Source organism: Micropterus salmoides, unplaced genomic scaffold (genome assembly GCF_014851395.1).
Source record: "Micropterus salmoides isolate LMB-PRFRI ecotype aquatic unplaced genomic scaffold, ASM1485139v1 Ms_hic_scaffold_1, whole genome shotgun sequence".
In the NCBI taxonomy this organism is placed as follows: Eukaryota; Metazoa; Chordata; class Actinopteri; order Centrarchiformes; family Centrarchidae; genus Micropterus; species Micropterus salmoides.
In genome coordinates this window covers 15498955-15618582 of record NW_024040040.1, presented here as the reverse complement: position 1 = coordinate 15618582, position 119628 = coordinate 15498955, and the positions used below count along the sequence as shown (strand labels likewise).

Here is a 119628-nt window from a genome sequence, read left to right as displayed (position 1 = left end):
ATATTGTGTACTGTCCAAATATTTTGATGCTTTGGAAACATTCTTGAAACTTGTATGCCAATAAAGCACGCTGAATTGAATGAACCAGTTTTTTTGTTTGTTTAATTTAGGAGGGACTGGGGACTGCTCCCATAACGTGGAATACATTTACAATATGCATGCATTTGTATTTTTTTTTTGTGCTTCTATGGTCACAATTACTCACATCTTAATGTTATGTAAAAACACATTCACATAAACACAAACAACTTCTGAATATGAATAAATGCCAGAAGCTGCTCAACTTGAGCCAAGAAAGAAGTGTGGTCAATAGTGCAAAATATACAAAGCAACCAATTGCATTCTACAAAACATTTTATTGTTTATTATATCCAGGGAGAGGGTCGGTAAGCTTTCCTTGAATGGGCAGTCTTCAAGGAAACTCATTCTACCTACTTCAGGGAGAGAAAAATGAAAGCAGAAAGCAGGCCGGGGAAAGGCATACAAGTGTTCAAAATAGCCACAGTAGGAAAAAGAGGGAATCTGGACACCTGGTTGTGAGCGCTCAGTAAACTTCACTGGATGATCACTGCAAATAACAAAAATTGTGTCATTGTCAAAATACATATTGACCTACCTGTACAAATCTCAAACGAACCTCACACCAACACGTTAGCCCAACACCTAAACCCCCCCTTCCTCCAATTACAAGAGTATGAAGATTGTAGACATGGTGTTCCTCACCATCAGGAATCAGGGGATTAATCCTTCACAATGTTTCAGCAGTTCTCTCTACGCGTGACCACAACTAGGCTACGCCATGCGGATGGGTCTAGTGACAAGCCGTCTCCCTAATAACAAAAATAACAACACAGTAACAACTGGTTATGCATTTTGTGGGTCCATCACTGTTGAGATTTGCTGTGATTTAGACGGCAGGTTAGCCTAGTGGTTTGAGTAAGAGGAGCTACAGGGCTCAGTGGCCACTTTATTATATACGCATGTATAGTCTAATGTAATCCAATACACCAGCTCAGCGATAAATTCTGTTTTATGTTGCCTCTAATGGTCAGGATTTTTTACACAGTCATAAAGGTGTTAAATCTATGTTTTAGCATTGAGGTCATAGTTGTTTGGTGGTGGTGTACTGAGCTGCATTACATTCAGAGATCTTTCTAATATTCTGCCCCCTCCTGGATGTAAATAGGGTAGGGTTGGATATCGTTTTAATTTTATCGATTCTGATTCTACTCATCGAATCCAGATGTTAACAAATCTCGGTTCTGATCCCAACCCCTTCCCCACAAATCTTGTCACAGCTTCGTAACCTTCATCCACTTTCTCCTTGGTCTTCTTCCCCTTCATGGCTAAAGGGAAAGGAGTGTCTGTACTCGTGCGGAGTTGTTGGCTGTTTTCAGTAACAAGTCTTCTCCGCCTAGACCTGGTCCCACCACAAGGCCATGCAGCCTTGGGAGCAATTTGTCACTCTCTTCCACTGCATTAGGACATAAGGACACGGACACACACACACACACACACACATAGAAGACCAGTAGTAAAGCAAGGATGTGTAAATGCCTCTGCAGCTCAAATTAACTGTATGTCTCCTGTACACTATTGACATATTTGCCTAAATGTGGAGGAGAGCTTCTCTGAGTTACTGAGTTGTGGGACATGGTATTTGCACTCCACAACTTTTAAAATATAAATATTTAAATCTGGCATGTTTCCATGAGCTAAAACGAATGCAGTCCTTCAATAAGTCCTACCTTCACGAAGATCAAAGTGTTCAGTCTTTGTTATTTAGACAGAGTTGTTTGAAAGATTTTTTTGAAGAATACAGAGAGTTGTTTCTGACAATTACATACCGTGTTGCTTTGTGGATCCTTTGGCTTCAACTGACATCTTGTAATGGTAGTTAGTGAAGTGTTGCTCCTGTAAGCTAGCTGCAATTAGAATCGAAATAGCTATTATCTTACGATAAACATGAACGAAAGCTGGCTATATAAAATACCACTACTGAAAAAATGCAGTAATTTCCATCTACCAGCGAGCGTACTGCGTTCAGTGCTTCAACTACCGGTTTCCCCATGGGTGAGAACCCTGGTTGGTGGACCCACGACAGACGTCACTTCCGCATTCTCCGATTAGCCTATGAGAGACTCTTATTTATCGGCGCTGGTTTTTACCAGTCCATGCTTTTTACCAGAGCCCTTTAAACGGCTCTGCTTTTTTACTAGTTTATTACCAAGGTTACAAGGTTGTTTTTGGTCATTATACAACACAAGGTTGTATAACGAAACGAAAGTTTGTAGTCCCTTCATGCTACACACACATAACTTAACAGATAACTAAAAGTGTATTAAATATTAAATATGGTAAAATATAAAATTAAAATAAATAAAACAGTAGGTTCTATGAGCTATATCCATACACATATACACAAAGAATACCGGCTGAACAAATCAAACCATTAGAATAATTTAACTTGGGCTTCTCGACACAATAAAGGAGTTTACACTATTTCCTGACATTTTAGAGAGCAAATCATTTTTCATTTGAGGAGGAAGGAGGTCACCTGATAGCTGCTGCTTTGGACTTTGACTTTCCAGCATGCACGCTGGATATTGGGTCTTGTAATTAGATTTTCCACTCAGTGAGAAGTCAGCTGAGACTTCATGCCTCTTGCATGTTCTGACCTGTTGTCTTCCTTTCAATGGTTCCATACTTGCCCTCATTGCTGTCATGTGCTGGGCAGATAATCCACTCCTTCTTCTTCTCAGCTGGCTTACTAAATAAAATTCAGGAATTCAACTACAAGCAGCACTATTGATTATTTACGCATGGACTTTGAGTATTCATTTTACTGAAGTAAGAATTTTACTAAAACTCTAAATAAAAGAAACACTTTCTGTCAGTCTGATAATCTTTTACATCATCAGTAAGATAATATTAAATTCTGCCATCCTGTCAGGGATTAAGAAGAGATAACACACTTTAAATGTCTTCACAGGCGATATTGAGTGGCGAACTGATTTTGTCCAGATGGCCTGTTATTGATGTGAAAAAATCCTGAAATAGCACCAAAAGTACCGCCAATCCTGACCTATTTTTTTAACCCTTGGACAGTGCAGTGATTTGATGCAACAAACAACACAGCCACAGATTCTTGTATTTTTCAGAAATATATTTTATAGATGTCAGAGATGAAATGTCCAAAGCGTAGATCCCAAAGAAAGATAACATTTTTCATCAATAGAGACAAACAACAAACAAAAAATAACTTTTTTTTTATCCATTTACATGTAAACCGAGAATTGCTCTTGAGCCACAGTGGTTATATATATAGAACTGGCCGAGGTGGGTGTGACAATCAAAATGACGATGCCCTTTTTCCAAACCTTTTCTCAACCGATGTTGGATAGTGAGACCGATTCAGTGCCCGTTCAAAAATCTTTGAGAGAGGAACATTCTTTGGGATATATAGTATCACATCTCCACTTTCTTTTTAAGGGGGTGAATGTAGCAGAGGTTTGGCAGAGCGTGTTTCTCTTTAGCACAGTCCGTACATGTCGTTAAGTGCTGAATCGTGTTAAAATCACTTCTTGGAAACGATATTCAATAAGAACAATATCAAATGTTTCTCAGTGGAGTCATTTGGACAAAGTCTTTTGAATTGTTTGTACACCAGAGAGGAAGAAAACCGTCCTGCCTGGTGCTCTTGGGAGATGCTGTGGGAGGTTGTATATTTTTTAAGTCCTCCAGTGTTCTTCTTTTATTGTGCAAATACATTTTTTTGTTACATAGACAAGCAGGCATGCTGACTCACAAACCATGCAAAGAGTTAAAGTTGGCGCGAGCAGACGGCGAAAAAGAAAGAGTAATATTAAAGTTTCTACATAAAAAAACAACTCAAATTCAGGACAACAAAAAAAAAGCCAAATTAAACAAGTAACAAGTGGAATGTTTTGTTAGACATGAAAAAAAAAAACAATCTCAAATTTTACAAGTTTAGAAAATGATATCAACTCAAAATGAACATGATAGTCATCTTTAATCAGGTGTTTAACAAAGCAGCTGACAGATGGGGGTTCATTTGTATGTAAATTGATCTCCTACTGGTGTCGGGTCAGTTGAATTCAAGCAGGAAAAGGGAAGAAGGAGACACTGATGTTACAGACAGTCAAACATGATAGTGCAACACATGCTCAGGAAGAGATTTAAAAATGATCGGCTGATCTTTTCCATCCAAAAACTCGTTAAAATTCCACTTTCTTTGACATAAGTGTCCCCTCCTTATCTTTTCCCGCCCAGTTAAACTCAGCCAGCTACATAAAACGGCCTCTAAACCTCTTTTTGGATGTGTTGTCACAGTTGAAAGGTAAGTGTACATCACCCATGCACAAGAGGAAAATGTATTATTTAGGCAACAAAGTGATCAAATGTTTTACTCTGAAGGTGTTCAAAAGTCAATTGCAGTGCCGCGTGATGACCGCATTTCACTTGAGGGCGACTTGAAAACAGTGCAGTCGATGACGAGTTAAATGTGCTGCTTTTTAAAAAGTTCATGGAATAGTGTCATACACCAAACTGTTTCCGCTCACAATATCATAGCTGTCATTAGTTAGAGTACATTTATAAATTTTCCATATACAAATCTCCTATAAACAGTGCATGTTATAAATACACAATTGATGAAAATGCAGAAAGGCTGAGAGCCGTAGAAGAAAGAAAGAAAGAAAGTGTTGCTCCTTATTTTTGATAAATACAAGAAAGAAAGAAAGAAAGAAAGAAAGAAAGTTTTGAACAGGAAGTGACAATAGTACTAAGTATGTGAATGGCAGCCCTATAACTATCCAGAAAACGGATAAAAAAACACAGAACAAAATCTATGGATGAAAAAAGTTAGAAAAATAATCTTATACAATAAAAAACCAAAAAGTGGACACGCTTACACAGTTTTGATATTGAAAAATCGACAACTTGATGCAGAAATCATACATGTAGATACAAACAGGCAATACTCGATTACTGCCCCTCAAAATATATTCAATTCAATATACATGACTAATGTTTAGCTCACACTAGCAACTAAGGTAGCTGCCCACCGGCGGAGCATGGGAGGCCGATCGGCACGCGTACGGAAATGCTCGCTTGATCTGTGAAGGATTAAATTAGTAAACATTGAACTGGGTATTGGGAGCCTTATCTGAAAGGGCCAATACGAGAAATGTTTATCGACTTGCCAGCTAAGTGGAGTGAAAGTACTACCGTATATGCAAACTCATGCTTTGGCTTTTCTTGCTTGATTTTCTCTTTTGGATAACATTCAATAATTTGCAAAAAACGTCTGGTCTCTCTGCTCAAATGCATGCTTTATGTGTTTCCAAAGCAATGACTTCAGTTAAAGGGAAGCTACATCAAAGGCTAAACCTTTTTAAGAGTTTTTCAATCTAATTTTGCTTGTTTGAAGGTCTTCATGTTTGCACCGTTTTTTCTACTGAAGCTGGCAACTACCTTTACAAAGCACTTTCTTTTTCTTTCTTTTTTATTTTTACAGAAAAATAGATCCATCCAAAAGTAAAGTAACTCTTCAAGAGAGGCTGTGAGAGACACAAATGTTTGTCTCTGTCACGTTCCAAGTAAACATGCTGAAAGATTTGTTTGCTTTATTTTTGTCATTCTCGTCCCCCGAGAGGGCGGGAAACTCTCCCGTCTTCCTCGTGCCGACTCCTCAGTGATAAAAAAAAATCTTTTGACTTAAGGCAATCTTTTCCTGAACACTCCTGAAAATCCAGCGGACCCTCACCAAGGCACTCCTCTGACTCGTCAACCTTCAACGACAGGCTGGTCCGGCGAGGCGACAGTCTCGTCATCAAATCTTTGCAAAAAGCCTACTCACACTTCGGCCGACCAAAGTCCACAGTGAACGCATCTTGTAAAATATTGTCTCAGTTGCCGCGATGCCCTTGTTTTAACAGGAGGGTGGGGGAAATAGTTAAGAAAAAGAGAAAAAAAACTCCCGAGCTGTGTTTGACAGCTGGGAAAGTCTGCTGTCCCTGGTGTCCATACTGTATGTGGTCAGAAGGCAGCTGTGTAAAGCACCGTTATATTTCTGCAGTGTTATCACACCTTTCTATGACGAGACCTGCGCTCGCCTCAACTCGCCCGCTGCCTTGGTCACGTAGTTAGCTGCTGTAGGGCTAACGTGGTGGTGCGAAGACTGACAGAAAAAAATGAGTGTCTCTGAGCGAGCGCCGCCAAGCAACGCTGTTATGTTTAATTCCCCCCCCCCCCCCCCCCCCAAATTCAGTCCTCTGTCTCCTGATTGGCTCCCTACTCTTGAGGCTGAGCCCACCCCCTCTCCCTCGTTTTTGCCGAGGGGCCGCCAATCAAGGTGACTGACGTGGTGAGTGGGGTTAGGGGGACTAAATGAAGGGATCAGTCCAGACTCTTCGCAGCTCAAAGAGGCGTTCTCCGGAGAGGTCAATGGTAACAGTGCGACACCCTCATGTTTCCCTCCATTACAGTGGTTCCTCCTCTTCCATGGGCTCCTCCTCTGGCCTGCTGCACAAAAAGACACATAAACAGATATTAAGTCTCAGGCTGCCCATCATACTTCCTGCAAACATCCTGCACAGTAGCTTTACATGTGGATAACCTCCTGATGTTCATGGACTTGGGACTCACCCCGACACTGTTTGTCCTGACCTTTCATTCATTTTTGGGGACCACATTAAAGTGGGATTTTGAGAGGAACCACTCTAAATACAGATGTAGGTACAAAGTTACAAATAACATAATGAAATTTTTGTAAAATTATTTATTTTATTCAGACTAAACTCACAGGCCAATATCCAATATTAATTCTTTGTCAATCCCCATTCATTGTCCTGTATGATGTTTTTTTTAACATCAATCTTCTCTTCTCTTTTTATTATTGCTCTGCATGCATAACTTTTGTAATTTTAATATCTTTTTTTTATACTCTTTTTTAGGATGATTTATCTGTCCAGGGACCTCTTGGCCATCTCTGTCATGTTAAATAAACCAATACAATTAATAAAATAATATATCATGTTTACATTTTTAAATGTTTGACTGCAGATTTTTCAACAATATGAACATTTTGCTTTCACCAACTAATAAAAATTTGTAGCAGTGTGACTTCTGTTATCTCGCTTCCTCAATATATAGAGTATACATGACAACGAAAACCAGACCTGACTGTATCACACCTACAGTATAAGGAAAGTAGTAATGGTAGAAGTAGAATTTGAATGTTAAAAGCCTATAAATACATACATGCTAACTCTAGATGGTAACATCTGGCTTTAGCAGTGATTCTGGATCCTTTACCTTTGATCCATGGCGTTAGTGTTGGCCACAGAGAGAGAGGCCATGGCGCTCACGGCCTCAGCCTCCTCCGAGTCGCCTCGCTTGGCCTCCAGCAGGGAAAGTCCCAGCCGCGGTGAGTAGCGGTGCACCGAGCGCCAGTATTTACCTGAGAGGAGCAGAGAAACATTTGTATGTTAAGTCCTCAGATAAAAGGAGGTTTGATTAATTAGACAAATATCACCAAGCTTCCAGTAAGTCAGTTTAACAATGACACAGTGAAATATAGGTGTTTTTTACGGTTAAAAGCACAAAGGAAAACCCGTCCGTGTGTGTGTGTGTTAGTTTGTGTTACTGAGGGTGAACTTACTGTGAGTCTCTAAAACCTTTTCCAGAGAACGAACAGCGTTGGGGTTGGGCCTCTGCTCAAGTACGGCCTTCGGCAGTGGGTCCAGCTGCACAGGACAAAAAACCCCCCAGCAAATTGTAAACATGTAACTGCATGTTGGCTACATTTCCAACGCTGTCCACAAAGGGCTGGCCTGGAGATATTGCACCATGTAACATCAGTTCCTTAAGCTCCCAGTCCATGTTCCAGTTTCCTGGACCTCAGATGAGTGACGTAAAACCCTATTAATGCCAAATGAATCCACCTCTGCCTTGTGTTTAATGAAACATATCACCACAACACTGAAACTGATAAAAAGAGGGTGTCCCAGGAACTAACAGTCAAGATTTAACAGTCCTCAAGCTTATTCAACTACACCTTTCATCGTTTAGTCACACATCAAGTACAAGATGAAATTACAGCTCAGGTATTGATACATTTGCATGGGATTAGTGCAGCTTTGTCCTCAGAATAATATATTGTTTTGTTTTTCCTGTTTGTTTGTTTGTTTTTCCATTACATTGCCAGCAGATTAAGATGGATACAATCTCTAGTTATAAAAATAACTCCACATCACACAGTAAGTCTAAAGTAGTGGAACAGCAGAAGAAAAAATAGAGGGTTTCTGAACCTCATTCATTCAACACCAACTCGTTGATTTAACACAAGGGCCATTAATTAGGATTCAGAATGTGTGTTGTCGGAGTGACCTCCTCACCTCCTGGCCTAGCAGGGCAGCCACGCAGGCCTCAGAGGCATCGCAGATTGCGGTGAGGTCGTGACCTCCCTCTAGAGCTAGGACCACCCGGCCTCCAGCGAGCGTCATCAGCTGCCTGGTCAGGTAGCCAAAACCTGACGAGAGGTTAAAGACAATGGGGGTGAATGAATGAATGTGACTGAATCTGCAATATGCTACAGCAGCTGAATTTTATTTAAATTTCAGCCGTTTGTTGTCCCCATAAACACAATTTTCTACTTTACTATTGTGCACATGTCTGTGTGAGATAATAGACACACATCAGATAATCTTGCACTCACATTTGGACGTCAAAGTGTAGCCGCCCAGTGGTGGAGGGTGTCCCTCCACAGCGTCGAAGCCAGAGGAGACCAGCACGATGTCTGGAGCGAACTCATTGGCTATGGGCATCACCACTGACCTGAGAGTGGGAGGGTGGAGCGTTGAGATTATACAGAGTAACAGCCAATATTTCAATGTGAATGTGGAAGATACTCTAACGGCGCCAACCATTAAATTATTCATTTTATCACCCTGCAAACATTTCCTCCTTAATCTACCTCAAACAATTCATTAATCAGCAGCTGTTTTGTTCTGTTAATCTTTTATCTCGTATTTTCAAGCATGAATACCAAACATTACCTAACATTTGCTGACTTTGTCTGTGTTATGAGCTAATACATTAAATATCTTTGGGTTTGGAAAGGTTGGTCAGACAAAATAAGACATCTGATCACATGGCATCACCACGAGCGTTAGGAAATTGTAATGGGCACTTTTCATTATTTTCTGACATTTTATAGATAAACAATAGATATTTTTCATATAAACTGAAATTTAAGTACTAAATTAAAATAAAGACTGGATTATCTGATTATGCCTTGCAGCAGGCTCTGCTGCTAAACATTTCCTATAAAATTTTCTTGCCTTTCTGTTCAATTTAAAAAACCTTTTAAAACACACAATGTTGTCAATTAAAAAGTGGCTTAATTCTCAGGCTCTACTTCTGCCACCTACACTGAAGAGAGTTTATCTTTGTGTGATTTGGTGATGTTGTGTCTGGTACCTGAAGGCAGCCAGGTACTCCACATCTCCCATGGGTGGATCAAGGCCTCCCGTGAAGGCAACGTTGACGTTGAAGCCGACGCCGGGCCCACTGCCCACCTGCAGAGAGAAGCACATGTGACTCACATTCATATGTACTGGACAAACAAGAACAAAAAGTCTACTGTGTATTAGCTGTGTACCTTTGTTTTTCAGTACCACTCCATATTGACTGCATTTAGGAAGACTGCATTTGTGATTTTGGCCGTGTCTGGATTAATGTGCACAATTCCCAAAGGTCCAATACATTTCAATCTGCCAGCAATTATACAGGAGTAATACAGTAACACATGTGACGTTTATAAGTTTATCAATAAATGCATTTCAATATTTCCTGACATTTCGCAGAAGAATTAATCAATTTATATATAAAAAAAACAATAGGTTAATCTAATGAAAAGGATCATTAGTTGCAGTGATTTAAAAATAAATAATAGTTGTTTAAAAATAAACAGTTATTTTAAAATAAATGTTTCATTGTTATTTATTTTTAAATCCAAATTCAATCATCTATGAAACTGGATCCCATGCAACATGTCTCCCACAAAGCATTGGGAATGTTTTGTTCAGGTCCGGTGAAAGTTAATTACGGTTACAGTCACACGCTCACCTCATCGGGTGCGCCGCTTCCAGGGAAGAAGTTGCCGTCGTCGTACCGATGAATAGACAGGTAAAGGACGTTGGGGTCATCGTAGAATGCCTGCTGCGTGCCGTTGCCATGGTGAACGTCCTGAGGTTAGAGAGGACACGCAGGATATCATCACAAACTTTGCAGTGCGATTTTTAAAAACAAAAGGAAACAAATACTAATATGTCCAGTTTGATGCAGACAGAACGTGGATATTATGTTCCCACTACGTCACATGATAAAGGTGTGGTTACTCAAGAGACTGACCCAGTCCACGATGAGGATCTTGTTAACGTTGAGTCTCTGCTGCAGCAGTTTGGCTGCGATGGCCACAGAGTTGAAGTAGCAGAAACCCCTGAGACAGCAGCAAAGAGAGGGAAGACTGAGTTGTCCTGTTTGTTATGAAATTCAGCCGTGCCAAAGCACTCTCTTGCTACGTTTTCATGTTTTTATACTGCATTTTAAACACGTTGTGAGGAGGATATCAAAAAAAATAAATAAAGCAGTCTTCAAACAGCTGGCAGAATAAAGGCACTCAGTACTTTATGTGCAAATAAACTCAATGGTTTATGCAATTTCTTTTTTCAGACGACCTGTTCCAACGCTGGTATTTGTGTATGCACAGATGAAGTGTCTTAAGAGTGTGGTGACAGCTGTGGCCTTACATGGGAGTGCTTTCCTCTGCGTGGTGTCCAGGAGGGCGGACCACAGCGAAACCATTCTGGAGAGACAGACAGGAGCGACAGGAGTCTGTTAGCCACAAATTGGCCAAAACACACTCTAAACACAAAGAGGGGTGGCTGTAATGTTTAGAAATGCAGCTTCTGAATGGAGATCCAATCCAAGATAAAGCACTGTTAGCACCAACAGCACAAGTTAACAGCTACAGCACCACTGTAGCATTAAATGTCAGAAAACAAAAAGGGATATGTAGCGTGTGGTTATCCCGACCAGCAGGACACTCTTAACAAAACACTTTAGTCACTAGAGAACAAAAAAAAATTAACCACTAAAAATGTTAATATTGATTGTTTAAGTCACTTTTCAACAAAAATGCCTTGTGATGGTAATTTGAAACTTAAAATTTTTTCTAGACCAAATAAATAATCAATAAATTCAAATAAACTAATACAGGGTTAAAAAGAACCCTAACTTAACTAAACTAAAAAGTACTTTACCTACTTTAAGGACATCTATTTCTCTGTGTTTCTTTTTCAAAAACCTTCAGGGAATTTTCCACCCAGCAATTAACTTTCAAGCTTTTATTTTAAAAACCCGTGGGAACCCCACAATGTCTTTAAGATGACAAAGAAGCATCTCCTTGATGTGCGAAATAAAGAAAAGAGATTGAGAGAGTAAGCAGGCGAGCGCGATCATGATTACCTTCAGCTCTCCAGTAGCCACTTTGAAAACAAGCTCCACCACAGAGCCGACAGCGAGACGAGCCGCACTGGAGGAGTGGACCTCATTCCAAATTGTATCGCTGTCCACCTAGAGACACAAAACACAGGTCTCAGAGTTAAAGCCACAATATGGAAAGAAAGTGAAGGAATTAAAAAGAGTCACAGATTAGCTTACATTATTAGCATTTCCTACATTAAATTCAGTACAACTTATCACTGCGCTGTCACAATATTTAAATTTTTTAAATGTTTTGTGTAATACATGTATTTGCCTTATGTAAAGTGCTTTGAAGTGTCTCTGTGTTTAAAAAGCACAATACAAAGAAACTTGCCTTTCCATGCAATGACTATGAGTCATAAATAAATCAGAGACTACTTCTTTTAAGTTTGATAATTTATTATTATTAGAGTATTATTAGATAGATTACATCATCAGACACAACATTGAATCCTGTTGTTTATATTCACTCTGTAAATGTGAGTGTTACTTACCCCCACCCCTCCACAAGGTAGTCGCACGAACATGGGGGTGATTGAACCTGGTGATCAGGAAGTAAACATTCAATTAAGGACAGTTAGTGACTGGATATTACCAATTTAGTAATTCTAATGCTGTGTGTGTGTGTGTGTGTGTGTGTGTGTGTATATGTGAGAGGGAGAGCTTACAATCAAGTTTCTGTCGGAGTGGGTTGGTTCCGTACAGCAGGACGTGGGCTTCAGAGTGAACTGTCTGCAGCTCTTCCAGAGTGGCCTTCCTCCCACGGATACACTATACACAAACACACACACACACACGCAAACAGAGGGTTACAACTCTCATATGCAGTTTACACCTTTGTGTGGTGAGTCTTTTCCACTTCCAACACACCTCACACTGCGCTCTGAGTCCGGTCTCCTGCAGCCGAGACCAAATGCTCTGAATCCGGCCTGCATGCTCCGGGTGGCTGTTGGTGTTTCCACACATACACTGGTGTTTCTGCATTAGGGAGTCGTACACCAGTCCTGAGGAAACACATAGAATCATACACTCATTAACAATTCACTGATTCATTTAACTATTTTTACAATTGATTGTCATTTTCTCTAGCAAAAATGCCAAAATTTGAAATTGCTCGGACAAAACGCAATTAGAAGATGACGTGTTGTTTGAGGAAATTATGAAGGATTTTAAAAAAATCCTTCATAATTTTACTCATTCAATAGACCAAACGTTTAATCAGTTTATGGAGAAAAAAGCGACAAATGAATTAAAATGAAAATAATTGTCACACAGTTAATTACCTGCATTATTTTAATGATTATACTGGCAATTGTTTTTAAGTTTCTCTTGTGAGATTATGGGATATATTAGTAGCATTAAAAAGTCCATGTTTATGTAATTATTGCTGCCTAAGTATTGATATTTCCAGCAAAGATGTGGGTGTCAATATGTGAAAATACAGCTTTATTTAAACATCTCAAGCATGAAGCAGAACATTCTTCCTGTTTCATCTTAGCTCTGAAATTGTTTCTGAATACACATGATGAATTTAAACAGTGACTGAAACTTCTTTCAGAATAAAATCCTTTCGTTCTTTTTCCTAAATGTGTATGCAGTTTGGAACTGAGTGGGAGTAAAGCAGGCCAAACCCTTTGTCATATTCATCTTTGTTTAAAGAAGAAAAAGTGGGAGAGAAAACATTTTGGCAAGATTAGCTCCTCTAGCTCGATTGTTACTGCTACCAGATGGAGGCCGGAAACATTACACCACTCTCTGGCCAATTCACCTGCTTTTTGGATGGAAGTTTCTCTTTTTACTCCCCAGTGCATTAGGAAGGAAGTGAAATTCAAAGCCAAAAACCTCTCAAATGAATGCTTACGGAAGAGCAGAGAGGAAATAAATACTACTGGCAGCTTGACAGCGGTTTAACATTTTGAAAGTTAAACATGAATCGGTGTAACACAGCCACAGAAACAGAAAACTCCAAAACTGAGCTTCAGTGAAATATCAATGGAACAGGATGGTGACGCTGACCTGTGGTGAAGCGAGTTTTGACGGGAGGATCGGGGGCTGGGACGCTGATTGGGAAGGAGGACGCCGAAGCTGGAGAAGACTGTGCCCTGGACAGCGGGCGGTGTCCTGGGAAGGAGATTGACAGGCCAGCAGCCTCCATGGAGGCCTGATAGTTTCTCAGCTGATGAATCCGCTGCTGCTCCAACAACAGGGCCTGCTACTCACACACACGCAAACACAATCAGGCGTCATGGTGAGTTGATTAGAGATGTAAATGCATTAGGGGACTAAAGGGATGAAAACTAGCTTTAACATTTTTATATTGCAAGTACAATGTATGGCCAAAAGATGGCAGCCAAAACAAATGATGCAGCTTTGATTTTCCCTCTGCTTTTCCAGAGATGCCACAGGACAAAGAGCAACACTTTCACAGCCCAAAATACAATTCTGTGTCTGTGTTTTGGAGTTTTCTCCTCTCCAGGACTTCCCCAGGAACACCTACAACACATCAGTGCCAAGTAGAGTCGGAATCAATTCTCCGAAACTTCATATTGATTCTCTTAGCCTACGTTGTTTTGCAGCTGCATACCCCATCCTCTACCTGTCTGAAGAGCAGCTCCTGCTCCACCTGCCGCTCCCGCTCCCTCTCCCGGTGCTGCTGCAGTGCCTCCTCCTGCAGCTCCTGCGGGTCGGGGGGCTCCTGCTTGATGGTGACCCCCGGCGGCAGAGCGCCTCCATCCTGGTGCTCCCTCAGCTCCTCCTCCGTCTCTTCTGGGTGGCTCTGGTGCTGACGGCCCACGGGGGACTCGCTGGGCTTGGCCATCATCTGCGGGAAAACACGGAAAGGGAAGGGGGGGGGAGGGGCAATGTGAAATGTATTTCACAATCAAACAGCAGGATGTGACAAATCCCCTCCAACGTGTGAGTCTGCATTCAGACAAACGGCCACGCTCTCCTCTGAATCAAATTCCTGGCAAATGGCTCCTTTCACTGGAACACTCTTCTTTTAACAAGCTTAATTTGGATTACTCAGTCAGATTGGTGTCTTGCTCATTTCAGATCTATCCATTGTAATTGAATGTGAGTGGCCGCTCTGCCGACTGTACTCCGGGGCAAAATGTGTCTCGCCGAACAGAGACATTCCACACACCCCGTTGTGCTGCTTTTCACCGGCTCATTCTGGGGCCTGCTATTAACCGAGTAGCGATTCAGTTGTCTATTCATTCCCCTTCGCTGACACGGACCATTCAGCCTGCCATTCAAGGCTGCAGGCACTCGTCTCAATAGCGTGTGAGTGTTTATGATGTAAAGACTAAGAGAACAGCAAGAAAGAGAAGTGCTAAGTCTCAAGAGAAGGTTACAGCTACAGGTGTGTGTGTGTGTGTGCGTGTGTGTGTGTGTATTTAACAGAGCTGTAAGCTTCTGGGTCCCATGGCACAGAGCTGACACAGCATTGACGTCAGAGCATTCACCAGCTCTCATCCCCCCCGCTTGCTCTACTGTTCATGTCTTCTTTGTGTCCAAAAAACACCCTGATCACCTCGACCCGATCACAAAAGAAGCATCTGAAGTATCTGTCAGTACGTCATGAAGCTTAATTCAGAGATATGGATCAAACACTATAACAGTTTTCATGTTTCTGTCAGTGACACCTTTTTGGCTTTGTTGAAAAATTTGTTAATATGCAGATTATTTTCTTGATTCATTGATTAATTGTTTGGTTTAAAAAATTTCAGAAAATAGTAAAAAATGTCCATTATCATTTTCAAGGACTGCATAACATTGCCTATCATATCTGACAAGCTGGAACCAAGTGTTATTGATTCTTTTTCGGACTAGTCAGTTCATCTCTTTTGTCTATAAAGTGCATGCAATGAAATATGCAACACAGTTCTGACCAACAGTCCAAAATCTTAAGATCTGGACTGTTGGACGTGATTTACTGATCTGGCCCTGTGGATTGGGTACTGGCCAGATGTCACAGATCCCAATTAAATAATTTTCTGGTTTTCTGTTCTGCTCTGGTCATGTGCTCCCACTGCACAAACCACACGTGTCACATGTACTAGACAAGTTGAACGTGTTCTGCCCTCATATCTGGATACCGTCAAATTTCATTGAGGTTGACGCATTATAACAATACGATCTCAAAAACTGCCTTAAAAATATAATTAAAATTTGCACACATCTGTCTGCACTCAAACAGTTAAACAGTTGCATGTCAATAACAATGAGTTCCATCCAATTAGGCAGAATTATGTGTATTTTAAAAGGAAGAGTTCTTCAAAGTGGGCGGCACGGTGGTGCGGTGGTTAGCACCAACCCCGGTTGCCCTGTAGATGTCAGCTGGGATTGGCTCCAGCCCCCAAGCGACCCTGTACGCAGGATAAGCAGTTGACGATGGGTGGATGGATGGAGTTCTTCAAAGTTCTCTATATCACTGCGCCCACCCAAGAAATAATCTGGCCTATAAAACCACAACTTCTCCTTTTATTTCCACTTCAGTTTTTGAGCAGGTTAATCAAGTATGATATACCGTGTTAATTTGTGAGCTTTAGAGGTGTTGGTAGGCAGATTTTGGTACGTTCTGACAGAGCCAAGCCAGCTGTCTTCATGCTAAGCCAATATGTACAAACAGTAAACATGGTGTCAATCTTATAATCTAACGCTCGGCAAGGAAGCAAATACAAATATTCCCTGAAAAATGTTGAACTAGTCCTTTAAATTTGAGACAACTTCAGCTCTGGCATGGATTAGTACTTAATAGCAGCAGATAACCATATCAGAATGTTATCAGAATCTGTATCAAAGGAGGAAAAAGTCAGATCGGTGCATTCTTGTTTGACAGTCTGAAACCTAAAGATCTTTCTTGCTTGGACTCAAACAATGTGTGATTATCAGAATTGCTATTTTCTCTCAATCAAGTAAACAATTCATTGACATAATTGACACCACTATTCACATTATATGATTCAGAATAAAAAATGTAATTGAACAAAAACATCTCTTCGCCCCCTTGTATGCTGATTAATTTAACAGAATAATAGAGATGTTTGTGTGAAAAGCTGCCACTGGAGAGCTCTGAAACATATGGAAGGAGTGAGAGTGAGAGCAGAGCAGGGGAGGCGGAGGAGGCAGAGAGGAAATCCCTTGTTTCATCCACCCGCCTCTCCTCCAGCGAGTACTCTGCTCGAATAGGTAAAGCCATCCAGAGTCCATCCCTGACCATATAAGGCAGGGGCTTCCGCTCTGTTGCCATGGCAGCGCACAGTTACCTCGCAGTCCGTGGCAACTGTCTCGGCCACAGTCACAGAGCCGTGGATGCAAACATTCACACACACACACACACACACACACACACACACACACACACACACACACACACACACATGCACTGGTATACATGTTAACCCATACCTGCCTCCGCCTACTCACAAACAAAAATACTACAGAGACAAAGAAAACAGCCAAATAAAATCAAGGACTTCACACACATCCACAGCTAACACGTTGTTGGCTGTGTTACTGGCTGCCGCCTACACAAACAACTACACTACAGCTTCTGTGCTGGCCCACGCTGGCTTATAGCCCTAATTAATTATCAGTTTATTTGAATGTGATGTCAGAACTATGGCCCCGTCCATCACCTGCCTTCATCAGTACAGTGAGCAAACTGCTTATAACGTGTTATATAACACTAATAATGATAATGTACAAAAAAAGCAAATGCATTCAAAATCAAGTGTCTCCACCCCTCACCTTGTTGAGGTGGAGCTGCTGCTGCTGGAACTGCTGCTTGTGCTTCTCCAGGAACTGCTGGTGCTGCTGCTGGACCACCAGCTGCTGCAGGGCCAAGGCCTGGGCATGAGCCTGCGCTGCGCTCCCTTGGGGCAGAGGGGCCGACTGGGTGCGACCCAGGGGCCGGTGCTGCCTCTGCAGCTTAGCCATGGACGCTGCTGACGACATAGACAGGCCGCTTACACCTTGGGACACAAACAAGAAGGCTTTAGTTACAAGAAGAGGTGAAACCCAAGAGCACAGAGTGTAAACTCACATCCATTAGGAGAGCTTTCTTCACTCATTGGCTGGGAGGGAGCTCACTTCCCAACAAAAACAAGAACAGAGAGTGCATTGTTCCCATCTTACACAAGCTTGAAGTTGTATGTTCGATTAAGACGCATTAGCTTTCATTTTCTGCACTATATATTACTATATTTGTCCTATACAGTGACAGCACTGCTTAAACACGATGCATCCCATGTCATATCAGGAACGTCACTGACAGTTCAGCTCCTTTTCAACTACAAGATGTCACCTGGCTTTTACACCATAACAGACAAACCTGGCAGAATATCAAGGTGGTGTCGTGCAGATGTTTAGGAAAGCCGCAGCACTCAATGGTGAGTGTTTTGATGATGACTTGACTTGCTGCCACTCCAAAAACCCGAACCTTATTACGTATTTAGACTAGATGTCAGAATGATGCATGGGTCTGTGTCTGCAAGGCCTATTTTGGTGGCTACCAGAACAGGCGCCATTTTGTTCCAGATTGAAACGGGAAGCAAAGACAAATGATCGTTTAGTGAATTGTGTGGTCGCCCACTCAGGGAAACATTTATATTGTTCATGTCTGAATGAAGTGGAAAAACTGTGAAAGCAGCTGATGTACAACCTGCTTACAATGACATTTGTCCAGCTACGTGAGACCACAAAGATGAAGAAGACCCACCTTTTATTGTAAGCTGCCCTGATGTGACTTCAAGCTAAATTCCTAAAATGTAAGCTAAATATATGACGTGTTCACATCGACAAATGGACTCCTAATTTCACTCTTACTGGTGTTGGACCTAAGATCAGTCAGCAGATGTATTTGTGAACCAAATAAAAACTACCATCTGTGCTGCCATACTGCGAGTCGTCTATTGTGATGATAAGAGCCGGGGAAAGTGAACAGCTTAGTCCATTTACAGTGTATCATCCGTGTGAGGAAAGTAAGAAAAACAGACTCAATCAAGCCTGGGAAATGAGCAGAGAAGCTTGATTACTGTGAAAATATCAGAGAAAACGACTTGACAAGAGCACAATGTTTTTAAATAGGTTCTGCAAAAGCTTGTTGATGCATAGCTACCACATAAAATAGTGGAGCTAGGGTTAGGAGGAAGTAGGAGCTGATATGGCACGGTAGTTAGATATGAAGAGGCCTTTTTATGGCTAAAAACATGACCTTCGAAGAGCTGAGAAGTAAATCGCTGCATCTGGGCTGTAAACATTCACTCTCTGCCCCTGGCCTGCGTGTGGGCGATGTGCACACGTCCTTGTCTGTACGTTTTTTGTTTTGTGCGTGGATGCGCATGGACATGCGTCTGTATGTGCGTCATTGCCCATTCACTGTTCATTCCTGCTCAAAATAGCAGCAAAACGGCAGTGAGTGAATGAGCTGATGGGAAAGGGCGCACAATACAACCATGTCACACTCTCATAGCATACGCTGACATATGAAAGGACCTCATTAGTTTGAGCAAATGAATGGACGTCTGTCAGTGTGCAGGGTCCCAGTGTACCACGGACACGTATCTGTGAGTGTGCTGATGTTTTTTTCTTTTTTTTGTGTGTCACCAGAGAGCAGATCTGTATAATACTCTAACTTTTTGTTAAACTTTAAGTTGTGTTTGGTGATTTGCTGTTTTTCCATCTCATTACCATGAACTTTACCAAAACTACTACTGCTGATACAGCTACCATCGCTACTTTTATCACTATTAGTAATCACCACTAGCTTCAGTAAAACTTCCATTACTATTCCTACCTGTCACCAGGGGGCTCTGTGCTGGGCTCTGCTCCATGAGCACCATATGCTGAAGTAGTGGACTGTGCGCGCTGTGCCCGCCAGTTCCCGCTCCTGCATCAGCCAGGTAGGGGGTCAAGTGGCCACCGGAGAGGAAGGGAGGGCTGAGGGAGAGGGCCGGCTGCAGACCTCCATCCTGCTGGGCCGACGTCACCTGGAAAAGCAGGAGAGCGGGAAGGGTGAGGGCTGATTTTGACTAAATGGTCACAGACGGTACCCAGATAAACATATTCACAGATAAACAGATGCGAAGTCAGTCTGCTAGCCAGTTTCCTCCTTACATTGGAAGCAGCAGTAGCCGTGGCAGTGGCAGGCAGCCCCAGGGTGATATTGGGTAAGGATGGCGAAGTGTAGAGGGACAGCTGGTTAACGGAGCCCCGATCAGCACCGCTGCACAACCTCTGGGCGAGACACGCCTGGGAAGCACATTTTAACAATTTATCTGTGTTTGCATCATGAAGAAAGTACAGCAGGGCAAACACGGCAGCAGTAGATGTCCACACATGGGGAAAGAGCTATGTTCGCGCCCTGGTGATATAAAATCGTCACAGTCACAAGCCTCCTCCACACTATGAGTGCCCTTAATGGCTGCCACAAATAGCATCTTGCCAGCTCCTCAGCTGCCTTCTTCCTCTGCAGACCCATCATCTGAACATCCCTCACTCAGAGCCTTTGTACATGCTTTAGGCTGCTAAGTTTAAAAGGCTCACAACTAGCACCCACACAAAAAGGCAAAGCTATTCTGGCAGCAAAAGGCTGCATCATTTGTTTATAATTTAGGTTTAAGAACATTGTGAAATAAGTTTTGTTATTCTTCAGTTAATAATTTTGTGAGTGTTAGAGCTAATCTCATACAAAACGTTTAAATTGAGGTTGTCCATAACTCCTGTTCTGTGCCATGATGCAAAACCATAAATGAAGTCAACATTTGATTCTAAAATTGTAAGTATTTAATTTCTGCAAAGGAGAAATAAACCAGCATCTTGGCCATCTCTTAGCACTAAAACTTTTCTCACCAGTAAAAGACAAAAAATGTAAAATCTTTATAAGTAACAACTCCCGGGTTTAAATATGTAAGGAATTTAACTGAAAGTGTAAGTAAATACAAATAACATTTGAGCACAGGGCTCACATAATGTTTTTATGTCCGTGAGGTAATAACAGCTCAATATATCAGTCTAAACCTCAGGTGCACTGAAGTGTATGTATGTGTGTGTGTGTGTGTGTGTGTGTGTTACCTCTGTGTTGTTGGAGACTGACACAGTGATGCCGTTCTCATTGGGGATGTTGTTGGAGCTGTTATTTGGGGAGCTTGGGCCTGAGCCGGGGGCGCTGCTACATGCAGAGTCTGAAAACACACACAGAGACAAATCAAATACATACAGGAAAAAATTAAACATTTTGAAGGCAGCTGCATGTTTGTGTGCCTGCGTGTCCCTCACCTGCCATGTCGAGCGAGCGTTTTTTGGCGGAGGTGATGGGGCTGTCTCGACGACGCAGCAGCGGACTGCTCCTCCGCTCGCTTACCTTCTGCTTCAGCCTGGAGCGCAGCTTCAGGTTGGGCTCCGAGGCTGGAAGAAAGGTGGAGGGAGACGAACATAAACATTGTAATTCATTCATTCATTGTCTGAATCCTGAAACTGCAACAGTATATGGTGGAGCTAAGAGGCTGAAGCAAAGGTAGGAACAGTACAGTATGTCTACACTGCTAGAAATTAACAAGCTCATCCCTTTTTATTGATGCATCAACTTTACCACTCCAACAGAGCTAAATGTAGTCTCACCTAATGATTTTTAACGAGGAGCCACACATGTCTGATTATCTCTATGAGATGTGTCACTGGTTCTTGTTGCTGCCTGAGAAAGCTCAAAAGCTGCTGTGTTATTTATGTGAATAATAAAGTGACCATGTAGAAATTAAATTCAAACATCTCACACAACATTTTTCAACAACACATGACTGAATTCAAAACTGCAGTGTACCATTTCATCTATTAATCCACAATATTGCCGTCTCTTTCTGATAGCTTGGTGATTTTTGTGTCTTTCCAACTGCAGCTCAGACGCTGACACCTGTTGAGCCCCCTTGATGTTAAACAGATAACTGGCGGCTGTGCTAGCTTTGGACAAATCAATCAAAAGGGTGGGAGAGTTACCTGAGCTACAGTCTCACAGGCTTTCAGATTAAACTGTGAGCTCTACACATTGATCTGTCGTGGAGCGCCTTCAGAGCTGCTCTATCAAACCCGTTTGGTAGACAAACTGTTACATGCTGCTTTTCACTTCTGATCCCCCCTCCCCTATTTAAATGCTTTCTGAACATGCCAAATTCCGATCCATTTTCCCAACGACATTGTGGTTAAAAAGCAATTAGCTCCAATTTGGGAGCCATGTCTGATTACATAAAGACCTTTTGGGCTTTTGTGTTCACCGTCACAGACTTGTGAATGGAGACAGGGAGAAGGGAACGGCATGTCACCTTGGCTCTAGCTATGAAGGCTAATGCTCTGTTTACTCTGCCCTGCCAATCAGTGGCCTTGGATAATTTCACTACTCATTATCTAATTTTTAATCATCAAAGAAGAGCTAAATCCAAATGTGGTACACCCCTAACCCAGATTATGACATAACCAGATTAATCTGCTACAGTGTTTCTTACTTTAAACGGAGGGTACAGCTACTTTCCCTGGAGCAAACGTCCCTGAAAAATCATTTTAGGAGACATTCATCAAACTGAACTTGTTCCCATTCACAGTGTCAAGTAAAAATAAGCATGTGGACGAGAGTAAAGTGTGAACTGGTGTGAAAAGTGGGAGGGAAAGCTCAGTCCAGATGGAGTCAAACCAATAACTGTTGGTGGGAATTTGTGGAGCCAATTTACTACAAATCAGGATTTCTGGGGGTCCCTGTTCATGAATTAGATTTTAAGATCTTTGGAAACAATGAAGATGAAAGAAAATTACAAGGACCCTCAAAAATCTAGGTCATCAGTGTATAATGCATAGTTCTTCCCAGCCAAAACGCAGTAATTCATTATCTTGTCAAAATTAAATTAAGAATCTGACATTTTGATATGTTTTACCATATGAAAATATAAAGCCATAAAAATTTGCAATTTACAATTAAAACAAACCGCAGCAACTGCTTAAGCTACTTTACCAACTTTTCCTGTGAAAATTATTTTAACTTAGATGCCGTTTAGATTATCAAGACATAAAGTACAGTAACTACTGTTATCTGACAATTTGATGCCTTTCCACTTTCTACAGATTAAAAAAAGTTGAAGCGATGTCCATAAACACGAGCCAAATGTCTACTTGATTTGAAAATGACAAGACATCCTAGAAATTATTCGTCTGCCAGATGAATGAAATCTGACTTTCTAAAGTAAGTTTGTCTAAATATTTTAAAGGAGAAAAGTCTATATCTCTGGTCATGATCAAAGCTGAATATCACAATCTCACAACCTTGCTACTGCCACACAAAAGCTATAAGACATTTCTTATAGTACAGTAGGACTCTGGATTTAAACTCACAGTATCTGTTAGTGAGGAGAACTAAGCAAAGGGGGCTGTGCTAGAAAGAAGAACAGTAATTAGCCTGTTGAAGTAGAGTAATTACGATTGTGGCTCCCACTTCAGCAGAGTGAAAACAAATTTCATACCCCAAATGATCCAGTATGACAGCACCCCAAATAATCACAACAAAGGTATAGTTAAAGTCAAGTGGAATCATTGCATAGAATTATTTCCATGTTGGTAGATTAATTTACTAGTTTCAAGAAAAGCAAGGCTTGTGTAAATATTATTGCAGTTTGTAATTGGAATTTATACATAGTGCTACACAGCCTTTAACGTCACTGCTTCATAGAAATGAAAGGCTTTGTTATAGGCTTTGGGGAAGTATGAGCATCATACAATGGCATATGATATCAATGCACAGATGGTGCATTGTTGCTGTGTTAAAATGGGCCTCACAACAGAGGTTAAAGGTTGTGTGACATCCTGTAATCATCGGGGAGCTGTTCAGTCTGATTTTCAACCGACGGCATGTACCTATGTGCTATTGAATGCATGTAAAGAACGCAGTGTCCCAGTTAGGCTAAAAAAAACAGATCAGCTCATCAGTGAAAAGATGGGAACAGTATGTCTTGCCCTGCTCCATCAAAAAGCACAGTTAGTCAGAAGCATGAAACTTTCCCACCCCACCTACATCTTACTGAGGCATTCATGTGTATGTGAAAACATGCTCTAGTCTAGACAAGGTGTAGTGTATATTCATGGGGGGCTCACTATACCCTAAATGTATCCTATACAAGAAGAGCTAATGATTTTAAAGGCTTCAGCTTGGCTGATGATCAGGATTTCACAAAGCAATCCTTGTCACGCAACTCTTTTTCCACCACACATTTAGATAATTACTGGTATTCTATTAAGAGTATCATAAAGGCATTAAAGTTAAAATTCCTATTATTTACATGTAATCAAACCCCATTTTTGATACAATTTATGTTGCATTATTTCAGTGTATTTATATTCTGTAATTACCAGTAGTTCCCACTCTTAGAGGCGGAGTCCGCCAGACCTGCGCTAGATTTATATTGCCTATCTAAACACAAGGGATTTAAAGGAAACTATGCAGCACATTATTCAGCGTTACTGTTTAATCTCACTTATATCAGCCTACTGCCTTTAGTTCATTTAAAAAATATTCAACAAGCAAAATACAGGGTGGCTTTTAATGGAAAGCTCTCATAGAAAACATAATGTATTCGTCGTAGAGCTTAGCGCTGGCTGCTGTTCTTCAAAAATGTGTGTACAAATTGCATTTTCTTGACAGTTTAAAATACTGCAAAGTCAGGAGCAGCCACAGGTGAAGAGTTTCAGGCAACATGCCAACAACTTTCACCTGCTGTTGTGTGGAGAACTACTCTCACCATACACAGCATGAATTCAGATCACAGCTGAAATTGACTGACTTCTTTGATAAAACAATGAGTTTGTGTGGCTGCACTGTAAACCAATGTGTACCTTAATCTGTACAGCTCTCATTGTGCTGTGGATAAGACTATCAGCTGCACTAAATGCCTAAAATGTAAAAGGGGAGATGTACAAAAGAGCGCTGTTGCTTCCTTTGACCGTTGCTCGGAGCCCTGGGTGCCAGTCCTCTACTTTATGGCCAGGCGGTGATATAAAAGAGCCTCTAACCTCTCCCAAGCTGGCATTAACATAAGTAAACCCCGCAAAGCACGTCATCGCTGTGCGCAAATATCAGGGTGGCACAGGTTTTCTCCTCTCTCTGCAGCCGAGCACAATCCTCAGCCTTATAGAAATCATGGGATGAACTGACACTCCAGGGACAATCTTTTCCCTCCTGCCTTTTTTTCTTTCTCTACATGAAGCAAGTTTTCGGGATTGAGGCATCATTGTGCCACTTGCTGGATTTAGTTTAAATCCTGCTTGCCAGCTCACGTGTTCTGTCCTCTCATCTTCTATTGCTCTGCTTTTAAAAAGAAACCCATGCTCCCAACAACCTCTACCTCAAATGTTTTTCTTGTTAAAAAAAAATGTCTTGAGGTCTTTTACATGGTCAATGAAGCCACCAAAACCTTCTCCACTCTCATCTTCCTCTCTCCATCTTCCTGGTTATTACTGTTCCTTTCTCTGCTCATCATCTCTCCTTCACCCCCTTTCCACTCATCTTTATACATCATCTCCTTTCTTCTTCTCTTCTTCTTTTTCATCTTCTTCTCTCCCAGGGTGGAATGTGGCTGTGTGGGCCAGTGTCAACTGTGGTCTATCTGCCGTCGTAGCCAGCAGCCCAAAGGCTCAGAGTCAACAGGGCTGGAACGCTGGCTGGAGCCGCCGCGCTAAGTGAATAATTGCACTGTAAGACGACCGCTGCTTCACAGCTACACCACTCACACTTTACACACACATAGACACAAAGCTGTCCACACACACACCTGACAAAAACACACTGCAAGCGGCTGGTTTTGCTATGTAAAGGCTTCTGTACTTTGAGCACTGTAGCCTTTAGTTTGTAGGCCACAAGAAAATGTTTTCCTGTAGTGCATTCTGCAGCATTTTAGCAGCTCTAATGACTTTTGACAAGATTTGTCACCCATTTTAAAAAAGAACATGCTGCTCTATGCAGATACAATTACTACTACTCAAGAAAAGTGTCCATGGCTCAAAGTGCTCTCTGCTAATGACCTTTATTTATACATTGAGGCATGTTCCAAAAACCGCGAGTGCAAAGTACCTAACAGATAAAGGATAATAAGATAACAGTAAAAGTGAAAGCAAAACTAATTGAAAGCCAATTTGAAATAAATTTTTAAGGCCACAGGTTGCTGCGTTTTCTGCAAGCTGATGGTGGTCAATTAATTTCTTGAAGTACATCAAATACGTATAAGAAATATTCTAAAACTCAAAAAACACCAAGCAGATGCATGACCTTACTTTTATTTATGTAGTTAAATAACAGTTTGTGAGTCATGAAAATCCACCAAAACATTTCCTTTTTGCAGTAAAAACCCAATGGAAGCAGAGCAATACTTATATATATATATATGTTTTAGGCCCAATGACTTAGACTTCATTGCTGGTCTACCCCCGCCTCTTTCGGTGAATTTGTTGTTTTAAAGGGTTTAAAACACAAAAACACAAACTAACAGTGGGGAAACACTATTGTCCTTGCAGTTCTCTCTTCTCTCATGCTGATGCATTGCATTGCCATTATCCTTCCACCCAGCAGATGCCCTCAGACTTTTCATCTTTCATTCCAGTTCCAGCCACTCCCATCTCTTGTTGGATTTCCTATCCACCCCTGTGGATTTGTTTGCGTGTTGGACTGCCTTCCTGGATTTGATCCTTGCCTGCCTCATTACTATGTAAGCATGTGTACCCCTATTTTACCATTAAATTGCTTAAGTGTTCCTCTGCATTTGGGTCCTATTACTTGCTGGCCTATTTGCACTGGCCGTGACAGACCCAGAGGAATCACACTGATTGAAAATAATAAAGGGCCTAGAAGAGGGGCCTGGGGAACCCCAGCAGCAATGCTAGAGGAGATGTTCTCAACTGATATAACCCTCAAATTGGATCTGTCAGTGCCTCTTAGTTTTAAACAAATTAAAAGCAGCAGAAATGTCCAGCAACACAATGTAGCACAACAGCAAGCACCAACCTCAAATCTGAAAGGAGTTCAATACATGCTGCTCTCTCTAAACTCTTGGCTAGAATAGCTGTTTTGATATAGATATGTGATTATTAAGACAGTCAGTGTCAGGATCCAGTTTTTTAAGATGCTGCTAAACAACAGCTGATTTCAAATAACCTTTGAGGATAAGGAACTATTAAAAGCAAATAAAACGTCAGGTACTAAAATGGTAAAAAATCTCTCATTCTATTGAACTCTTGAACCACCTACACTTACACTCTCTCTAAAACACTCATGTTGGGGATGCTGGGAGACCTTGACAGCCTAATGTGGATGTGATTAATGGTGCAGAGCTCTGATGCCATCTAAATTATGCTAGCTGTGTGTCTGTATAGCAGCTACTGGAGGTGTGTAATCCTCTCTGAACATGGTATAAAAGCAAATAGACAGCGTGTGTGTTTGTGTGTGTGAGATGTACCAGTCTTTCGCAGTGGGAAGTCATCCCGGGGGTTGTAGACACCCAGCACAGGGTGGTTGTAGGTGGACACACCAGTCTGTGGAGGCGAGCTCTGGTCCAGAGAGCTGTGCTGGGTTTTGCTGAGGAACAAAAACACAAACGCACACAGTGTTCAAGGTGCTGCCATGATCACAAATATCATGTGAAACAAGGCCAAACACTCATAACTCAGGGAACATGTGACTGAATTAATATTCTGAGCAAAGTCACTTCATGGCTGTCAAAGATTTGTATGATTAACGCATCATGCAAATCCCTTGGCATGGCCTGCGGACATGTGCTGCCATCTGTTCACTGCCTACAGAATAAGGTGGAGTTTGTAGGCAAAGTTAAGCCGAGTTGGGTTTGGACCAAATGCATGTTCCTGACAAGCTGATGCACACACTCATCTCTTCCAAAAACGGATGGGGGCTGATGAGTCCAGCGAGTGGAGACAATTTTAGACAAAAAATAAGGGAGAGAACGGCAGAGAAAAGTAGAGACAGGCATATATGGAAAGTTTGTATTGCTTTGAGCTGTTGAAAGTCAACGCTTGTGGGTGTTTCACTGGGTCACACATCAAGATTATGTAACATTATATTTATGTGGTTACATATTTGCATTTTATGATTTCAGTTTTTTTATTGTGCCAAAATTAAATATATAATCACAGAGAACATGACTTGAAAGGTAATGTTACAAACCAGCAGTAGTGGAAAGTAACTCAAGTACATTTATCCAAGTACTGTACTTTGTGCTGTACTGCACAGTTTTGAGGTACTTGCACTTTCCTTGACTATTTAAATTTTATGCTGCTTTATACCTGTACTCGACTATTATTTTAGAGAGGAATATTGTATTTTTACTCCAATGGCAGCTATCGTTACTAGTTTCTCTTTTGTCTTTTTGCACATTATTTTTCATGCATCAGCTTCTAAAACATGATGCATCAGTCAGTGAAAATAACTCCCTCTGTTTAAGTCATTTAAGTCTAGAACAACATCCTCATAGCTTTATTTTCTCATAAAAAGTTAATAAAATCTGACAGTGTTGCAGGATTATTTCAACCTTTTTTCAAATGTCAAATGAACTCAAAAATAACAAGTTCATAATTCTAGTGACGCAACTTGGGTTATTCTTATTTCTTTCAAGATATGGACTCATTTGTAGGACTTATTTTTAACAAGATGATTTAAATGAACACTGCAATGCAAAGTGAGGTTTTAAGACTCACATGCATAGAAAAAAGGCTTTATAAAACACTAAGACACTTTCTAAAGTTGTGAAAATCACATCCACCACGACCACCTACAACAAAACATGCTGCTCACATATTAGTGCATCAGTGATCATAATCCTGTGATATACATTCAGTATAGAGAGTATATCTACTCTTGTTACTTACTGTACATTTAGCTGATTTTGTATTGTTATATTACTATTAAAATAAAGATCTGAATCTCTCGCAGTAGATAAGCTGTATAAATACTGCAAGAGATGGGCTATTTAATTATATAGGAGAGTCTGACAAAGATTTTTTTATATACATGTGACTACTGTGTCTATTTGTATATTCAATTCTTCGGTTTGCATAAATGCATTTCCAGTCATGCTAAGTGTAAAGCACAGAGAGCAAAGTGGAAACAGCAAGCGTACACACCTGCAAAGAGCTCCAGAGATGCTACAATAAACATTCAAGGCCAAGCCTCGAGAGCCCCTATCATCAGGTTCCAATATCCTGCGCTCACGTGTATGTGTGAGAGTGTGCATGTGTATTTCCGTCCTCGTTTTATAACCCTGCTCAATCCATCTCTCAGTCAGGCTCACACAGTGTGGCAGGTGAGGTAAGAGGGGAAGCCCGGTGACAGATTAAGACACAATCCAATACATTATTCATCTGCTGTCAAAGAGAGAATTGCCATTCAGACTTTTAAGGATCTGCAGTTATTTTCAACTGTGTTATACTGCTTACAATCTTTGCAAAGAATTGGAATATGAATATATTCAAATAGTTTTCCAGCTCGCAAGCAGACAGTAGTGATTTATCAGTGTGACAGAGATAATGATGTCAAAACATGCCATGAAGTCTTTCCTTTACCGTATAATGCCAACCACTAGCTCAGTTAGCCATGTTAAATCAAAATGGCCTTTTCTTTTCAATCTCTATTTATTCAAGCGGTAACTGTTCCTCACCGGTACCAGTACGGAGCATCATTGGGGAGACCTCCTTGGTTAAGGCTCCGCTGGGCCAGGGCCTTCTTCTTGTTCAGGACAAACTCCTGGAGCCGCATCTTCACCTCAGTACTGGCCACGGCACCTAAGGAGTGAAGACATGAAAGTAATTGAGATAAACTGAGATAAAATTTTATTAGAATTTTACCAAATCAGAACATGTTAACAGATGATATTCTCTAAACTAAAACTGGCACCAACGATGGACCAAACAAGTAAAATGTTTAGCTCAACGTCCTGTATTCCAACATAATTTCGCCTCAGCTAGTTCATAGTTTGAAACCAAATCTTCTTCCACTCTGTCTGACAGTATATCACATACCATATATTCGCTATTTAGAATATACAGTTTGACCAAATACAGTATACTAGTTTGACCAAATCTCGCAGTCTGAGATGACTAATAATGGAAAGTCTTCTTCAAAGCTTAATAAGTACAGTCCAATATCGGTGATGCCCCTATCTAGAGCTTAAACAACTAGTTTATTATTTGCTTACTGACAGAAAATGAATTTACAATTATTCTGATGATGGTTAAGTCGATCAAATACATCCAGCTTTCTCATGGCTTCAGCTTCTACAATGTGAGGAATTATTTTCTTTGTTTTATTATAATTGTCAATTAATTATTTGGGTTCTGAACTGTTGGTTAGACAAAACAAGCAATTCACCAAAATTTGAGATTGACATTTTTCACTATGATTTGACATTTTAGAGACCAAATGATGAATCAAACAAGTGTGAAAATCGTCAGCAGTTAAACTGGCAGTGAATATAATCATTAGCTGCAGCCCTGCTACAAGAGTTACATTTTTGGACATAGCCCTGAAGTTTGCTCATCACCACCAGATGAGTGGGATATTGAAACAAGAACACAGGAAAAATAAATGAAAATGATACAAAATGCAGGTACATGTGAGAGCAAACACAGAGCAATGCCTCTCTCTCACACACACACAAACACACACACATGCACGGATGCAGCCTCGATCTGTAACCGCTTTCCATATAGTGTGTAAACTGCTCTCAAGGACTCCTGTCCACTTGCTTTCAATGAACTGTTGAGAGACATCCAGCAGGCAGCGGTAATAACTAGGCTCAGCCCCCGCCAAGGCCACCAGCTAATACAGCTCGTTTACCACAGCAAATACACAGGTTCTCCAAGTAAAATGGAAATACACAGACATGCAAACACACACACACTGGCATGCACAGAAACACACAAACACGCTCTGTGAATACTGATCTTAACAGCCATTTCCACCTTGGAGGGTTTTGAATGAAGGGTTCTTGCTAAGCGGTTCAGACCCCTGGCAGATGCCACCAAACAGGCTGACTTTCTCAAAATGAGGAAACTAAACTTTCTGTCATCTGCAGTGGCACTGAGGGTCCTGAAAACGTTTAGTTTCAGGTTTATGTGTGTTTAATAGTTACAGAGTCACAGTGTCATTTACAAGCGATTTCTGTGCTTCGACAAAAATTGTCCTTTGCAACACAACACTGGTTAAAAGATTCAAATGAAGTGAGTGAAACTGGACGCTATTTACAATCTACCAACATGGAGCTGTGGCTATTTCTTATTCAGATTGTTTTCCCAATATATTTTCTTCCTGGTTATTTCTTCTTAGAATAATTTAGTACCGAAGAGGTGTGAAAGCTTTTACAGTAATTTCTCCAACAACCGCTATTCTCCTATTTTTCTCTCCACCAATGTGTGAATACATGTTTCATGGAAGGTGAGAGAATACATCAAATTTACCTTAATTAGGTGTCAGACTGAGCTGCATTTTCAAGATTTTGTTTAAATGTGATATTTGTACTGTAGAAAATATGCTAGACTATCAGATATTTGCAAAAAACAAGGGTGAGGTGTTCCAAAGGAAAGTCTGGTGCACAAACTTACCAGCTCGGCTTTGGATTTATATCAATCAATCAGTGCTTCTCAGTACAGTATCTGCAACTTACTCTCTTGTCCCCTCTCCTTGTTCTTCAGCAGCTGCAGTTTCTGCTCCCTCTGCTGTTTCTCCAGCTCCTGCTCCAGACGGTGGTTCTCCATCTTCCTCTGGTGCTCCAGCAGCTCCTGCTGGTGCTTCAATGCCAGAAGCTCTTGTTGCTGCTGTGGGAATAATGTCAGCAAAAACTTATCTTACAGAAATCCAACGTTCAAGTGCCTAGTATTTTAGAGCCTGTGTAGAAGTTACTTGCTTGACTGACTTGACTGCATGTTCCTGACAGAGCTGAGAACGTGGTTTATTAGCGCACAAAGCAATATATTGCAAATGTTTGCAAACCCTATCTTCCACTCTTAGCTGCAAGATAAGATCATATTTTGAGTTCTAAATGTAATCAATTTCTTTCTTAAATCCTCTATTTACATCCCATTCCTTGTCTGCTTAAGTTGCCATTTGGAATAATTAAGTTGACAGCTGTTTGGACCAATAAAATAAAACCACTGCAATTCTATAAAAACCTCAGGCCACAAGTGTAAGCTTTTAAATAAATATAAACACTTTAACGCGGGGTGAGGCTTTAGCAAGACACATAATCCAATCTGCTCACTTCCTCATCACTCTAGAAAAGAGAAGAGCATCTGTTAAATTATTTCAGTAACTGTCCACCTCAGGCCTTTATACCGAAGGAACACGTCCGACTGTGGCTTCACGGTTTGTCCTGTAACCAAAAGGTCAAAAATAAAAGCCTAAATGTGCTCACAAACACCTCTTCGTCCAACTGAAGTGCCCTTGAATCAGACCCAAAACTCACAGTGAGTCATTGTGGATAAGGACACAAAGTAAATGCTACAAATGCACACCTGATTTCACCTTCTTCTTCTTAAAACATATCTTCAACTTAAGGCACCAAATCAAGATTCCCAAACAGTCTTTAATGTCTCTGTAATAAACAATAAATAGGCAAGCTGTCTCTGCTTGCACTCAGTTCCATAATGATCTCTCTCTGACATACCAAGAAATCGGCACTCTGCACTCCTCTCCCCCCGATCGTCACACACCCAATGGCAATATTTGATCAGTTTACTGTAACTGCGTGTAATCAACTTCTGCTGGCATTTTTTTAAACGCCATAAATAGACGCTCAGTAGCAGGGACATGCTCTTGTGTTTACCGTGAGGGCAGATCAAACATTCGAGACAAGTGTGTGAATAAATTAGTGGCTGAAGGTGAGAGAGAGGTGAGGCGGGACTTGTGAGAAAAGCACACCGGCTCTCTGACCCGATTCCAGCCTGGAGTCCCTGCCTTTCAATCAGCGTTGGGGATCGAGGGGTTGAGTGGGTGGGAAGGATCAAAGTAACCTCCCCGCCCACATACACACAGACAAACACACACCCAAACCCCTGTGGCTCAATAGACCAGAGATGTACAGTACACACAGAGTATCCTTTTTGACTAATACTGTGAAGAGCTTCAGGGTAGCTCTCACTTTATGAGAGTTCCCTCTTGAGTGTGTGTGTTTGTGTGTTTGTGTGTGTGTATATATATGCACCTAACGTGCAAGCAAACTGGGCATGCGTGTGACTGTGTGTTTGCTGACATTTGAGAGGATGTTTTAATGGCTGTACGCCTGTGTGTGTGTGTACACAGGGGCTGTGAATGGGGCTGATTGAGGCCGGGCCTCCCTGCTCAGGCTGTGCGTCACTGGCCTCCACCTGAGTGGTCCTGCAGCCCCACCACGGGCCAGACGGCCCTTCAGACAGCATCACCTGTCCCTCAACGTCACAAAAAAAACAAACAGCAGAAGAAAGAAAAACAATGTGCATCTGCAAAAGACTGCAGAGTTCTAAAGAGTTTTTTTTATAAAGACAGAAAGGAAGGGTGAAGGGAAGAAGGGAAGGAAGAAAGACAAGGACACACAACAGAAGGAAGGGAGAGAGGGAGTGCAGCGAGAAGTAAGACAGGATGGCAGTAAGACAAAATGATTAAAGAAGGTTGACAGAAAGTAATGAAGGAAGAGAAAAATAAAGAAAAACAAGAAGGGGAAAGAGAGAAGAAAGAAGACAGAAAGAAAGTGAAAAGACAGGAAGAGTGGAACAAATGAGGAGAAGAAGTGAGAAAAGGAGATGAAAGACAAGAAGACAGTAAAGAAGGAAGACAGAAAGGAGTAAGAAAGTCAGTGAAAGTCAGAAAAGAGAATGAATCAAGTTGCACATGAGGAATTAATGTAATCCTGCACATCTATTCTCCTGCCCCCACAATCCATTTTTAGACACTTTATTCAGAGTCCTGAAAAAAAAAAGTAGTTCAGCTGCATCTGCGTGTGTTACAATTCACTTGACAGCAGCAATACTCTAAAAAGGAACAAACACTAGAATCATTTCATATGACATTTCAGCCCCACAGGAGCTCTCCGGTGCTCTCAGGGGCCCAGAAGTATTAAAGCTTCAGAGCGTGGGCGTGCTGATCTAGATTCACTTTCTATTTCCAGGTCACTACGATACGGGAGTGTTATATGTCGTGCACTGCTCGACATGTGAAGCAATTCAAATTCTGTCTGTTGAAATAGTTAAACATTTGCTCTTCATACATACAGCATGCATTATTGAATGATAACACTTAAACTGCAACAGGACTGATGCATAAGGGATAATCTGAATCCAGTCACATCCTCATATTGCTATTATCCATCCCTGAAGTTGAAGCAAATGAAGCCAAAGTGCTTCCTTGTTCTCTGCTCCCTCTTTACTCCGAGCAGAGAGATTTAAAGCTGACAGAGCTGCTCTCTGTTGGTGAGTTTAGTCTGATAATGAAGAATCCTGTGGCAGACTAAATGAAGAGCTGCCTCTGCTTTGTTTAGTGCAGCTTTAAATAGTGTTTGGGCTCCAAGCCTGCTGGTTTGATTTTGGATTGTCGCCTCTTGGAGGAGTTAAATAAAAATGAGCTCTTGTTCTTTTGTGCATGTTTAATCATATTTATGTACATTGTTGGCTGCTGTTGTTCTGCAGCTTTAATGATTGATGATTTATCCTTGAAAATAAAGGCCAAAATTACTCAGCATATTCAATCTTTGAGGAGGATGATGATATGCTGTTTATCTACAGGAATAATTTGGGTTGTAAGTGAATTTCATGAAAAAAGTAGAGAGGCCATTAATCTTATATCTTCAGTAGTATGCTATATTATGAGAGACATGAATTTTGACAATGAAGTTTTGTTTAAGTTTTAATAGTAAAAGTAGGAAAACTACACTGTAGAAATTCTCTGTACAAGTGCATAAGTAATATCCCTGCATTGCAAATGAAAGCAAAAGTAAAAGTACTAATTATTAACATCAAAAATACATGTACAAAAGTGTAAATTACTCATTAGGCATTAATGTTGAATTGTAGTGCCGTGGAAGTAGAAAGTAGCATAAAATACATAAAAAAGAAATGTTCTAAATGATATACCTTGATGTGTTCCTGGAGCTGGGCCTCGTGCTGGCGGGACAGCTGCTCGTGCTGCCGCTGGAACTCGGCGATGAGGATCTGCCGCTGGATCTGCTGCTTCTGCTTCAGGGTCAGCAGCTCCTGCTGCAGCTGCTGCTCGCGCACCGAGGGCGTTCCCCCCAGCGACCCCGGGCCGGACGACTGCTGACCGGGCGGGGAGAGCGAGGACACCTGCTGCTGCTGCTGCTGCTGTTGCTGCTGGTGATGGTCCACGCGCAGGTCCATGGGGATGGCGGCTGGAGGGAGACGCAGGGGCAGTGCCGAGTTGATGTCCACTGCAGGGACGAAGAGAGGAGATGTTGGAACAGGACCTAACAGGACACTTTGTGAGCTTTGTCTGCATCGTTTTTTACACTGTTAATTTAAAGACGTCATATCACGCTCATTGTTAGGTTTATAAATCTATTTATGGGTTGTACCAGAATAGGTATACATGTTTTCGTTTAGAAAAAACACCATATTACTACTACTGTCCATTGCTGCAGCACCTCTTTTCACCCTGTGTGTGCTAAATGCTCTGTTTTAGCTACCGAGTAAAGCATCTCACTTCTATACAATCTTTGTTGGGAGCACATAAGCAAGGACTACTAGCCACTCAGAAGCAGAGTAGGAACGCTCCTGACAAGCAAGGTTGTGTAATCAAAAACAATGCCTCTTCAGCCGGTAACCACGGCTTAGGTTCAGCCATACATTTTCAAGCACACACAAGCAGAGGTGTACTTGTGGAAAATGCAAAGTATTACAAAGTGACGCAGATAGGTTACGGAAGAAAAGGCTGGACTACAGTCGAACTGTTTTCAGGCAGTTCAGCAGCAGTGTTTTCTGTGAGGGATGGTAACTCCTTTAAGGGTGGACTTTGTGCTTTTTCAAAGGAAAGGGGAAAGCCCAAAAAGTATAAAATTACTTCTTTAAATGGTTTGGTCCAGCAAACTACAGTATGTGTGTTGATTCTGGGTTTGACAAGCGTCACAATAAAGAAAACTGATACCATTGTTACCTCTACACCTGCACATTGTGATTGAGCCATGTGTGGTGCTGTATGTTCTCAGACGTTAGCTCAACCCCCTGGCTGCCTAATAAAAGCTGTTGTAAGCTGCAGGCTAAAAATGCAGAGACATGAACAAAACACATTGTGGAACTAAAAAATGACTGTAAGGTGTTTCTGTGGGTCTTACTGATCCTAAAAAGGCAACCTGGTGTTTGCATACTTAGTACAACTGCAAGGTGAATGGGATTATATCAGAGCCCTTAAAAATTTTATTTCATGCATCTACCTCCTCAAGGATGCAGAATGGAGCATTATTAAAAAAATACCTGTTGGCACTAAGATGCAGTAATATCTGGCATCAGTTTCAGCATCAATTCTGAAGCATTTCGAAAGAGATTCAAAGCTTAGTGAGTTTAATCAATGCGTTTAGTTTTCACCAGCTTTTCTGCAGTTTTTATGAAGGAAATACATATATTTAGAAACACTGTGGTGTCTACATATAACATTAATGACATACTTTGATTTTTAAATATGTGTTCAAATGACAGACCAATAAATACAGCTGCTATCAAAACAGTGATGTGTTTCTCTCCCTCTCCACCTCAAGCTGATGTGTGGTGAGCGTCTGGTGCAAATGGCTGCCGTTGGTGGGTGCTACACATTGGTGGTGGCTGAGAGTAATTTCCCCTCCTTCACTCTGAAGCGCTTTGAGTGTCTAAGATAAAGTGCTATATAAATGTATTATATCAGAGTGATAAATCAACATTAGCAAAATTTAACATAATAATAAAAGTCCCTTTGTAGACATGTGGAACATGATAGACGCTTGCAATTGAGAAGAATTGGTTGTTATTTGACCAGCGATCCCAAAAGTAATATTAAAGGAGTGTTTTTCAATAACCAACTCTGACCTCTGACCTCCTTGTGAAAGAGGCAATAACAAAATCTTCTTATGGCAATCAATAAAGCTTGACATTACTTCTAAAAAAGTGACATTGATGCCTTTTTTTTCTCTTCATCTCTTCCTTATACGCAATAAACTTAAACACAACCTATGACTGATGCTGCAGTTACACATGAAGCCCGGCGACATCTGACAAAGACTGCATTGACCCAGCGAGGTGCAGACCTTGAGCCGGGCCAGCCACCCACAAATCACTGCACAGGAAGCCTTCAAATCAGGTGGCTTCCTCCCCATTAAATCTGAATAAATAGGAGTCGATTGGCAGATTATTTACCTACATGTTTACTGAGAGCGCGGCGAGAGCCAGAGATACTTGCCTGCAACTTTGTGTTAATAAAGAGGCAAACACGGCATCACTGGCACACTTACCAGCAGGGTTACGGAGCCACACACACAACCTAACAAACGCACACATACATTTATACAGCTACTCACATGCAGGGCATTAGATAGGGGCAAATTTACACTTGGGCCGCACCACTTTGAAGCACGTATGCCCAAAACCTGGAAAGATTTCACATGATTATTTTTAGGATGTCAAACTTGCACTCAATCGAAGTGTGAAAATACCTTGAAGAAGGCTTCAAGCATCATAAATACACATTACTTATCACTCAAGCCCGCAATGACAAACGATGTCTGACAAAAGAATAGACGCATCTTTCTGTTAGAAGCATCTTTATTGGAAAATTGCTGAAATCTTTTCATTTCCACTTTAATTTTTGAGACGGGACCAAGCGTCCCGCATCTGTTGGGCCCCGCCGCAGACACAAGCTTCAGATCTGATCTGTGATACATCATTCTCTGAGACGTGCCACGTTTGGAAAATAAAGCCGTAAAGCATTCACAGAAGATCCTTGCAGACGTAAGCTTGGAGAGAGCTCTTTTCTTCTTCTGAACATCATCTTTAGCCCAGATGAACTGTAATCGTGCATCCAAACAAGCTTCACTTGCCATTAAAGCCATATGGCGCCTTTAAAAACTCCACTTCCTCTTTTGTGTTTTCGTGCAGCAGGTGAAATGCACCCCCGCGGCTATTGTCATCCGCGCCATACGAGAACAGAGCAACAACATGCAACATGTCCTTAAGGACTGTCGTCATGTGGGGGATGACAACAACATATGAGTCAGTAGGCACAATCTTATAATCTGCTTACAATGGGTCCAATGTGAATATTTGTCTAATTGTTTGGCATTTTCATGTCGTAAGATGCTTTTTTCATTCTATTGTCGACTCAGGATCCTTTTTTTTTTGCTCTTCCACTAATCATTTCCTTCCATTCAAAGGAGCTACAGGCCTTATCCCACTTGTGAATCTGACTAACAAGGTACCCAATATTTAATTAAATGCAGTGACGCCCTCAGTTTCTGAATGTTCTCTGGCCCTTGCTCTTTTAGAAGCGACAGCGGTTACAGTTTGGCAGTTGATGAGACGAGAAGGGAAGGAAGGAGGGACCTGGTGTCAGTAAAGACTAACTCTTACAATTGTGAATCATTCTGTAGAGAAAGTTTGCATTTGCATCAAAGCATGAAAAAAAAGAATTTTTGACAACATGATGATGGTGCTGGATCAGAATATAATCAAAATTTCTTATTTACGGTGACATTTTGGCTTTCGAAGTTGCTTTTCTCACTAACTTCTGAGTTGTCTCTTCTTCAAAAAAGGGCTTCTAGCTTTTTTGTCACAATTGTACCTGGATGGTATGACTCACTTTGCAGTGTGACATCCAGAGTCAGTGTCAGTCTGACTATTAAGGAGTCTTGGCTGTAGGCTGAAAGAAGCAGGGACACCACATTAAGTCTTCAGGGTCTGTTTCAAGCTGATGTCAAAGGTAAACATGCGTGTGATCGGTGACATCTGGGTGGAAAAAGGCCAAATTTGTCATTTTCTTTGCCCTTTCTCTTATCTTATATTAGTTTTAGCAAGTATAGGAGCAAGACAATTACTTAATGTCACACGTATTAGAAAAGGAAAGAAAGGCAGGACAGTAGAGACGTGACTATGACTGAAAACAGCACTTGTCAAAGCGATGTGGCTCCAGTCTTGGCTAATGCAAATCCATAACTAATACACACAAACGCAGGGCGCGCACACTCTCCCCGTACAAAATGTTCTTCCACGGATATTGAGTCCCTCACACAAAACAACAGCCTTGCACGCTTATTGATGGTGACGCACACAATTGCACACCTCGTATGGCATCTCTGCCACACCGGCCAGGCTAATTGCTCACCACACAAAAGGGGAAGATACAGAAAGAGAGACAGAGAGGTGGGAATCAGTGCCATTAAACGTACCCATCAGTGCTCTCCTCCTCCTCCTCCTCTTTTCAGCAGCTTCCTCTCTCCATCCTCTGCTTCTTATCACTGCACCTCCTCCTCCTCCCTTCCTCCTTCAGTCTATGACAGGGAATGACAGCATGCTTGCTTTCCTGTTCATCCGACTTCCCTTCTTGCTCTCCACCTCTGTCACTTTTTGCTCTTCGCTGTTTTAACCTGATGGGCGTTTCTCTCACTCACTTTCTCTCTCTCTCTCTCCTCCCCTCGTCCCTCGCTTGCCCAGTGGTGACATCACAGAGCAGTCTCAGGCATGCAGCCTGTTTATTCTGCAGCCCTCTGCTTTTCCAGGAACCAACGTCACACACACACACACACACACACACACACACACACACACACACACACACACACACAGAGCACTCTCTCTCACACACTCTCTCTCACTCCTTACCCTCTCAGCTCTTTTCCCTGCTCGACCTGCTTTGCTTGCTTCTAAGCCCAAGGAAAACCCTTCACGCTGTTTGTAGTGCATCAAATATCTCTACCTCCTTCTCCCGCTCTCTTGCAGGCGTCCCACCTCCCTCCCCCTTCCACACACACACACACACACGCACGCACGCACACACACACACACAAACACACACGCGCGCACTCACTCACTCACACACACACACACACACACACACACACACTTATAATAACCATCTGTCTCTCTCTCACTTTCTCTTTTGTGCAGTTTTAATACTGTGGGCTCAAATTCCTGGCCTGGAATTTCACTGCATTTCCCAAACAAATAAAACCACAAAATGGTTTCAGGTGAAGCTGAGTAAGGACCTTCCCCACAGGGAGGCTCCCCAGTTATTTAAAAACTAGATAACAAAATTAAAGATTAATAGTATTAGATAAATGTTTGTTATTGTTTCTTTTAAAACACAATTTTGTCTTGATTCATTGTGATCTCAGACCTTGCTACTGTAGGTTGTACAGATTTCTTATTGTGACATTTTGTTGCTTGTTGTAATTAATTTAATTGTATACGTGTGTGAATGCCTGTGTACATTTGAATGTGCTAAGCGTCAAAGACATGTTGTTTATTTGGGGTGTCTCTTGTTACCATTTATTTGACTTTGCATTCTGCCAAATCATGTTTTATTTATTAGTTTAGCTTTTGTCCATTTCCCTGACCTCTCCTGTTTCATTTATTTTATCTGCTATGTGCAAATCCAACAAAGTCTTGCTTTTTCAGTGCAAACGTTTACAATGACTAATCTTTTGCTTTTTGATTTCAAGAAAACTTTAAGCAATGGCATGTTCAGCTAAAATGAGAATAACTGAGACAAAATGTCTCTCTTCAGGTATATGTAGGTAGTTTGGATATTTATCAGATTACAGCTGAAAGAGTTAGTTGTTTAATTCATTAAACAAGCAAAAATGATAAATATTAAATATATCAATAAAGAATATAATCATTAGTTGCAGCCCTTACAAGCTCACTACTATGCACCACAGTTGCAGTATAGTTCATTAAAAACCTATGGAGAAACCATACATACGTACATACTCACACACAACACACAACTACCTGGGAACATGAATGGCAGTGCACATGCAGGTTATAAAAAAAATACTGAGAATACAATGGGAAGCCTATCGGACTAACTTGGCTGCCACTTGACAGATAAACTCTGATATCTTTGTATACAAGGAGTGACGTCAAACACGTACCTCAGTTTACTGATGTGTGCCAGATAGAAGACATTATGGGGGCACTCAGAGAACACCAAAACAAAGAGAAACGTGCCGTCTCAGGGGAGACCGGAGGAGCAACTGACAACCTTACCTGGAGCAACACGACTCTGACAAAGCAATTCCAGTCTGACAAACTGACACTGTTTTCACTAAAGTTTCCTGAGCCTGAAGGGAAGCAGAGACCTCACATTTCTGTTCCTATTCTCTGCTTTCATCTGAGCATTAAAAGGCTTCCTTAAGTTTAATATGGAACATTTTTGTAGGCATGAGAGGGAATCTCCACCACAGTTGCATGTAATTCATGATTTGAACATCTTATTGCAAAAGAGCCTCTTTACCAGTGCGGACGACATTACTACAGGTTGCTTCTCTTTGGAAGTGTTTTCTCTGAACCTTAACTCCATCACCACCTTCCCTGGCAGCAGGATTCCTCTCCTCACTACCCTCCATCATGCATCTTCTTGCCCCATCCTCCGGCCCTGCTCTGCGTCCTCCTCTCAGTAGCTCCCTCCCTCTTCCCTCCATCTCCCCGCAACAAATCACAATCTGTTTACAACCCCTCGGGCGCACTCCACAACTCTTCTGGCTCCAATTGCAGATCTATTTATACCAGACAATGCAGAGGGCTGGCGTCTCTGATTTGAGACTTGGTTCGCCGAGTGTATATCCCACGGCCTGACTGCTTGAGCTCCACACTCGTTAGGCTTAATAGATGTCACACTGAGCCGAGCAGAGCTGTTTAGGGCTGGCCTCGGTGAAATGTGGCTGGGATCTTTTTTTTTTAAACCATGCAAAGAGATGACAAAGAAGAGGAGATGCTGCACAGGGTTTCACAGTGAATTTAGCAGCAGAAAGAGATGAGAGGCAACAAGTAGCACATCTGTTGATGTTGGAAAATAGCTGCGGTTCGCTTACTGATTGGTCTCTGAGGGTGGGTTGGATGAGCCTACCTTACTTTCTCAGCTGCACTGAGTTAGAGTTTTGCCTCCTTGCAAGCTCAAACTCTTGGAGATGATAAAAGCCTTTTCCTGGTTATATACCTGCAGCAAAGACTGATTGTCTGAACATGGCATCGTGGCCTATAGAGAAACGAGACAGAACTCTGACCGGGTAGTATTAAAGAACAGGGAGGGCGTGACGGAGGGACGTGTTGAGGTGCAGCGAGTCTCGTTCTGCCAAAAGCGAGCTCCGACTTGTCGCGGTCTCAATGACATCATACAACGGTCTGCAGCACCGCAGCTTAAGAGGAAGGAGATGGGTGAATGTGAGGCATAGAGGGGGGGACGTGTGAAGGTTGAAGTGCAGTACGTGCAGGAACGTGTTGAGCTCTGTGAGTTTATACTGGATATTTGAAGCATGGCACTGGTTGCACCATTTCAGATGAATAATTCAGATCAAACAGGCAAGAAGAGTGTCCCATTCTAATACCACGTACAGTTTAGGGCTGACATTAACGTTTATTTTCATTATCAAAGATTGTGTTTGCTTTTCTCTGCCTTATGGGACTGTAAAATCGTCTTGTAATTTGTTATATTCGGACATTTAATAGCCTTACAACAAATCCTTGCACTCCATAAAAAAGACATGTTACAGACCAATCAAGAACACACTTTTTTTGTGTGAAAAATGCCAATTTTGGTTGTTTTGTCTGCAGCAACAGCCCAAAAACATAAAATTTATGACAGCTAAAATTAGCAAATCTTGACGTCTCTCCGAATGTTTTGTATTTTTGCTTGATAAATCGAATCAATCATATCAACACTAGTTCAAAAAAGGTATATTAACTGTAGATACAACTGTTTACTATTTATTCTCTTTCCTTATATTTATTTATTGTTTGCGTGTCTTTAGAGTGTCTTTTTTGCACTACCCATTGCTGCTGTAACATTATGAATGTCCCCATTGTGGTATTAATAAAGGATTCTGAATCTTGAATCTTAGGGCTTCTCCTTCCTTGTCAAGAGATCAGGTTTATGGTTAAATAATTTAAAAAGGATTTGTCATTTAAATCAACCAGCACCAGTTTGTGTGAAACCAAACTCAAGCTCCCAGCAGCTCCCTCCAGGTGCAGCAGCCACTGCTTTGCATCCCAAAAGACAGAGCTGCATGTTGTGTGCTTAAAAGCATCCTGCAGGATCTGATTACATAAAGATTAGATGAGAAAGCATCCAGGACTTTCACGATACAACAACTGCCTTTTGCATTTTCTATGAGGAAACTATTCCAGGCTGTTAGCAGAGGGATGCAACAGAGAGCAGTACACAGGTGCACTCTCCTCACCCGGTGAGGAGCAGATCCAAGCAGCCGGGTCACACGGGCTACCAACGTGGAGGCCCCGGCAGCTCTGTATCCAAGACAACAGATTTCGAGAATATCTGATGAAGTCACTCCAGTGAATTTCAATATTTTATCAGCCTCGCCGGAGGCACGCAGAAAACATTCCCAACAACAACGCGAGAGCACATGTGAAGCTTCAGTAAGGTCTGGGACAGGAGAAAGATACTCTGGGTCAAAGTGAAGAGGAAACTAAGTTGTTATTTATTTGTTCTCCCAAAGCAACAGGCTGGCTGAGCTCACCTCTGCTCAAGTGTTCATTCAACAGCAACCTGCTCACTGCTGCTCTGTGAACACATAGAGAGAAAAAACTAAAGAGCAGCATGGGCAGTGAATTATGAATCGCACTTTTACTATTTTCATTATTCAACTTGTAATGCACAGAACAGTTTAAGCTTCCTCATTATGGAATTAGATAATGCATTATGCATATATTAAGTCAGACACATTTCTACTTCAGATTACCTCATCTCCATCTGTGCCCCTTTAATTTCTGTACTCTCTCCTCCCTCCACACAGCTACATCTCTGCTCCTTCCTCCTTTCTTTTTTAAGGGATGGAGGCAGATACAATAAATACAACAGTTAGTGATGGTTTAACTGTATCCTAGCAAAGGAGACACAATACCTGCAGCAGACGGGGAGACCAAAGCCTGTTTTTTGTTGTTTCAATATTTTTGCTCCACAAAAAAAGGTAGCTCTGATTTGTTTTGGGACTATAACTGTCTCAGGAACTTGCAGCAAACACATCACCATGATGCACAATTGCCTGTTTTGCTGTATATTTTTTGGCAGCCGTTCGTCTTGAGACATCCGACAATAATTTCACATAAGCTCACAAACAGAGCGGCTGTATTTCCATTCAACAAAATGGCACTGTGCATAACTGTAACGTACAGGAGTGAGCATGGACTCTTCAGGTCTTATAGAGACCTATCAACAATCAATTGGATAAACCATATTCAAGAGTTACAAATATCTCAGTGTTGCTTTATCAGAACAGATGAATATATTCAAAGTGAGAACACTTCAGTAATTGGACTGAAACATCGGACACAACAATCAAACACATTTGAGGAAGAACACCTATGTGTGCAAAGTCGCACAGGATGAGGTTAATAGTGAAATCTCGTAGGTACACACACACAAACAGGCTTTGGTTTGCAGAAACTCATGCACAAACCCACATACACATATACACACACACACACACACACACACACAGGAGTGTCCAACCTGTTGGGATGTGGTTGAGCGCCGATGTCTTCAGAACCTCCAGCGGCTGCTCCTTTCCCAGGATCCCCTCTGTGGGAGAGAGAGCACACTCCGCTTCAAATATGGTCCGCAACATTGAGACAAGCTTCCAGCGACAAACCTGCTAATCAGGCAGTTAAGACCACAGTCCAAGCCAAGCGGGCTTCAGGTCATCCGCATAGCTGTGAGCACATGCCACGGTTCTGCTACCACCACCCGACCAGCCGCCCGATCCATGACCAGTGAAAAGAGTGAGCTGTGAATTTTCAGAGATGCTCGCCTGCAGAGGAGCTCTAAAATAAGCCTGAAATCCGAGGGATACCGAGGGAGCAGCCGTCATCAGCTCCTGTGTGCTCGTGTGTGAGTTCAGTGTGCGAGAGGAGGGATGTTGGGGCTCGAACTGATACTGCCTGTGCTCAGCATAGCAAATGTGGCTGGCAGCAGAGAGGGATTGGGGGGGTGGGGGGTGGAGAGGAGGAGAGGGAGGGACAGAGGTAAAAATAGCTCACCCTTTTGTGTATAACAGCACATGCGGAGCACGCACACACAACGCACACATGCAGACACAAAGACACAGTGCTGTTGCCGCGCTCCTCTCCTGTGTTTGTGTGTGTATGCATGCGTGTCCATGGGTGTGTGTGTGAGTGAGTGTGTGTGTGTGTGTGTGTGTGTGTGTGCAAAGTGTGTAGGCTGTAATTATAGTGGCAACATGAAAAGGCTTTTGTAGCTGCCGAGCCCTGGGAAGACATGGCTATAAAAAGAAGAGCGACAGAGAAGGGTGGTGGTGGAGGAGGAGGTGGAGGAGGAGGAGGAGAACGCATTGGGGGAGAGGGGGAAGATAGAGGTAAGGAAGGGAGAGAGGAGAGGGAGGCGAGGAGGATGAGGCGATGGAGGAAAACAACAAAACGGCGCAAAAAGGGAGGCGAGAGAAGAGGATGGAAATGACATGCATGGCGACTGCACACAAATCTGTGACTACTGACACACACATTCTTTCTCTCTTTCTATATATACACACACATATATATGTGTGTGTGTGTGTGTGTGTGTGTGTGTGTGTGTGTGTGTGTATTTTTAGTAATTATAAGCACCTGATCCATATATATTCTGAGCACAAGGCTTAAAGACATCTGAGGCGCACTAACATGCAATTATTCCTTTGGAAGGGAGATGAAAAGCCATGTAAAATCCCTTTGGAGGAATAAAAGAAAAGAAAACAGGCGAATGTCTCACTGTGCACGATCTATTTCTGGAATTCTCTCTGGACCAGACTGGCAAACACACACACACACACACACACACACACACACACACACACACACACACCTTAATTAGGCATGAAGCTGAAGGATGTATCATGCACTGATTATGTGTGCGTATATTCGTCTCGCACCACCTTGCATGAATGGCTGCACCCCTGATGCACCAATCCCTGTGAGAACTTGGGTGTGGACTCCAACATCACGTTTGGTCCTGTTCAAACGAATCCCAGCACCCATGTTTATTTACCTAAATCCTCCCACCAGTGGCTGATCTGGCAGCTGCCGCCTGATGTGTTATGATAAAAAGAAACAACCTCAAAACAGGTGCTTCCAAAACTTTTGCAATACACGGGGGGGGCGCGGGTCAAATCTGCGGTTTCACGTACGTACACACAGTGTCACACTTTATGTAAAAGCTGAGAAAACACTGCGAGCACAGACAGGTGGTCACGCCTCCTCACACATCCCTGTGCCTCCAAAAACAGATCCACATCAGTGATAGTTGATATCTCTTGACGAGCCTATTCAAATGATAGACGCTGACGGATTTTGCAATGGAAATGAGGTGCGACCGTGTGTTATGACACCTGTGGCTTGCCGTAATTCTATGCCAGTCTTTGCACAAATTGCTGGTAGCAGCTTTACATCTCCGACTTAAGTGCAGGGAATTAGGGGGACGGATGTCTTTGTCTGTGGTTAGTTAGACAAAGCGTATAAGCTTTCAGTCCAAACCGCACGGCTGATACCTGAGACGCACGCAGAAGGAGCACAGGTGTGGACAAACATACGTGCATATGTAAGACGCAGAGTAGGAGACCGAGAGAGACAACGAGGGACATAATGAAGCAACAAACCACATACACGCAGAGGAGAAGGGCCCTATACCTTGGCAACAGGGTCCATCAATCTTGAATGTAGCCTAGTTACCCAGCAGCCCCCTCCTCCCTTCAGCTCCTTCCTTCTTTTTCTTTCTTTCTTTCTTTCTTTCTTTCTTTCTTTCTTTCTCTCCTCTCTTCTTGGTCCCACTGGGCAAGCATCGGGAGACGGGGAGCTATAAATAGCCTCGGCTAGCCTCAGGCAGAGAGTCAGTCAACTCAAGCTAATGCAGCTACCGCTCGTCAAAAACATGCATGTTATGATCTGCACTGTAAATGAGGAGGGATTCAGGAGTGATGAGCTAACCAAATGGTGGATGGCTCTGTCTGCTGCACTGCCATATGGACTTTTGTGACAGCCTGGAGAGACAGGAGAGCTTGACCCCGGACTGCATACTGTATGTTGACAGAGGCCTTTGTTATCTAGTAGAAATGACATGTTTGTGCCACTGTGGCGTTCACAAAGAGAGACAGTGACAGAGAAAGAGAGGAAGGATGCTCCAGCCTCATTACATTCAGTGCACTTCCGTTCTGGCTGCTTCGTCCAGGGTGACTCCAGTGAGCAAGGTGAACCAGACAGGAACAATACGATTAATCAAACACGCCTCTCCTTGAAGAGCCTTTTCCTCTGGGTCGCAAATTTGCTTCCCGAGGGCGCCGGCTGACGTCACGGCGACTGATAAAAGAGAATGGGTGACCCCTGCGTGAGCTGCCACCAGTTTGCGTCCTGTGAACAGTCGGAAACAACCATCTGACCCTCATTTCATTCTAGCAGAGTCGGAAAAACAAAGCTGCAATACAATTTGCCGTGGTGTCTAAGTGCTTCTTTGTGCTTCTTGTTGAATGCTGTCATTTGATATAAAATCACAAATTAGTTGGGAATTGGTCATTAGAATGCGGGTGTCTGCTGCACGTCCAAAACACATTAAAGTCATGAGGTCAGTAGACCAACGAAGGGACCAGAACCCAAAACTCTGGAGATGCTGGAGCTACAAATGCACAAAAACTAAAACACTGCAAATAACTCAACTCAGACTCAAAGATTTTCAGTGAGCACTGATGGCAACACCTGCGCTAAACCTGCAGTTCCGATTTATTAATCTAATGACCGTGACAGATTTGTACGTGATTTAATATCTCATTTGTAATTTACAGTATGCGTGCTTAGATATTAGTAGATATACTATTCAAAAAGCTGCAAATTTATGAGCATACGCCTGATTAAGGGAGAGCGGTCAAAGCTGACGTCTTTGGTTTGTTTGGTCGGACTTTAAACAGCCACGCCATGGTTTCTTTTGTTCCCGATTCACTAACGGTATTTTATTTATATAAAGCCAAACAGCTAAACTGAAATACAACTTTGACAATCAGATGGATGACTGTTTCCTGCATCCAAATCTGTAGTACTTTTCAAAAGATTTCAGAGTTCAATATGATGCATGCTGCCAGTGGTCATGCAACATAATAAACTACGTAGAGGGTGTCATAACACACGCCCTAGCAACTATATGAGAGGTCCAAAGCTCTTGATGTTAATGGCAGAAAACTGCATTTCTAACCATATAGCTGTGAAGGGTGCATCCCTGCCCAGTGCATTCTGGGACAGACTGCAGCCCCCTGTGGTTTAGCAATTATTAGGTACAGAAAATGGATAAATACATGTATTATTGAAGTGACCTCAACACACCACTCCTCACATACACTCTCTCTTTCTCCCGAGTGGTTTTCATATATTTAATGATTATTTGCACACAGTCGATTCTTAATGGACGTCCATGATGGTGCCACACACGGTTGCTAGGAGAATTGTGATGTAACTGTAAAGCCTCGCTAGCTGGGCCTAATGCCTTACAACAACAAACACCCACAACATGTGAGATGACAGTGTCTCAACAGCTACTATGAATACAGAGTAACAGGTGCGCCATTCAACATTTGGCATATTTTACTTGACCTTTTCAAGTGTTCGTGTGTTCGTAAGTCCAACCAGTGATGGTATTTGATCCAGTTGCATAACATTGTACTTTGCTGGATGCCCAGGTCAGACGTCCATGCTTCGTGTCACACTGTGGAGCACAATGTCATAAGGATGGGGCTCTGAGTCGGCAGTGTAAACCGTAATTGCCGCTGACAGCTTGTTGGCAGAACACAGTGTATCCAGTTTCTCAACTGGGACGAGACAAAAGACACGGGGACAAAAGATGCGTCCCGTTCCTTTCATTAGCTCATGTTCCCTCTCTGCTGTCTCTGTCCTGATACCAATTAAAAACAGAGCTTTTCCAATGTACTAGGACATCTACCCTGTATAAAAGGCCATGATTAGTTTGTTTTTGAAGGGGGATGGGTGCAGCGGGACAAGATGGGTGCTGAGCTCCATTTGTACAAGGACAAAGCGGAGCTTGTGCATGTAGGGGATCGGTCGTTGCACAAGAGACCCCCCTGGGTTTGTTCTGGGATGGACTATTGGTCATGTTCAGCCAAGTTGGTGGCACATGAGAGGACAGGACTGACGAACTGTCTGGCTGGCAGGAACCTCATCTCTGTTCACCGGGTTCAGATCGGGAGAGGAGGGTGCGGCATTGTGGGAACACGCCGCTCAAGTGCATTTTGCAATCAGCCACAATTTCATAATTTGGTTTTGTACGGTAGAAACAACATGTCAGCACAAGTGGCCGGCAGACAAATGTGACAATAAGGCTTGAAATTACCCTGGATGAGGCTCACTCTCGTATCACACTGACCAGCGCACAAAAGAGGCAGTGGTTGTGTCATGCATGCACTCGTCCCGTGCTCCATTTTTGCATGACACACGGCGACAATCTGCTCAGTTGTGAAGAAGAGAATCAGCACGGGAGACCAAAAATAATGACTGTTTGTTCGCCGTGCATGCACGTGCGCATATCTTGTGTGTGTGCTTCTAAAAATAGACTCAGGGATAAGCCGGGCCCTCTTTATTGCAGCGAAAACTTTTAACCCTTTCACCCCTTGATTTAAGCAGTGTGATTGCATGCATTTGGGGAAGAGGATGAAAAGAGGTCAGTGAGGGGGCCAGAACCTAAAGTAGGATGAGAGAAATGTAGATTTAATTCATGAACCACCTTATATTCACATCTGTACAGGCAGCCACTGCAGAGAAGCTTTTACATTTATTTTACTTTTTTTTTTAAACTGAAGATGATTGATTAGGAAGCATATGCAAACATATGCCCAGGGAAACTACAGCCGCACTGTGGCGGCTTTACTGGACCAGTTAGGAATTATGTGTCTTGCTCAAGGCCACCTTAGTTTCCTGTCTTACTAGAGGAAGGGAAAGTGCTTCTCATTTGCTTTTTTCCATTTACCAGCCAGTAAGCCAGTGATCTTCCAGTCCCAAGTCTGTTCCTTAAATCACTGTGCCACTGCTGCCCCGTTAATAGTATCTGGCAGGTGTAATAAAAAGTAAATCCATAATATAGATGTATAGCCATCTAGAGATCTGTGTGCGTACTGTTCTGCAGTGTTTATTAAAGACATGGGTGAGGATCAAAGATGGTTCTGATGACAGAAAAATGGGCAAATTTTTCTGGGGATTAGTACTCAAAGCTGCTGGTTGTCAAAAATGACAATCCAAAAAAAAAAAAATCATCTTTAACTGAAAATGAATGTCAAAATCTGGTGAAACTTCTTTCTGTCCGTGCCAAGTCCACTAAGGCAAAATACAAGACTGTCAGCAGCAGGGCAATGGTGCAGGAGCCTGAGTTTTATTAGAGCCTGCCCTAATAAACCTACAAGATTAGTTTTTGGCCACGACAACAATTACCTTGAAAGTATGAGACCCAGAGAGAGAGGACTAGACACGACCTCCAAAATGTTTTATCAACACTTCAGATAGGATCATGAGGACAAGCACAGACAACACAGCAGGAGCAGGAGACTTCAGTCCAATGCATGATGGTACTGTACAGTACATTACAGCGCTTTGTGTCTCTTGTGCCAGCTGTCCCAAACCAGCAAGGAAACAAACCCTACACCAGGGTATATACAGTACGTGTGTGTAACTGCCTTGTCTGCAATACTGTTTACGTCAGCAGCAGTCCCTCGCCATTCCTGCCAAAACTCCCTACTGACCACATAATAAAAGTGCACTCACAGTTATACACAAATACAATCTGCAGCAGACCCCAATCCAAATTAGGATTCAGAAAAAAATTATTATGATGAGAATATCCGAAGGAATAGTTTGACATTTTGCTATTTTTTGTTACCTTTGGACAGAGCCAGGCTGATCCCTGTCTTTGGGCCTGCTAGCAGTAGCTTAATTTGTATCGTGAAGACCTAGGGCTGGGCAATGAATTAGCACTTTCCATTAAGATAGTTATTTTGTTGAGGAAAAGAATTAATTGAATTAATTTTATTCATGCATATTTGTCAAAAAATTTTTTTATCATAATTGTTTTGAATGTTCTGCCTCAGATTTGTTAAGTAATCCACTGTTAGGTATCATCATCATTAGGTAACTGCAATATCGTTTAAATATGGTGATAACAGTGCACATTTTCACACACTTTCACAAGGCTTTCGTAGTGTCGCGTTTGGTTGTTTGACACAGAAATAGTTGTATCCTGAATGAAAAGAGAGAGCTGAGACATCTATACAGCTGGTCAATCAAGGTGCGAAGTGGGAGTGAATGTCAGATCGTCAGTTTCTGACACTAATACAACGTCAGAAAAGGTGTGGGGGAAGGGGCTTCTGAATCTATTCAACTGTTCGACAAACTCTTCTAACAAACTATACCGGCCCCTTAAGAGCTAAAAACCCACCAAGCATCTGAAGCAAGATGCTTACCTCAAGTTGGAGCTAGTAATTAACTTGTGAGATCAAGATCATAGCTTTAGATAAATATATCTTCTCTTTCCAACCAGTTTCCTGTTTATTTGTTTTTTGATTATCCAACAGCCTACTAATTCAGTTTTGACCTGTTTGTTTTCAGCGCCATTTGTGTTTGTGTTTTCATATTAGTGTCACATCGCATTATGCTCGGCAGACAAACAACAGTAAAGAAACTGCATGAAATTAAGAACTAGTAACGGAAACTGGCAGGTGTACAAACAGAACTGTGAATCTAAACAATGGTATTCCCTTTTAAACAGAGTCAATAAATCTAATTTTGACTCTGATGCAACACAACTTGACTAGTTTGTACAAGACATAAATCTGCATATGCAAAGCAACAAATCTACCACCACTGGTTCCAATCTTGGGTACCAGCCCAACGATGCAATCTCCTGACCCTGCTCATTAGTGTTTATTTTGTTTGCCTCGCACTTTGTGTTGTGTTTCGAGGCTGTATAAACTGTTGCGCTTGTAACCTAGATACCGCTGAGCCTTCGAGGAAAGGAGCACGGTGTCAAGTTCACCGGTTCAGAGCCATAAAAGGTGCTCACGCCCACACAGACCCTGCAAAATGAAGCAGTAAAAATCTAATCTGAACACAGTTTATATCCTGCAGTAGACGTGCTTTTAATAGTGTTCGTGGAATGGGTTAATTTTTTATTTTTGCATATTACAATGTAAAGTTGAAACCTCTCATTCACAAATACTCACTTACTGTACCTGGCACTTACATGCCAAACACTTACTGGCCTCAGTGTGTGTGTGTGTCTGTGTGTGTGTGTGTGTGTGTGTGTGTGTGTGACTCATGTGCAGCCCCAGTTCTTGCTCCAGTGGTAAACATTGCAGACGTCCCTGGAAAGCTGGTTCACTTATGACTAAGACAAAAACAAATCAGTGCCAGCTAGTGGCATCACCTTCCCTCTTTAATAAGCCACTGCAACACCTGAGGAGGCTGGCTGCTCTTTTTAAACTTGTGTTTTCATTTCCACTTAAAGCTTGTCCTGCCTGCATCTACAGTATTTGCTGCTTGGTTTATAATGATGGTAAATACCGACACAAGTTATGAATATGGACCAATCCTTCAATAAAAGGTGGGGAGATAAAGGAAAACATTATCTATATACTATAGTCTAGATTTATTATTTCCTTGTAAATATGAGAAAACAGACTTGTGATAAAATTGCTGCTTTTCTAGAGAGCTGACACACGTTGACGCTGGTTAATAAGATTGTGAGGTCGCTGATCTGACAGGTGTCATTTTTTCGGTTGTTTTCTAGGCAGGAGAAGTGTTGAACACCTTGAGTTGAAAAAAATTCAACCGACGTCGTTGTCCAATCGGGTCAGAATTAGTGTTTATTTTCTGCCTAGCAACAATAAAAAACCACAGCGAGTTGCTCTATTTTCATAAGTCATTTATGCTTCCATTCAACAGGGCGGTAACCATAAAAACGTAAACAAAAACTATATTAAATGCAAATATTTTAAAAATTTGAGTCGTTTTCCTGGTTGGTCAAATTGGCAAGCACGTGGCGCTAGATAATTATCCATACTTACATTACATGTTTTTATTGAATAATTTGTTCTCCATATTACGCCTAACTGCTTTGGACAAGTGCAATTGATCACGGACGTGACATTTACAGAAACGGCCCAGTTCAACCAAACATGGTCAACAAGTTAACTCACTGCTAAGCACAAGTATAAAACAAATGTCGCCAGCTAATGTGCTAAAGCTCTCAGTACACAGAGTAATCAGTGCTGTGAAAACACTCCAGCCTGTTTGCTGATATGCCGATATATGTGAGGGCCTTATCAGCCTGACTCCCTTTTGTTCTGGGAAACATAGACCCGACAAAGTGTTTTGCATTTCACTTTTCTAGGAAGAGATTTATGGTAAATGATATTTAATCTAAAAATCCCACTGCTGCTGTAATAAAGAAAATGAGTAAGACCAGGATCAAAAACGTGCGTGCGGGTAAGCTCATTTACAGATTACAAAAATGGCACACAAGCAGGCAGGCACGCATGCACACTCGCAAACACCCGCCAGAGCTCCTGCATGAGGGTGAACACACACACACACACACACACACACACACACACACTCAAAAAGCTTTACTTAGAGGGCTGGTACATGATTGGAAATAAGTGCAAAGCAAGCTCAGAAAAAAGTTTGCAGCTTTGGAATGCAATGCAAACACAAGAGCACAACAACGCCGTGGATCTGAAAGTCTCATTGTTCACCCCGAGAACAAAGCCAATGTTGTTTAATTACACTCAATATAAAACAAATTCAATTTAACAGTGGCAGTAGCAGACAACCCTGGTGTAACCTGAAGCCACAGGATCAATTTCCTTGCATCTATTGCTCAAAAGAACAATTATAACAGAACATATTCCTTACCCTGGAATCCTCACTTCTGTAAACATCACTGCCATAAGCACAGCACTGAGAAAAAAGTCACAGGACAAGCCAGACAAGCCCAATTTTTCATGTCTTTAAATGTCTCTTGGCTGCTTGTTTCTGTCTCTCTCCGCGCATCCGACATCCAACAAGTGTGTCTCTAAGCTGTCATTCAAACAAGAGAAGCAACACCTCAAATTGACGCCCACACTTGGCAGCACTCTGAGGACCGAGACCGTCTCCTCTGAAGGCTTTTCAGAGGAAAACCAGACAGTGAGAAACAGCCGCTGTAGGTATGACTCGTCTCTCCTGGACTCACACAAAAGAGGACAGCTATTTTTGTTTTTGGTGAGAGGTGAGTTAACGTGGGCAAGGGGGCAGATCCCGGGTAGCCCTGTTAGGCCCTGTAGTGGGAGGCAAACTATGAAGATGGTAGGTAGAGGAGGGCAGGGTGGCAAATTAAAAGAGACTTATTTTTATTATATTTTGACAGGAGCTGACTAGTTTATCCGCTATCAGCTGTTCAATATACTCATTGAGGCTCATGAAAAATGCTAATGAGCTGCATTATGGGAAATTTTGGAGCTTGAATCATACAAGGGACTAAAAGTCAGGATATTTCAGCCTCTCCTGCTTCATTTCTGACAATTTTTTTCTCTTTCTCTTGTGAGTCTCCTTTATGGAAGTGTAAAACAAATCTGTTGGAGTAACCCTTTAAGACATTTCTAAAACCTAATGATGTACCCCAGTAAATTTAACTGCGTTGAAGTCCATTTCCAGCCTTAATTTCATATCCATTTTAAGACTTTTTGAAGCCTTTAATGTCAGCAGGCGGCTGTGGCTCAGGAGGTAGAGAGGGTTGCCTGTCAGTTGAAAAATTGGCGGTTCAATCCTCAGCTCCTCCAGGCTGTATGAATGTGCGTGAATGTTAGTTTCTGTTTGAGCACTTCGGCTCAGTGGGTGAATGGTGAATGCAATATAGTGGTCGCAAAGACCAAGGCATTATACAAATACAGAGCATTTACATTTAAGACACTCTTCATCATTCGTTTAAATAACAAAATTGTGTAAAATCACTAAATACAAAAATGTGTCTCCATTTAACTTTTAAAGGTTCAGTGTTCAGTCATTTTTAGTGGCATCAAGTGGTGAGGGTTGCGAATTGCAACTGCTCACGATGCATTCACATGCTCCTCTGATGTTCCCATTTTCTGAGTTGTGAATTCGTTCTTCCAACGTCGGTGTGTTCACATGCTCTTAAGTCGGAATGTGGAATCAACAAGGACGCTACTACAAAGATGTGTTGGATTAGCATGATCAGAGCATATAAACAACACGCAGACATCTAGTTCACTCTACATAGACAGCAAACTAACCATTATACCCATATTACAAATGTTGTATATGCAGTATTTGATTTTGCACAAATCAAAGTTCTGTATACTTCTTTAGGTCCCGTGTAGACTTTATTTCTCTTTTTCCAATAAAGATTTAAAGAGGAAAAAAAGATTCTAATTATTCCAACACCACTGAATGCACCGCTCACCCCTCCCTTTCCAAGCGTGCAGGACAAGCTACAGTGGCCGGCACACTTTGTCAGCTCTTGTGCTAAATAATACGTGAAGGCCCCCATTTGTCCAAATTTCTCTTCCACTAGATGCCACTAAAACTTACACACTGAACTAAAAGTAACAAAACATACTGAAGTAAAAGTGACATAACAAACTCTGAAGAGACTTGTCCGTCCGGGCTACTGTAGAAACATGGCGGCGCAACATGTCAGGGGACCCGCGGCGTATGTGGATAGAAATATGTCATTCTAAGGCAATAAAACCATAACGGGTTATGAAAGGTCTTTATACGCCACTGAAAACTTACTTATGTAAACTTTAATATTGCATTTCTGTCAGAAAAAGAACCATGAAATAAATGAGTAGCCTTTAATCTTCTACTAATACTTTTTATATATATACTATGAGAGTCTGCATGAATGATTTGATTGTTAAAAATGTCTAACTTCTACCCCACAAAAAGAGCCCCAAGACAAATATTTGGAAATGTACTGAGAAATTAAGAGGGTTATCATCCACAACTTCTAAATGTTCTGTTGAGACATAATAATCAGCAAGATACACAATTTTCTTCTCAACCTTGATCATTAAAACTGAAATAGTTAAAACATGCTCAAAAACAGATTACTGAATATTATTTGAATATTTCATTATAATTAACTGTATATTATCATTTATTTCAAGGTGGGGAACACACCTCTGGCATATGTTAGCATTAATTACTGTCAAAATAATTTCTTAGGATTAGCAGGGCATTCACTTTGTCAGCCTCGATTGTAGAAGAGAAGAGTGAACATGTGGAGAAATTAGAATTGACTGTCTAATGATACCTGTTGAGCCGCACTAATCTGAGGTTGATCTAACAATATAATGCGCTTGGCCCTACTTGGGGAAAGTGAGTCGACACTGCAGCGAGATGTCTGCGGACAAAGTGTCTTCTCTGGAAGGGGCGACTCAAATAGCATACACATGTGCGCCAGAGCACTAAACATCTGCTCTACCCTTCTGTGGTGCATTCAGATGTGTCACTGATGGAGATGTTGGAGGGCTGAGGGCGCCGGCTGAGGCTGCAGCTCGTTCATATCCCTCGGGGCCTGTTGGTAACCTCGGCACACACTCCCAGGTGTACAAACACAGTTGACACTGTCAGGTACCACGCCGACCAGGGCAGGAAGCTAACCTTTTCATCTGCCAGCTGCTTACCGAATAATTTATCAGCTCAATAAAACAAAGCTTCTAAACTGAGCTTGATTAGGTGTCAAAGAGGAAAGTAGGCTCTCTTAATGAGCCCGTGTTATGGACTTTTTCTCACGCCCTCTGGAGCTCATTCATTTTGAATCAGGCCAATTAACAGTCATAAAAACAGATTAAAATGTTTTATTACGTTTCAGCGAGGTGCGATCTGTCCAAATGTTCAAAATCAAACGTTCACATATATCAATACGGCAGATGTAGTGGCAGAGAGACTTCCCTTAATGTGACTATATTGAGGAGCTAAATTCATCATTACTCCACACATGACAGTAACAAATTTTGTGCAGGATTCCCATCATGTTTGAGCAGCAGTGATGGATTGGTGTTTTCGTCAGCGCACGGGCCGAGAAGGAGAACCGTCTTCCTTTCTGTCACTTTTACACTACACACCCTACAACAAAGTTAAACATGATTCTTGCATATGTTTGATCAGCAGCCTGCACTGGTATTTTTGCGTTTATATCACAGGCAACCTTTTTGAGCTCACATCAAAAACATTTGGTTCATTTTTGTTACAAGAATTTAAAGTTTCCCCCAGAATTTAACCATCCTGGATGCAAAAAGCTAAACTAAAAGTCACTCCTTAAAGGTACAATGTGTAATTCCTGGCTTCATGCTCCAAACAGCATTTCACCTCCTCCTCCCCCTCAGCCAGGCCACTCTCTAAGCGATTCTGCTCTTTTCTGTAACATGTAACAACAGAGATACTATATATACAGTGGATTGGCAGATTTTGACAATCCATCATGTGGGTGTAAATAATAAGGGGTATTGAAACTCCAGGACAAATGCAGGGAGAGGGACAGAGAAATCAAAAGGATTGGCATGGAGTGCATCATCATCAATAATAACATATTTATATGTTTTATAGTAGATTTTAAGTGTCCTTTCTTGCCAGTTGAAGTGTCAGCAGGAGACAAAAAAGTGGAGGTAGTGAAGGAACGAGAGGTCAAGGAGTGTGAGGGAGGGAGCGGCTCGTGCAGCCGCAATGATTGACAAGCCCTTGGGGCAGCTCTACCTCTTTTTCCTCTCATGTTGGACTGAGGGCAGATACTACGTTGCTACGGTCATCTTCAATCATCTTTGTTTAATTGTGGCTTATTGGCATGACTGCATAAAATACAACGTTGCCAGTGCATATTAACAGAAACCCATACAATCATAATGAACATGAAATGAACAATTCTCAATAATAAATACTCTCCACAAAGGACTTGCACTGTGTGAGATTTGGCCTAAGGTTTAGTTTGACATGATCAACAGGATGTGAAGAAGTAACAGCTCTGACGTCATGTCAAAGACGTTTATGTGCTGTGTTGTAGAGATTAGGGCTGAACAGTTTTGAAAAAATTCTAATTGTGATTATTTTGACTGATATTGCAATTGATAAGATTTTCATTGATTGTTCAGCCATAGTACAGATATCTACTGAAGTTAGCGAGCTAACTAGCTAGCACCGGGCTGTCCCCTCTTGTATACACATCACTTGTGCCTCGAGAGGCGATAGTGAATCACTGTAGCGTCCATTAAAGAAGCTAGGAGTACAGCATAGCCTATTGTGGAAAAAGCTAAGAAGCATTCAAAAACGTTTCTGACGTTTATTATTATTAATATTTTTAAACCTTTATTGATCCAGGAAAGGCTCATTGTGGTGTCCTGGCAGCAGGAAGTAGTTTCATAAAAGTTGCAAATTTACACAAATACAAATATTATAAAAGGCAAAAGCAACAATAACCCTTACCAATGATTTAAAATAATAACATATAAAAAAGAAACTGCGTTCAGAGGAAGCATTACAGTAAAAAAAGAAAACGACCATTGGCAGTGTTTCCCACTTGCGGCCCGCCCAAGTAAAGTCTATACTTTACTTGGGCGGGCCGCCCAGGTAACGGTATTTTTGGCGACCCATTTTAGCATTTTCAGAGAAACACAGAGAGAGTTGTTATCTGTTACATTACCAGACTGGGACACGGTGGATATTTTACAAGCACGGACCAGGTAAAGCAACGATGAACACACCAGTGCAGATGTCATTCACTACCATTCTGGTTTAGTTCTGATAGGCTACGTCAAGCCTCCTCCACATGCGACGCACCTGCTGCTGAAAACGGAATCATGAGTGGAAAAATCCAACTCTGTGGTTTCTTCGGCAATTTTATAAAACGAACCACTTATGGAGAAATTCAGCAGACACATATAGTAAGAGAGAGGCAGAAAGAGGTTGGGCATGCCGCTGTGTTTGCAGCAGAGGTGAGAGGTGTGCGTGTGTGAGTGTGGGGAAAAGACAACTGAAGGGAAAGTGAGCAGATTCAATTAGTGAGTAAATACTGTAATAAGGTGGAGAATGAAGTAGAATTAAAAAGGTGAAGAAATAGAAAATATACCCCTCTAACACTGATAACTATTGTCTTGGAACTGTGGAAATATCTCTATATTTTTGTAACTATTTCTGAACACGAGCATGGGGTGAGCTCACCTGTAGGCATACATCGTGAGCACACGTCAACAGTGTTTGTGTAATTACTCTCACTGCCCGAAGGTTTTAATCAGGGTGAACAACTCCACATATCCAACTGATTCAACAGGCTTTCAGATGCAGAATTAACAGCTGCATCAAGTAAAACAAAATTGGTGAAACTTTGTTATCTATGGTCACATAAGACTTGAAATTACACAAAAAAAAGATGTTTAGTCAATTTGTGATAATGTAACTATCCTACATGTTATATAGCACAAGAAAAATTACTAAAACATCTTAATTTCCACATTGTATAAACACAAATTCGTGTTGACAGACAAGGAAATAAGAAGTATAACGGTAATGACATTGATCTTACCTTGGTGACTGTGTGATGTCATTGCTAGCAGGTGGGCCGGGTGGGTGTCCACGCAGTGCGGCAGGTGAGCACCTGGCTTGGTGTGTGTATTGCAGGACAGATGTGTGTTGTGGGTTGTGTGATTCACAGGGTGGCGATCAGGAAGCTGTTATCCTGCCAAAACTGTGGCTGTCTGGGAGTTTGTGTGTGTGTGTGTGACTCAGGATGGTCCCTCAAAAATCCCTCAAGGCTGGAAACAGGAAGCAGACTTCCAGCCGCAGCTGCCAATCCCCATGAGGCTTTTGATTTGGCTACTCCAATCAGAGCGGCAGCCTGCTGTCTAGCACCGGTACCAACCTATCGGAGAGGATAAAAAAAAGACCACGTCACTACTTTTCTATTAAAAATATGTGATTTCTGATGTAATAATACCAGTTTCCATCTGATTTTTGAGGGTTTTTATTTACATTGGTGTGGAATCCACACCCAGCCAAGAAAAATTGCTACTTCAAAGCAGCATATAAACAGAGATGTATTCTGTTGGATCAGATCGACTGACCTTATTAAGCAGTTCTGGTATGACAAATCCACATTAAACACAGTTTCTTAGTCATCTTCATCCAAACATGTTGTGTTTTCATTGTTGAGGGACTGGAAGAGAAAAGGCTGGATAGGTGCATCGCTATTATGTCACACACACACAGCTCATTTTCCAGTTATTTATAGTATTGATCCTTCAGTGGGAACTGTTGAATGAAGTCTTGGATTCCACTTCCACTACACAGCTGACAAGGCTTGGTCATCTTTAGTAGACAGTTTTATATCCATCAAAGCAATTATATTTATATTTCAAAACAATCTCAGCCTGTAACTAAGGATTATTAGGATAATAGGTATAAAAAAGGCTAATTGTTGGACTATAAAATGTAATAAAGTAAAAATGAAAATGTCCATCACGAGTCACTAGCGGGATGTCAAACTGACATCAACAACAAGTTAAGTAAGTTTGACAGGTAAATTGGACCTCTTCACAAACATGGCAGACATACTTCCTCTCTGCAAAGTAAATTTGCTTTCCCTTTTGCCAGCAATGTTAGGAAGAAACTTCTTTTGCCTCCAAATGTCAGCTGACTACACAGATAATATTCCGTGATTTAATAGCAAGACTGAAAATGCAACCTAGCTAGCAACGGGGTAATTCCAGGACTACTGATTAAATCACTTCTCAATACCAGCACTGTGACAACAGACACAGAACAGTAGAGTATTTAAATAGCAACACCTGTATTGTGCGATATGTTGAAAGAAAAAATAAGCAAACACATACTTTAAAAGCTGTCTTCTGACCTTGGTGAAAAAGTGAGTATTTATTTTTATTAAACCCTTTAAGACTGTTAGGGTTTTTTTAATCTGGCAAATTTTGCTTCTTGAAATACATCCCGGGGTTTTTGAAGTAAAATCTTGTTGCCATGCAGATGCAAGACTGCCGTCAAAAACTAAATACGACCTCAAGTTCGACTTCATGCTTATTCCGCAAGAGGCTGTAAACCAATAGGGCAATAAATTGCTTGTCCCTGACTTCTTTTTGACTGGGGCGCTCAAACATTAAGAAAAAATATGGAAAAAGTATGATGTATTACTTTCACTGTAGAAATGGGTGGAAAGGTCTCGTTGGTCTCATGAAGTTATGAATTTCTCAGAGCAGAAACATTTGACTCATTTATTTGTTTTGGTGATAAATGATCTTTTCTTTGTTTTGGGGAGTATCTGATTGGTCTCTTTGCTGTTTCTATAAATAATTGATTGTTCTTTTCTTTGTTTTTCAGAGAGTAGCCTGAATTCCTCAAGCCCGGAGCAGGAGTGTCAGATGTAATCATGGCATGAGCCGAGAGCATCAAGTCGACTTTACCACCACAAATAGAAGGCATAACACTGCCCGAGGGTGCGGTGGGTTGGGGGCGGCGGAGGCATGGGGGTAGTGTGCATGTTCACGCCCTTGTGTGTGTGTTGGCAGAGGTCTAAGAGGTCCGCTGAAGCAGGATGGATGCATATGTGTGTGTGTGTTTAGGGGGGTGGGTCTCAAGACAAGAGGGCCAGACAGTGCAGCCGCAGGACAAATTGCCCCCCAAAAAGTCGGTCACTGCACAGCGCACGCACACTTGTACTTTGTGATGGAACAAGCAAGGCAAGGAGGGGTGGGGGCGAATCTGTGTGTCATGGGGAGTAGCTGACACTCCAGGGGGGGCTTCATGCAACACCATTCTCCCAGGGCATCTCATCTGTCTCGGGAGGGGTATTCGTGTGTGTGTGTGTGTGTGTGTGTCCTAGGCTATTGTCCCTAAAAAGACCTTGCTTGATGCAGAGTGACAGATCTGGGGAGACTAGCCCTGAAGCCAATAGTGAAGAAATAATACATTAAGAAAAACAGACATGGATAATAGTATTGTTCAGGTGGGAAATTACACCAAACTTAGCAAAAAGAAAGTACCTGTATTTCTCCTAAACGGAATCAATTAGCATCTAGTAAGCATTTAACTTGACACTGGCTGCTGCTGATGTCACAAAAAGGTGGGTATACTCAGTTAGCCTAACTCTGCACTCTAGTCCAAACTCAAACTCTCTCACATATCAAACGACTATTCGCCATTTACTAATATTTCCTGCTCCAGACCCGTTTCGTGCGCTTAAAGACATTTTAAACCAGACAGAATACGCTGCTTTTATGTTGCTTTAACAACTCCAACAGCCCGTACGCCCCCATTCACAAAAAAAAAAGATTGACGCATGCAGAGAATTACCACCGCCCATCCCGAACCATTCACACACACTCAAACACACACTTACGCAGGCCTGTACCTTCATTTCACGCATTTTTGTCGCCACTAACACTGGTATAAGGCGACACCGGCGTGTTGGCAATGTCTATATTGCATTAGACCCTAAGGCTTGGCTGTGTACTAAAAATAGCCCAGCAACAATCGGCATAATAAACATCGCCTGTCCATTCCCCCCCCCCCTCGCATTGCCTACACACTTCCCGCCCGCTACAGAGCAACAAACCGTATACAATGTTTTAGCTACATGGTTTTAAGATGTGAAATCCTTCCTACCAGAAGTAGATACGACTCGGGCTCTAAAGCAGCCCTGCATAAAACCGGGAAGCCGAAGCCGAAGCGGAGCAGAGTGGAAACTTCAGCCGGACATTGTTATGATGAATCCTGTCTGTGCATCGCATCCCTGCCTGAATATCAACATCAAAGCGGCGCAGCTCGGCTACACGTTCACCCCGAGAGCACACAAACACACCAGCAGCTCACCTACATGGGCCAGGAGGAAGCCAGTCGTCCCAACATGTGTCCCATAGAGCTTTTATTCCTCTTCCATGTTAGACTGGTGTTTTTTTTCTCAGCGCGGGGGGGGGGGGACGAAGAAATTCATCTCCTGACAGATTCCGCCATACTGGATTTTTTTTACAGCCCCAGCGTCACACGGAGCGCCCCTACTTTTTTTTTTTTTTTACCAGGGGCGGGCTTAGCCTGATCAAAATGTGATTATCTACTAGTATACAGCGTGATATGTGTGTGTGTGTGTGTGTGTGTGTGTGTGTGTGTGTGTGGTGTGTGTGTGTGTGTGTGTGTGTGTGTGTGAAAGCTTGCAATTATAGTTGTGTCATTAATAAGGAAAAAGTCTCGTGTCGTGTATAATAAGAAATACCACTGTAATATTCCAACATGCAACTCCACACACTGTGTAATGTAGTCATTTCTTAGTTTTTAATACGTTTATACTACTTCGTGATGTTTTACATCTACTGTAACTGCTGTGTAATATTCTTATAGGGGAGTCTATATGTTTGTACATTACATTTTCCTGCATTTTCATTGAAAATTAAGAATATTGTTGCCTCATACTGTGTTTCTGTGCAACTCTATAGTTAATGTATGAGACCTTTATCCTATTTTGTTGTATTTTAGCTTAAAAACACAGTATCTAAATACTTAATTATTCATGATATGATTTAGTGTGTCAATTGCAACTTTATTATGACTTTGTACCAACATACTGTGTTTTTTTATCCAAAATAACATCCCTATAATAAACTTAATGGTATTTTCGTTTCCATTGTGATCACTCCAGCTTTAATATGCTTCATAATCATAATCATAAAAGGTTACACCTTGCCTGTATAACCAAGGGGTGTGCTTTATGAGAGTGTTCCTGTAGTAGTAGTAGTAGTGTAGTAGTTCCTGTGTACCTCCTACAATATGCGGATGGTTTTATTGTAGTTCTGCAGTGATTTTTCTGTAGTATTCCTGCAAAATGTATTACTGGTTGCTATATGTGTTTGTAAGGAACAAAGCATGAAAAATGATATTAATTTATAGATTGTGGATTTTTTCAAGTCAATGTTAAAGGAAACTGAAAGCAGCAACAGAGAGCAAATTAGGCCCATCAACTAAATTAAATGTTGCTAATAAATCAAATGTTGCATATTTCATATTATATTGTTACAACATTTGTGCTGTAATTACCAAAGATAGGGAGCAATTTGCTGCCTGAGATCTACTGCAACATTACTAACCTTCTTTCCACAACACTTTTCATAACCAGAAGTGGCAAAATGAAACAAATGTTTTTATCCAATTCTTGCTCATAGCAACATGAAACGCCTTCCCCACTGCCTTCTCTAATTCAATACGCTTTTATTTCCATTACTTTATATTTGATTTTGCATCTCAGAAGCAACCCACAGGCAAAACTGCAACACCACTGCCTGGTTTAGCTGACTTTATTACTGTAATATGCTAACCAGTTTCTATATAGGCTACATCTGCCGGCAGAGACAGTGTTATTATTCACAGAGTGCAGGTAGACTACACAGCTCTGCCTTGAGTGAAGTCTGGAGCATCACTTAGAATATTTTTGTTATAGCTGAAGGGGAAATATTGCCATCATTTATTCAAACCCTGATCTACCAGGGCAGTTCAGGGGCTCTAGTCATCATTGTAATATCCTCAGACTATTTATAGTAATGTCCTGTAACAGTATCTAAGTTTTTGGTATATTTTATCTCAGTGCTTCCTAACTGTCAATATTTCAGTCGGTTGGGTCAAGTTTGCTTTTGTACTATTATTATTTAAGCTGAACATTTCAGCTAGTTTATCCACAATGTTCAGCTTTTTCCCCCATCAATCCAGTGCTAATACTACAGTATTTTAACTACACTGCACTGCACTGTGGCTTTTATTCTCCTGTTTTATTCTGTTTTAACTTATTTTAATCTTTCATTTTATACTCTCTTTTATTTAGTAAAATGGAAAAAAAAGGTTTACATCACCTTGTTTCTTTTACATTTTGTCTTAATAGATTTTATGCCTTCTGTAAAACAAAAGAAAGATGCCATGCAAATTAACTTGCCTTGAACCTGTTTTTGCATTACTATATATATCTATTGTAAGCATTTATCCATTCCTTTTTCCCGATTTTACTTTTTATTTATTACATTTAGTTATTTCAACTGTTTGTTTTTTTTTACTTTTAGCTAAGTACAATATTTGAGTTGTTTACTTATAGCTCAGCTGTTTTGACCCTTTTCCCATGCTTATATGTTTTCATGTACCCTCAATATATTACAGCTGACTCAACATATGGATATTTTTTTCTAATTTCAAAACGAAAATTGCGTTCCAATTTAGCTAGTTATCTAGGTAGTTGATCTCTTCCACAGTCTTTCCACATAACAACCCCTTGGCAACAGTAGAAGTAAATTACCCCTGGGAATCCCTGTTTTCATCTCATACCCTGATTATAAAATCATTGGAACTTTAAATTTCCCATAGTTTATGATCATTTCCATTGTGAGAAGGTAAATACCATCTTTTTGCTTACCCTCCTCCCCTACAGGGAGATCGGGGGTCAGAGCCCCCGAGCAATTGCTCATCTTGCTCAGGGGCACTTCAGCAGAGCAGGTGCTCACACTCTTGAGCCCTGACCTGCCCTGCTGGTATCACCACTTTTATTACTGTGAAGTCCTTTTTATTATTTTTACCTCGGTCCCAGCTTTGTGCTGCTCTGGTACAACTTGCATTTATTAATCGAGGTCGCTCCTCTTTTGGAGTACAGGAGAGTTGGGACAGCCGTATCCATAGCAACAGAGGATTATAATTTCTGTGGATGAGAGTATGGAGTCAGTTATGTAAGGCAGTTGGTCTTGGAATCATCTCTGATGTTGTTGTGCTTGAGTAAGCTCTTTCAGCATAAACCCTGTATGGCTGCAGACCTTCTTCCTCTGTGTATTCTGTATATGAAGTCAAGGTAGCAGGAATTCAGGAGTAGGACCCAAATGCAGATGACTGAGGCAGATCTAGTGCAGTTCAATGATTTACGGAAAGGTGAGGTAAGCAAGGTCCAAAACCAAATAGCTGCCCGACACAAGCACACAAATCCATTACGAAGTAGGCAGGAATCCAAAATCTAATAAACAAGCAATGGTCAAATTCAGGCAATGCAGACAGAAACAGGGAACCAAGACATGAGCACATAGCAACATAACATAACTAACTTTCTGGAGGGTGGTCTTGAGGACGACCTGGAGGCAAGCACCATTTGCCGGAATGCTCTAGACGACAAGGCTGGAGATCTAGAAAGTCTGCTGGTACTAGCTGGCTACAGATCGTGGCAGGCAGCTTGATAAGGATCCAGCGTCTGCAGATCAGGGCCAGCGGCTGGAGTGCAGAGCAGGACCAAGGTCCTTCAGACCCCTGGTGGCAGTTCTGTGGTGCTGGGCAGCAAAGAGGACGAGGCTCTGGACAGCTGAGCCATCTCTGTTGGGACCTATAAGGACCACACCTTCTCTTAGGGACTCCACAATACTCCCTGAAAATGGCCAGGTGAGTACCAAAAGTTGACTGCTGGAAATCAGGGTGGTTCCTTGACTGTTCCATCAAAGACTCATGGGGTTCAGGGAATGCAGGACAGGTAGAGGGTTAGTCAGATCAGAACAGGCCGGCTGCAGGCTCACAATCCTGAGCCTAATTGACTGGAGTGCTGGCAGGTTGCTAAGGAGGGCGGAGTGTAGGCTGGAGGCTAGCAGGCAGGAAGCACTTCAAGAAGTGCTCCATTTAAGTAAAAGTAGCAACACCACACTGTAGAAATACTCTGTTACAAGTTCAATAACGTTACAATACAAAATAGTACTACAGTATTGGCATTAAAATATATTTAAAGTACCAAAAGTTAAAGATTGTATGCATTTCAGAATAATGCATATTGTATTATTCAATTAGATCTGTTGATGCATTCAATTTGGACAATTTGTACTTGTTACTTAATATTTATACTGTTGGGTAGCTTGTAAATTTCCCCCTGGGGATCAATAAAGTTTTATCTTAACCTAAAATAACACACCATAGTTGTTTTGTTAACTTGTTGTTGTTGTTTTAAGTAACTAGTAACTAAAGTTGTTAAATAAATACAGTGCAATGGGTAAAGTTACAGATGGAAATACTCAAGTAAAGTAGAAGTACATCAAAATTGTACTTACCATAAGTACAGAACTTCAACATCAGTACTTTCAAAAATTACACCTCTTTCTAAAATACTGAAACAAGAACTGCCACTAAATGTAAACCTGCACTGAAATTATCATAATTTTAATGAAATGTTCAAATATAAATCAACATATAGGCTCATAAATAACATGAGCCCACTTAGCTTTGTGAGGCTGAACTTAAGTAAAATGGCATGCTGATATTTAGGAGGACAATAATATAGCTGTTAGATATTTGAGTCTTTACCAAAGTGGTGGACAGTGCTAGCATGGCTAAAAAATAAAAATGGCACTATTTGTTGTTAATTGAGTAATTTTAACAAATAAAAGGCTAGAAAAGATGTATGAATGTAAAGCCCTACAGTATGTTTACTATTTACATATAAGTTGACTTGCAAATTGTTCGACAACATACAGAATTCTCTCTTTTAATTCAGGAAGACAAATGTATGTCATTATGACATGCATGCACAAAGTTTATACTTGGTCTGTCATGGATCACAAATTGGTCTTGGACATCTGCATCCGTATTGTCTATGGGCTTTTGCTGACGCAAACATGCATTTAAACATTCAAATGTGTGTATATGTGCGTGTGTGTGAATGAGTGTGTCCAGAGCAGTGATGTCAAAGCAGGGATTAGTTTGGCTTATATTGCCCAGAGCAGCACATTTGCAATTCAGTGAACATCACACTCGGGTTGCCAAATCGCTGATTATGTTAGTTTTAACTATTTTGCATCCAGGGAAGAAACCATCACCTCCTTCCATTTCAGTTTTATATCCAGCGTTCTTATTTGGAGCATGATGTCTTCAAAAGCATCTGTACCAAAGTACCTTACATGGCTCTGACTAAAAACACAGATCCTGAGTAATGATGTTCCAAAAATACACCATGTTTTTGGATAGCGTCTGGAAAAGGAGCAGCAATCAGGGTAGAAAGTCAACAGGCGAGTGTGTACGGTCCGCGCAAACTACCTCTCTGCTACCACAGCAGACACATCACACACGGGCTGCGGAGCAGACCTCTTGCAGTACACACACAACTGGCTGTTAGTGGTTTGAGAAGGGAAGCCATCATCTCACCCAACACGGTCCCACATGAGTCAGACGCAGCGTGCAGACAAAGCAGGCAGACCTCAGTGTCATAAAGAAGTTTTGCTTTGCCAGCAAGAAAGAAAAGACTCCTCACAGTGCAGCATGCAATGGGACTGTACAACAGCAGCCACCGACATGGACTGATATGTCATTTTTCTTGTATGTTAGGTTGCTTGTATTTAAAAACTAGACATAAAATCTTTCCAGGATGCCACAAAACCTGAGTGTTTAAGAGAGAAAAGAGAGCAAAAGGAGCCATAAAGCGTTCTTGTTAAAAAGAAGCAGAATCAAGGCTTCTTACAGTCGAGCCAGTTAGTCTAAAACTTTCCATCAAAGCCTCACTGAGCTTCATGGAGTAATTACCTCTCACACAGCAACAGCTCCCAGGCCTTATTAATGATACTATTTGTATGTGCGTGTGTGTGTGTGTGTGTGTCTGTGTGTGTTTGTGTAAAGGTGCATGTACTGCACACACACACACACAGACACACACACAGACACACACACACACACACACACACACACACACACACACACACACAAAGTAGATGAATATTCCTCCATGTCCTGGTCAGGCAGAGTGTATGTGTTTCCTTGTGTGTGTGCCTATAAAGTAACAGCACCCCAGAGTGTACTGCTTTTCAGACATAAACCAGCTTGCAGGAGTGATAAACCGAGAAATGTTGTTATGACGGGTTGCTCCTGGTCTCAGCTGTCCTGGTGACGGCAGAGAGAAGCCCACCCAATATGCTGTTCCAGAGTGGCTGGGTAAAAATAGGCAGATTCAAAAAGACAAAACCAAAGTGGAAAGCAAGAGAAACTCCACTAGCGCTGAACAATCCTCCAGCCTCCAGCTACACCCGAAGGCATCACCTATGTCACCTTTAAATTTAGGTTAAAATGAATTCCTGACCTGACAGTATTTTACTCCATTACAAGTAAAAGTAAGGAGTAAAAGCACTCCCACTAAAATTTAGTACCTCAAGTACAGTACATGAGTAAAACACTAATTCAGTTCACAACCAAAAACCCGTTAATCCAGAATATCTGTGGACAACTGAAGAAAAACTAAATAACTGAAAGCGGTGAAATAACTTCTTTTCACTCCCATGCTTCACTGGATGTTCTGGTTGCTCAGGGGACTGAATCACATGTTTTCTGAGGTCAAACCAGCTCATGATCTGTGTTGCATATATGGTATTTCCTGTTACTCCTAACCAGAGACTGTAAATACAGTCTATGCCCCTGACTAGGATAAAACCTGCATATCCACCTTCCCATTCTTTATTCAACCATGCTGTCTTTGATGTGACCAGTCAAGTTTCTGAGTTTTACTTGTGAAATACAATGCCTTAAGGAGCTGCTAAACCTAAAATAATTCCCTTCTGTAAGTCTGGAGTTTAATTGAGACATTGAGTGTCCCATGATGGTCTAACTGCTGTTTCAATGGCTTTTTCATGTCGACAGTGACTTGCCATGTTGTGACAAGAACATTTGCTAATTTAATTATTTGTGAAAGTATCGGCTCTTGAATCAGTATTTGTATCATCCTTCAAATCAACTGTTACCCACTGTAATAAAAATGTCCAAAAGCTTGATTAATATTCCCAAATTAACATGACGATATTAGAGGCTTTTAAGTTATGTGAACAGGAGGTGAATAAAGTCCTCTGCTGGCACAACGGCCAGAAAAATAAACTGATGAACTGCAGAAACAGATTGATTTCTGAATGGCTGTAACCAGCGTCGTAACTAATGTCATCCAACTTTCCAGCCTTACTCACAACTGAACGGAGAGTTTATAAATCTCTCACTCACTGCAGATTTAAAATGTCTAAATAACGTACACACTGATGTTTCCACATCTCACCACACCATATCATCATGAGATGGTTGTATTTTTCCAGGGGAGGCTTGAAATGGAGGGCCTGGGCAGCCAGTAAAACTCACTTGGGCATGCAGTCCGTGAGGCCTGCCAGCTGCATATAGCAAGAGACATAAAACCCCAAAAACCTGAAGTAGACAAACTGTATTAAGTATTCATAAAATATCTCTGGCTAGGGTTCTTTTGATGGAGAGATTAAGGAAGAAAGGGGAGCGCCTTTTAAATTGGCGTACTTCTCTGCTTCTAATGTGGTTTACTGCAGTGCCACAAATATCCCTAAATATGAGTTTAGAAAGGTTGTCATCTTATTCCCCCTGCATAGGGAGGTCAGAGGCCAGGCTCAGCATACCTGGAACTAGCATGGATTCCTACTTTTAAAATCTTGCTTTCATTCCCAACAGATAGATTTCCTTTACACAGTGTCATCTGACTGTCCAGCTGCCATAATCCACATAAGAGAAGCTTGACACAGACACATTATTTAGCATAAAGTATCAGGTCCCAATCAAGACAACTAAACCTGATTTTTAGTAAAGTTATTGCATTATAATGCTGCACTCTACGCAGAAAAAGCAAATTTTCATCATGATTGTATTTGCTTGCAGATTAAGTACTTTTACAAAAATAAATCCATCAAACTGACATTATAACTTAGAGCACTGAATGGACTTTCTGTGTCTGCTTTCTAAGGGGACCATTTATGCACTACAGTGGCCCCAATATTTCCCACAATGGAATGAAAATGGAAAGTGTCAAAAACGCTATTTTAAGTAAAAAATCCCACGATGTAATTTGCTCCCTTAATAACAGATGTGTAAATTACAGTTTTGTGACCGTACCTGTCAGTGCTGAAGGAGAATGATTATGATTCATAAGTGTTTGAACTCTCCGTTTATTACTCGCAACAGAGAAGGCCATGTGAGCGTTAATCATCGGGGGGAATATAAAAGAGAATGATTTCTCTTCAACAAGAAGGAACACAGCGTAATCACATTGGAAGAGAAGGGAATGTATCATGATCAGAGTGAAAGGGACGTCGTATTACCATCACAGAATGAGGAACACTTCACACTGATGTTTTAAGAGTGAGTAAGTGGCACAAGACATTTTGCACATGCAATGACTTTTACTTCCTGGGCCGTTTAACAGCACAAAAATAGAAACTATGTGGGAAAAAACACACTTTAGCTCCTGCTGAAAATGGTGGTGATGGAATATTATTATTGACTGTAGTTATGGGAGGACTTTTCTTGTTTACACACATGATGCCTCAAGGACATATATGTACAGTTACATGTGTAAATATAACAAAATGAATAAAATATGTGGACAGTGACACTTGAAATCAACTGGGGCAAATAAAATCCATTAAACAAGAAAATAATAAATAAAAAATTATATGTATAAATGAGAAAACAAGCACACTCTGGTAAATATTCAATACCTACTTAATCATCATTATTTTACCAAACTTAGCAAGATTGGTTAACTCTTTGTTATTTTTAGTAGCCTATTGAATACTTTTTTCAAATTTACAAGAATTTATACTGTGATTTAACAAATCTGCTTCTTTCCTTGTGAAAGCTAGGACAAACTAATAAAGAATTATTCTTGCCACCTTGTTGTCCAAACATAGTCAGGTAAAGATCTCTGTACTGAAAGTGTCTAATTATGACTACCCAACCAACATTTAGACAGAATTGTTCTGTACCTAAAACTAAGCATGACAACCAAACAAACAATAACATTTACTCATTTGGCAGATAAAAATATAATAATTTGAAAAACAAAATCTTACTTCAACAACCTGTAGTGTAGTAGCAGTTTTTGGATTAGCATTTCAATGCTATTGTTCTACAATAATTAGTCAGTAAGCTGAAAGCAAATTATATATAAAACTGAACTAAAAAAAATAACACTGTAAGAGGTCGAAACATTTTTATAAATCAGCTCCAGCTATAGAAACATACTCAAAACTGGTCATGTAGTATTTTCTAATCATCATGTATTCATTTTGCGGGAGAGATCCCCAAGCTCACACTTGGTGGGAAAGATCTTTGTAATTGTATATGTAGTGACTTTCCCAAATTCTCTTATGGAAATTAAACTTCCCGGAACTCTTGGCAGAGGATATCTGTTCAGACTCTAATAAATTCCTTATTCCAAATAAATTAAAAGAAGTCCATATGAACATTTTACATAAATACTATCCCTGTAATAAATTGTTAAAAAAAAATTAAAACAGATTTTTCTCCTTTATGTTATTTCTGTAAACTAGAAGCTTAATCTATTAGTCATCTTTTCTTCAATTGTACTTATTCTCAAGAATTCTGGATAAAAGTTGCTTTGTTGATTTTTCAGCGCTATAACACTTACACAATTAATGCCCATATTAGAAGAGATGGTCTTGTTTATAAATTGTAAAACTGTCTCACAACCTATTGATAACGCTGTAAAACTATTAGCCTAAGTCTTGTTGGTAAATTTCACATCCATAAGGCTTGAACGCTTCAAAACACTCCCTCTTTCCATGTGTTCTGTATTAATATCTCTTTGACTCAGTTTCTAGTTTTTTATTCATTTTATTTTTGTTGTTGTTTATGTTTTACTGTTCTGTACTTGTGTTTTATTTGTCACGGTCTGCTTAGTCTTTATATTTTCCGTATTGCCTTGTCTATTAATGCACATAATTTGCTTGTGATATTGTATTGTTGAGTTAATGTATTATTAAGTAATGTACAATCCTGAGTCAGATTCCTCTTATGTGTACACATACCAGGCAAATAGAGGTGATTCTGATTCTGTTAATATTCACTGGTTGTTCATCTGTTTGTGCATAATAAAGTTTCAACAACAAAAAAAGTATTCATTTTGCACAACGCCGCCATCTTGTGGACGCGGGGGCAAACGACGCTGACGTACACGTTCTACGTCATCACTAAGCGTCTGTCTCTTCAGCCACCGCTGCATGTGAAGAAAACATGGGGAGGCATTTAGCTTGACATTTATATACTGTTTGTCTAAATTCACATAACACTATCTGCGACGTTTGTGAGCGAGCGTGTAACTTCAAAACCACGCTGCAGCCTAAAGTCAGGTCAGCAAGCTTGACTCGTGCGGTTACTGTTTGGTAGTTTTGCCAGCTTTTAGCCTGCTAACACTGAAAGCATGGATAACACGGAGGGAAACGCGATTGACATCCACGGAGATGAGGAAATTATTGAAGTCATCGACCTAAACGAGACGGAGCCTGGTCCCGGTGAGTAGAAAACTGTTTACAACTCTTTAGTCACTTTTGGCAACGTTTACTTTTTGCCTTATCTGTGACAACCAGTGTCAGGATCTAGGTCATTGTTTTTGGTAACTGGAGCTAGACACAAATGATGAACTAAATTGAACAGCATATTACGCTTCCTGTCTGACAGCAGTATAGGGTCGTTTTACCACCTTTCATCTTAATTAACTGTATTTCTATGTCTCTGTAAGATGACTTGGCTGACGACTTGGAGGACGTGGACTTTGAAGACCCAGGAAACGCAGAAGATGAAGGCTGGGAGACTGAGGACGAGATGGAAGCTGAGGCAGAGCAAGATGACAGCGAGCTCACCTTCTCCAGACACACCGGTAGGGTCTTGCCTTTGGGTTTATACTCTCATTGTCAGGCAGGTTTAGTCTGTCATCTTTTAAATTGCGCTTCCCTTTCTCTGTCCAGGCTCAGTGTTTTGCGTGAGTTTGGATCCTGCAACGAACAGCTTGGCTGTAACAGGAGGAGAGGACGATAAGGCCTACGTTTGGAGGGTGAGCGACGGGGAAGTTCTGTTGGAGTGCACGGGTGAGTTGTTAAAGGTGGACTTAAAGCTGTGTTCACACAAGCAGGTTGGAATCCTTTTGTTTACACCTATAGTCAATTTCTAAAGCCAGGTGAGAAAATTTTAAGTCAAACTGTTGTGACAGATAGACATATAATAATACAAGACTAGGTCATTTATGTGACACGCTTCCACACTTGTTTTTCAGGTAATTTCTTACCTGAAAACCTCCTTGTATTTTTCCTCTTTTGGTTGGAAAACAGCTAAACGAAACTTGCGCATCACTGCCTATATCTAGTTAGTGGTTACTTTGCAGAGTCTCATCAGGTTAAAACTCTGTTCTGTCCCATCCTGCTGTCTGTGATCACCTGAACTGTGTCTTGATGCAGCTATGACTAAATAATCGTAAATACAGGCTATACTAACGTTTGCAATCACTTTTGTAAAAGTCCGTCATGCTCAGCTAACATACCCAGTGCTAATTTCACTCGTTTGGCTACTAAAACCTTAGAAGATAAGATCAGATATACCTTTATTAATCCCCCATAGGAGAAATTCACGTTGGCACAGCAGCACAGAGGAATGTAAAGAACAAAATACAGCAAAAGTTGAATCAGTCAAAAGCAACTTTTGTCCTTTTGTCTCCACAGGTCACAAAGACTCTGTGACATGTGCCCTGTTCAGCCACGACTCCTCCATGGTGGCTTCGGGTGACATGAGCGGCATGATTAAAGTTTGGAAAGTAGAAACCAAAGAGGAGATCTGGTCCTTTGAAGTGGGCGATCTGGAGGTAAGGACATCATTACATAAAATGTGTGTCTTAAGTCTAATGCAGAAATACTGCATCAGCCTGAATGTGTGTCTGTTTAGTTTGTGCATCTGTAAGCACTTGTGTAAAGTCTTTTATTGGGGCTGAAAGAATTTACAAGGAAATGAGAGAGGATGACGGCTTAAGCTGAGAATTTGTGGCCTTGTTGAGGAAGTGAATGATGGGACATTCTCCCCTTATTCAACCGCGACTGCTGAGTTGCCCTTTAGCAAGGCACACAACCCGTGATAATAGTCACATCTGCTCATTGTCTGTTAGTAGAAAACTGCACTGGAAATTAGAGGGAAACAATCTGTGTGTAAAGTAGCTGTTAATGTGTGGTTGTCTGCCCTGCTTCCTACTCAGTGGTTGGAGTGGCATCCCTGCGCTCCGGTGCTGCTGGCAGGAACAGACGACGGCAACGTGTGGATGTGGAAGATCCCTTCAGGAGACTGTAAAACCTTCCAGAGTTCTGCGTGCCAGGCCACTAGCGGCAAAGTCCTCCCCGATGGTGAGAGATGGGAAAACAAGACAATTCAAATAAATAGGGTGGTGATGGAGCAGTGGTATGAGAGACCCGGGTTCAAATCCCCACTGTGACACATCCACCAAAGTGTCTATGAGCAAGACACTTAACCCCTAGTTGCTCCAGAGGCGTGCGACCTCTGACATATATAGCAGTATATGTAAGTCACTTTGGATAAAAGCGTCAGCTAAATGAATAAAATGTAAATCATAAAACTATGAGAATGAAAGAAAATACATAATGTCGCTGGTCATGATGGGGAAAAACATGGATGTAAAATTCAATGTAAGGCAATATGTATAATTTAGAATCGGATAGTTTTTTGGATATTACTGTATTTGTATTTGTTTTTTGTGAATTTGATATTTGATTTTATTTGATAAAACACATGCTTTTTTTATTTGTCAGAGGTGCAAACAAGAAGAAAAAGCTGCCATTGATTTTGTTCTTTCCACATTAAACTAAACTCCATATTTTATGTTTTTTTTCTGGTGTACATCATCTATAGGAAGCAGAATTTTTTTCATGCTCCTGTTGGATTAATTGTTTTCATTTCATCCAGTGTTCCTTTTTCCACGCTTCTTTATTGGTTCATATTTATATACTTGGCTCAGTGGTCTTAGTGTAAAGAAATTAACTTATTTTACTTCATATTTCTTGCAGGTAAACGGGCTGTGGTGGGTTATGAGGACGGAACGGTACGAGTGTGGGATTTAAAGCAGGGAAACGCCATCCACGTCATTAAAGGTGAGTCTTGGAGCTCTCGTACGTTGCTTCATCCTGCTTTCACATTTATTGTAAAAAAAATTTTACTTTAACAATTATTTAGTTTTTGTTATCTTGGTGACTTATAATTAATGTCACACAAGAGAGAAATACATTTATAGGACAACTGAGGAGTAACAATGAGGATTTTTTTATTTTTAACATAAGGGCTTGTCAGAGGGAGTGATTCTGCTGCTCCAACCCCCACGAGAAAGTCATTCTGGCATTTCTTGTGATGAGAGAGAGTTAAAAGGGGTCATTGTGTAATGGGCTGATTTCAAAATTTGTTTCTTCTAACATAGTTACAGAGATGTATATAGACAGCTACAAAAGTGTCAGACATTTATTAAATACAGAGTTACAGCCCTATAAAACAAGCAGGAAAAATAAAATCTGTGCGTAAACAAATTATATAAGACTCTGTTTTTGGAAAAGAAAAACTAATTTCACACATTAGCTCTGATTTTAAAGTAGTCCATGTACAATACACTAACAGAATCATAGCTTATTTGGCTCATTTGCTCACTAGAATCTTTATATAAGAAGAATGACTGAAAAAATACACATCACTATTAAATCTGATTTGGTGTGATCTCGTTTAACAGGTCAGGACGGACACAAGGGGGCGCTGACCTGCCTGGCGTGTAACAAGGACGGCTCTCTGGTGCTGACCGGTTCAGTGGACGGTTTTGCCAAGCTTATCAACAGCGCAACAGGCAAGGTGGGTGTCACAATAATTTAACGAAGGTGGTAACAGTGATACACCGTAGAAGTAGCTGCAACTCTGAAACTTTACCCTGTTGTTATTTGTTGTTTGTAAGACTAATGTGTCCTTTGTCAACTTTGTGTGTTTTAAAGGTGGTTGGCTCGTTCTCTGTGGATGGAGGCAAAGCCAAAGGATCAAAAGACGAGGAAGAGTCAAACTCTGTCGAATCTGCGGGATTCTGCAACATGTGAGTTGTAAAGCATCGTAAACTTTTGTGAACGTTGCAGCTACATAAGTAATTAGACCTCACATAGACTGCAGGGAGTCCCAAAGTGTCCTTACGAGGTGAATCTAGGTACCACAATTTAATCAGTTTGAATCTATTAAAACAAAACAAGTCAAAGCATTTGCCGCTTAGTGGTTGCAGCAGCACAAATTTGAGGATTTTCTACAAATTCCTGCTGCAGATAATTGTAAATTGAATACATTTTGGATTTATAGCAAAATATGCAATTGTAGCCAAAACTATGGGTTTCAAGCTTCAAGGTTCATTAATTAATCACTACTTTAGTCTGATCTGAGTCAGGAAGTTGTTCACTTCAGACCTGAAGGGCATGTGTATGATTTTTAAAATCCTTTTTTTCCTAAGTTGAGCATCTGTAATGCATATCTTATCACAATTTGAAGGATAAAAAAGGCAAAAGTATTTGGAAAATGTTCCTGTTATACAGCAGAGCTGAGCGTGTCTGAATAATGTAGTATCAAAGTACCAAAGAGAATCCTGAATCCTACCTTCAGACATGCTGACAGAGTTTTTCAGCTCTAATACAGGTGCTTAAAGGTTTCATCTCTCTTGTTGTTCCAGCCTGCCTCTCATAGCTGTGGCATACCTGGATGGGACTCTGGCCATATACGACCTCTCAACACAGGTCCTGAGGCACAGGTGTCAACACGAGGTAACAAGCGGCAGAAAGAGAAGAAGAAAAGTGTGTGCGCTTGTGTGTTTAGTTTAGTTCCCATTGCTTACCGTCATGGATTCTCACTTGTCTTAACTCTGTATACTGTGTCTCATAGCAAATGCCACCAGGGAGGTCTAGTTGAGTTGATGTTGCTTATGTGCAGATAATGTCTTAACAACATATACTGTACATACAGAGATACCTGATGTCCAGTTAAGGAATTAATTGCTAACTGCCTTATCCTGCACTCCCAGACACAGCAGTAACTGTGTTTTAGCAACCTGCTGGCTTGGTAGCAAAGCAACCAATATTTTACCAACTTCTACTCGATATGTTAGTTACACTGCAAATCAGATGTGTTTTAAACACAGCGTAGTGACAGTCAGAAAACCAGATACGATGATTAGCCAGCTAACCAGTGTGAAAATGGTTTAGGGGCAGAAATGTCAGCTGTGCACAGCTTCTGTTGGCATCTCAACTTTCTCTCTGTGTTGCTCCAGGCTGGCATTGTTACCCTGCAGTGGGAAGAGTCTTCTTCTGTGGTGTCCACTTGCTGCTTAGACGGAGCGCTGCGCTTATGGGATGCTCGTTCTGGCAGCATGGTGTCTGAGTACCGTGGCCACACAGCAGAGATCCTCGACTTCGCCATCAACAGGTACCACGTTGTCACGATGCTTTCTTCTCTCCTTGTAGAGAATGTTGTTGCATGTAACTGTCCCATCACACTTCATTGATGTATACTGATGTTGAGGAATTTTGTGGATTTCTCCCGCGACCTCACCCTGACTGTCTTCGTCCATCTCTCCTTCAGGGAAGCGTCTCTCGCAGTAACCGCTTCAGGAGACAGCCAGGCTAAAGTCTTCTGCCTCCAAAGACCTGATCGGTAAAGAGAGTTGGAATAAAGGAGATGGGAAGACGAGGAGAGGAAACGTTTGATGAGCAGACTTTTTGTTCTCTAATACCGGAAAACATGTTTCCTTTGCCCTCAGGATTTTAAAAAGTTGTGTGGTCGCACCATTTTATCTGACCTACTTTAGTTGGATTGTAGCATCAAAGACATCTGATCTTGTCTACACAGGAGTTTCAAATCTGACTCTTTAAAACAAGCTGTTGCTCATTACTTTCTTCTAAGTATGTTTTGTTCAAGAATCTGAGACTAAACACAGAAAAGAGTGATACATTACAGTGTCATTACAGTGTTAATGTTCTGTCCAAAAGATAAATCATAAGACAAAAAAAAAGAAAAGAAATTTTCTTTGGTCTTGATTATATTTTTTTCTTTAATTGGAGTTTTTGATTGTGCTCCAAGTCATAGTTGTGTGTGTGTGTGTGTGTTTGTGTGTGTGTGTGTGTGTGTGTGTGTGGTCTTCCAGCTGTCAAGAACTATCTCAGCAAATGTTTTGATGTAAACTCAAGTGTAAATACAAAATAATAAATAATATACTTTCTTCTGGGTAACTATGAAGATTCCAAGGACTGTTGTCATTTTTGACTAATGTCCACCCCCACCTCTTAAAAAAAATATTTAAGCCTCATCTGCATCTGGGAAAACTGTTTATACTTGCGTCTATTTTTGTCTTCGTATATCAGTTAAGATAAGATGAAGATGCAGCTCATACTTGAGAGAAGTGTTCATTTTGTGGGTCATAGTGACAAATGGGGGGGGGGGGGGCTGACAAAAAGATACATTATACTGTGAAATCTTTCTGTGTTTCTGCAAGGGGGCTCTTTCCTTGTTTAGACTATCGTTTGATTCACTTTTAACTGAGATCCATTTTATTTGTTTTATCAGATATGAGTAAAAGGAGGAGTTGAGTCAGTCTGAAGACGACAAATCCCTTAAGGAAGTAGATCTTCCAGAACCACAGATTAGGTATGATTAAAGGTATTTAACAAATGTGAAGGTGGTGAGTATGGTCTTAGTGGCTGACCTTGATTTAGAAACACCATATTATGCTCATTTTCAGGTTCATACTTGAATTTAGGGTTTCTTCTAGAAAATGTTTACATGCTTTAATCTTCAAAAAACACATTCTTTTTTTCATACTGTCAACTGCTTCAGCATCTCTATTCACCCAGTCTGAACACTACGTTTTAGCGCCTCTCTCTTTAAGGCCCCCCTCCATAATACCACGCTTCCTTCTGATTGGCTAACTTCTGGAAGCCTCCCTAGGGGCAGCAACTACAGTGCACCGTGCTGTTGAATCAATGTGTAGCCTCACTGTGTGTTTTTGTACAGTAATCTGTACAAAAACACAATGGCAGCTACCCTATCTTCATTAAGACAATTACAAAGTCAGCCTACTATCACCTGAAGAATATATCAAGAATTAGAGGACTTATGTCTGAGCATTAATCTTCAGTTGACTCGATTACTGTAACGGTGTCTTTACAGGGCTCCCCAAAAAATCCATCAGACAGCTGCAGCTGATTCAGAACGCTGCTGCTCGAGTCCTCACTAAGACCAAAAAAGTGGATCATATCACTCCAGTTCTGAGGTCTTTACACTGCCTTCCTGTATGTCAAAGAATTGATTTCAAAATCCTGCTGTTGGTTTATAAAGCACTGAACAGTTTAAGACCAAAATACATTTCTGATCTTCTGCTTTGTTACGAACCATCCAGACCTCTCAGGTCTGCTCTCTGTCCCCAGAGTCAAAGCTAAACATGGAGAAGCAGCGTTCAGTTTTTATGATCTGTATATCTGGAACAAACTCCCAGAAAACTGCAGGTCTGCTGAAACTGTCAGTTCTTTTAAATCTAGACTTTTCATTTTACCACTGCCTTTAATTAGATCAAATGTAAGGCTGTGGATTAGTGTCATGCACTGCACTGTGACTTTTACTGTCCTGTTTTACCCTGTTTCTATTTCCTGTTTAACTCTTTCAAAATGTATTTTATCCTGTTTTATTTTCTATTTCACACTTTTAAAAATTATATTTTAATGTTTTTTTTTTTCAATTTCCCATTGCTGCTTTTATGTTTTATGTAAAGCACTTTGAATTGTCTTGTTGAAATGTGCTATACAAATAAATTTGCATTGCCTTGATCTCTAATTAGATCACCATCCTTGACGTCAAGAAGGGAGCCAAAGTTCTTTTGACACACTGGGGACACATATTTATGTTGAAAAGACCTGATAAAGTATATTTTGCATAATAATATATATATAATACCAAATTTAGCTTTTTATTGTTTAATAGATCAGTAAAGCGCAAGGTGCCTCCATCTCCACGTCATCACTCCTGTTGCATACCACATATTCTCCTGTCTTCTCACTGCAATGGCAAATACCTTTTTCTTTTGGTCTGTGAGATTAACTTTAAAACAGACTACTCCTAAATAAGACTGTCTTCTTGCTGCTGTCTCTCTTCTCTCCTGCCATGTGAAACTGAACTGACACCAAAGCCACACATGGGACATGACCAACCAGAAACACATTTTTAACACGATCGTGTCCTGCGCTGATGTTTACTCCATGGTAACATATACATGTCATTTTTTTTCATGGAGTCTCAGTGCTGTCTTAAGACAAACACTACAAACAATGCTTAAAATGTAAATGCATGTTTTAATGTAGTTTTAATGTTTGAATTCATTTTGTGAACTGATAGGTGGTTAAAGGCTTAATATTTATTTTAAAACTCCATTTTATTAATTATATAAATGCAGGGATCCTTAAATTGGCTATTGGAGAAACAGATAATGAATAGAAATAGAGTAAAACATATGTAGTAATATAAAATATGTCGTCGTAGGAGATTAAGTTATAATTGTTGACAAATACTGTACATAAATAAATACTATAAAATGTCCTTTTAGATGGTTTCAACTATATTTTAGTTTATTCTAAACTATTTATGAAACGTTTACTGCTTATAAATGCTAAATAGGGGGACTGTAAAGTGCCACACTCCTTTTTAATGTGTAATTACAAATATTACATATTGCAGTACTCTCATAGCTGCTTCATATATCTTTACTTATCATTCTGTCAATATTTCATTAAAACATTGTGAAACAGTATTTTGGAACAACATACCATGAGAGTGCGTGTCAGTTTTATAAATTCAAAAATGTGTATTTTAGTAGAGTTTTTCAATCAGGTATGATTTTTTTAGGAATTCACCCCGATGAGAGCAAAATAATGATGGTAAAATACAAAATCTTTCTAATTTTACCTCATGAAAAGGGTCCACCTTGTATATATAAAATAATAAAACATGAACCCAGCAGACTGTGTGTATATCTCTGTACTTTCTATGAAACAAGTTGATGTTGTTGACTGTGCAAGTAGAGCAATCATAACGCTTTACTGCCCTGATTCCCACAATCAGGAAATACATTAGCTGACCAGCCACTTTGTTGCTTGTTGCCATGTCCCTACTTTAATTCAGGCCAAGCTGCTGGTCATATTTATGTGTAACTGAGTGTTTGCTAACATATATATCTGTGTGTGTTAAAGAATGAGAGCCCATTAAATGGAAAGATTATTGCACTTTATTGGTTTGCTTCTGATGGTAAGTTAAGCAAAAAAACTCAGCAGTGACTCACCGCAACATATATTTTACTGTCCAGTGTATAATCCCTTCTAGTGGATATAAAATTCAGGGGTGAGGAGTTAGTGCTTTGATTGGTTACCCAGACACTCATACCAGACTTACTTGGCTCCTTCTACCACTCAATCTTAAAAGTCTTGTTTCAAGGTCAAAACTTGGTCTTTTTCTTAAACTCTATTGTTCTATTACTTTTCTGTCCTCTGCCTGTCACAATGAGGAAAAACAACAGTATCCTGTGGGTAAAAGTGCTTCTTCCTTGTACCTCTCAGCTCACGCAGTCATTGTATATGTCTAAATGTGCACGTGTACATGCAATAACTCACCCGGACAGGAAAACACAAACATGTTACTTCTTGCAGGCATTGTAAAAACATTGCTGAGTCTGGTGATGTATAATCAGAAGATGAAGCACAAAAAAGAAAGACATGGATTATTTACTTATCTAGAGCTGTATTGGAATGGATTTGAAGATGTTCATGGATTAGGGGTTGAACCTGTGTTGAATCTATATTGAGTCTATTGGTTGTATAAGGTGGTCAGTCTAATCTACAAATCACCCTGCGGCATCATATGCCAGAACACAAAACATAAAACCCTGGAGGATAACTTTCTGTGACCAAAATTCCCCTATAACTTGGTCATAACATATTTTGTTGTATGTCATTCTGCACTATATACAGTGTATTCTATCTGATTTAATCATAATGTGAAAGAACTGCAGATATTTTATGAAAATACACTTGTGTTTTGATAATTACAGATATTGACCTTTAGCTTCAAAATTCTCCTTTTATCCTCATGATTTAAAAATTTAAACAGATTTACTGCATACAGCTGTGACGGAGCTCAACTACTGACCAGTGGAAAGTAACACCTGTTAAGTGTGGTGTTCAGTGGCAGCAGGATATTTTCCTCATCTATCACAGCATTGTGCTTGGCCTCAAAGGTCTGTGTGAAGACAACGGCTAAGAGTGGCCGCAAGGATGAGTGCCTTTAGACCTCAGCAGGACCAAAGCCTGATCTATTAAATTGCAGCTCATATTCGCTGAGGGCTCCTGTGCTGACGACAGATGCCGAACAAATCGGTTGAGCAGATAGACAGGTGCTGGTGCCAAGGTAAACATGTCTGGAGGAAGAGGTGGCAAACCCATTAAAATACATCTGTTTCACAACAACAGACTCAGGACAAAACATTGTGTAGCATTTGCAGATCAGGACAATAACTGAAAAATTTGTTGGTATAGTCTTGTAAGTGACATATTATTAAATGTTTAAATCATTTTAGAATGAAAAAACATTCACTTAACAACATGCTTGAAAGGCAGCTACATTTTTGGAAATAAAAAATACAACAAGAAAAATGTGTGTTTGCTGCTGAAATGCAGTTGAAACATTAAAGAGTTGATATAGAGAAACTATTGAAGTTTTAGTCGAAGTGCAAACATTTACAAGAAAAATATCAGTGGAATATTATATGCTCAGCTGCCAGTTTATTAGGTACACCTAGCTAAAACTAATGCAGTCTAACAGTCCTGCAATAAATCCTACCTTCATGAAGGTTATAAAGTTGACTTTTGTTTAAACTGCTTTAGAGAGGTGTCGATTGAACTTTATGGTCATTTTGGAGGGTGTAGTTTGTTGTGCTGTTGAATTGTATTGCTGCTCTGTATAAGGAGAGCTGTTTCTCTTATTTAGCCTACCCTTGCTGATTTAAGAATAGACAAAATATTAAGAGTTCTATATTTTTGTTTTAGCTAGGTGTACCTAATAAACTGGCAACTGAGCGTATTGTTCTACACATGTATACTTAACTTGTGGCTGTTGGTTCACCTTGTGGCCTGTTTAGAATAAAACAATTATTTAAAAAATCCCATCTATCTGAGTTCCAGGACATCTCCTGTGTCTCGTGGAGCGAGGAAATCGTGTCACACGCTTTAGCTAATGCTAGCGAGCTAAGCTTGACTAAAAGGCTTCCTTGCCAGCTGAGGTCCGTAGATCACTGAATCACTTAATTAATCATACCACATTCTATTTTCCCACTGTGTATAAAACAATCAAGATGATATCATTGATATACTGTTGAATATGACCCAGCGTTCCTAGAATAGGATGCTCTGTCTTCTCCTTTGTAGTATGAAGATGTTGTGGTTTCATGTCCAGCTTTTCCTCCCTGCGTAGTATCTTTCCAAATGCTCCAAGGCTAAGGGACGGTTCTGTTTAAAACCATTATCTGACTGGAGCTCGTTCATCTCTACCAGCACCAGGTCTGCTCCAGACTATCAGAGAGGGAGTCGTCCATGTTTGGCTAACAAAACAGGTCATCACCTGCCTTCCATCCAACGCTGTGTTTAAATATGAGACACATGTGACAGCTGTTATGACTTCAGACGTACACATTGTTGTATGTATATGTTTAGGTCCCTATAGGCCAAATAAAATGAGCAAAATACATCTTAGCATGTGTTTTAACCTACTTAGATAAAAGTAAATAAAAAGTAAATCCTGTTTTTGTGTGTATGGTGTGTCTCCGCCTATCTGGATTTAAACAAATACAGTAGTTACACATTTTGTATATATATATATACATTTTATATATATATATATTCATTAGTGAGCTAGTTGGTGGTAGTGTATTTTTGAGCTTTGGACAAATAGGCAAGCTGATTTCCAGTGTTTCCAGTCTAACTGCCTCCTGGCTCCAATGACTATTTAGCTACCGCACAGACATGAGAGTAGTATCGACATTCTCATCTACTCTTGGCAAGAATGAGGAGAAGCCTGTCTCCCAAAATACCCCAATGTTGTTCAGCCTTAAACTGCATTGACTCCATCTTTTTGTTTTTCCTAAAAGAGCTTGAGGTTTTGTATGACCATAAAGTTAGAAGCCAAAAACTGCAAATATTTTCTCGGCTAATTGCTAATAACCAAATAAACTATGACTATGAATTTTTTTTAAATATTTTTTTAAAGGGCCTATATAGTTGCAAACTCCCTGAAATGGAAACACGGGGGAGTGCGGTCATTTGCGTATATAACAAATACAATGTGTTTTACACCTGATTGACTGCATTATTATTACATACACTCACCTAAAGGATTATTAGGAACACCTGTTCAATTTCTCATTAATGCAATTATCTAATTAACCAATCACATGGCAGTTGCTTCAATGCATTTAGGGGTGTGGTCCTGGTCAAGACAATCTCCTGAACTCTAAACTGAATGTCAGAATGGGAAAGAAAGGTGATTTAAGCAATTTTGAGCGTGGCATGGTTGTTGGTGCCAGACGGGCCGGTCTGAGTATTTCACAATCTGCTCAGTTACTGGGATTTTCACGCACATCATTTCTAGGGTTTACAAAGAATGGTGTGAAAAGGGAAAAACATCCAGTATGCGGCAGTCCTGTGGGCGAAAATGCCTTGTTGATGCTAGAGTTCAGAGGAGAATGGGCCGACTGATTCAAGCTGATAGAAGAGCAACTTTGACTGAAATAACCACCTGTTACAACCGAGGTATGCAGCAAAGCATTTGTGAAGCCACAACACGCACAACCTTGAGGCGGATGGGCTACAACAGCAGAAGACCCCACCGGGTACCACTCATCTCCACTACAAATAGGAAAAAGAGGCTACAATTTGCAAGAGCTCACCAAAATTGGACAGTTGAAGACTGGAAAAATGCCTGGTCTGATGAGTCTTGATTTCTGTTGAGACATTCAGATGGTAGAGTCAGAATTTGGCGTAAACAGAATGAGAACATGGATCCATCATGCCTTGTTACCACTGTGCAGGCTGGTGGTGGTGGTGTAATGGTGTGGGGGATGTTTTCTTGGCACACTTTAGACCCCTTAGTGCCAATCGGGCATCGTTTAAATGCCACAGCCTACCTGAGCATTGTTTCTGACCAGCAGGATAATGCACCATGTCACAAAGCTCGAATCATTTCAAATTGGTTTCTTGAACATGACAATGAGTTCACTGTACTAAAATGGCCCCCACAGTCACCAGATCTCAACCCAATAGAGCATCTTTGGGATGTGGTGGAACGGGAGCTTCGTGCCCTGGATGTGCATCCCACAAATCTCCATCAACTGCAAGATGCTATCCTATCAATATGGGCCAACATTTCTAAAGAATGCTTTCAGCACCTTGTTGAATCAATGCCACGTAGAATTAAGGCAGTTCTGAAGGCAAAAGGGGGTCAAACACAGTATTAGTATGGTGTTCCTAATAATCCTTTAGGTGAGTGTATACTGTACCTAAATATACAATCTGTTTGGTTGTAACAAGTCCTACTCATACGATATATCTAGCTAAGCAAGATATTTTTTCCTGTTCATCGCTGTGCAAAATGTAGGTGAACAAAAAACTGTGAGAGCTCCCTGAGTCCTCCGAAGCCTCGTTCCTCTTATGATTCACTCCTGATCCATGTTGCAACGGAGGAGACACTTATTAAGTGGGGGGTCTGGGGGTACTACCACACTTAATTTCCTGCATTCTGGTGAAATCTTCTGCACAAATTTCTGCCTTTCCTGCATCAATTTATGGTGGAAATGTTTCATTTACGTTATGTAAAGGGAAACACAAAACTCCGCTGGCAGATAACTATAATATAGATATAATATATAAAATATAAAAACGTAACAGAATATAATACAGTAGGCCTATAAAAGACTTTTTTTTCTTTCATGATTTATTCTTCCCTCCTCTCTTGTGTCATGGTCTAGGGAAGTAACCTTAAAATGTGCTTCTGGCACCTATATTCACATTAGTGATAAATAAATTCATTTTAACAATTTATAAACTCCTGGTCTTATAGCTCCTGTGTTTCAGCAAATGTTCTGCTCATGTTCAAACCTTTCTGCACATTTAGACTCTCCCATATATGATCTGTGTTCGGTGAATGCCTGTGTCCCACCAGCTGGGTGGAGTAAATTCGCACGGACGTTGTAAGTTATCCATTTGTTTGTCTAATGCAAGACAAAATTGATGTTTGGCATGAGAGCATGTGAAAAGTACCAATTGCATGAGTCTCACGCTCACTGCGAACAAATGCTTTGTTTTCTTTTTGCCACTTTGCTCTATATTTCTGTAAACGTTTTGTCTTTTTTACTGGCAGAGTGACAGATGTGTTTAGCAACACTGACAGCCCTTTTCATTGGTCGATAAGAGAGAGAGAGATAGTATCCCTTATTAGTTCAATAAGGGACATGTCTTTTAGTTTCTAAATACGGGAAGATTCCATATTTTAAGGGACGGTTGGCAACCCTAGGGCTTTATGTAGTTTTCAGCGGCCGCTAGTGGTGCGGATTTTAGATTGCAACTTGGTGTGTGCTTGTACACGTGTTTGAACCCATGAGCAAGCAAAATCCGACACATCACAGCTTCACACAACTGGAAACTTAAGTGAACTCCCACTACAACGTTATTATTTTTTACAATATCTTTTAGCAGCCTGACGCTGAAGCTCGTTGCATGATAACGTTTCATTGACTGTATTTAGTTGACGTGATACATTAGCTCATCTGCCGCTGTTCAGTCACTATTTGTGTATCTTTCACCGGAGGCTCAGCAATGTGAGCACAGCTAAATGTATTGGATGATGACAAAACGGTTGGTAAGCTTGACTGAATATTGTAAATGAGACTGTTGCCACACTTTATAAAAATTAGACCGCAGTAAGTAACATTACTGTAGTGAATGGTTCTTCCACTGTGTTGTTGTCCTGCGTCATTATGTTGCATTATTGTATATTACGTGGGTCACGTAAGTTAAAGCGACTGAGACGGTGGAAAAACTATGTACCTGAGTATCAGTAAAACAGCAATAAACAAAGCAAACAGCGGCGGATCCATGCTAACGTTAGCTGGCTGCTCCTGCCTTGGGAAAGGATGAACAAATCGCTCCACAGTTGCTTAGTACTGTAAACATTGTTTCTTACACTCTAAAATCATCACTTTGACATAATACCGGTGATACACAGGATAGAAGTATGGATCAAGTTAGCTGGTGAAGTAATGTGGAAAGCTATACAACTGCAGTATTTCGCACCGGATAACGTTAGCAACTGCTCGGCATTAGCCGGCAAGCTAATGTTATTTAATTTGAGCGAACTTAACACATGCTTTGCAGTAATGTTAAGTTTACATGTTCAATAGGATGAAATCCAACTCTGTGTCTGTTTCAAAACAAAGTTGCGATTTCTCCGTGACTACAGCCTTTCTGATGCATACCGTGTTTTCACTCGAGGTCGATCTGATTCTCGTTTGGCCTGAAGGGCTTCAGCAAATAAAACTTTGTTGTTTGTTTTTATCCTTACTGGATTTTGTGTCTGCTAGAATGTATTAATAAACTCTGTTATTGTATGTTAGTTAAGCACTCTTTCCTGGCTTGTAAAAGTGTAACAAATGAAATGTCACTTGACTTTCACTTCCTTTTTTGGCTATCAGAGCTTTAAGTTGAGGTTTATAAATATCTAGGATACATGTTGCAGAAGCGTCTGAAGGCCATCACAGAAGGTGTGAAACCAAATCACATTCCAGGCTACGGATGTTAACCAGGAATGTTTTCTTATCCTTTTCGAGCTGTGGTGATAACAGCTTTCTATCCTATTCACTTCATATATGTACTCTGTAACCCTGGACAGTGGTGAAAAACAGTCTGCCAGGGGCTGATGGATGAAAGAGAATACAAAGAAGAGAAACAGCAGAACAAGATTTAATGGACACTGCTGCCTCCTCATCCTCAGCATGACCAGCGACCTCCCTTCAGGAAAAGACAAATATACAACTGCTGGTACTTCCTCCCTCCTCCTCCTTCAGTGTGCACTTCCCCTTTAAAGTATCTGAGAGGAACAGCCTCACACTTGGCTGCTCGCTCTGTCTCTCTTGTAGTTTGTGGGTGTCTTGACTGAAAGGATAAAGAAGAAGAAAGAAGAAGCTCCTCTAGTTTATGGTGGAGACTGCACCTTGTTAATGCTTATGCAGGTGATTGTGATAAGCAGAGGAACAGGCTTGAAGTTAACGGGAGAGGGAAGCTGTATTTTATTTGCATTTCCTTTGTCAATGGATACATGACTGGATTGTTCATCCCTAAAAGGTAAAAAGAAAGTTTTGTTGCTTTTTGTTTAGATAAAGTTAATATTTTGCAACAGATCATTATGTACATCTAGTTATTTGTTTTAAGTCATATCATTGCTACTCTGTAAAATCCTTTTTGACATTACATGGATTACAGGATTACAAATAATTTGAAGTATTTGTAATGTGACGCAGCATTTCAATGCATGAAAAAACAGTGGCTCCTATGTATTGCAAGTGCCTCTTATTAGAAGAAAGTTGTGGAAAATATAATACAATTAAGGAAAAATTTAAGTTACAGATAAATCCAACATAGCCAAGCAGAAAGCATAAAATTAAACAAAATTGCATTTAGCAGTAATGTTGAAAACCCTTTAAAGCCAGTATTTGCTTAAACTGCTTTGATATCATCAAATTGTCTTCATTGAGCATGCTTACCTGCAAATTGTATTTAATGTATGTGGACATTGCAAACACTGGCATGTTGCAATATTTACTTTTAACGCCATTACCATTTATAATGTTCACGCTTGCATATAAACAAGTGTTGCACAGTTGCAAATAATAACAGTGTTTTAAAAACCTTAAAGCATGACACATTGAGATAACTAAAGATAATAAAGTGTAATCATAAAGTATGTAGATAAAAATTATGTAGATAAAAATATGTGTAACATATCCAGTAGATGTGCTTCATAGTAGTTCACTGTGAGAATCTGTGAACATTTCCCCTGACTATACAGGGACATAAAGTCAGATAATAATAATAATTAAATTAAATTATCTCCAGGACATTGTATCACTTTCTATAATATAATAGAGTCCAATAGCCTGTTAGCTAACTCCAGAGTCCCTGCTGATGAATTACTGAATGACAGTGGCCTCACATTCATCAACGCGTGCTCTTATCTCGGCCGTTAGCTAACAAAGGGGCTAAATTTGTTTCAGTGGTCAAGGCATGACTGACAGGAAACCGGCAGGCTATATTTGTTGTGTTGCACCTGTTCTTTTCTATGTGTCTTTATTGGCTTATCTTCTCTTCTCATACAAAGACACCAAAGAAAATATCTGATATATATATATAAACTGTTTCTTGCCCAAATAAATTTATTAAAGTGGGAAATTTAATAAAGGTACTGCAGCTAATAGTATATATAACATAATAAATTTTCCATCTTTTGCTACTTTAAGTGTTGAGGTTTTCATTTTATCTTAATCTTCTGATGTGTCATTGACACCGACTTCCTCTTCATCCCTCTAGATGTAGTGAGAATAAATCATCTCTAAGCTCCTTCTTTCCGCTCTCCACTTGAGAGCAGTCTCGAAACATATTTTCCATGATAGTTGTTTTGTTGTGATAGTAGCATGGCTAGGCTTGAGCTCAACTGAATGTTGAACTGTGAGATTGTATCTTTCAAGAGGTTTGTATACCTGTGGAGTGCCTGGATGGATGTATCTTTTTAAATCTTTTATCTTCTTGAATATCTGAAGTATTCTTGTTCTGAGCTTTGCAGTTACTCCTCCATTTCTGGTCTGGTTTGATTGATGGTTTGATCCATCACTTGCTGTGTTTTCTACTGATCTAATTTTTTCATCACCGCTCAATTGCATTTCCACTGCAAGTTTCTTTCACAAAAAAGGTCAGTAAAAACTCTCAATTCACTTGATATTATGCATGTAGCTGTCATCAATCTAATCCTCATCCTACCCTCAGCTTTTGTGGCACCCACAACCGCCCACTGCTTAAATAATGGTCCTCCTTCACTACAGGGTAGCTGTACCTTGATGGGACTGGATCTGGGCTGCAAATGGGACCGAGTCTGCAGATTTCACATATGATGGGCATCTCTGCGCTGGTCTCTGAGGAGCAGCTCATCTATGCCATCACCATCCCGCTGTCGACCTCCATCATCCTGGCCAATCTCGTCATCATCTTTGGCATCACCTGGAACCGCCAGCTCCAAAACACGCCCAACTACTTCTTCCTAAGCCTGCTAGTGGCAGATTTGTGCACGGGCGTGGCGCTGCCTTTCATACCATTAATGGGTCTGAACCGGGAGTTAAGTTTTTGCTCCTGCCTGGTGGCTCACGTTTTCCCAAACTTCCTCTTCCTGGCGTTCCTTTTCAACCTGGTAATGGTACACTATGAGCGCTACATTTGCATCGTCGACCCCCTGCATTACAATAACTTGTGGATGCATCGCAGTTTTCCTCTAGCGTTGCTTGTGGTGTGGGCACCGCCACTCCTGTTCGCAGCTCTACCTGCCTTTGGTTGGAATAACTGGACAGGAGCAGATTGGAACGACTGTTGTGCAAGTAGCCAAAATAAAACAGCACTTTCCAGCTGTTCAACAAACGGAACCACCTGCTGCTCGTACAGGCGAGTATTTCCCAACGCGTTTATCTACTTGGAGGTGTATGGAGTCGTCTTACCTGCTATTCTTACCATTGCCGGCATGACTGGCCACGTGTTATGGATCACCCGAGGCCAGCTGAAGGACATTTGTCGTCTCCACCGTTCAGTAGAGCGGGGAGCTCAAGCCTCAGACTGTGAGCAGAGGATGAACCTGCGGTACACTCGCTGCGTGGTGGCAGTGTCTCTGACGTTCCTCGCATGCTGGGTTCCCTACCTCATTTACATGCACGTCTGCATAGTGTTCTTGATCAGCGACACCAAGTGGAGCTCCACCACTCACATCGTGCTGTCGTGCACCGGTATCGGAAGCATGGCAGTGGTGCCGCTGGTGCTTGGCCTAGCTAACAGGCAGTATACAGAACCTGCATTTAAACTTCTCCAGAAACTCCGAGACAGATGGAGGCGAAGGACGCAGGGATCAGAGGAGGTGGCAGTCTGAGGAAATACTGATGAATATCAATATTTATGAAGATAATTGTTGATGAACTGCACAGCCACAGTAATTGGATCAAGGCCACAAGGATGAAATATTGCATTACAGCAGAAAAACACATTTGCATTGATTCTTTTACAATTTATTTATCAATGTTCCCAAAAAAAGCAACCTATTGTTTGAAATATTATTTCTGTCTGTAGCTGTCTATTTCTGAAGGTTTACCATTACATTGAGATAATTAAGCTGACAATAACAATAATGAATTTGGAGACAAAATTGAGGACAATTTTTAAACCAAACATTATTTCAAACAAGATAAAGATTAATATTACTGGGGTAAGTACCCTCATGGTTCCAGATGGCACTTTAACCATTGTGAAATTACAGGATATGTCTGTAATAGACTTACATTGACTTTTTGCAGGCCTAGCCAAAAGACATAATCAGCACCAACCTTAAGCTGACGTTACTGTACAACAGCACCATTTGATGAGCTGGTACAGGGTCTTGACCTCCTGATGGCTTTAATTTAAGTCTGTTGTCATATTGGTTTTCAAATAGGCCTTTATGTTGGTGTCAACGGATTTGCATTTTCAAATTGCACACTGAGCTGATAAAAAAATAAAGCTCTGGAAAGGTTTAAATTACAGGTGGACCAGCAAGTTCACAGCAATACTGTTTATTACTGGGTTAGGGGTGAAAAACTACCTACATTTGCTGTCCGGACTAGATGAAAATCACTGATCAGCATAGTTAATGTTAAAATCAGCTCACCTCCCCTAGAGAAATAAATCCAGTTCAAATGGTGCTTATGCCTATACAGCCATTTTGTCTCTGTGAGGCTAATTAGGCACTGCGGTGCTTTGAGCTAAATGCTAACCCTAACCTCATATATAGAAGGTTAAATACTGTAAAAGCAGGCTTGTGTTTCAGAGAAACATCTGCTGCTTGCAGATACTTATATTGAATAATAAAAGTTTTATTTGTTGTAAAGATCCGTTCGAGGAAAATTAGTGTTTTATTTGAGACTTGATTAAACAAAGAATAAATGGCATGCTATTTGTTCCCCCAATCAAAATGTGGTTTTACATGTGTACATATAGTATGTGGGTGGGAGAGAGCCAGCCAGCCAGTAAAGGCGAGCTGAAGAGGAAAAGCAGACTTTAATCAAATTAAAGAGCAAACAAGATCTGAACTGTTGTGGGACATTAGAAGAGATGGGATATCGTCATTGGGTCAGGGTACACCGTCTGTACGTCTTATGTCTGTTTTGCTTTGCTAAGCCATGTTCCAGTGTGTTTTCCACATTGGAATATTGTGTACGTAGGTGTCCGGAAGACAGAGGTGAACCGGGAGAAGAGGAGGAGGAGGAGGAGGGAATAATTAAGACAAAGCGAGACTGTCAGGCTCCATCTACTAATGACTGACTGCTATCTGTATTAAGTAGAAAGCATCTGCACATTTGGGTCTGGATTCGTTATTTTGGGAAATATACGTATTCACTTTCTTTCAGAGAGTGACAACCCTCTCATGTCTCTACGTTACATATATGTAGCTGGAGCCAGCATCCTCTTAGCTTAGCTTAGCATAAAGACTGTAAACAGAGGAAATTAGCTAGCCCGACCATTACCAACTAACTACCCATAAGCACCTCCATAGCTTATTAATTAACAGGTTGTGTCTTGGTTGTTTAATCAGTGTATTGTAGAAATGCCAATTTGCTGTTTTATGTGGGGTTGTGTGCCAGACTAGTTCATGGGAGCAGTTGCCAACTGCTCGTAAAACAGTGAATTGCCATTTTCTTGTACGGATTAAACAAATGATACACAGTGTTGACAAGTATGTTTTAAAGGGTAGCCTACATTTGGACAGAGCCAGGTTAGCTGTTTTCCCTTCTTTTCAGGTTTTAGGCTAGGCTAGGCTAACCATCTCCTGGCCCTAGGTACATATTTACTGTACAGATATGAGAGTGGTATCAATCTACTTATCTAACTCATCTTCTCTTGGCAAGCAAATAAATAAGTGTATTTCCCAATATGTCTTAGTCACTATACTCTTTGTGTGTGTTTTTGAAAGAAGAGTAGACATTGTTCATGTTCCTTTATTTATTAAACGTATTCCATTCCAAATACTTGTCACCCTTGTCACAACAGAAGACTCAAAATTTCTTTGTGATTACTTTGCAATATTTGAGGTACAGTGGTGCAAGTATATGTGAGAGAAAGAGAGCAATTCCAAAATTTAGGACATTTACAGCATTTCAGGCTTGCAAATAAACATTTCCGAGAACACAGAGAAAAACTATTCAGTTGCTCCCAAAGACCCATGTTTTCTTCCCCTTAATGTGGCCTCTTGTGATTCTAGGAAACATTATCTTTGTGTATGTCATTCCTGATATTAACAAGAAGTCGAGCAACAGAAAAGAAACACTCAAAAGTTCCAAAAGTTCCTTATTTCATTGTTCCAGTCATTAAGGAACTTTTTACTCAATTAGATAGGTGGTTTTTTTTTTAACAAAGACAACATTTTATTCCTATTTAGTGCACAAAGGCATGAGAGAAACAACTGCAAGAAAGCTGAAAAAATACACTGATAGTACCGGAAACACCACACGCCCTTGCAAATGCAAACAAAGATAAGAACACCTTTTGAAAAACAGTGCTTGACATAAACAAAATGTCTCCAACTTCAAGTGCAGATTCTAGGAAAAAACGTTCAACTTGCCAAGACGCAGTCTACCAGAAGGCACACACAAACAGATAGGGATAATCATTATTCCATTAAAAATCACTATTATGACGAGTATAATTTAACTTATTTAACTTTTGTAATTCACATTTTGCGGATATACTGTAATGCTGCAGACATAGGTGTGATGGTGATGTCAGTCTTCAGTGTAATGGGAGCTTTCGGACACGACTCTGCCTTCCTCTACTTCCACCCGGATCAGCAGGCGTTTCTTGGAGCCAGGGAACACTGCTGGGTTAAAGATGTCTCCTGGGATTAAGGCAAGTGCTGGGCTGACAGTGTCTGCGGGGATAAAGGTGGTTGCTGGGATGACGGTGGGTTCTGGGGCTCGTGGCTTCTTTGGCAGGTGTTGCTTCAATGGCAGGTGAACTTCTGCGTGCAAGTAAGGACTTGGATTGGTTGATTTGAATTAGAAATCTGAGCGAAAGAGAGGTTTGATTTTAGTGCGACACATTAATCAATCATGGGAATACTGGTATGTACGAAATGGTTGCATTTTGCTACGGTGTCCCTTTTTGTCTTTTAAATTTAATTTTTTTTTAATACTATTTTATATAGTTATGTTTAATGTAGTTTTTGTGTACCTATCAACCTTCCTTGAAAAAAGCTAGTTACTTTAAGTCAAAAGTGTACATTTGGACACCGGTGGAAAGTAACATAAGTACATTTACCCAAGTACTTAAGTACATTTCAGAGGGAAATATTGTACGTTTTACTCCACCACATTTAACTGTTAAATGTTATTTTAAATGCAGAACTTTCTACACTGTGTTTGGCTACTTTTACTTAAGTAAATGATCTAATACTTCTTACACCACTGCATAAGGAATGCAACATGGCTGCATTGCATTCTGGTATATTGAGGGCTTCATTGTTGGGCAAATTAGAAGAAATGCATCAATGTTTTAGTTGAATGGTTCCCACAGAAAAACAATTTCTGCTACACCAACGCGTACACCAACATCTTTTTTTTCAGACTGTCTCTAAAGCTTTTCTTGTGAATCACTGAATAATTTCAACTCTAAAATGATTCACTTAAAACAAGCCAAACATGTTGGAAATCACTGTTTCATTCACTTCTCTCAAGCTGTAGCTGCTCTGGAAGTATTTTGACATGTTTGTATGTTTGTCCAGTACCAGTGGAAAAAAGAAAAATACACCACGAACCCAGCGACCAAACAAACCCAGAAAGGCCATGTTAGTAGTTTTAATAGAGCTGCTAATTCCAGAAAATTCAGAAAAGGTGGCAAAAATATTCTCACCTGCGTTGCGCATGAAGTGGTTCATTCTTCACAGAGATGGAGCAGAGACAATTGTAAATGCAAGGTTTAATGCATCATGGTATATTTCAACAAACAGCAACATGAGTGAATACACTGAGTAAAAACTTGTGCATATTGATGTGCTCTCACCCTCCAATCCCCACAGCTTACATACCTCTGCTCCTCGCCCTCCAGCAGCTTGCGGTAGGTGGCGATCTCGATGTCCAGGGCCAGTTTGAGGTTCATCAGCTCTTGATGTTCGCGGATCTGTCCAGCCAAGTCCTGCTTGGCCCGCTTCAAGGCCTCCTCCAGCTGGGCGATGTCCTCGCGGGCCTTCTCCATGTTGTTGTCCCCTTCTGTTCTTATGTCACTGATCTCATTCTTTAGGGACTCTTCCTAACAGGGAAACAGAGGAAGAAAGGGAAGATCAGAGACTGATGGGATGGATATTGTGTGTGCCTAGGCCTGAATTCTGGGAGAGGTTATCTGTGTGACCCCAACCTTCCTTATGAGAGCGTCCAGGTCCCCGTTGAGCCTCTGGATTTGGCGCACCAGGTCTGAGATTTCCCTCCTTACATCACGCACATCCTTCTCACGCTGTTCTGCACTATGGACCATGGCATCCATCTAAAGCAGTAAAAAGTAAACAATGTGGCAAATGCACGCTTGTTTGAACAGTATCAGGCTTCAAATACTGTACTTTCACTCACATTTGCATCTTGAAGGTTTAAAGCTGCATAGTGGCAATAACAGAATTAAATAAGAACTATTTAGTGGTCTTTCGGTATAATCCTCTTTTTCCTCACCTTTCTCTGGTTCCACTGCTCGGCTTCCTCCCTGGTGCGGGTGGCCATGGCGGCATACTGTTCCTTGACAGCCTGGATGATGTCCTCTATGTCCAGAGACCGTTTGCTGTTGTCATGTAAGATCACTGTCTCGTTCTGGATGTGTGACTCCAGCTCCTTGATCTCCTGCAGGGGGCAGACATGGGTACAACAGCGTTAGTGGAAATAAATCACATTGGTCTATCTGTTTCAAAGTGCTTTTACACTGTATTTGATGACGTGATGACATAAATAATAATAGTACATGCTCCTAGTTGGTTGTTCAGCACATTACTTGAATGTTTTAAAAAAGTTAGTTGGCTCAAATTAGTTGAGCAAGTCCCCTACCTCCTTGTAAGGAACCACTGCTGTTGCGTAACTGTGCAAGTATTGTTCAACTGTCTCCTTCAGATCAAACCGGCTTTACAGAGCAGAGTAAATAATTACCTCATCATAGCCAACCCTGAGGAAGTCCAGTTTATCTATCAGATCCTCCAGCTCCAGAGCCAGATCTACTGCCTTCAAGTTACCTTCATCTGCCTCCTGTTACACACACACACACACACACACACACACACACACACACACACATTAAACACAAATACACATTCATAAATAGATGCCCAGATGGCATAGGGTCAATAAGGTGCTTAAAAATATCCTACTGCCAGAGGTCAGCTGTTTAATATCTACAAAATACAACACAGTATGCACAATACTACAACATTTTACCCAAATGTATTTTAAATGTATAAATGTAATTTGTGACATTATCAGAGTGTTTCGTTGTTTCTAAGTGGCTGAATAAATAAGCAGCATAAGAATCTTACATTACCTTTTTTCTCACGACAAACTCATTCTCCAGATCAGCTTTCTTTTGCAGCTCGTCCTCATACCTGAAACCAATAGAAAATAAAGTGTGAAAAATGAATTTAATGATGGAGGTTTAGTTTAAACGTTGTCCTAAAAGAGAAATACATCAATCAAATCAACTACAACGCGACCTGCTGACCTCTTCTTGGTGTCTTCCACCTCCTCAATGTTCTTGAGCAGCTCAGCCTGCAGTTTCTCTTTGTCCTCGAGCAAATTATCGATCCGCTGCTCCAACTCGTTCTCCACGTGCTTGACGATGTCGTTGATTTTCCCGTCATAGTCCTCCTGCTCCTTCAGGATGTTCAGCTTCGTCTCGAGCTTTCTGTTCTCATTCTCCAGGTGTTTCACCTGAGGCAGAGATAGACAAAGGGGGGACAGAAATGCGGAGGGAAAAGATGGTGATAGTGTAGAGTAAATCTGAGGAATTAATAATACGTAGATAGAGGCTATGTTTTGCATTGCATTATTATACATTCAATGTATCCTTGAAATGAATAGATTTATATTTATATTCACCCAAGTTACTAGAAACAAAGAAAAACTGCACCTTGAGTCTATACATATTTCAAGTTTTGTTGACCGACCTTATACCTCAGACTTGAAATTATATTATCCACAAGGTGGCGTCCTACATGTACCTCCACTATTCTTTGACACTACATGAAGCCCGCAAAAGGAGACACTTTCCATTGCCTCAGGTTACAGAATTGATTGCAGCAGACAGTTTGGAAGAAGTCATGCTCCAGGTTTTGAAACAGGTTTTCATAAAAACAGTGTATCCTCCATAAAGTTTGCACTTTGAGCCTGTACTGTATCTCATGATGGTGAAATGTTGCAGCGGTTCAAATGAATGAAAGGCTAAACGAATGCAACAAACAAAAGGTTTTACTGATCATTTAAAAAATAAAATAAAATTAAGAAGACATATTATAATATATTAAATAGCCTAATTAGAATAGTTTATACTTAAACCCAAGACCAAAACTGTTCTAATACTTTTCTTTACATGTTTTTCTTAATTTATAAATACATAGGCCTAAATAAATTACGTATGTATTTTATGTAGTAATAACTTATGAATAGTGGGAAATAATCAACAATCAATAGCATTTTTATTAATTATTTTATTATTTAGTAATTATTCATTTTAATCACTGAACTGTTCTAGCAAATATTAATAATATAATACGAACCTTGTCAATCAGCCTGACGAACCTGTCATTGAGTCCCACCATGTCGTCCTTCTCCCTGGATTTTCCCGCCGGGTCGATTTTGTTGGTCGGGTAGCTTTTGACCGGTCCTGTATTGCCAGGGGAGTAGGACTGGCTGCTGTAATCTCTTGGTTTGGACATATTGCAGCCTGTGACAGAGCGTTGAAACCTGGAAGCTGATCAGGTGAGCGGTGGAGGTAGGCTACCTACAACCCTCCGGATCACAGCTGCTTTTAAGGTGGACAAGGACCACCCATCACCTCCCCAAAACTCTGCATGCGTCCAATCAAGAGAGGACAAGTGCAACATCAAGGGGAGAAAAATGACAGAGCCAACATGAAAAACTTGAATTTCGACTCTGTGCCAGTTTGTCCAGGGCACCAGGAGCCAATGGCATCGGTGGGGGCGGACTAATGCGTTAAAACCAGGTATAAAACCCACCTGCGCCCATCACATCCATCAGGTGACTCTCCAGTCTGAATTTCTCTCTGTCAGTTGTCAGTGCTCTCACATCCAGCAGCGAACATGCCTTCAAACACCGCCGCCAGCATGTTTGGCGGAGCTGGAGGACGGGGCTCCAGGGCGTCCGTTTCGAGCCTGGAGGGGCTGCGTAGCGTGCTGGGCAGTGAGCCGAAAAGAGACTCCGCTCCCGCCGCTCCCGCCGCTTCCGTCGCACCTGCAACACCTGCCGCTCCGACCGCTCCCGCCGCCCCCGCGGACGACAAGCAGACACTGCGGGGTCTGAACGACCGGCTGTCCGGCTACCTCGATACGGTGAGGCAGCTGGAGAAAGCAAACGAAGATCTGGAGAAACAGATTGATGACATTCTGGCCAAGAGGACAGCACCTGAGGGACGCGACTGGGATAAGGTCGAGAAACCCCTGGATGACCGCAAGAACAAGGTTGGTCATCAGATGTCTGTCTTTCTTGGGAAAAAAATATAAAAATAAATTATCTTGGCACACAGAGCACATTTTCCATGTTTACATCATGAAATGTGAGAAAATGTTAGCTGTTACTGGTGATAGGCTATACATCATGCATTCCTCTCCTTAGATCAAAGACATCACCATGGAAAACGCCAAGCTGATGATCCAGATTAACAACACCAATATGGCTATTGACGACTTCAAGAACAAGTGAGTTTCATGGAATATAGTGTTTTGAGAAATTTGATTTTTGCCAGAAAAGAGAAATAAAACAATAATAGTTGGACATGCATAACTTTTAAAGTTGCAATTTCTGCTGCTGCTGATGCCAGACAGCAATTCATATCACTACAAAGTCTGGTGTTTATGTGGATCTTTATTGGGCTCCTCTCTGTGTGCAGGTTGGATGATGAGAAGAAGGCATGTAAAGAGTTAGAAAAAGACCTGGAGGATGTGAATAAGACCGCAGAGGCTACCAAGCTGAAAAGCGAGCAGACAAAAAAAGAGATTGATTTGGTGAATGAGGAGCTCGCTCGCCTCCAGCAGGAACACAAAGACGTGAGACCTGAAACAAACACATACAAAAACACACAAGATCAACTAATTGCATTGTGTGAAATCTGAAGCAAACTTATAACAGTGGCTCTTGTAGGAGGTGGATGACCTGCGTGAGAAGATCAAGGATTCTGAGGTGAAGGTGGAGATTGATTCTCCAAACTCTAACCTGGCTCAGACTCTCAACAAAATCCGCATCCAGTACGATCAAATAGGCAAGAAGAATATGGAGGAGACCGAGGACTGGTACCAGAGCAAGGTACAATACCTGCAGGATCCAGACCACTCTTATGTCATATTGTTCTCATTGCTTCTCTTTATCTCACCATTTCCATCTTGTTTGTCCTTCTCCAGTTTGAAAACATCAAGGTGGTGGAGGCCAAAAACAGCGAGGCCTTGAACTCTGGAAAGAAAGAGCTGAAGGATCTGCTCAAACAGAAACAAACCCTGGATATTAAGATCCAGAGTCTGCACAGCACGGTAACCACACACAAGATGTTTCACATACAGTACGTCTCCTGTCACACTAACATGAAATACAATGAAAATACAACAAAGAGAAATCACTTGGAACAGCAGTTGAGCTTTATTGTTCCTTTAATACATTCTCATGTTTGTAGAGGCTTTGTTCTGAAACGTAAAACCTCAACATCAACTTTAGCAATGTTTTCACATAATCATACTGCAGCTTTTGTAACAGTAGATCCCAATCTGACCCAAAGTCCTAAAACCTTTGAAGCAATTCTTCAGGTTTACAGAGCAAAATATTTACCAGTCTGCTTTATCATGTCAGGAATGCTAAAACCACATATGTGGGTGTTTGTCTAGCTGCACTTTTCACGAGCATTCCTGAATGCCCTGTCATTGTAGTGTAAACCTGCTACTTTAAGTACTCTGTAGTTTGACAAAACACCTGGATCTGCTCTTGCATAACAAAACAAACTGTAAGGCTCCTAATGAGTGACATTGACCTGTTATGTGCTTTTTAAAAGTCAAAAAAACAAAAACATAATTTTTAAGCAACACAGATTTGAGGATAGGATAAAAAGTATCATATGTCTCCCCTTCAGATCCGCAATCTGGAGGAAACCCTGAAGAACACCAAAGCGGAGTACGGTCAACGTATGGGCCCCATCAACAAGGTGATACTAAACCTGGAGGCAGAGCTCAAGGAGATGAGGTCACAGGTGGAGCGCCATGTAAACACCAACAAGAATCTGCTGTGCGTCACGATGAAGCTGGAGTCAGAAATCAATAACTACCAGCAACTGATTAATGGCATGAGCGCTGATAGGTGAGGATGGTCAGGGCACAGGAATACTTCATGGTGGTTGTAGTTGTATGATGTCAAATGAAATTATGTGTCTCTGTCTCTGCCCATGGGAAATATAAAATTGGTTATTTGGAAAGAAAACAACTGACAGTGACACTTCCAGAAAAGGCTGCAGATTATTTGCCTCCCTAGCAGCTAGTTAGCACAGCTTAGTATAAAGACTGCATAAAGGCTAAGCTAACTGGCTTTTAATTTAATTCCTGGCAAGAAAGCCAACAAATGTATTTCCCAAAATATCAAATCATTTTTTAAAAAGGTTTAAAGTTATAGCATAAACACACCCCAACACACACAAAAGCATGGTCTGCTTATACGTTAGTATACTTATGCTCCTCTTCCCTGACAGCTTGGAGATTTCTTTAGAAGATGCATTGGACAGTGGTAAGTTCTGGATCTGCCTGTGAAAAACCATAACTTTAAATAAAATCACAGTGACTAAGCATGTTTGGGCTGTGACCTGATTGCTAAAGTTTATCTCTGCTGCCTGGGTCAATTACTGAGATGCTTTCAGTTTGGTCTTTTAATCTCATTGGCCCCTGTCCAACAGACCAAAAAAATCATCAGAATTTGAAAGAGCTAGAAAATGTAAGCAATATACTTGATTACATTCCTCACTTAATAATTTTGTAACATGGATGCAATAACCATGAGGTTTACAACTTTGTATTCTATTAAAATCAACAGCGGAGTTGAAGCGCTGCATGCAGAGTTAAACTTGAAATATAACACTCACAACACTTTTTGAAGTAATAGTTTTTGGAAATTGGCTTTTTCACTTTTTTTGTCAACAGATGAAAAGATTGATAACACTCAGATGTCTTTCTATTTGCTATTAGGCTCCAGCGAGCAGCCAGTATTAGCGGAGTGGACACCCTGCTTCTGTCCAAAAACTGTCTTACCAGTACCTCTAAAGCTCAGTAACTAACACGTTATATCTTATTTGTCTAGTCTGTACAAAAAAATTGTAAAAACTTTAATTTACAAGGGTTATGAGCTTTAGAGGTACAATTAGGATTTCCTCCGGACAGTGCTAAGCTAGCTGTTTCCTCCTGTATCTCTAAGCAAACGACTGCTGGCCCTAGTTTCAGATTTAACAGACAAATACGACAGAGGTATTAATCTTCTCATCTAACTGTGTGCCAAAAAAAAGTACATTTCCGAAAATGTCAAATGATTCCTTTAAAGCTAGTTGTGTCACTAAATTGCAATCAGTTGTTGTTGTCACGTTGCACCCTGTACCTGCATGCAATCCCTGTGACTTCATGTAATCACACTACTTATATTTATTATAGATGTAATGGTTTTTACAAGCAAATCATATTTGTCATTTTGTTGTTGATCATTTGTTGACTCTAGCTGAAGTACACACAGGTTAAAGGACCAGAAGAACACATTTATATGCTTGAAACCTGTAAAATATGATATTTTGTTTCCAGACCAGCAGAAGCCGGGAGATAAGGTGCCCAAACCGGGCACGGAAGAGGTAAAAGAAGAAGCCCCTGTGAAGCAAGAGAGCCCCTCTAACAAATCCACCCCCTAATAAGTAAACCCCACTAATAAGTAAAAACCCAAGCCAAAAAATAAGAAGGGTTCATCCTCACAATCTTCCTCCTACTCTTCCTCGTGTTCCTCCTCCTTCTCCAATAAGGAAACGAAAAGCCCAAGAATGAGCGTGAAGTGGCCATAGCCTGATCTTGAGTAGCTTTTTTTCTGCTCTCTGTTAATTTTCTGTCACTCTGCCAAGTATCTTGTCAGTTTCCTATTATTGCTGTCAAACCAGTAAAGCTACAATGACATTAAGCTTTATTTTTTCAGATGTCAGTAAATAAATTGATATCAAAAGGAAGATGCGCTGCAGTCTCTTGATAAATGCATTTTGTGGCAATACACTAATTTACCTTCATACAATATAATTTAATGATCATTAAGTGCTGTGATTCCCAACCAGGGATTGCAGTTACCAGGGATTATGTGGATAGATTGTTAGGTGGCACAACCACTTTGAAAAAGTAAAGTAAAATAAAAAATATGCCTACACACATACTTGTGTTTAGCAGGGAAATAAATAGGACTTGTTACTTTTCAAGAGATTGGTATGAGGCTGAACTCTGATTATTTTTACTATGGAGTAATCTGACAATTATTTTCTCAATTCATTGTTGAAACTGAAAATTATGAAAATAAAAATTATATGACTACAGAAATTGTTTTTACTATAGATATTTGATGTAACTTGGGACTGAAGCAGGTCATGTGACTGAGGAACTGAACTGCACCATCCTAATATATATTAGCCATACAGAAGCAGGTCTCTCTCTCTGTCCTCTAGAGGAGAACAGCAGATGAAGGGAAAGAAAGTGCAACGGCAGATTTAAACAGAGCTGTTTGCTGTTCTCACTTGTTATTTTTCAAATAAAACAAATCTTTATTTCATACAAGGCAGATTGAGTGGGGAATTATTGACAAAGTGGTATGGCAGCTCCCAAAATATTATATGCCATCTTTAGACATTCAAACAGCATGTAGACAAAGTATTTGGTACACAAATGGTTAACAGCTCTTGTTCTCTGCAAGTATTGAAAGATTGTGTCCTGCTCCTTCACACACTTCATAATGGTTTTGCCTGCTGCCTACCTTTTTCTGACTCTCAGCAACTTTATTCATAAAGTTACAAAAAAAATTCTGTATGTATATATTAAATATACCGATGAGAAGGATATCATGAACTCAACAATTGTAAAAATTCTAAACCAATACAGGATCATATAATCCTTAAACTGATTTACGGATTAAACACTGGACTTGCATGGCAACAGTAAAAGCTAGAAAGCTTACAAATAAGTTATAATAAAACATCTTTTAAGAGCCTTTAAATCAAATAAGAAACAAGACTACCTTTGAGTTTCCAGTATAGGTTACAGGTCAGTTATGGGATCTCTTAATTTTTTTAAAGTCTCTGATATTGTCAAATGAAATAAATAAATATGAAGAAAATTTATAGAAATATTCCGCAAAGTCTGAAACAAAAATATTCTGTGTGGATTGTTAAAATTCTGGGGAAAACCGTAAACATGAGTGGTTGTACAAGAGGCACAAAGTCAGCACACACTGCTACCAGAGATGCTTTTTTGTAAGAGTGATTTATTTATTTATTTTTTAATGACAATGGTCATGACGACATGAAAGCACAGAGAGGGAGGGAGGGGGGATTGAAATCATCCGACACATGGATATTGCATGGTGAGGGTTGAGGGGCAAGCAAGAGTACCAAATGGAGTAAAAGATATCGTATCAAAAATTTCAATTTTTTCATATATATTTATATAGGACTAATAATTCTCTTTAACTATGCAAAGCAAGGAATGCCCTTTTTACATTTATCTTGAGCCTTGGCTTTCCCTAAGTAGAGCCAAAATTATTATTCATAAAAAAAAGAAAAAAAAGAAAGACTGGACACGTTTTTGGGGTTTGGGCGGGGGCATTAAGAGGCATCCTGGAGTCCTGTCCGATGTGGCGTAGAGTCTCAGTGTAGCGCATTTGGGCGTGTCCATAGGGTTTGGGATTTTTCTGGTGGGGGTGGCCTCAACGGGAGAAGGTCTTTCCACTGAAAAATCAAACAAAAACATATTAGACACCACACAAAGGACATAATTTAAAACAGGTTATGGTCTTTCCTGGTATACACACAGCTCAAACCATTCAGGAGATACTACATCATGTTGCAACATCTAAATTTAGTGGCTGCTTTAACTACATGTAAAAATGATCTTTTAGAGGAATTGATTGACATATTGGGAAATACGCCTAATTGCGGTCTTGTTGAGAGTTAGTTGAGAAGATGTATCCCACTGATGACTGACAGGCTGTTGAAACTTGCTGTACATTCTTATTTCTCTTTCTCTTTCTCTTTTTATTATATGTAATTGTTTTGGCACACTGAGAGCTACTGAAATATTCCTTTTGTTACAAAAATATTTGGCAGTTAAACATTGTAGTGATACTGAAAGGTGTAAGACGTTTGCCTCAAAGGGATTCTTCAAATCGACCAAATAATTCAACCAATATATTGCTCTGCTTTCTTTGATACTTTTTTTTTATCTCAATTTGACACCAAAACCAAACAGAAGACCTTATCAGCATTCTTGCCTAGATTTGCTTAGTGACAATATTATTCTATTTCATTTTCATATTCCTAACAATTTCTTGGCTGGCAGCATTTGTTTGTACCTTGTAATCAAACCCAAGATTCATGTATAATGTTTCTCCCACTTTGAAACTCAGGAACATGGCAGCTATCTTTCCCTACTTATTCCAGTTACACATTAACCACATAACAAAGACTTTCTGTGCTCCACAGTATGTGCAACTGTTTGGAGGTTTTAGCAAAGATGATGAGATCTGTAGAAATTCATTCCTGACTCACTTTAAACAATGCTGGCGGCACACATGGCCACACACCTCAAAAACACAGACATACGGCTGCAGCTGACTAAAAGACAGTGGAAAAATGATCCTATCTTAGAAAATGTAGAGGTAGTGTATATGTCAAAGCTGAATCCGGCTGTACATTTTGTCTGAAATGAAGTCCCACAGCAATGATTCCTGAACATTACAGCCTTCATTTAAGATCTGAGTAGTGAAACAGGCAGAGAGGAAGCTTAAAATATTGCAATTAATAACCTGTACAATAAAATCAAATCTGCTAAATTAAGCTTGAAGAAAGAAACAGTAGGTTTAAAATCGTGTTTATGGCATCAAAAAAAAATACCACTTTGACAGTAGAATCAGAGACTCAGAAATGTCAATTTTATCCTAAACTTTGGTCCTTACCTTGTTCTTCTTACATGAATGTACTGGACCAGTACAGACCTTTGCACAAACGGTGACTACATATCAGAGCGGTGGTTTAGACACCAGAGGAGAAATGCAGAGGCTACTTACGACATGGTCTTCATCTCTTTCTTCTCGGCGTCGGGTCGAGCACGGTTCAGCACCTTGAGGAAGTCTGACGTCTTGGCCCTCATACGTGTGTGAATGTAGGCCTGCGAAAGAAAAAGCGCTACATATGAGGGGATTCTCACCATGTCATACCTTGTATCTTTCATCTAATCTTGGAATGAATATTTAGAGATATGCTCCATTTGTTTTCTTTGGAAGTGTCGCAATTGTTTAATTACCTAAATAAATAAATTAATATAGGATGTTGACATTTTGTGACAGGTGCAGTATCTTGAACACTGCGTGCAGCAGAGACAGGGCCAATATTGAACAGTTGTTTTGACAGTATATAATTTCCTGTTTGTCAAGTGTAACCCAACTACTATTTTCCATCCATCCATCTGCCATGCCTTCAAGGCAAACCTTGAGTATTTCATTTTGTGTGTAATGCACGCACGAACACACACAAAAAACAAAAAACCTGTATGATCACTTGAGGAGCAAGTCGTCGCCAGGTAGGGCCTTCGTTTGATCTCACCTATGGCTGGACTTTCTATTATAAATAGACCCTGAAATAATAGACGGAACATACTAATACAAAGGAGGACTTTATGGCTTGTTTGTAGCCTGTGATTAAATCAGCTTGTAATGGATGTTCAACAGGTGTTTCTTTAATATTCATTTAGTTATGGATCTTCATGCTCAATTATGTATCATCTAACAAACAAAACAATACCAAAAATAAAAAACAAGCATTTCTTACCAACTCCAGAACCCACTGGAACTTGTGCTTAACTAAAATTGCATGAGTGGGTCACATCTAAAAGCCCTCATTTGAATATCAGGAAATAAAATGGTTTGTTCCTGTTGTGCTGTTGCTAGGAAGGCTCAATATGAGAAGTTTGTGAGTCAGACAACTATTTTAGTCATTTAGTCAACTCATTTAAACTAAATTCTGGGGAGCTGTTCTTCAGCCATTCATTAAGAGGGTTATAAAACACCGTTTGTAGGTAACATCTTAAGATCCATCTCTATTTCAAAGAGTCTTAAAGGCAAACTTGCCCTGACCCTACAGATTCTTTTTTCCTTGAAAGAATCCACTGGACTCTAGTTAAGCTGAACTGACCTTGGAGCACTTTATGTGGTAGTGCAGATAGTCCCTGAAGGTGTGGATGAGGTTGATGGTGTTGTCTCTGGCATTGGCATTGGTGTGACGTGGGAACAGGACTGAAAACATAAACACAGTGCATATACATCAGAATCAATTACCATTGTAATGTAGCTGCAAAACAGGCAAAGCAGTTTCAGCCAACAGGTACTGACCAAAGGTGATGTATCCAATGTTGTCCCCGACAGCGGCGTCCGTGTCCTTAAGCTCCAGTGGGGGCTCCCTGTGGCTGAACAGCACCTGTGGGGCTGTGTGGCTGGCTCGCCGACCCTCTTTGAACTCCTACACGCAGAACAAGCAAGTGTACAGTACCAGAGGGCTACTTCTTTATTCATTTTAAGTTGCAGTAAAATACAACATAAGAGGTACAGTACAGTCAATTACCTAATTACTCTTCTTAAAAAGACAAAACAAACCCCATGCAATTCCAGGTCACAAATGTATATATTATATCGGAAAAGTGTGAGTTTTAGTTGCTATAGTCCTCTAAAGAAAATACTTGGGGACGTTAGCTTAATTAAAAAATGTTAGCTTAACAGCAAAGATGAAAATTTGGTCAATGTCAAAATATTTTTAATCAATCAAAATCAAGAGTGATGAATGATTTCTCCCTTTATTCATAAGTGACTATGTCAATCAAGGTTAGCTTGTTACTACTTGTTTATTTAGTTTGCTACAGGCTGCTAGAGCTAATGTAATCTTAGAAGGTTAGCTAGGCTAAGTAGCTAACTAAAATAAACTAGCATATAAATAGGCCGCATATCTATTTCAGATAACGGTGAGAATACTAATGTTTTTAATGAATTAAATAAAAAAGGGATGAATGACTTTTCCCTTTATTCATGCGTGACTAGGTTTATCTCAAGATTAGCTTGTTAGTTACTACGCTTATTTAGCATATCTACAGACTGCTAGAGCTACTGTAATCTAAACCTAACCAAAATAAACTAGCATGTAAAATGTATATGCTAGTTTATTTTGGTTAGGTTTAAGATCTGTGATTTGTTTGACATTTATATTATAAATAGACAGAACAAAAAACTCCCAATATGCCAACTTGGGAGTGTTTAAACATTATTTAGCTAACCTTGTTTATCAACAGCTAAATTAGCTATTTTTAAATTGTTCTTCATGAGTGAAACCAGATAGAAATTAATGGTGAGTAGTTCTTATGACCGAAAGAGAGTTCATACTCTGCCAGCCATTTTGACACTGGTTAGTTGACACATTTATTAGTAGTTGTTAGTTGTTTTTTTTGCCAAATGAGAGTTATTGGAGCTGTGAAAAATTCCTGATATGTCTGACTCCGAGTAACACACCTGCATGAAGACTTTGCCAATGATGACGTCATCATCGTCTTTGAACACTGTGCTGAACACCACCGTCACTCTGTCTTTCTTGGCCTCCACATACCTGAGAAGACATGAGACATGTCAGAGGTTTAGGAGGTCCAGAGAAATTAGGCTCATCACAAAAATGAAAGCATAATATATTTATGTTAACGCCGTGTATATATGTAAGACCTACTACAACCCAGTCTGAGATTTTAGACCCATTTAAAGACATAAGCCACATAAGGAATTACACCATTTGATTAGAGCTCTTTCCTTCTGCCATTATAATACATGTGAAACTGAAAGCTTTAAAAGTCTCCCCCACATACATGGACTCATCGTCTCTGTAATGGACCACAGCTCTCTGCTCGCCCTCTTTGCCCTCTTCCTGGAACTTGAAGTACTTTTCAAACACTGAGGCGAAACAGTTCCTCTTGAGCATCCCCGCCTGGTGGACAACCTCATCTTTATTGGCTGGTAGTGCGTCCAGATCGTAGAGGAGGGACACATTATAGCCTGGGAGTGATGAAAGTAACAAATTATACAAAATCTACAACGAGTAATGGCTAATTGTTAGCCACTACATTTAATTTCAATGTTTTAAAGTGTGACAGACTTAATGTCTAAAGCTCAGAATCTCCTGTTGGTGCAGGGACCTTAAAACTGATCTGATGTCAGCGGTCTAACAAGCAATAACTCAAAGGTAGGCTTTGTCAGTGAGTTCTAAAAGGAGATCAGTAACTTTTTGAGAACTTACCAGCCTCTGTTGAAACCAGGAAATTCCCATAGACCCTCTTCAGCAGCTGAAATTAAAAATATGATTTTTATTTGTATCGCACGTCTGTACCGTATTCAAAAGTTGCACTTCACAGAAAGACCATGACACAAAGACCGAGAAAAAATAAAAATAAAAAAATAAATAAAAAAAAAAAATAAAAAAAGAATATGAACTTCAAAGCAAAAGGTCTCAGGAAAGAAAATGTACTACATAAAAGAGCATGGACAAAAATTAGACTTTAGATTATGTATATTTTGCAAGACCAAACTGATGTTGCTACTTTTAACCTGAAATAGAGAATAGGTCCCAAGAGTTAAAGAGATTGGTCATTATGTCCTTTTTTTTAATTAAAAGAATACTTAAAAATTATTACTTTCAAAGCCATCCTTTGATTTCAAAACTTCAGTGAATTTCATTGCCTGAAGGAATCCTCTGAGACTAAGCAGGTGGTTTAAAAGACAAGAGGAAACTAGAAAAAAAATGTCAACACCAATAAAAGCAGAGAAAGAAACAAAAGACTTTGGCATGAAGGTGGCGTGTACACCTGGAGGGTAGAATGACATAATGGATACAAGCATATGCAAATTTAACTCAGGTATGGCAATAATGTACCACCAGAAGTCCACAAAAGAATGGTGTCTTTTAATCTAAGCAGCACTTTAGAAATGCGAAATATGTTAAATAAAGAACAGAAAATGCGAGAATAAACAAGCCCTTTGACAAAAAAACACTCCCTCCCCTTTTCACAGGCTGAATAACTGAACTGTTTAACCGTTTACTTATCCCTCTGCTCTTGAGTTTTAGAGAACAAGGAGGGAGGTCGCTGGACGTTAGCCAAGAAATTCATACACAGTGGCTGTTGCTCGCAGTCAGCACACTTCCTCGCCTGGGGTGAGTCACACAAACTCACTTCCTGTTTCTACCAAAGGCCTAAGCAGCTGCTTTCTTCCTTACATGGCAACACAACTCTCATGGTAGAGGTGCGTGTGTGTGCGCAGACACCAATCACAACCTCACTCTGCTTTCTTTGATACTTTTTTATCTCAATTTGACATCAAAACCAAACAGAAGACCTTATCAGCATTCTTGCCTAGACTTGTTAGTGACAATGTTTTTGTATTATTGCAGCTGTGCATATTTAAACACCTGCTGTTTGACAAAGTATACCGTGGACGCAACCGCTGACCCCTGAGGGACTATTTTAACACCGGAGGAACAGTGCGTCAGAAAACCACTACTGCCTTTTTAGAAAACACTTTTAAAGTCAAGTTACCTAAAAAAAGCAAGACAATTTAATTTCTTGAAATACAATAACTTCATGTTTTTGCACAACTGTGTGTCATACCTCGTCAGCGCCATGCTCCTGCAGCTCCTTGTAGAACTTCAGGGAGATGCTGACCATCACTTTGGTCTTGTCCCCATTGGGGTTGGAGATGTGGTACAAGACACCATCGAAATCTGCAGCACAGATAAACAGTTTTAAAGCCTGCAGGTGATGAATGAGGGACAGGTTCCTAACCTTTTGCTTCTGTTAACTTGACAGACTTTGTACTTTGGACAAATGTGCCGTCTTAATTAGTAACCCCAATTCATGCCAGTAAATAGGATTATTTCAGTCAATTTCACATGTGAGATGCAACATTTTGTGTCATCTAGCAGCGTTTACTGGCAGGGCTGAACATGTGCAACAGGTTAATTGCCTAATAGGAAAATAACTCGTTTAATGACAGCAGCACGCCAAGATAAAAAAAATGAGCAACACCTCCAGCAATACAAGACTTCAAAACAGTCACAGTGATGAAAAACTTTTTTTTCAACAAGGCTGTTTGCAACAAACTGTGTGGTCGGATCCAGACTTTAAAATAAACAACATACAGTATACGGTAGAGCTGCAATGATTAATAGTCAACTATTAAATTAATTGCCAACAATTTTACTAATTGATTAATGGGTTTGAGTATTTTTTTAAGATATAGGATAGTATTTTCTGGTTTCATTACTCCTCATTGACAGTTTGGGTTGTGAACAAAATAAGACAGTTGAGTATGTCATCTTCGGCTTTGGGAAACACTGATTGACCTTTTTCACCATTGTCCAGCATTTTATAGACCAAACAACTAATCGATTAAAACAAGAAAAAAATACAGATTAATCGACTGAATGAAAATAATTGTTAGTTGCAGCAACTACTGCTGTACAGCCAGGTGTTCGATAAAATACCATATAATCTCACCTGCAAACGTAACATCAACGGCCTCTGGCTTGGTTCTGCAAGGAGACAATTACATTATAAGATAAATGAGGCATAAAAGAGGAAGCCCTCCAATTCACATATGATTTATAGCATGAAGAGCAATTTGAACAGTAACATGACACATAGAAGTGCTGATATCATGAATCAAGTAGTTGTAGTACTGTTTAATGTTACTTTTTCAATCAAACATGCCAATCATTCCCTATATCCAGCTTCTGAACTGTAACAGTAGATTTAACATCTTTTGGTTGTGCACTGTTTGTTGGACAAAACATACTTTGTAAAAAGGCTTCAGGAAAGCCTGATGGGAATCCTGAACTGTTTTCTGATATTTCTAGACTAAACAATTGATCAAGAATCTAATCTAATTAAATCACTCATGAAAATAGATGCAGCTCTAGATGCAACATCACCAACAAAACATAATGTGAGTGAAGAGAGAAAACCACTATTTCAGTGTCACTATGACATAATCAGTTTACTTGGTGCCCCAAATCCTTGATAATACCGTCTTTTCATAAACCAGAAAAACACTGTTTCGGCCATGCACAATAGTAAATGAATACTTTTGCAGGTGGGCTGCAGCAGCTTGTGCAAGCTGGATACTGCAGCTGGCTGTGCACAGGGCACAGACTTGACTCAGCTTGACTACAGGAATGCGGAAGCTGGAAAGAGGGGCGATGGTTAGCTAACAATTAGCCGCTAACTGCTTCTATGGTGCCTTGGAAAGCATATAATGGCCTTTATTAAGTGGAATCCCCAACCTAAATATCATATAATCAGCCCTATGTTTTTACACCGCGGTTAATGACTAATGACTTGGGCAAAGGACTTGAAAGACCGGTTGTCTTGACAGACCTGTTGTCTCAAAAACTGTACTCCTTAAGAAAAAGGGTTTCACTTACAGTGAATCCTGGATTACCCTAATAGTTAATGTTGATAACTCTTTAACAAGTGGCCAGTCGAGTAGTCATTTGTGCTCATAATATCAGGATATAAGCGTAACCTCTGTCAATTACAAGGCAGCTAGCCACAAACACCAGCAGTACTGCGGTCGGCTAGCTGCTAGCTTTTTTTTTCCCTGCAACCTCGTAAAGCGTTTTAATATTTTACTTGGTTAATATTTGGGCAGTTGAAGCACAATAATGTAAAATATGTTGTTAATTTACTTCAACGGACTCTGTCAGAACAGGCAGGGGGAGTTCAAATTAACTGGGGTAACATATTCTGGCAGTCACTGACCGTGCAGACACACCCCAGCTTTAGGCGAACCAGTCACGACGGAGCAGCAAGCTAATTCACTGAGAGCGTGTTTTAGCCTTTTTATAAAATAAGACTACCTAGCTAACTTGTGCAAAGCTGCAAACGTTTACCCGCTGCATTCGAAAACCCCCATTGCTTCATTAAATGCAACCATCATCTTCAGTAAAAGGGGAAGCTAGCTGTCGTTAGCATCAGTGCTAGCCAGGTGTAACAATGATTTCTCACCCGTTGGATGCGCCGTCGAACTTCAACGACAGCGTCTCTTCTATAATGCGATTATTGATTTCTAACAGGATCATCGCCGCAGACGCCGGTGTCGAGGAAAAAGGGGGGAATGATCGGTAATATTTGGTGGAATAAACCTCTTTGTGTCCAAGTCTGCAAATTTTTCCTCCCTTGACAGACCAAATCGCTTCCGTCGAGGCTCCTTCCGCCTGCCACTTCCGCGTATTTTACACTCAGGACCTCATAAAATGAGGATGTCCACAATGTTGCCTGGAATAAATTCGTAATGACAATATCTGATAATTGAGGCGGGTTGGATGAAAGAAACAAGTCTGTTTACTATACAACCATACTTCCTTCCTTATCTAGATCATTTATTACCTTGAAATGTCATTAATCAGTGCACTTACTCTTAATTGAAGGTATATTGCTTCTTGACAAAACGCCTTACAAAGAAGCTCAATCCAGGTAAACAAATAAAAATAATGTCCTTTCACTTAATTATTGTAATAGGGTTTATATTAACAGAACTATACTTATAGTTAGAAGTTATTTGTGTTCTATTGCCCCAGTGCTACCAGGGACCACTCGCACAGAATTTTTTATCCAAAGCGACTTACATTTGAGGAACAGCATACAAGCATCAACAGAGCATCAATACAGCACGAGATCTACAACTGACAATACATACTAGTAAGAGCTAATAGCACGTATGGCATCAATGGGGTTAGAGGTGTTAAAAGAGAATGTTTTCTCGGGAAGAGAGGAGTTTTCGAGAGCTTCTTGAAGTTAGAGATGGACGCCGCTGCTCTGATGGCATGTGGTAGCTCCTTCCACCATCGTGGTGTCACAATAATTTAGATATCTGTAATTTAATATTTACCGTAGTAAGTATGTCATAGACATCACATCAGCAAGGTTGAATTACCGTTTTAGCAAAGATTGGCCCCAGTAATTTTGGTAATTTGATTAACTGCAGATGTTGTCAAGGAAATTTGCACAAATAACGTGCATTAGTACATGTTCTGTACAAATTATTCACCCATTAGATAAATGTGTCGGTTCACTGATAGTTACTATGACTGAATTTGGGATGCCGTCGAGTCCTGTCTGATAACAGGAAATTGCCCACAGCAAAAAAACAGTATGCAAAACATGAAGCCACATCTGATTTCCTTGCATCTTTTCAATAGTCATGGTTTATTACAACTGTTTTAACGTTATTAAGATGACAAATTTTTCGTGTGTTGTTCTTTTCTAACATGGTAAATATGCACCAATTGTTTCTATATGAAACTTGGAAAAATAGTCTCTGGAATAGGCTGGATTTTGCATGTCAGTCACCTCTTCTTGTGAAACCCAACTGAAAGTTTAAAGCCTTTAGGCATAATATAGATATCTGTAATTTAATATTTAATTTGTCATAGACATGACATCAGCAATTGCCCCAGTGCCCCCCCTAGACGCCCCCAAGATACCCAGGGACCACAAAAGCCCTGGTTTCACTCGCACTTTGTTTTTGGTTATTACATTAACTGCCAGGAAATTGCCCACAGCAACAAAACAGTATGCAAATCATGAAGAGACATGATTTCCTTGCATCTTTTCAACAGTCACGGGTTTCCCTGGAAGGTCAGCAATGTGGTCAAATGTCATTCCAAAGAACTGCTGTCTGTTACCCAGCTGCTGCTGTAGCCCTCTACCCCAGCCTAACCGGTTTTGCCAAATGGGATCATTTTCTTTTTTAAATCTCATCTCAGATATTTTCTACTCATTGTCATTGAAGGGGTTTAAAGGAAAACAAGACTCCTATCAACATGACCTCCTTCCAGAGTTCAGGTAAGGCATTTGGTAAGTACAATAGGCCTCATGATCATACATTTTATCTGATTTAGGGATAGACAATAGTCCCAATTCTTTCCTTTAAGGACTAGTAAAACTAAATATTGACGCCAGTCTAATTACAAGGTCTGTCAAAAATTGTCAGTAAGGGCTGGCTATTAACACCAAAACAACACAGGGTGGTTTGACTGCTATACATATAATTTTGAGCTTAGGTTCAGTGGTTTCATGACAGAAGAAGCTCAGTAATGTCACAAAGAAACTACTGTAATGTTAATGCTGAAAATAAAGAAAGAAGACATTAATGTTAAACAACTAGCGTTCAGTAGCACAACACTGAACAGTCAGCTCATTTATGGTGGTTCAATAAATCGACTCAACAAGTATTTTTAAGTATGTGTTGTTACTTCAAACCACATTAGTAGTACTGCAACACAGCAGTCAACCAGTTTTAAAGACTGTATGGCTTAACAGCGCAGAACTAATTAACTGATTAGAAGATTATTCAGCAACAATTTTGAAAACTGATTAATTATTTCAGACATGTGTTAAAGGTCATAATGCAAATCATTCTCTGGTTCCAGATTCTCCAATGTGAGTATTTGCTTCTTCCCTTTGTTTTATGACATGCATTGAATATCTGGAGTTTTGGACTGTTGGTTGATCAATTATGAATTAATTACTTATAGAAACAGCAGACATACACATTTGTCGGTTTTAAGTGATCACATTTTTTTGTCACATGAAAGTATCTTTGTTTCTTTTTTTCTTATTAAGTGAGGCTTACAAAATGTGTGCTCCTTAATAATAATGTTAGTATAAAAATGACCAATCACCATATTAGTGCTATAACATTGCAATATCTATTTTGATTGTGACAGAAAATGTAAAAATCATAATAATCACTATCATTTAATTATAAATTAATTATTATTTTATCTGTATTTGATTTTGAGGGAACAAATCAACTAACAAAACTATATAATATATATAAAAATAAAATAACATACCCTTTTTTTTTACCATCATTAATATTCACACCTTAAACTTACTGTTGTTTTGGGGTCTTTAATACTTTTAAACTAGATTTAATTCATTGTTTGTTTGATTTAATTAATTGTTAGTTCATATGAGTCAGTTAATCCTTAGTTCTTATCTTATACATAATAGACATTAAATAAGTGCTCACAAGGCAGAGAATAATTTAGAGTTTATCATTTTCTTTGGAGCTTGAAGAGAGAGTGTGTGGAAACGGTCAGAACAAAATACACACTGACAGGCCAAACTCGTGAACTTCTCCTTATCTTGGGAGAGCTCTGGTCATCAGGTGCACCTTCTTGGGAAGGACACTCTGAGAAGTGTTTAGTGTGGAAAATGTCCTTTTTGACGTGAGGAAACAAATTACCAGAGGATAATAACAGCACACCACTGCTGAGGTTTTTATATGAGATCTGTTGTCACGTATTCAAAGGACATGAATGGAATTTCATACATTTTGATTGTGGTGTCAACAGATTTCATGGGAATTACTTTAGAGGAAGAAATATTCCCTGATCACTGCAAAATATGTGGAGCAACTGGTATATTGTTTTTTGTTTCTGTTTCTGACATGCACAAACATCGTGCCTCTATGAATACAGCTAACCTTTTCTTTTATGATTTACTTTTCCTATGCACCTCTCTTCCAGGTGTACATTAAATAATAATTTAATAATAATAATAAGGTTATATTCTCAGTTTGTAATTTATAAATGTTGTCAGCACTACAAATAAAAATCCTTTGTTACTACTACTTATTATCAAGATAGCAGCAAGTGTTGACTGTGTTGAAAGGCTGACCTTTCCTATGCTTCAAAAGGAAACATGTTTTTTTTCTTCATATTTTGATGAACTGACCTTTAAAACTTAAAAATTATAGTTTCCCTTCATAATTGTCCTCAATTCTGAAAAATACTGTAAATACGTTTTTATTGGTTTTAAACATTTAAATAAAGGGTTGATGCGTGCTAGACAGGAAAATACACATTTTACAAAAAAAAAAAAAAAAGTTAAATAGATAAATAATATAACGACCACACACTGCTGCAATAACAAATGAAATCAAAAGAAAAACATGTCACATTCAAAGGACGTTCAATGATTTCAGTCTAAACATGTTATGCGCCCAAATGCAGACAATGACGAGGAGGATGCAGATCAAAAGATTTATAGTAAGCATATCCGTTAAAAGTCCAAACAAAAACAAATCGAAACGAAACTTAATCCAGTGCTCAGCAGGCTAATCCAGAAACAAAGTACAGGGAAGTCCAGCGGATTTCAGGTGAAAGAAAATTAATTTGTGAGCAGATGAAAGCAAGATAGAAAAGAAAGAGAGACACGTGTTAAATAATGGCTTTTGTGGAGCTTTTTTGTTCACCATGGCTTAGTCTGGCGGGGGAACAGCGGCTCTAGAGTGACATCAAAGTTGCATTAATTCCAATCCCAGTGATTTCAGTTTTATTCTATTTTATATTTCTACTCCACTATAATTCAGAGACAAACATTGTACTTTTTACTCCACCAGTACTTTTACTTCTTGCACCTATGCTAGCACAAATGTTATACTGACACCAGAAAACATAAAATACAGAGAATTCATCCTGAATAGATGTCTACACTTCAAATAGCCTATACCCTGCACACTTCCAGCACAACTGATCCTTTCATTCTGTGGTCTTTTTGGACTATGATAATATCTTAAATGGGAAAAATATTATACATAGTTGCTCATTTTACAACTTCAGAAACATGTTGATGAGACAAGGTTTGCAGCCTCAGAAGATGACAATCAGCCCGCTGCAAAGCAAATATTTTCTCTTGGCTGGAACACAATCAAAAGAAGATATCCTGATGTCAATCAAGAATTTCCAGAGAAGGGGGATGTGCTGTAGCTTCCAAAGAAAAGTCACATCTGTGCCAAGTTTGACATTGCTGTTGGCACGTTTGAAATGAAGTGTGCATGGACTGCAGGTCCAGTATGTTCAGGAGGGGAAATTCTGGCCGCACAATAGAGGTCCCAACGGTCGGAGTTCATTCCAGTTCAATTATATGCTTTCTTAGCAACTGTAAGGTTTTGTGTAGCATATATATATATCCCATAAGATATTATACTATATTATGTTATATATATATATATATATATATATATATATATATATAATAACATATGCATATGTGTATATTCAAAGGGATTCAAGGGCTTGTTTGGCTTATATAGAAAAAACAGGTTATCAATGTGGCTATGTCTCAGCGTGGTGCTGTCAATTATTCTATGTAAAATACACTGGAAAGTTTAATTAAAAAGAAAAGGGGTAAAATTTTCAATTGTGATAAATACATATGCACATGTATGCCTAAGTAATATGTTATACTGTTTTCTACACAATGCACTACATCATATTTATATATTAAAACAGACGTAGCCTATATAATTACTTATTCATAGTATATACTATTGTGGTGTACACTATTATAGTTGATGGTATCATATTACTCTACTGTACATATACGGATTTTGCATTTGCATTGTTACTAACCACACAATGTGTGCCAATTCCCGTGCCAACTTCTTATCAGCTTTTACAGAAGAGCAACAGAAAGCATTCTGACTGGAAACATCACCAACTGGCCAACTGGGATGTGCACTGCCTAGGACAGGAAGGCTCTGCAGCAGGTGATTAAAACTGTCCAGAAGATTATGGTATCCATCTCCTGACCATCACTGATATCGGTAAGGTGAGGTGCAGAGCCCAAAGGATACTAAAGGACAGTACCCACCCAGCCTCAGCCTGTTTACCCTGCTGCCTTCTGGGATAAGATACAGAAGTATATCCTGTCACACTACCAGACTGCAGCTTTTTCTCCCCGGCCATGAGCCTCTTAAATCCTAAACCAGTTCATTCTCAGCACTGCTCCATGTAATAGAATTTATTTCTGTTTACCTTTTTATGATGTATTTTGACTGTTTGTTGTCTGCTATGTAGCAGAAGAAATTATGTTACAAACAAAATTTCTTTTTACAACCCTGTTGTAAAATGACAATTTAATGACCGTGAATCCTGGAATCCTTTAATCACTTTGATTGAGACAGTAGTA

General features: G+C 40.4%; 6 protein-coding genes across 13 annotated transcripts; 3 read left to right on the top strand and 3 right to left on the bottom strand.

Annotated features, from left to right (window-relative positions):
* Window positions 1-3148: 3148 nt before the first annotated feature.
* On the bottom strand, window positions 3149-62833 carry LOC119903736 (histone deacetylase 4-like). 5 transcript variants are annotated; one of them, XM_038719956.1, is made up of 29 exons: window positions 62683-62833; window positions 59387-59722; window positions 44294-44362; window positions 43524-43602; window positions 43302-43345; window positions 34705-35018; window positions 31269-31419; window positions 29265-29388; window positions 27054-27172; window positions 20854-20982; window positions 20650-20759; window positions 19693-19827; window positions 19373-19565; window positions 17326-17549; window positions 14168-14392; window positions 13588-13783; window positions 12442-12575; window positions 12240-12342; window positions 12066-12112; window positions 11554-11661; window positions 10836-10891; window positions 10438-10525; window positions 10153-10272; window positions 9505-9602; window positions 8741-8859; window positions 8421-8554; window positions 7685-7769; window positions 7339-7483; window positions 3149-6546 (listed from the first exon to the last, which is right to left on the bottom strand). In XM_038719956.1, the coding sequence occupies exons 2-29, from the start codon at window positions 59406-59408 to the stop codon at window positions 6504-6506; spliced, it is 3414 nt and encodes a 1137-aa protein (XP_038575884.1). In that variant the 5' UTR covers window positions 59409-59722; window positions 62683-62833; the 3' UTR covers window positions 3149-6503. The 5 variants fall into 5 exon arrangements, with proteins under 5 accessions (XP_038575884.1, XP_038575888.1, XP_038575890.1 ...); XM_038719960.1 differs by lacking the exons at window positions 43302-43345; window positions 43524-43602; XM_038719962.1 differs by lacking the exons at window positions 43302-43345; window positions 43524-43602; window positions 44294-44362.
* A 10001-nt stretch (window positions 62834-72834) lies between these two features.
* On the top strand, window positions 72835-78941 carry LOC119903726 (angio-associated, migratory cell protein). Its single transcript, XM_038719947.1, has 11 exons — window positions 72835-73154; window positions 73382-73519; window positions 73608-73727; window positions 74355-74494; window positions 74879-75023; window positions 75702-75785; window positions 76409-76524; window positions 76662-76756; window positions 77375-77465; window positions 77969-78123; window positions 78280-78941. The coding sequence occupies exons 1-11, from the start codon at window positions 73064-73066 to the stop codon at window positions 78353-78355; spliced, it is 1251 nt and encodes a 416-aa protein (XP_038575875.1). The 5' UTR covers window positions 72835-73063; the 3' UTR covers window positions 78356-78941.
* A 9832-nt stretch (window positions 78942-88773) lies between these two features.
* Window positions 88774-92600, top strand: gpbar1 (G protein-coupled bile acid receptor 1). 2 transcript variants are annotated; one of them, XM_038719925.1, is made up of 3 exons: window positions 88774-89123; window positions 90728-90744; window positions 90875-92600. In XM_038719925.1, exon 3 carries the CDS (start codon window positions 90913-90915, stop codon window positions 91957-91959), a length of 1047 nt encoding a protein of 348 aa, XP_038575853.1. In that variant the 5' UTR covers window positions 88774-89123; window positions 90728-90744; window positions 90875-90912; the 3' UTR covers window positions 91960-92600. The 2 variants fall into 2 exon arrangements, with proteins under 2 accessions (XP_038575853.1, XP_038575860.1); XM_038719932.1 differs by lacking the exon at window positions 90728-90744.
* A 1441-nt stretch (window positions 92601-94041) lies between these two features.
* LOC119903668 (intermediate filament protein ON3-like) lies at window positions 94042-99172 on the bottom strand. Of its 2 annotated transcripts, none has more exons than XM_038719895.1 (9): window positions 98857-99172; window positions 97803-98011; window positions 97626-97686; window positions 97238-97333; window positions 96773-96937; window positions 96468-96593; window positions 96142-96362; window positions 95967-95992; window positions 94042-95076 (listed from the first exon to the last, which is right to left on the bottom strand). In XM_038719895.1, the coding sequence occupies exons 1-9, from the start codon at window positions 99013-99015 to the stop codon at window positions 94841-94843; spliced, it is 1299 nt and encodes a 432-aa protein (XP_038575823.1). In that variant the 5' UTR covers window positions 99016-99172; the 3' UTR covers window positions 94042-94840. The 2 variants fall into 2 exon arrangements, with proteins under 2 accessions (XP_038575823.1, XP_038575829.1); XM_038719901.1 differs by having other exon boundaries at window positions 94936-95121.
* Window positions 99173-99255: 83 nt separating this feature from the next.
* LOC119903685 (keratin, type I cytoskeletal 18-like) lies at window positions 99256-103538 on the top strand. Of its 2 annotated transcripts, XM_038719910.1 has the most exons (8): window positions 99256-99777; window positions 99932-100014; window positions 100206-100362; window positions 100457-100618; window positions 100714-100839; window positions 101430-101653; window positions 102039-102073; window positions 103129-103538. In XM_038719910.1, the coding sequence occupies exons 1-8, from the start codon at window positions 99400-99402 to the stop codon at window positions 103230-103232; spliced, it is 1269 nt and encodes a 422-aa protein (XP_038575838.1). In that variant the 5' UTR covers window positions 99256-99399; the 3' UTR covers window positions 103233-103538. The 2 variants fall into 2 exon arrangements, with proteins under 2 accessions (XP_038575838.1, XP_038575846.1); XM_038719918.1 differs by lacking the exon at window positions 102039-102073.
* A 1275-nt stretch (window positions 103539-104813) lies between these two features.
* arpc2 (actin related protein 2/3 complex, subunit 2) lies at window positions 104814-113867 on the bottom strand. The gene is made up of 10 exons (XM_038719939.1): window positions 113653-113867; window positions 112144-112178; window positions 111256-111368; window positions 109890-109935; window positions 109462-109648; window positions 109118-109211; window positions 107954-108080; window positions 107757-107857; window positions 106634-106734; window positions 104814-105296 (listed from the first exon to the last, which is right to left on the bottom strand). Exons 1-10 carry the CDS (start codon window positions 113724-113726, stop codon window positions 105275-105277), a joined length of 900 nt encoding a protein of 299 aa, XP_038575867.1. The 5' UTR covers window positions 113727-113867; the 3' UTR covers window positions 104814-105274.
* Window positions 113868-119628: the final 5761 nt, after the last annotated feature.

Coding starts and splice junctions, on each gene's coding strand:
- LOC119903736 (XM_038719956.1), bottom strand. CDS start 59,408: ATGACATCACACAGTCACCAAG. Junction 14,393..17,325: donor AGCAGCTCCACCTCAACAAG/GTGAGGGGTGGA, acceptor GTTTTCCCGCAG/ATGATGGCCAAGCCCAGCGA. Junction 9,603..10,152: donor GAAGCGGCGCACCCGATGAG/GTGAGCGTGTGA, acceptor TTCTCTCTGCAG/GTGGGCAGTGGGCCCGGCGT.
- gpbar1 (XM_038719932.1), top strand. CDS start 90,913: ATGGGACCGAGTCTGCAGATTTCACATATGATGGGCATCTCTGCGCTG.
- LOC119903726 (XM_038719947.1), top strand. CDS start 73,064: ATGGATAACACGGAGGGAAACGCGATTGACATCCACGGAGATGAGGAA. Junction 75,024..75,701: donor CGGCAAAGTCCTCCCCGATG/GTGAGAGATGGG, acceptor TATTTCTTGCAG/GTAAACGGGCTGTGGTGGGT. Junction 77,466..77,968: donor GGCACAGGTGTCAACACGAG/GTAACAAGCGGC, acceptor GTGTTGCTCCAG/GCTGGCATTGTTACCCTGCA.
- LOC119903685 (XM_038719910.1), top strand. CDS start 99,400: ATGCCTTCAAACACCGCCGCCAGCATGTTTGGCGGAGCTGGAGGACGG. Junction 100,840..101,429: donor TCCAGAGTCTGCACAGCACG/GTAACCACACAC, acceptor TCTCCCCTTCAG/ATCCGCAATCTGGAGGAAAC. Junction 101,654..102,038: donor AATGGCATGAGCGCTGATAG/GTGAGGATGGTC, acceptor CTTCCCTGACAG/CTTGGAGATTTCTTTAGAAG.
- arpc2 (XM_038719939.1), bottom strand. CDS start 113,726: ATGATCCTGTTAGAAATCAATAATCGCATTATAGAAGAGACGCTGTCG. Junction 112,179..113,652: donor TTCGACGGCGCATCCAACGG/GTGAGAAATCAT, acceptor GTCTCCTTGCAG/AACCAAGCCAGAGGCCGTTG. Junction 106,735..107,756: donor ACCACATAAAGTGCTCCAAG/GTCAGTTCAGCT, acceptor TTTCTTTCGCAG/GCCTACATTCACACACGTAT.
- LOC119903668 (XM_038719895.1), bottom strand. CDS start 99,015: ATGTCCAAACCAAGAGATTACAGCAGCCAGTCCTACTCCCCTGGCAAT. Junction 97,687..97,802: donor GTGGAAGACACCAAGAAGAG/GTCAGCAGGTCG, acceptor TATTGGTTTCAG/GTATGAGGACGAGCTGCAAA. Junction 96,938..97,237: donor TCAGGGTTGGCTATGATGAG/GTAATTATTTAC, acceptor TGCCCCCTGCAG/GAGATCAAGGAGCTGGAGTC.